The sequence below is a fragment of the Thalassophryne amazonica genome, chromosome 10 (assembly GCF_902500255.1).
Source record: "Thalassophryne amazonica chromosome 10, fThaAma1.1, whole genome shotgun sequence".
In the NCBI taxonomy this organism is placed as follows: domain Eukaryota; kingdom Metazoa; phylum Chordata; class Actinopteri; order Batrachoidiformes; family Batrachoididae; genus Thalassophryne; species Thalassophryne amazonica.
Window position 1 is genome coordinate 48,785,670 of NC_047112.1, and position 116,848 is coordinate 48,902,517.

The window sequence follows — 116,848 nt, forward strand, 5'->3', positions numbered from 1 at the left end:
ACAAACAAACACATTCACACCTGAACTCACACCTATGGAAAATTTAAAGCTTCCAAGCCACCTAACCTGCATGTCTTTGGATGTGGGAGGAAGCCAGAGCACCTGGAGGGAACTCACGCATACATGGGGAGAATATGTAAACTCCACATAGAAAGGCCACAGGTGGGACTCAAACCCATGACCTTCTTGCTGTGAGGCAACAGTGCTAAGCACTAATCCACTGTGCTGCCGCAAACAAAGAAATTTTGTTTAATCAAAATGTTAAAAAATGTCCAAAGTTGTGATCTCTTATTTTTTAAATTTTTGATAAATTTGCAAAAAAAAAAAAAAAAAAAAAAAAGAGAGAGAGAGAAAGAAAAACCTTTTTCACATTTCACTGGTCAACACGATTTTCTTGCATTGAGTATTCAAAGGATTTTGGCTCATTTGGGGGCACTGAATCCAAATCTGGTGTTAGTTTTTGCCAGTCCCATCACATTTTTGAGATACAAAAACATATTTCTCATCAAGCATTAAAGCAAAAGCTGCAGTCTCGCACACCTCTTCAGCGTCATAAGCGATATTATGCCTCTTTGTTCCCATTTCGCAAACCTGGTTTAAAAACTATGTTTTTGAAGCTGCTTTTGTACATGATTAGTGGAATCAAACTTGTGAGTGAATGAGCAACTTTTGCATAATTCATCAGTATGGAACATGGAGACTGCAACAAAATGTGATGTGATAGGGGAAATTTGAGCTCAGATTCAGATTCATCACCTCAAAATTACCCTAAATCAGTTCTCAAAGTCCATGCAAGATTTTCTTTTTTTTTTTTTTTTTTGGCCAAAATTATCAATACGGGGTGTTGCGTGTAGAATTTTGAGGGGAGGGTGTGGGGAGAATTTAATCCATTTTGGAATAAGGCTGTAACATAACAAAAGGGGAACAAGTGAAGTGCTGTGAATACTTTCTGGATGCACCGTATTCGTCAACAAGTACAAAACAAAATGCTTTCATAAACTGAAACAAAAAATTTGAACATAAAATGTATGCTGGACACCTTTGGTGAATTTACAGTCAATCATCACTTTTACAGTCAGTTTTCTTTAGACAAGTGAACGTTTCCAATTCATTGAATGCAACCCCAATTCCAATGAAGTTGGGACATTGTGTAAAATATAAATAAAAACAGAATACAATGATTTGCAAATCCTCTTCAACCTATATTCAATTGAATACACCACAAAGACAAGATATTTAATGTTCAAACTGATAAACTTTATTATTTTTGTGCAAATATTTGCTCATTTTGAAATAGATGTCTGTAACATGTTTCAAAAAAGCTGGGACAGTGGTATGTTTACCACTGTGTGACATCACCTTTCCTTCTAACAACACTCAATAAGTGTTTGGGAACTGAGGACACTAATTGTTGAAGCTTTGTAGGTGGAATTCTTTCCCATTCTTGCTTGATGTACGACTTCAGTTGTTCAACAGTCCGGGGTCTCCGTTGTCGTATTTTGCGCTTCATAATTTACCACACATTTTCAATGGGCGACAGGTCTGTACTGCAGGCAGGCCAGACTAGTACCCACACTCTTTTACTATGAAGCCATGCTGTTGTAACACGTGCAGAATGTGACTTGGCATTGTCTTGCTGAAATAAGCAGGGACGTCCCTGAAAAAGACGTTGCTTGGATGGCAGCATGTGTTGCTCCAAAACCTGGATGTACCTTTCAGCATTGATGGTGCCATGGGCACTAACACACCCCCATACCATCACAGATGCTGGCTTTGAACTTTGCACTGGTAACAATCTGGATGGTCTTTTTCCTGTTTTGTCCGGAGGACACAATGTCCATGATTTCCAAAAAACAATTTGAAACATGGACTCATCAGACCACAGCACACCTTTTCACTTTGCGCCTGCCTATATCAAATAAGCTCAGGCCCAGAGAAGGTGGTGGTGTTTCTAGATGTTGTTGATGTATGACTTTCACTTTGCATGGTAGAGTTTTTACTTGCACTTGTAAATGTAGCAACGAACTGTGTTAACTGACAATGGTTTTCTGAAGTGTTCTTGAGTCCACGTAGTTAGATCCTTCACACAATGATGTTGGTTTTTAATGCAGTGCTGCCTGAGGAATCAATGGTCACAGTCATTCAATGTTGGTTTTCAGCTTTGCCACTTACGTGTAGAACGTTCTCCAGATTCTCTGAATCTTCTCATTATGTTATGGACTGTAGATGATGGAATCCCTAAATTCCTTGGAATTGAACATTGAGAAACATTGTTCTTAAACTGTTGGACTATTTTTTCACACAGTTGTTCACAAAGTGGTGATCCTCGCCCCATCTTTGCTTGTGAACAGCTGAGCCTTTTGGAGATACTCCTTTTATACCCAATCATGACACTCACCTGTTTCCAATTAGGTGTTCTTTGAGTATTCATCAACTTTCCCAGTCTTTTATTGCCCCGTCCCAACTTTTTTGAAATGTGTTGCAGGCATCCATTCCAAAATGAGCAAATATTTGCACAAAAACAAAAATGTCCATCAGTTTGAACATTGAATATCTTGTCTTTGTGGTGTATTCATTTGAGTGGGTTGAAGAGGATTTTCAAATCATTGTATTCTGTTTTTTTTTTTACATTTTACACAATGTCCCAACTTCATTGGAATTGGGGTTGTATGTCTTGGATGTCACTTCCATCCATCTTTAAGAAATATAAACAGTATGGTACTGTATCTGTCTGGAAGAGGCAGGTCTCAAAAACGGTACAACCGGACAATTAGGATACAGGTGAGGGAAGCCGCCAAGACACCCAAGACAACTGAAGAATTAATAGACTTCTGTGTCTGTGATTGGAGAAATTGTGTATTGTACAACTTTTATCTGTTGCACCACCACTCAAAGCTTCATAGTGAAGTGGAACAAAGAAGGATTTTCCTACAACCAATCAGTTCAGATCTAGGCTTGCATCTCTCATGTATCTTCAGGCAAAATGTAGCTGAAATTTCAAAAATCCATCTGTGCCACTCCACCATGAAGATGTATCATTAATGATGCAAAATTCAAAACTTACACTATATGAACAATTTCTCCAGTCGCAGCCATAGAAGTGTATAACTTCTTCTGGGGTGTCTGGGTGTCTTGGTGGCTTTCCTCACTCCCCCCCCCCCCCCCCCCCCGGATGGGACACCAGTCCTACACAGGTTACTTCCCCAGATAACGGTGGTACCCATACCATGTATAGCTAGGTGGGCTGAATTTTGTCCAAGGACACAGACAGGTAGCATGAGCAGGTTTTGACCCCAGGTTGACATGCTGGTAGGCCTTATTTGCTCAGCTCCCTGCTCTATTAATAATAAACAAACTAATCACTAGGCATGTCACTGAAAATCCCAATGAAATGACTAACAGAAACCTACTGCAAAATGTGGTTTCCTTCTTTTTTAATTACAGTACATGTAGTTCACTCCTACCAAACACAACAATGACAATAATAATAATAATAATAATAATAACAATAATGATGATAATAATAATAATAATAATATCAGCAAAGCGTCGTGCAGTGGCGCGAAGCTCACTCATGGTACAGGGCGTCCTAAACAGGAAGCGCAAATTTTCAAATCCACAGTAAAACAGGAAATGTTCAAATATCAAACACTTCCTTGATCGACACTTCCTGGATTGACAGATGAGATCCTATGGATTCTCGTGGGAACTCATTGGCAAGCTCACACTCAAACAGGAAGTGCCAATTTATCAGTCACAGTGAAACAGGAAATGTTCAAATGCCAAACACTTCCTGGCATGGGTGGAGCTAGAGCGGAGGCTGGGGTTTCACTGGACTTTCCTGAAATCTGATTGGACACAGATGATTGACATGTCACAGCAGCACACGTCTGCTTGAAATACCTGCATTTTCAAATCAGTGAGTCACATTGACTGCTAGGTTCCTCCTGTCCAGTCATTTGTGCTGTGTACCACAAAAAGTTCTAATCCACCTTAGTAGAATAAGAAAAATGTTTGCTCCAGATTTGAACTGAACACATCATTTGAACTATGGACTTCGAATCACACCAAACTTATACTGGTGAGTAACGACTGTATTTTATGCCAGAAATGAGGTCCAGGTTGTTAAAAGCAGCATTTCTTCTTTAATTCGAGTTGGCTTATGTACACATGTTTAAGCTAACAGACAGCAGCTGGGTCATGCTGTGTTGGCTTATTAGTGCAGCAAATAACTGAAACAATCCTTCTAATGGTGATACAAGCATCACATTCTGCACAAATACAGCTGGAGCTAAATTAATTGAGCAGCTTTAACTTTTGACCCCTGTACAAACTGAAACTGACCTTTGTCACCATTCTTCCTGCTTTTACCTCATAACTCCATAACATTCAGTCACAGATAGTCCAAACTATACCTTTTTTTTTTGGAATCTTTATGATCAGGCAAATAATGTGGTGTAGTTTTCTATATGATTGGAGCATCTTTTAATTTTGACCAGGGGTCAGATTCCATCTGCTCAAAGTGATATTAATCAGTGAAATCACCTGGTGGAATCAGTGGCTACAAAGAAAACCTGCACCCTCTTGGCCCTTTCTGGAACAAGTTGCCCACCCCTGATTTAGACCCCTGTGTTATTCTTCAGTTGGCCCCTACCTGGCTGCCTCTTGAAAATTCAAGTGGCCAATCAGTTTTTTTAAAGAGTTAATGTCTATAGATTATTTGTGCCAAATTTGATGTTTGTATCACCATTTGCAGGATTCTACTCTAAATATTCTCTTATCTGCTGCACTATATATGAGATTTAAGATGATGCTCCTCAGTGTTTCTCAATTGCCCTCAAAAGTATTGGAACACTTGATATTTCACACATTTTAATTTGTTTATTCCATTTCAGATACAGTTTTTTCTAAAATTATTTTCCTTAACTCAAACTGAAAGCAAATCTTTACAACTTGATATAAATTAATTAAAAATATAAAATCCAGCTTCCTGATGAAGTGGTGTAAAGGAGGACTTTCTTAAAAAGAAGACCTGAAAGTTCAGCTACAATTTGACAGAAAGTACATTTGAGATGAAAGCCTAGATTTGATGTTTTGGTGAAATAAACTTTTGTATTTCTTCATAATTGATGTAAATAAAGTCCCAGACATATTCAGTGACTTGGAAATGTTCATGTTTCCATCCCCTGACCTGTCTAAAGAAAACTGGCAGTAAAACTGGTTATTATTTACAGCTATTATCAAGTTTTAAAGATTTGCTTTCAGTTTGAGTTTGAGGAAGATAATTTTAAAATGTGTGAAATTCCAAGTGTTCCAATACTTTTGGAGGGCACAGTATCCTAACCTTATGATGAGTGCAAAATGAGTGTGGTATTATTACTGTTTTGTTTAAGAATGTTTAATTTTCAGTGTTGCTGCACTTTCTGTCAAATCATAGTCATATCGTATATCATATTGATATGAAAATTCAGTAAGGTATATCTTATATTGTACATTCCAAATCTAAAGTGGAACTCTACTAGTGTTTACTAAGGTACATCTAAATATCTTAAAAACAGAGAGTAGAGCCACTTAGGTGCCTGGTCTTGAGAACAAGGGATGGTAGGTTGAAAAGCTTTTTTATCCCATGGGAACTCAACCTACCCACCTAAGCGGCTGAAGAATATGGACAGCATGTATATAAGTGACATTTACATGACAATTTATATGACAATATTGAGATACGATAATTTGGCCATATTGTACAGCCCTACTGACAACTAGCCGAAAACTTTGAATATTAATTTACATCTACATTAAAAAAATGCTTAAAGTGGCAGGGGGTTAAGAGGGCTGTAATTAGGGGGGTCAGCTGAAAAGCAAAAAAGAAAAATGCTTAAAATGGTGGGGAATATGGGGGGCAGAGCCCCTCCATAAGGAAAAGTCTTAAAAAGGCAGGGGTCTGGCAGAGTGGAGCCCCCCAGAAGCTGAAAGGTTTTAGTCATGCTCATGCTCCCAAGAACAATTTTACTGAAAAAAGTCTGAAGGCCCTAAAGGACATGGTTAGGTGGCGAGGAGCTTTTCCAGGCATGTGAGAGGCAAATAAAGAAAATGGCTTAAAAAAGCTGAAAGGTTTTTGCCATGCTAATGCTCCCCTGAAGCATTTACTCAAAATAAAGTCTGAAGGACCTAAATGACATGGTGAGATGCTGACAAGCTTCGCTCATTCATGTCCGTGACATATGCATATTATTATAGGAACGCTGGTGATATGGTTATGTACCGGGCAGAGCTCGGCTCTGACCGGTAGTGACGACAGTGAATGCAGAAACTCCATCTTGGTAAAGGATAAAAAAATCCTACTTGTAAAACGTGTCACATTGCGCATTATTTAAACTAACTAATAATAATAATCATCATAATATTAATAATAATAATAATAATAATAACATCCATTGATACATTGAGGAGTACTCTATTTTTTTATCTTTTGAGAGGACAGAACACAATCTTGACATTATTACCCAGGATGCACTTCGCTGTTGCCATCTTGTGGAGTTTAGAGCGGCAGCAGCAGCAGCTACCTGGCCGTTAGCTTGTTTCTGCTGTTCTGTCAGTTGCCTAAAGTGGCGAGAGGCCACACTTCACTGAGACGGACGTTTTTGCTGTCGTATCGGGGAATTATGCCATGTTTTCGGATTTGTTTACACCATGAGGTTGACACCGAGAAAGGAAAAATAGCTAGCACTAGCTCCCTTAGCTAGTTGGCGAGGGCAAGCTGTGCAGTCGCGGGGAAGAGTGCTCTTGACACCGGGCACGCCTCAGACTAAACTACCGCTGGAAACTGGCGAATACCAACTTTGACAAGGGCTTATTTGAAACTCCGTCGCCGGGACACGGGGGAGGCCGGTGGTGGACAGTGATATCCACCGGCGTGTTGAGACTGTTCGGTGAGTTTGGCCGCTGTTTGTCACACTTTTCTCCGGCTACAGAGAGAAGCAGAGGAGCGGTATGGAAATGTCTCGCTACTGTCATATCATGCTGTGAATTCTGTCGCTAGACACATTGTCAAGCACTTCGTTTCGTCTCATCAGAATAGAAGCCGACGGTCAAAATGTCGAAAATGCCAGCAAAAAAGAAGAGTTGTTTTCAGATTACGAGTGTGACGCAAGCTCAGGTGGCGGCCAGCAGCATCACTGACGACACCGAGAGTCTAGACGATCCGGACGAGTCCCGGACAGAGGACATGTCGTCGGAAATATTTGACGTTTCCCGTGCCGACCTGGGTGTGTGTGACAGGAGCTCATCCGAGGAAACCTTAAACAACGTCGGGGAGCCTCAGGAGGGTCAGCTGGCTCCTGTCAATGGAGGTGTTTCAGTGAAAAGATCTGGTCTGAACACGCCCCATAATTTAGGAGGAAGCGCGATTGTGCCAGCTGCAGCTCAACCTGTTGGTCCCAACTTGGCTGCCAATGTGTCAAGCAGCGTGGCTCACACTGCTCCTGCTACCACCAGTTTTACTTCTCGTTTCAGGGTCATTAAACTTGACCACGGCACTGGAGAGCCCTTCAGAAGAGGCAGATGGACTTGCACCGAGTTCTATGACAGAGATACAGAAGGATTGAATGTTAGTCGGGCTGTAGATAGCATAAAGCCAGCTGTAAACCTTGATCACAGTACAGACAGGGACAGTGGGCTAGGAGCCACTGTGGCCGCATCCAGTGCCTTTTCTGCACCAGCTGTGGAGAATGCTGCAGAAAGTGGCTTCTCACACCTCATCCATCATTCTGAGCACCTGCAGCAAGGTTACAGCTTGGCCCCTCAGATAGGGAGTGGAGCAAGTGCCTTCCACCCCACAGAGTATACAACTAAACAGTCGCAGCAACTGCCACAGGTTCAAGTTAATATACCACCTGCTGCTTCCCAAACCTTTCTCCCTAGTGGCCTCAATGACGTGCACCAAGGTGCCGTACAGCAGAAATCTCCTGTTATGCCTACTGCCACACAGGGGCAGCAGTTTGCCTATTCTTCTCATCCCACTGGCCTCTCCTCTGGACTTTTGGACTATCGTCAGCAGCACATTGCAGCCCTGCAGCCCCAAGGCTCAAGCACTCAAAATGTCCCCCTACCTGCTGGATCTTCAACCAGTCAGGGACACTCCCCTATGATCACCCCAGCTGGTCCAGGATCCAATAATCTGGGTATGGCAGCCCACAGTGGGGAGGCAGCCACAGCACAAGGCCTCCAGTTGCAAGCAGGCAATGCACCAGTCCCAGGAATCGGCCTCCAGCAGCCAGTCAACCAGACTCAGCCTTCAGGAGGGGTAGGCATTGCTCCTGCTACTTCCATAATCACCACCACCAGCTCTCACAGCGGTATCCATAATGTGCCTACCACAGTGCCCAGTACCACCAACACTCTCCTTGGCCTGTCAAGCCAGATTCCTGTCACAGGGGGACTTGTTCAAGCCCAAGGAGCTCATGGTGGAACCACTATAGGCCTTCCATCCACCTTTGGTAACCAGATTGATGATAGCAGACAGAAGCCTGAAGTCCTACCTCAGCCCAGTACTGGCATTGTGCTAGGTAAAGATGGTATGAAGCCTTTGATCACTGAAGGCTTGAATCTGGCCCCTCCTGCTGTCAACAGCTTGTTTGGAATCGCTATTAACATGGATGGAGATGAGGACAGGTAAGAGGGGGATAATGTGAAAAGTCTTGCACGTGACATCAACTAATATTGTTTTCTCCTTTAAAAAAACAAAAAACTGATGCAGTAATAATGTAGTTTGTCTGTCTTTCAATGGGGAAAAATATGAGGCTTGCATAAAGTAGACCATAGGAAGTAGAGTCGATCTGAAAGCTTGCCTTCATATTAAACATTCTGACTGCATAGCATAACAATGTGGTCATGCTGCACACTGTAGAGAATGCCTCTCCTTCTAACACTGCCAGCTTAACTATGCTGTAACTCAACATGTTTTGTATTACTTGAAGAACGAAAAAAAAGAACATTCTCTGTTCTGCAAGCAGCAGAATTGTAGATTATACAGGAAGCGGAGACTTGTTTGTGTGTGTGTGTGTGTGTGGGGGGGGGGGTTGTGGTTCAATTAAAACTGCCATAACAGGCAACCTACAAAGCTGTGAATAATAACTCTGGTCTTCAGACATCTTCCTTCACTATGTCCTGACCTGTATTAAACCAAAGACATACTTTGATAGGCTACAACAAATTATTATCCATAGAGTAATCACAGCCTGTTCACTTGAGTCTATTTTTTTATTTTATTTTTTAATATTTACTTATACATTACCCAGTGGTGTGTAGAAATGCACTGTATAAAATGTTTGGAATAGCTAAATAGTTAACATTATTTTTGTTAAAATCCTTGAATTAAAGCTGAAAGTCTCCAGTACAAGCACACATTTTCTTCATCTCCATTGTGATGTGGACAGGGTGACAAAAGAAGTCTCTCAAAATGTTTATGTCCTTGTGAATCTGACTGCTTTTCTGTTGTACACATTAACTACACTCAACAAAAATATAAATGCAACACTTTTGGTTTTGCTCCCATTTTGTATGAGATGAACTCAAAGATCTAAAACTTTTTCCACATACACAATATCACCATTTCCCTCAAATATTGTTCACAAACCAGTCTAAATCTGTGATAGTGAGCACTTCTCCTTTGCTGAGATAATCCATCCCACCTCACAGGTGTGCCATACCAAGATGCTGATTAGACACCATGATTAGTGCACAGGTGTGCCTTAGACTGTCCACAATAAAAGGCCACTCTGAAAGGTGCAGTTTTGTTTTATTGGGGGGGGGGGGGGGGGGGGGTCCAGTCAGTATCTGGTGTGACCACCATTTGCCTCTTGCAGTGCAACACATCTCCTTCGCATAGAGTTGATCAGGTTGTCAATTGTGGCCTGTGGAATGTTGGTCCACTCCTCTTCAATGGCTGTGCGAAGTTGCTGGATATTGGCAGGAACTCGTACACGCTGTCGTATACGCCGGTCCAGAGCATCCCAAACATGCTCAATGGGTGACATGTCCGGTGAGTATGCCGGCCATGCAAGAACTGGGACATTTTCAGCGTCCAAGAATTGTGTACAGATCCTTGCAACATGGGGCCGTGCATTATCCTGCTGCAACATGAGGTGATGTTCTGGGATGTACAGTATGGCACAACAATGGGCCTCAGGATCTCGTCACAGTATCTCTGTGCATTCAAAATGCCATCAATAAAATGCACCTGTGTTCTTCGTCCATAACAGACGCCTGCCCATACCATAACCCCACCGCCACCATGGGCCACTCGATCCACAACACTGACATCAGAAAACCGCTCACCCACACGACACCACACACGCTGTCTGCCATCTGCCCTGGACAGTGTGAACCGGGATTCATCCGTGAAGAGAACACCTCTCCAACGTGCCAAACACCAGCGAATGTGAGCATCTGCCCACTCAAGTCGGTTACGACGACGAACTGGAGTCAGGTCGAGACCCCGATGAGGACGACGAGCATGCAGATGAGCTTCCCTGAGACGGTTTCTGACAGTTTGTGCAGAAATTCTTTGGTTATGCAAACCGATTGTTTCAGCAGCTGTCCGAGTGGCTGGTCTCAGACGATCTTGGAGGTGAACATGCTGGATGTGGAGGTCCTGGGCTGGTGTGGTTACAAGTGGTCTGCGGTTGTGAGGCTGGTTGGATGTACTGCCAAATTCTCTGAAACGCCTTTGGAGACGGCTTATGGTAGAGAAATGAACATTCAATACACGAGCAACAGCTCTGGTTGACATTCCTGCTGTCAGCATGCCAATTGCACGCTCCCTCAAATCTTGCGACATCTGTGGCATTGTGCTGTGTGATAAGACTGCACCTTTCAGAGTGGCCTTTTATTGTGGACAGTCTAAGGCACACCTGTGCACTAATCATGGTGTCTAATCAGCATCTTGATATGGCACACCTGTGAGGTGGGATGGATTATCTCAGCAAAGGAGAAGTGCTCACTATCACAGATTTAGACTGGTTTGTGAACAATATTTGAGGGAAATGGTGATATTGTGTATGTGGAAAAGTTTTAGATCTTTGAGTTCATCTCATACAAAATGGGAGCAAAACCAAAAGTGTTGCGTTTATATTTTTGTTGAGTGTATTTTTAGGGTCTGTTGGATGGCTCTTGCACAGCTTGAGCTGGTGTTACCAGTCTGAGCAAACACGGATGTTAGAGAAGTGAAATCTGTGCCAAGAATGATTGAGTTTAGATAGAAGTCCTCAGACATGTGTGCATTTTTCCTTTTATTTACAGATCCTATTAAAAGTAAATATATCCTTGGTATTTTACATATATATTTTTAATGAAAATAGAATAAATAAAACAGTGCTTTAAAAACAGTGCAAAATTAAGCTCTTTAAGAGCCCTAGTCTATAACTGTGGAACGGTTTATAGAAGGGGGTGATATATCATGTTTCAGTAGGCCACTGAAGTTTTTTTTAGTCGAAGATATATTGTCCAAATGGACAAAAAATGTTTTTTATCCAAAGATCCCTTCGGGCGGAAAGTTATGGCCCTTTTTAGGGTAGGGGTCAAAGGGGCCAAAACAGTGACATAGTCAAAATGTGGATTTTGACCTTTGTGCACCCTTAGTAAGCCTCATTGATCTTATGGTATATGAATGTATGGATGGAGTTCTCCCATTTAGCATTCTGTTTTTTTCAAGAAGGCGTTTTGGTTCATTAACCCTCCTTGTGGGTTAATGAAGCAAAAAGCCTTCCTGATATCTTTATCCTGAATAGCAGAGATATAGAGGAACATAATAAAACAAGTTTCATTGAAATCCATAAGGGACACACCGAGATATGGCCAAATGAAAATCGTCAAATATCGCGTTCTTAACATAAAGAGCGCCACCTATGCAAAAGCGCCCTAACTAAGCCACCGCCATTTATGCAAATTTGGAAAGAACTTGTCCCAGTGTATCCAAATATGCATAAATGAGCAAGGCTTATTCAGGGCGCAGTCCCTCGGAGAGTCCCAAATGTAGCCCAAAATGCCAAAAGTTGTGACTTGAAGTGCCACCTATAGGCGGCGCCCTCAGTTAGCCTTGAAAAATATAACCCTAAATGGGAGAACTCTATCCATACATTCATATAACATAAGATCAATGAGGCTTACTGAGGGCGCACAAAGATATTCAAAGGTCAAAATCCACATTTTGACTATGTCACTGTTTTAGCTCCTTTAACCCCCTACCCTAAAAAGGGCAGTAATTTTCCTCCCAAAGGGTTTTTTGGATAAAAACGTAATTTTTTGTCCGTTTGGACAATACATGTTCCCCTAAAAAAACTTCAGTGGCCTCCCGAAACATGCTATATCACCACCCATTTGAAAGTTACAGATTTTGGCTCTTAATTTAAAAGTGAAAACAAATCTTAACATTATTATATGAATTAAATAAAAATGTAAACTACAAAATAATGGCTTACATAACGCAGGTGCGCATTTTACGATATGATGGAGGTGGGCTATGTGATGTCTATTACCAGTTATTTTTCAGTTTTTGGACCGTGACTGTATTGCACCACAGTATTATTGGTGTAGCAGTCTACGACCCCTTTAGTAATTGTCTTAATGGTGGAGTAAGAATTTAACAGGGTATTTTAATTTTAAAATTCACTCCTTCAGAGTTGAAATCTGGATGAAAAACTTAATAAATCAAAGCTGTCTAGTTTTACATGGAACAAAGCTGTGGCTGCTTGTAAGGCTTAAATAAGCATGCAGTGCATAAATGCTGGGTTACACAACACAGAGTTTTAAGCATTTCTATAACTTTTATGTCTTCATGTGAAAACAACTGTTTAACAAGTGTTGTTGCACGTGTGGAGCTCAGCATAACAGGAAAAAACAGTCATCACAGCCACAGTGTTAATGGGAGTAATTAATGATTTCCAAATGAATGGCTCTTTGGCATTATTTTTTTTTTTTTGTTATTTTGTCAGTTATTTTTCATTGGCATCATATTTCTGGCTTGGCCTGGGTTCTTGTTGACCTTGTGTCTCATGGTTTTGAATGTGTTGCATAGTATATATTGTGGTGCGCTGTCACACTGGTGATGACTATGGCAAATGGACTTCTTTTGTATTGTATTTTCATGGTCAAAGCACTCAAATAGGCACTGGGAACAACTTGGGGATTACACTGGCCATTTCAGTGAGATCTTCTTTAGTCTGATGCAAACTGAAAATAATTAAATTTGTTGTCCTGCGTAAAAGTCCATGATGGCTGTACGGCACTGTCAGCTACAGCTATAATCTGTTAATTGCGTCTGCGGCTGATGGATCGAGTCTCTGCTGCGAATGGATTCTCCATGGGCCGCTTTGCGCTGCAAGTTGAAAGACTCCCAGTCCCTCATCTGCTCATAACATCTCAGTCTGCACGCGCAGGGGCGTAGCACCAAATTCTGGGCCCTAGGTACTAGCCATATTGAACACAAACACCAAATTTGTAATGTGTAGTCAAACCAGGTCTAAATCATGTGTACCTTAGGTTACACCTAGGAGTCAGAACCCTTTTTAAAGCTGGGGGAGCAATATTGAGTTGGGGGGGTTTTCTATCACTTTGGGGGGTTTTCTTTTCCTGTCCTTTTTTTCTCTTCTTTTTTGAAATCCAGATTTTGATTTTTTTTTTTTTTTTTTTTTTTAGGAAAGATATGTCTTATTTCAGCCTAAACACTATGGCTGTAACTATTGATTATTTTAGTAATCAATTAATCAGTCGATTATTTTTTAGATTAATCGTTTTGTTTTTTTTTACACTTGTGAGTTTTGCCATTATTTCTTTAAGTGAGTTATTATTAAAAGGCCTTTATCACGCAACATCGTTTGAGCTTGTAACAAAGTTATGATGTTATATTCTCGTCAAAAACATACCCGGAGTAGTGTTTTGTTTTATTTTTCACATACATACATCACCGACACACCACAGAGAGATTTCAATCAGGTTTCACCCGATTATGAGCATTTTTAGATGCCTACAACAACTATCTCAACCACTGACAACATAAGATACTTTCATAAAAAAAGACACAAATGTGCAGTTAACTGATTAGGTGTTCACAGGAAACAGTTATTTATTTCTATATTTATTTATGTTCATTGTTAGTTGGTTTTATATTTTCTGTTTTGTTTTATCAGGTTCTTTTGTCTCTTTCTCTAAAATTGTATTGTGGCATTATTAATTAATTATATTATTATTATTGTTATTATTACTAATATATAATTAAAAATAAATTAAAAAATATTATTTGTAATACATTTGACTCTTTTAAGACAACAAACGGTGAGCCATTAATTATTATACAGAAAACAAATGCACAAACATGCTGAAATGCCAGCAGCTTAATGCTAACTTTAACATTGAAAACGCCATAGACATGCTAATGTGTTAGCATCGGTCCCGTTCTTCTATCAACTGTTTCAGAAAACCATAACAGGTCAGATTAACATAAAAAAGGTAAATATTCCTCACAGACATATGCTCTTTAGGGTTTTAGTGGGGAAAATTAAGATAAAGCGAAATAAAACAAATGAAACCAACGAAGCAGCAGCTCAAAGCACTCCTTCATTGGTTCAAGATTCAAAACAAATCTCGGTTGATTATATGGAAGAAATTAAACATTTGCGGTAAAACAAAGTTATTGAGCAACTAATTGACTACTAAATTAGTTGCCAACTAATTTAATAATCAATTTTAATTGATTAACTTGATTAGTTGTTTCAGCTCTACTAAATACCTCTCCTCTTTCTGTCAGATCCCATTTGGGACGTGTGTGTGGGGTAGCGTGCTGCCTGTGTGCCTGGGCTAAACCATTGTACAACTGTGCAGGGGTGGGAAGGGTTCCCAGAGAACAACATTGCAACATTTATACATTCATTCTAATTATATTCTTTTACACCATGAATTGCATGGACATTAATAACATGCAACACAAAAATGTATTTAATGCCAGTTTTTTGTGGGCCCCCCATGCTCTGGGCCTTGGGTACCTAGTACCTAGTACCCCCCCCCCCCCCCCCCAGTTCAACGCCTCTGTGCACGCGACACAATTATCTCATGATCCACAAAACAATAAAATAAAATGTGCAAATACTCAGTTTTGCCTTTATGTCGAGTGAAGAAGCTGCAGACACCGTGCATGTGTGCTCGCCAATATAAGTGTTCCACCTGCCAATCAAAAGGATTCGAGGATAGCGAGAATTAACCATTTTGATCTGTATAAAAAACATGCATCACCGACCAGAACCACTCTGTGGAAACGGGGCTGTCAGATCCCTATAAAAATACATAAATTAATGGGACTATTAAGATAACGGGTCCGGCGCTGATATCACTTCCTCCTCCTTCTCCAGTGTCGGGACCCGCCAGGAAGTCGACCCAACCCCATTTAACATCTTTGCTCTGTATATTTACTCTTTACCAAATACAGAGGTGAAACTGCTGCTGAGACAAATTAACTACATTCAATAGAAGCACTTGGCTTTAACTATGTTAAACTCCCAGAACAGAATGCCCTCCCCTCATCTTGTTAGTCAGTTTAGGGATGTTAACATTAAATTAATAACTGCATTTTCTGAAATAGGTGTGGCTTTCTTTGTAGGCACATAAAAATATAGGTCTAGATGAAAACAGTTAGGCTTAGAGTATTGCCTATAATAACTGGGTAACAAACTCAGAATATTCAGATTCCAAGTTATTATGGCCCCATAAGTAGCTTTGTACTTGCACTTTGTTCAGCGTTACCCAATCACTGTTATACATTTACATAAAATAACACTTAAGCATGTTATTGGAATTTTATTTTACCCAAAACTGTGATTATGATAGAAATTCCAATGCTTTTTTTCTGTATATCAAATTCCAGTGTTGTTGTCTACAGAATACTATCTATAATCACTTACATGAAAATTTTGACACAAATGTAGTTTTCCCGAATATTTTTTTCTCACATAAACATGGCTATCATAGCTTGATACATACAAATTGACCCTACCCCCAATCAAATTAGAATTTTATTCTTTTTGTGCCCAGTTAAAGAGAACATTACACTATAAAGTTATAGATACCTATTTGATGAAACAATCTTAATTTTTTATGCTGTCCATTGTAAGACAACACAAATGCAATTGATGGACAATCATGAAATATTGATTACTAATTAATTACAACTGAATTTTGTTTGTAATTCAAAGTGACCACCTATAAGAAATTTAATTTCTACTGCATTTGCACAGTATTGTATAATATTTGTAGTTGAAAGAGAATCGTGCCAAACTCCGAGGTCTCTTCATTTAGAGTAGCCATCTGTCTGACTTCTGGACAAGATGTGACGTCGCTACTAGAAGTGTCCCAGCGTGCACTTCAGTGGAGTGTTGCTGCTAACGTTAAGAGTGGAGTCACAGATTAATTCCAAAGTTTACATAAGTGTGATGTCGTTTTATGATGACTCGTTTTTAAATGAAAACTGTTAATTTTGATGCAGTCACAGTAAACGAAGGTTTATGTGCACTTGCAGCCATAAGTCATAAATGTAGCCTGTCAATAACAATCTCTGCTCAAGGCTCAGTTTTGTGCACAAATAATTGTGAGTGTTGTTATCAGTAAAATCTAAAAAAAAAAAAAATACATCTGCTACCGGGGAAAAAATGTCATGGAGACGTTCACACAAGCAGCGCGTTACCACACTTTAGGTTCCAAAATCCGAAACTCTGAAAAAGTTAAGAGTTTCAGCAGGGCTATGAAAACTCCGTGGATCCGAGCAATTTCGCGGATGTCATCATGGGGTGTGTGTGTGTGTGTGTGTGGGGGGGGGGGGGGGGGGTGTTAGTGTTGTACTCTGTAAATGTGATATTCACTGAGTTTTTAAAATGCCTATTGCAAAGTGTTTCCTTTTTTAAGACATCGTGCAAGTTTTATAAGTCTGCGGACACTGATCTGTGTGTTACAGATACAAATCTGTGTCCTCGGGTCTGCGGAACTTCGTGGAGGAAAAATGCCACTCAAAGTGTAACGCTTGCGATAGTTGTTGTAAAGCGGGTCTGGTTGCTTGCTGTGGCGACGCTGTGTGGCTCCTGCGAGACGCTTAAGCTAAATATAGCATGTGTACATCTCAAACCTTTAAAGCTCTAAAGTTTTTAAAAGAAGAATTTTGCAGCATGTCTGTGTCACGGAGCGACATCAGACAGAGCGAAGATGGTGAGAAAGACTGTAAAAGTTTTATAAGGACAAGAATCCGTGGAATTGTCGCTGGATTCATGAACACACCTGAAAGATTAAAAAAAAGCCATCACGAAACACTAAGAATTTTTCTCTCCCTGGAAAATAAACGTGCTGTTCAAACAGGATTTTAGACAAGATTATGTGACTTTTTTATTATTAATCTAGACTTTCTTTCATTGGAAAAAAAGACGTGGCTTTGAATGGATTATACAGTAATTTACACAAGAATATAAATGTTTTTATTAATGTATACTCTTTTTCATGGGAAAAAAGACACTGGATTTACAGAAATTTGCACAGTATGTGGCTTTTTTACTATAAGGTGTGTCATTGATATTTTACCATGCTTTAACTGTGGTTTTTGAAATGCTTTAACAGTCTTTTCAGTCTTCATGAATTTCATGTAGTTTAACTGTTCTGAGTTAATGCATAATTTGGTTTACAATTAAAAGGAAAATTATTCCAGGTCCTACTTCCACGTCATATTGTTATTTCAACATTATCATTGACAGTTCAAATGAAAGGTTGCTTCTAGGATCATTTAAATATGCACTTCTTTTTAGATTTTTTTTCTTCCAGGAGATGTTGAAAATGTATCATTACATGCAAAATGAATGGTTTCTGGAGCCCCGCGGGCCGTGGACCCCGGCTTGACCCTCTGCAAATTTTCCTCGGACTTCACAATGTTAATTTCACAGCCCTGTTTCAGGGTGAAGTGTGTCGTCTCCTATCTGTAAATCCCAGCCATCACTTTAGAACGGCAGCTCAGAAGCTTCATTTTTGGACAGAGCAGGTTCATTTCCCTCTGTCAGTCAGTCAGTCAGGATGTTTCTGCTCATTCTAAAATGTGTGTCACACACTGAAAAATGCAGAGAATTGTAGAGTGAGATGTTTTCCAGAAATGCATCTGCTCAGAGTGAGAGGAACAAAATACATCAGCGATCACTAATTATTAGCATATGTGCGGATGTCCTTTAATGGAGGGTTAGGGTTACTGCTATATTCCGCTCCAGAGTGTGAACCGCAGTACTTCATTCAGTATACAGGAGCAGCTTGTCATGCGTGTCGACACTGTTGTCATTTTTCATAAATAAGTCACTTCCCAAACTAGTAAAAAAAAAAAAGACAAAAAGAATAAATCTGCAACTTATAGTCTGGGAAATATTTTAGTCGAAATAGTACTGTTTTCTTGAAGAATGTGACACTATGAAGCTCTTTTAGAGGCTGCCTGATGCATTTTCAATAATTTGCTCAGATAGTCAACTAGTCAATGATTATTTTTGCGATTAGTCGACTAGTCGGATCATACGTAATTTCCTAAATTTAAGGCCTGCAGCATTTTCAGAGAAACGTCAGGGGATGAAGACATGAACATTTCCAAATCAGTGACTATTTCTTAGACTTCATTTACATCAATCATTCAGAAATACAAACTGTGGTACTTTATTGTAAATCTGTGTCAGGTAGGCAGTTCTCAAAAACTAAATGTCCGTGCTGGAAGGAGATAAGTGAGTGAAGCCACCAAGACACAACTCTGGAAGAACTATTGCTTCTGTGAGTGGAGAAACTGGGAATAGTGCAGCATTTTAATTTTTATCTTCATTTTACATATAGTCTCAACATTTTCTGATTTCTGGTTGTTTCTGTTGCATTTCTGAAATTACAGAACTGCTATAAAGAAGAGTATATTTTATTGTTTCAAAACTTTGTGGAGCAAACGCAAACACCAAACTCTTATAAACAAGGGAAAAACACACGGACATGTACAGGCAGAATATTGCAGGCTGATTTGACTCCCCATATTTTTTGTATAAATAAATCAGAATAAAATAAGAGGTAGCTCACTTTAAAATTAATAAAACGTAGCTGCAGCTTAATAACTTTGAAAAATAACAAAAATCAGCAGCTTGTATTTTATTCTGACTCCAGTTCATTTTAGTGTGATGAAGTCATCCTCTTTATTTCCTCCTCATCAGTCACGTTTTGTTGTTAAACACTGCATTAAGCTCAGAATTGAACAAATGAACCAATTGAAAATTGAACCAATCAATGGACAGCAGCGGGTTAGTGCCTCCTTTTAGTAAAGCCCTGGTCCCACCAAATTAATGAAGGATGAATATGAACCAAGTAGCAGGTTTTTTTTTTTTTTTTTTTTTTTTGTACGAGTTCAGTTATTCAACAAGCATGGGAGAGTAGACGCTGTTAGAGGCTGAATATTCGGCTAACGAGGCTCATCTCTGAGCGTGGCACTAATTTCAAGAAGTTCAAAATAAAAGCCCCTTTCACACTGAGCTATCATAGAGTTGCGCCATGTGGCGTCATGACGCCGCCGAGTTTTTGTGTAGCCTATTGCGTCTGTTGCGTGCAGAAGTTGGGGGGGAAGCTTGACTCCAACAGACTGCTTGGACACGCAGATGTAGTTGATACATTTGAAAATGTCAGAATACATTATTTCCAGGAGTTAATGGACTTTATTACTGATTTATCTTTTTTCTCTTCTGGTCTATTGTTTTTCCTGTGCCACTCTGCAGGTGCTCTGATGTGTTTTCCAGTTTATCATTCTTCTTGTGCAGCCCTGCAAGTGTGCGCTCTGATTTCTCTTCTGGTTTATCTTTCTTCTTGTGCAGCGCTGCAGGTGTGCACTCTGATTTCTGGTCTAGTTTATCTTTCTTCCTGTGCACCGCGGAGCTGCAGCTGGTGATTGCGCTCACGCATGTGCGATCCATCAGTGAGTGGACGTGGAGATATCCTCCGTGAGGAGATGTGGAGATGTCCTCTGTAAGGAGTTATATACTGGCTGTGGACATGTCCTCTCAATTTCAATTTATTTTCATTTATATAGCGCCAAATCACAACAGAGTTGCCTCAAGGCGCTTCACACAAGTAAGGTCTAACCTTACTAACCCCCAGAGCAGCAGTGGTAAGTAGAGCCCAACCAATATATATTGGCTGATATATGCCCTTTTCAAAGTACTCACTATCGCTCGAAATTTTGCCAATAGAACACCAATAATTTCTCATAAACAGAACAGTTACTGAAATAATGTTTGTGTCGGCAATGTAAAATGTCCTTGCACCGTTTGTGCAGTAGATGGAGCTCTGACTCCATTCAACTGAGAGCTGCTTACACCCCTGCTTAAATGTGTTCATCACCGTGCCCCGTAGTTTGCTGTCACACTGCACTGGTCGGCTGACAACAGCATACAAGTAAATTTATAAGGATGTTGTTTGTAATAACTTTGCAATTACATTCACCCCACATTTCTCCCGTTTCAGTTCAACTCAGTTTGATTAACTCAGTTCATGTAGTAATGTGTCAAATGTGATTCATTGCGTCGGTCACGCTTTTTATTAAGCCCACGTTGTGTAGACCTTATTTCTAGCATTAAAAACTTTCGTTTACTGCTAAGAGGTTGAAACATTCAGATTCACTGGTCGTCCGTAAGGGTTCTGGGAATTACTGCCATTCGCCATTAACCCTCTGGGGCAGACGCCGTCATATAGGACGACTGGGACTAAGCTTTACTAAATTGTAAATAACTTTTTAATGATATGAGATAGAAACTTTTTTTTTTTTTTTTTTTTTTTTTTTTGCTGGAAAGTCCACAGAGTTAACGTTTCACCACCGGCCATCTTGGTACTCCTCATAGAAGATGTGTGATGACGTGCGCAATGTGAGTGTCCAATCTGAATTGGTTCGCCGTCGCATGGTTTTCCAAAATCCAATCGTAGGACAGATTTACCTCACGTGATATGGCAAAGATTGTTTTCAGGAGTGATATCTTACTAGTAGACCCATTTGAATAGCCCCCTAACTGCTGCAATTGCATTTTTGCATTTTTTGAACTTGAAAATTCTCTGTTATAAATTTAATCAATATGAGGACAAAGCTTCAGCTTTTAGTTCATACCTTTTTTGTTAAGGGTCCAAAAAATAACATTTTTTTCATTTAAAAAAAAAATATCAGCTGATTTATCGGCTATCGGAAAATTGGCCGATTTATCAATTATCAGCATTTTTTTTTCATCCAAATATCGTTATTGGCATCGGTCTCAAAAAATCCATATCGGTCGGGCTCTAGTGGTAAGGAAAAACTCCCTGTGAGGAAGAAACCTCAAGCAGACCAGACTCAAAGGGGTGACCCTCTGCTTGGGCCATGCTACGGACATAAATTACATAACAATTCACAAAACGAATATACAGGAAATGCTGTTGGTGCACTGGACAGGAGGGTCTCCAGCACAAATACCATACCCATCTCTGGATGGAGCTGCACCTTAAACAGAGAGACTAAACAGAATCAGGCATCAGAAAGACAAGAAATACAGTATAATTTATCAACATTAAACAAGAAAAACAGGAAATACTAAGGTGATTGCTGACCACTAGCCCTAAGTTTCACTAAAAGACCCAGAATTTAGGTAACGTTGAGGCCGCTGCACACTCCGTTTTTATAGACGAGTAGCAGAACCTTAAAATCTCGCTCTCGCTGGTGATCTGTCTACAGGAGTTAATGGATTTTATTTAATACAATTGTGAGAGAACTTGAGGATGTGAAAATGCCAGGGAGTTGCAGCCAGGCTGTTATGAGCATTTTTTTTCTTTTAACGTGTGTTCTTTAAGCGGTATAATTTTACTGCATTGTGTAAAAAGTTCAACAACAATCCTGCATGATTCATAGCTTGGCAACAATGGAGCACAGCTGGAATCATAAAATCTGCAAAAAAATTAAACGTTTAATTAATTTTTTTTTATGGTTAAACATGTTTAATTTTTTGCATCACCTTTTGCGTCCCTCAGCGTATTGTGGTGTTAGGCTGCATAATCTCTGCGTTGTTATGACTCCGCATGACGCAACTCTATGTTGGCCCGGTGTGAAAGGGGCTTTAGCAACAACAGCGTGGAGCAGTGTGTGTGCGGTGTACTACGAGGAGACAAACCAGGATTTTAGGAGAATGTTTGTGGAGAGGACGAGGCTGTTAAAAACTCATTATCAGCGTTCAGCGGGTCAGCGTTCATACTTGCAGCTGTGTGTGTTCGCGTTTTAATGTGTGCACACAGTCGCATGTGCTATGCTGCACCAGTTTCAGTGCTATTTTCTGCCTCTGTGGAAGTGCACTCTGTTCTCTACTGCATGGTGTGGTGCGGCTCAAAAACAGAGTCATTTAACATTATTATTATTATTATTTATTTTATTTTTTTATACAGCGAGTGTGCGTTTATTTTAGAGTCACAGCACTTTTCAGCTTTGATCAGACTGATCGATCAGGGCGTTTGATAAGCATGCTGACATGCAGCGAGTGCGCGTTTATTTTAAAGAGTCGCAGCTCTGAATAGAGACACACACACACACACACACACACACACACACACACACACACACACACACACACACACACACACACACACACACACAGAGAGAAGTAACGCTGTGCTGACAGTGACCAGTATGAAGTAGGTGCACAATGAGCATGTAGTGTAAGGGAGGCAACTGTGTAGTCTTTCAGCTTCCAATAGTCGGTAGTTTCCCTCCAACAAATCATAAAAACCGAGACCGTATCGAAGCGCTGTCAAAGCTATTACTTACGCACGTTTTCATTGGTTATTACAAAGCTTATGACCAATCAGTGCAAAGGTTATATACGCGTTTCTCCCGCCCTTTCTTCGATGTTGCGCGCACACACACACACACACACACACACACACACACACACACACACACACACACACACACACACACACACACACACACACACACACACACACACAGTGGATTATGTAAACAGATATTTTGACGTTATTGTATTGTGCTAGAACATTGTAATTATATATACATGTATGTGTGTGTATATTATATACATGTATACATGTGATGACAGTGTTATAGGTGGAGATCACATCGACTACATATAAACCTTATATGGTCTGACAGTTCAATGGACATAGAACACTGGATTATACATGTACATGTATTTGAGGATATACATGTATGTTTGTTGACAAGTGTGCCATGCTGAAAGTGGAGAATGCTGAAAGTCAAACAAGTCTAGTTATGAAAAAATATTTTGGTCACAAAAATACACATGTACAGTAGATGGTCTTAGTAAGGGTTTACAGTTTGAATTATAGATATGAACACCTGGCATTTCTAGTAGTTTTTAATATAATTTTAGTGCAATTTACATGTTTTAAAACAGCAAAAATGCTTTGGCTTCAGACCCCCTGGCCAGGGCTCCGCCCTGGACCCTGGCTTATTTTCCTCTGAAAATCGAATTTGCCAATCTCATCCCTGTATTCTGTTTTTTAATTACATTTCACACAACATCCAAACTTCTTTGGAATTGGGGTTGTATATAAAATATTATTTTGTGTTGGATGAATCATTTTCTCTGCAAATTGGCCATTGAAAACGGCTGTAATCACTTCCTGAATCACAGAGGACCGCTCCAGCTTCAGCCGTTCACGCGCACGCGCCTAACAAGCTGCCGAAAGCATTGTGAGCCGTGTAAAAAGATAATTTTGTCATGTTTACAGTTAACAGTTGTGTGTTCTTTCCTTCTTGTGTGCAGCTGTCAAAGTATGTTTGAGACATTTAACTTCTTGTTCTAATCGTTCAGATGAGCTGCGCTCTGTTGCGATCTGCTGATGTCGCCATTTGCTCTGTTCACTTCTTTACTCCACTTGATTAGCTGCACATCGTGTTGGTGATTAGATCAAGCGACGTAGCATGACATTTATACGTGAAAGATTTTTTTTTTTGAACATTTCAAAATTCTCTGTGCAATAGCACGCACCAGCGCCCCTCTCACGTCCTGTCTGCACCTATTAAAGACGAGTTTACTCTACAGCACAAGACAGGTCGTGCTAGTGCGTGAATCAAAGACATGCTCATGTCAGGGGGCCTTAACAGTGCTATAATGCAATCGCTGTTGTTCTTGATTTAAATTTTTAGATGAGTTTGTTGCAGTATTTCCCGAAGAAAGGGGACCATCTGGCATCATGCATGCAAATGAGCATTAATGGGCCACCTCTTGGACAGTTTTTTTTTTTTTATGGCCAATTATTTAAACCCGTCGCGATCAAACCGCGACTGGTGCTTTGATCATTTCTCCCCGTTTGATCAGTCAGACGGTGGGAACGTCGGATCAGTCAGATGGGGAGACTGATGAAAGCACCGGTGCTTTAAAAGTTTAAAGAGTCACAGCGCTTCATTCATTCACAGCAGCATTTACCATAGCCATCAGTGACTCATCAGCATTCTGGTCACATTGAAAATGATCCATCAAGAATAAAATAAAATAATCTTAAATTACTCTGTTTCTGACCTGCACCACACCATGCAGTACCGACCTGAACCACTCTGTAGAAACAGGGCTGTCGACATATGCTGTGACAGCAGCATTAATTTATTAGACGTACGCCCATGTATGCCAGCGTTTTTAATACGGTTTTGCATATGCAGGCAAAATCATAAAGGTGTGACAGTGCCTTTAGGTCTTTCCCTGAACTTAAATTACTTTGAATACAGAAGCATCATTGTACAATTTTGCTTGGGACTCATGGTGGGAGGTTTGGTGCTGAATATGTCACTCCCTTCCCCCCAATGACAATAAATCTCATCCATCCAGCCATCCAATTACTTAAAATATTTGGGAGAATAGCTGATTATGAAAAATAGATAGATACATTGCTGAAGATGACTCATTATCCACCGTTCTTGTTCATTGCTCTTTTCCCTGTCCTACACAAAATATGCTGGGGGGGGACGACATTATGCTTCTTGTATGGCAGCAAATGTTAGTTCTTTGAAAGTTTACTATAAAGCAGTCAGTGACAAGCATGAAAAACACACCCAGCATACAGTATGTTAAGGGAGTTGTCTGTGATTCGTCATATCAGTCTGTCTGTGCTGTTTCAGTTGAGTAGTTGCGAGCGGACATAGGACTACCCTGGTAATTTCTGCCCTGCTATGCATTTTACATACACTAGTACAATGTCACAGCTTGGAACACCCAGAATTGGAACCACAGTATGCAAACAAATGTCTCAGAAATGTGGGACTGTTTGATAGAGCTAAAACATTTATTTCACTGTTTAGGATTCTGTGCCGTATTTTGATTAATCAATTTTCAGTTTGATTTTGATTTGTTAGTTTGTTCATCTCATTAAAATGTCTGATATCTAATATATCAAAAACTATGGCAAGCTGAAAGAAATTACCATATTGAAATGGCTGTCCATGGGGGAGCTCTCACAGACTGGAGCTAAGTCTAAAAGCATCATGTTCTGCTCTGATGTTCTCCAGAGAGTTCTCTTGTGTAGGTCGATGACCACAAAATCTGCTCTACTGGTGAGTATGGTATAATCAAAATGCATACAGTCGGCCAACTTCATTCTGGTGTACTTTTTAAATACTGTTTTTACTGATCACCTCCTATTATGAATGCTACAGTCCATTTCTGAGCACCCTGAAATACCACACACTATATCTTTAACTAAGTTGTGATCAATGTACAAATGGCTTTTATAACAAAAATTTTTGCACACACCTGTCATTGCAGCTTGACACCAAATACATTGACATTGTGGTGTTCTTGAATCACGACTGGGTCTAAAAATCTATTGGTCTTACATCCTTCATAAATAATTTGAATGGGGAGAATAAATATGACTGTTGTTCTTTGCTTCCTTTTAGTTCCTCTTATTATACTTGTGTTTTTCAGTTATCTCTCTTGCTTACTGGACCTCAGGCAAAGTTACTGAATGAGACATAGTGTTTTTATCAGAGCTGACAAGCTGAGACAGAAACAATCCTGATGGCTGATACAGCAAAAGTTCACTGGGCCAAAGTCATGCTCTAGCAGCTAATTCTACACTTGATTTAACAGGCTGAGTCACTGAACTTCAACCTCAGGGAGTGAAACTGAGCTGGTAGGGTGATGCTGGAGCTTGGGGCTGATATCTACGTATTGCTGCTCAACTGAAGGAGCAAAGTCTGATTGACTCGTTCTCTTGGCATTGATAATGTACAATCCAAGCAGAAATTAACACAGTTTTTTTTTTTTACAAAATTAAACAACTGAATGAACATCCTCTGAGGCCGGTGATTCCATAATTTTTGCCAGGGGTTGTATTATTATTATAGATGTTGGTGGACTGGGTCCCTACGTTTTTTTTTATTCCCCCTCTTTCTCTGCGATTCAGAAGCTACATTTCGGCTGGAGGTTGAACATGCAAGCCTCGTAGTCAGTTTTTTTGAAATTGTTATTTTATTTAAGTTACTGTGTTTGTGAATCGTTGTGTATTGCCCAAAAAAGCGAAACACTCAGTGCGAGTCTGAGGAAAACACAGAAGAACGAGTGGACAGAGAGAGAGCAGCCGGCCGCTGGGTCACTCCCCCCATGTTGAGTGAACCGTATGTTTAAAAAAAAAAAAATAAAAATAGACAAACACACTGCTTCGCTTTACAGCAGTAGCTATCACTGCTGATTTGAGAAACTAGTTATGTTGTTATGCTCTAGTCTTCTTCTGTTTTGTTTTGTTTTTTCCTGGGGACGTTGCAGCACCACACACAGGCCTGGCATATGTACTACAACATTAAACGAAGCTTCGAGGCACCAAAGGAGCCTCGAACATTTTTTGTAATCAAATTATTTGAGCTACTCGACTAATTGTTTCAGCCCGAATTATAACTAAGTTGATTTTATTAATTTTAATTTATGAACTTGTCAATTATTTCTTTTTCATCAGTTTATTTAATGAACATTGCATCCAAAATTATATTGATTGTGATATTATCCCCCGGAAATATTTTAGGGGGTACAGTTGAATTGGCTAGAATATTACCTGCATTGACAAAGTACTCATTGAATTGATCTGCTATAAGTTTATTTTCCTTAATGATTGTGTCAGGAGTTGTATGAAAATAAGATTGATGATTTTTAATACCTTTATTTTTAATGATTTCATTTAAAATCTTTCAAGTTCGTTTAATATTGTTTTTATTTTTGCATCTGCCAACGAGGTAATAAAATTATCAGTGTTTATTTATTTGTCCATCTTTCTGTCTGTCTAGCAGGATTACGTCAAAACTACTGCACGTATTTTGACGGATGCGTATTAGGCCATGGAAGATGCCACTGAATTTTGGCGATGATCTGGTTACGGATTCTAGCTCAAGATTTCACTTTATATCAGCTTTGAATGATTACTTCAAAACTACTTCAGATTCTCACCAAATTTGCACCACAGATAGATATTGGGGCATGGAAGACTCCACTGCATTTTGGAGGTGATCCAGATTCTGGATCAACATTTCCTTTTTTATAGGCTTTGAAGGATAACTGTAATTTCCGGACTACAGAGCGCTCCTGAATATTAGCTGCACCCACAAATTTTAAAAAGAAAAAAGAAATTATACATAAATAATCCGCACTTGTCTATAAGCCGTGAGACTCCACGTTGTAACATGTACAACGTGACATTGTAACATTACACAGAAAGATGTTAAACAGAAAGATTTTTTTAAACTTTTAATTAACTACGTACCGTAAACGCTTTTTTCCCTGAAAGTGACACGTAAATATTGACGCGCATGTCATCCTGTGCATGCACCGGTGAACTGAGTAATTTTAACTTTTTCTTGAGATTTCATCGCGTGAAGCCAAGATCGGATGGAGTTTGTGGTAAATGAGACGTTAATGAAGTGCTGTGACGTTTTCGACTTGTTGCGTCAAGACAGAGAACTGGTGTGGAAGGAGCGGGGAGAAGGCTCTGCTCCGCTAACTGATCTGATAGCGCAACTTTTCTTCACTAAAACAAACACGTAAGATCTTATATTTACACTGTGTGTGAATTTACACACATGAGGAGCGCAGCTTTCAGGAAATCCTCAACCTAAATGTTGTACCAAATTTTATGCAATAAATCTATTCTCCATTCCGTTAGCAGCTACATTCTATTCAAGTGTGCACTGGGACGTTTTCCTCAAAGCTACATAAACGCTGTCAGAAACACTTGGAAATGTTATGATTTCGGTGCGACATCTCCTTTAAAATATAGACGAATGGAAATAATGCACGCCACTATCCAGCAACAAAATCTCAACGAATCAAAGTATGTCTCGGTACCTCAAGAATTTCGATTTTCCCTACATAAATGGGTTTGCATACAGTCAGATTCCTACCAAGTGTTGCGCCAAAACATTGTGAGATGACGCCACAGTATAGCTGTGGTGTTTTGGCAGTATAATGGTGCGGTGCTGTTATTCCATTGTCTGGGGAGAACCCTGATACAGTTTTTAAAAGGACAGTGTTTTCCCTAAGATTACTGTCAATCACTAATTGAATTATGTAATGTCTAAAGCCATCCATGAGTACTGAAAATACTTCTGCATTTTATTTTTTTTTTTAGCTGAATGGCTCTTTTCGCTTGATAAAGGATAACATTAGCAGAGGTTCTGTATTGACAGATGTATTGGATGCTGAATTGCTTATCAACAGATGTCATGAGACATGGGAACAGCCTCTTAAATCTTCTGGTTGTATGATGTGACTGCTTCGGGCATCTCATCCAATTCAAGACCGTTTTTGGCACTTTTTGTAGGGTGGATACACAAGACTCTACTGTGGTATATCAGTGGTGTTTATGTGCAGTGTATCTCATACCGTGAGTTCTTACATACTGCACATGTACATACATGTTTTTTGTAGATTGCTGAAGTCACAAATTCCTGTTTCAACAGATTTGACATTGATGACAGCTTCTTTTTTCCCCTTCTGATCCTGATCGGACTCATTTAATATTGAGTATCTACCAATATGGAGTACCGATAAAATACTTGCAGTAAATGGACAAAATGGACTGCATTTATATAGCACTTTTCCATTTGCATCAGACGCTCAAAGTGCTTTACACATCAATGCCTCACATTCACCCAGATGTGATGCTGCTGCCATGCAAGGCGCCCACTACACACAGGGAGCAATTAGGGGATTAAGGACGTTGTCCAAGGGCTCTTCATGATTTTCCTAAGCGCATTTTCACCTATTGTGCTTGCACAGAGCAGAATGCAAGTACGTTAAAGTGGATCCATTGTCACTTATTTGTCATATTTGTCACTTTAACAGCTCTACCATCCATTAAGAAAAAAAACACCTTCAATCCAAGCTACTTAACCTTTTGACTCGCCCCTCTGGCTGTGTGCCTTTACTGTGTGTCCGTAAACAGGAGGAAACAGAGGACAATGACTCTTTTGTGGAAATTGTGATCGAAGTGGCTTGTTATATTACACATGCCATCCATCAAAAGCAGACTTGGTGCATATTTAAAGCGAAGTGAAATTCTGTATTTGCACTTCTGAGGGCCCTGGGCATTTGCAAAATTCTGCTTGAAGTGGGGATGGGCGTTTGCACAAACTTGGCCAAATATTATGCTTGTCGGATTGCCCATTTCAATAAAATGTCAGATTTCCTCACAAATAAAGAATAAGTCACCTGTCTGTTTTTTCTCCAGCTCTTTTGTCATTTATTAAATGTGTTCCTTGTCAGCTGATGTCTTGGCACAGAAAAAAGTGATGTGCACAGTCTGTTCAATATTAACCACACACAATAATTTACTTCACTGAAACATTTTGCACAGCATTTATATTAAAGCATAAAACTGTAGTACTCATGGAAGCTTTAAATAAGCTCCTACCTGTTTAAATCCAGGCAACGCTGCAGTTAAATGATCCACTGTTTACTGTCCATGATTCCTGCTCGTTGAGATAAAACATCCATAATTTCCCATCAACCGCTCATTGACAACAGTGGAACATCCAGTCTGTTGCTGAATGTCAACACTTAAAATCAGTTTTCTTCTTGTTCGGTCCAGAAATGCTGTGTGTTCTTAATGTGTCCCACTCTTTCACATGTTCAAAACAACAAACAAACGTCCAGACAACAGGGAAGATCTGTACTTTAACTCCCCTCAAAGTTCTGAACACTAGCAAAAGTTTCTGATAAATTTTGCGGACATCAACTGACAAGGAACTCATTTTATTGGGTGAGAAAAAGGATTTTTGTTGGACAAAAATGAACACACATTGATAGTAGCTCCTTCACCATGTAACTGAGGATTGTAAAAGGCTAGCCACTGTACACTGTACAAAGTTAGCCACATTGTCACAGAACACTTCCTGTTCCTGTCAGCCTTTCACTGAAAACAGTGGAATAGCCAATCTGTCGCTGATTGTCAACATGTGAACTCAGTTTTCTCCATGTTCAGTCCAGAAATGCTGCCTGTTGCTCTCTGTCCCACTCTCTCACACTGAAAATGGCAGAAGGAAAGATCTCTGTCATAACTCCCCTGAAAGTTTTGAACATGTACAAAGCTTTCTGACAAACTTTACAGATATCAACTGACAAGAAAGTCATTTTACTGGATAGAAAAAGGACTTTTGTCGGACAAAAACGAACACAAACTGAAAGTAGGTTTTTCACCGTGTGACTGGGGATTGTATGAAGCTAGCCACATTGTCACAGAGCACTTCCTGTTTCTTGCGCAAGAGTCTTTCACAACAATAGCACAGGACAAATCGAAGATGTCATCACAAGTCCGGCACGGAAGAGGAGGAAAAACATTTTTTGCTTTTTTTATGAGATTATTGCATACCTGAATCATGCTCTCTAATCAGGATCTTTATGTGCCACACCTGTGAGGTTTATGGATTATCGCAACAAAGGAAAAGTGCTCACTAACATAAATTTAGACAGATATGTGAACAGTATTTGAGAGAAATAAGTCTTTTGTGTATCTAGAAAATGTTTTAGATCTTTGAGTTCAGCTCATGAAAAATGGGAGCAAAAACTTGTGTTGCATTGATATTTTTGTTCAGTGTATGTAAAATTACCTGGTTGTCATCATTACATATTTCATTTGAAAACTCTGTTGTGTACTGTGGGGCAGCCAGTCTGACATATCCACTTTTCTTCGGGAGCCATACCTTTGTACAATCCCTGGCAATAATTATGGAATCACCGGCCTCGGAGGATGTTCATTCAGTTGTTTAATTTTGTAGAAGAAAAGCAGATCACAGACATGACACAAAACTAAAGTCATTTCAAATGGCAAATTTCTGGCTTTAAGAAACACTATAAGAAATCAAGAAAAAAAAATTGTGGCTGTCAGTAACGGTTACTTTTTTAGACCAAGCAGAGGGAAAAAATATGGACTCACTCAATTCTGAGGAATAAATTATGGAATCACCCTGTAAATTTTCATTCCCAAAACTAACACCTGCATCAAATCAGATCTGCTCATTAGTCTGCATCTAAAAAGGAGTGATCACACCTTGGAGAGCTGTTGCACCAAGTGGACTGACATGAATCATGGCTCCAACACGAGAGATGTCAATTGAAACAAAGGAGAGGATTATCAAACTCTTAAAAGAGTAAATCATCACGCAATGTTGCAAAAGATGTTGGTTGTTCACAGTCAGCTGTGTCTAAACTCTGGACCAAATACAAACAACATGGGAAGGTTGTTAAAGGCAAACATACTGGTAGACCAAGGAAGACATCAAAGCGTCAAGACAGAAAACTTAAAGCAATATGTCTCAAAAATCGAAAATGCACAACAAAACAAATGATGAACGAATGGGAGGAAACTGGAGTCAGTGTCTGTGACCGAACTGTAAGAAACCGCCTAAAGGAAATGGGATTTACATACAGAAAAGCTAAATGAAAGCCATCATTAACACCTAAACAGGAAAAAAAACAAGGTTACAATGGGCTAAGGAAAAGCAATTGTGGACTGTGGATGACTGGATGAAAGTCATATTCAGTGATGAATCTCGAATCTGCATTGGGCAAGGTGATGATGCTGGAATTTTTGTTTGGTGCCGTTCCAATGAGATTTATAAAGATGACTGCCTGAAGAGAACATGTAAATTTCCACAGTCATTGATGATATGGGGCTGCATGTCAGGTAAAGGCACTGGGGAGATGGCTGTCATTACATCATCAATAAATGCACAAGTTTATGTTGATATTTTGGACACTTTTCTTATCCCATCAATTGAAAGGATGTTTGGGGATGATGAAATCATTTTTCAAGATGATAATGCATCTTGCCATAGAGCAAAAACTGTGAAAACATTCCTTGCAAAAAGACACACAGGGTCAATGTCATGGCCTGCAAATAGTCCGGATCTTAATCCAATTGAAAATCTTTGGTGGAAGTTGAAGAAAATGGTCCATGACAAGGCTCCAACCTGCAAAGCTGATCTGGCAACAGCAGTCAGAGAAAGTTGGAGCCAGATTGATGAAGAGTACTGTTTGTCACTCATTAAGGCCATGCCTCAGAGACTGCAAGCTGTTATAAAAGCCAAAGGTGGTGCAACAAAATACTAGTGATGTGTTGGAGCGTTCTTTTGTTTTCATGATTCCATAATTTTTTCCTCAGAATTGAGTGATTCCATATTTTTTTTCCCTCTGCTTGGTCTAAAAAAGTAACTGTTACTGACTGCCACAATTTTTTTTTCCTGATTTCTTATAGTGTTTCTTAAAGCCAGAAAGTTGCCATTTGAAATGACTTTAGTTTCATGTCATGTCTGTGATCTGCTTTTTTCTACAAAATTAAACAACTGAATGAACATCCTCCGAGGCCGGTGATTCCATAATTTTTGCCAGGGGTTGTAATGTGTGCAGAAGGTAGCTTTGCATTGTCTTGTTGGAAAAAACCATGGACGTCCCAGGAGAAGTTCTTGTCTTGAAGACAGCATATGTTCCTCTAAAACTTCATTGTACTCTACTGCATTAGTGCTGTGATCACAGAACTGCAAATTACCTTTGTTGACTTTTAATCACTAGGCCGACAAGATTTTTAACTAGATATATCGGTCTAGCAGGGGAAAATATCAACTAGACATAGGTCAAAAGTTCCTGGTCTGTGTCCTCAAATCACTGGATTTCTTTATCCCTGCGAGATCCAAAATCTGACAGACTTTCTTGAAGTAAAATAAAAATAAAGCCTACCAGCTCTACTGAGGAGAACAAAATACAAAAGGAAAAAAACTGAACAGGACACTCACCCACTTGTAGAATCATTTCCAAGTCAGGCTGCAGCTATAGAATGCTTTTGAAATCCAGTATTCTAACAATTATTTTATCGAGTAATCGGGTAAAAAATACTTTTGCATTTTTAAAAAACATCAATATTCCAGGGCTCGCCGTAAGCAATGGCACATTGTAGCTGCGCCATCACGCAGATTTTCTAATTTAGGGTATCCCTTTCTGTTGTCTTCACAAGTTTTCGATCTTTCCCGGACCGTAAGTGCAGGCGGTTGGTATAATCTAGTCAGTCAGGCTGCAGCTTTTCCACAACAGCCACATTGATAAATCTGCTCTGATAAAATCCAAATAAAGGCAGTTTTTGAATAAACTTGATTGACTTAAAGTGCATGTAGAGAGGAGAGCAGCCAGCGGACCAAACCGTGTCTTTTAAAAATACACAAATACACTGCTTCGCTTTAAACCCTCCTGTTCTGTGCACTGACAACATTTCCTATATATTCGTTTTGTGAATCGGTTTGTAATTTGTGTCGGTAGCATGGCCCAAGCAGCGGGTCACCCCTTTGAGTCTGGTCTGCTTGAGGTTTCTTCCTCAGATGGAGTTTTTCCTTCCTGTCACCTGTGTGCTTGCTCTTGGGGTTGATAAGGCTAGACCTTACTTGTGTGAAGTGCCTTGAGGCAACTTTGTTGTGATTTGGCACTGTCTCATCTTCATCTTCAACTGCTTTTCCGGGTTTGGGTCATGGGGGCAACAGCTCCAGCAAGGGACCCCAGACATCCCTTTCCCGTGCCACATTGACCACCTCTGACTGGGGGATCCCGAGGTGTTCCCAGGCCAGTGTGAAGATATAATCTCTCCACCTTGTCCTGGGTCTTCCCCTGGGTCTCCTCCCAGATGGACATGCCTGGAACACCTCCCTTGGGAGGCGCCCAGGAGGCATCCTTACCAGATGCCCGAACCACCTCAGCTGGCTCCTTTCAACGCAAAGGAGCAGCGACTCTACTCCGAGCCTCCCATGGATGACCGAACTTCTCACCCTATCTCTAAGGGAGACACCAGCCACCCTCCACTACCTCCATTTGGCACTATCTGAATGAAAAATTAAATGAAATGCACAGTAAGTCTATTTCAGATGATCAACGTGGACCCTCTTTCTCTTAAAAGGCTTTATTTTAGTCTGTGTGTCGCGTTGGAAAGTTGTAGCTTCTGGTGCTACATTGATTAGCTCTTACATGGCTTGTGTACATGCTCTAGTCTTCTTTTTTTGGGGACTTTACAGCACCACACACAGGCCTGGCATATGTACTGCAATGTTAAATGGAGCTTCGAACATTTTTTGTAATCGAATTATTCAAGTTACTCGACTAATTGTTTCAGCCCTATTTCCAAGATTAAATATGTAAAGTCCACACCATCAAAGAACATGTCGCGCATGGATCACGCGTAATTGCCAGCTGTAGAATAATGTCCATGTCCACTCCATCAAAGAGATCCCGACTGGCACATCACACATGGATGGGATGCGATTGTCAGCTGGAGAACCATGTCCAGGTCCATGCCATCCTCCTTTGGACAAATGTCCTCCACGGTTCTGTTGTCATTAAGCCCTCCTCTATTCACGGGGGCTGACCATGGCTGCCAGCATCAGATGTTATCTCATTGTGGTTGTGATTCAGAGGAAGAAGAAAAAGGATAATCCCAGCTGGTGTGGACAGATTTGTCCTGCCCACTCCTGCCCACTGACCCTGAGCCACAGCTGCTGGACTCTTGGTCACTTCCAAATGCAGCTCTCTCTCCTCCTCAGCTCTCTCTCTTGTTTGCTCCTCCTCCTCTATCAGATGTAGCAATCATGAATACTTTGATGTTGTTTTGCCAACTGGGATGTTAAATAATGTGTGACATGTCCCTTAACCTTTTCATGATATTCTAATTTTTTGAGATTCACCCCTTCATCCCCCTCTGGTCATATGGTCTGACTAGAGTAGGACCATATGTACTCTGACAATGTTAGTTTTACAGTGGTGATTTTACTGTGTTTTTTTTTTTTCTTTTTTTTCCCAGTTTAGCTTTGCTAAGGGACAATATAACCCATTCAGAAACACTTCTATTATAATTTTTACACTTAAGTTTAGATTGCGATATATACTGTGACAGTGAAGGGATTCAGTTTATACCGTGATATGAATTTTAGGTCATATTGCTCAGCTGTAGTTTGTTGCAGCCTTAGAAGGCACTGTGCAGAGAGACATACCTTTTATAACTGTGGACTCAAATTCCATGGAAATCGACATACAGGTAATCAATCTGTCATTCTACAAACATGGCCTTATTTTTCATGTGGATTACATTACGTTACATTGTTGTATTATGTCATTTCTGTACAGTTGGTAGTGACTATTACTTTTTTCCTGACTACTTCATGTCCACATCTTTGTCTCAGTCTGTTTCTTATGTTCTCCCCCCCTTTTTTTCCTGTCCCTGGGGATCTTTTTCTGTTCTTTTATTCATATTTCTCCTGTTTCTGTTTGCTCCTCCATAAAAATACAGGAACCCAACTACTGCTTTCTACCAAGCTTTCCGGCCAAGCAGATTACGAGGTTCAAAGCCTGTCAACGATAGGTATGACATCGGCTGTGTTTATGTGTACGTGTGTGGCCTGGACAGGCTGTTTAAACCAGGCGCTGATCACTTCAGCCCCTCACACCTTGCATAAAACTAGTCATTTGACTCCAACAGTACCATTTTTCTTAAATAAGGGATCGCCTCTTATTGATAAAATGAAATAGTAAATGGACTGCATTTATATAGTGCATTTCTATCTGCATCAAATGCTCAAAGCGATTTACAATAATGCCTCACATTCACCCCGATGTCAGGGTGCTGCCATACAAGGCGCTCACTACACACCGGGAGCAACTAGGGGATTAAGGGCCTTGCCCAAGGGCCCTTAGTGATTTTCCAGTCAGGCTGAGATTTGAACCAAGGATCCTCTGGTCTCAAGCCCAACGTTTAACCATAGACCATCACCTCCCTAAAATGACAATTTTAGTTCATTTAATAAATACTACTTAAAGACAGGGCTTAGGTTCTCAAGCTCTGGGCAGCAGACCTGGGGTGGGGGCATAAATGTGCGCATTAATTCAGATGAAGGGTAGTGGGGACAGAAAAGATATGCGAGTTTGTGTTATTTCAATTAAATCTATTAAAATGTGCACTTTTTGTAAGTGACTGAAGTTAGGCAAATATTAGTGTTGTTAGAAGTGGGAGCATGAATGTTTTTCACCTTCTAAAGTAGGGATGTCCCAAGCTTATACTCGGTATCGGACCACAATACGGCTATTTTGCGAGAGTCTGTTGGTATCGAATTTGGGAACGGTATCGGGCCGATTCACGTTACCTTTCAGCGTTGTCACACTTTCCGACTGCCTTAAACCGAGACGCAACACAAAAAAAATTGTGCCTGTTTTGTGATAGAGATCTGCCATAACGCCCGTGGAGTTTTTCGATCCAGGAAAACTTCTGTGTGAAGTGTCTGTGCACCACTGCTGCAGAGGGCTGAGTGTTGGGGGTGGGGTTGTTCTGAGCTGAAGTGTGTCTCTCACTCTCCACGTGAGACATGCGATGCAGCCGGTACAGTGATGCCGACAAACAGTTCAGTGAGGCTGCAAAACAGCAGAGTGTTTTCAGCCTCACTGTGCCATCAGCTGGCTGAGCACTCTGAACAGCGTCCGAAAAAACTTCATTAAATAATCCAGTTAATCCAATAATTCTGCGTCCGTAGCTGCTGTAGTTTCAGAAAGTTAAGATTTATTATAGTTGAAAGGCTTCATGTTCTCCAAAAAGTCGAAGGAGGAAAAACAAGTCTGACTGAGTGAGGGGAGGGGCGAGACAGAGCATGGAGGAGGGGGAGCTTCACTCATTTTCACATGAAAACTGTACAAAGCTCTTGCTACAGTTTAAATATATGTTTCAGGAGTCAAGTTTACTGCAAGCACTTTGATTGTTATATATTGAATGTTGAGCTCAGATGTGTCAGACTCAGAAGTTGTTTGTTACAAAAGCCAAGCAGTATTGTTGGTCACTGTGAAGTAATAATGGTTGTGTTTTTAATGCTTTCAAAATAGGTATTGGATCGGTATCGGCAAGACTAATCATTTAAAATATTGGATTGATCTGAAGCCAAAAAAATCTGGATCGGGACATCCCTATTCCAAAGGGGTACAGGAAAGAAAAAGATAAAACTGTTGCGTATCAGTTCATTGTTAAATCCATCTCTATTGACAGTGAATAGAAGATCACCAAGGGCCTAAAATAATTTTACCCCGGCACCACCTATCTGTGTCTTTGAACAAAACACTTCATCTACATTTTCTTAGTCCACCCAGCTATGAATGGTTTTCCGGCCTTGGCTGGGGAACTAACCGGTGTTGTACTGGCAGCCCATCCAAGGGAGTCGTGGACTCTCATCTGCTATGGAATCTGGAGATGAGCATCGGCCTCACAGACCGGGTGGTCCCCCCTAAAAATTGGTCCGCCCTGCCTTCACTGTGCATGCGTCATTTGGGACCACAGCAGCAAGCCTGAGATGGACTGTCGACACCCAAAGCGATCAAATGGATTAATGTGATTATTGTTCATCATATGACGAGGTAAAACCTCTTAAATCATTCTAAAGTCAGTTTTAAGCAGAAAGGAGACAATACTCGGTGAGTAGAGAAGCTTGACTCTTCGACTAGACTGCGTTGTTTGACGCGAGGACGTTTCGCCTCAAATCGCAGAAGCTTCCTCAGCTAAAATTCTTGCTCTGGTAGTCTGACTTCTGTCTTGACGCTTGTAGAGAAGAAGACTCTCTACAAGAGTCAAGACAGAAGTCAGACTACCAGAGAAAGAATTTTAGCTGAGGAAGCTTCTGCGATTTGAAGCGAAACGTCCTTGCATCAAACAACCCAGTCCAGTCGAAGATTCAAGCTTCTCTACTATGGAAACCACCTGGACAACTGAGAGCCTACACAGAAACAATGCTCGGTGACACTTTTAAATGACCGACACACAGTGAACACATCAGTTAGCAGCTCGTGTAGTTGCGGTGCTCTGATCGAAGGAGGAAAAACATGATTTTGTAAAAATCATGATTAAACACAACTCATATTCTTAGTTGTCATAGTTGGAATATGTCTTAATAAGATAATCTGTTAAAACCAAGGTATTGAACTAGTTCAAGGAACAAAACCTGAAAAATATTGATAATGCTCAGAAGAGAGTTATTTGAAATAATGGAAATTGGTGGTGACTTCACTTCCTATCTTGCTGTGGACATCATGCACGTCTTTGAATGGCAGACATAAAATTACCAACAGTATGAGATAAAAGTAAATTGTGATGTTTTCTCCCCGTTTCCAACCACAGGAGGTAAATATTGTGCTTTGTACAACCCCAATTCCAGTGACGTTAGGACATTGCCTTAAATATAAATAAAAACAGAATACAGTGATTTGCAAATACTCTTCAAACTATATTCAATTGAATACACCACAAAGACAAGATATTTAATGTTCAAACTGATGGACTTTTTTGTTTTTGTGCAAATATTTGCTCATTTTGAAATGGATGCCTGCAACACATTTCAAAAAAGCTGGGACGGGGCAACAAAAGATTGGGAAAGTTGATGAATGCTCAAAGAACACCTGTTTGAAACGTTCCACAGGTTAATTGGAAACAGTTTCCTGTCATGATTTGGGTATAAAAGGAGCATCCCCAAAAAGCTCAGCGGTTCACAAGCAAAGATGGGGTGAGGATCACCACTTTTTGAACAAGTGTTTGGAAAAAATAGTCCAACAGTTTAAGAACAATGTTTCTCAATGTTCAGTTGCAAGGAATTTAGGGATTCCATCATCTACAGCACGTGTTACAACAGCGTGGCTTTGTAGTAAAGTGCGGGTACTAGACTGGCCTGCCTGCAGTCCAGACCTGTCGCTGGACTGCAGGCTGAAGTCGTACATCAAGCAAGAATGGGAAAGAATTCCACATACAGAGCTTGAACAATTAGTGTCCTCAGTTCCCAAACGCTTGAGTGTTAAGAAGGAAAGGTGATATAACACACTGTCGTACCACTGTCCCAGCTTGTTTGAAATGTGTTGCAGGCATCCATTTCAAAATGAGCAAATATTTGCACAAAAACAATAAAGTTTATCAGTTTGAACATTAAATATCTTGTGTTTGTGGTGTATTCAATTGAATATAGTTGAGGATTTGCAAATCACTGTATTATGTTTTTATTTACATTTCATACAATGTCCCAACTTCATTGGAATTGGGCTTGTACCTTTATAAATAAAAAATCTAAGAAATGGTTGGCTAGCTCCAGTTAAGCTAAACAGTGTGCCCAGCTTATAGCTTAGCTTGTTAACTACAGCATTAGCAGTAGACTATATCGAAAAGTATGGCCTATACAATAGACATTTTTATAATGTCCGTAAGCTACATAATATGTCACACAGCCTGACATGGAAAATTATTAATTGAGATTTATTTTGGTTCTGACTGGTTTGGAATTTTAAAGTAAAACTCAAGTAAGCAAAATTAAAATACAGATTCTTCTCAGAAGGAACCCTTGAGTTAATTAAGACCAACTTAGGTATAAATTGTTTCATTGCTGATTTCAAGTGAACAAGTGATTTCATTGAACATGGATAGCATGTCAATTTTATGTTTGCTTCCCCCCCACCCCAACCACCCAAGACACACCCCCTTCTGGCAGTAATTTTCATGAATTGTTTTGATTTGAAATACAATTCAGTTCTGCAGTGGATTTTCTCCCTCAATTTATTGGAAAATGGTACTTTAAGACAAGCTGAATGACTTGTCAAGCTTGACATTTCTTAGATGCATGCTGCATGGAGAAAGCATGGCACTTTGGGTGCAGTTTGTGGTTTGGCATTGTTTCAGTATTTTACAGTTTGAGCATCTCTACATTGTATCACGAAGCTCTGCTACATGGATTTGTCTTTTCTTTGATGCGTGCCACAAGATTTTTAGCACTGAATATCAGAACACAGTCATATGACACTGTAATTATTGCACAATAAGTTATGTAAAGACTTAGAGCAGGGGACATATGTTTACATACACCTTTGCTAAAACCATTCAAGCTTAATTTTCCCCACCTAAACATTTTCCATTTCATCTAACGTACTTCAAATGTGTACTTAATTTTGCTACCGTTATAAAAAAAAAAAAAAGAAGAAATTACAACAGTTATTCGACTTTTTATTCACTATATCAGACTGAAGAACCTCGAGTATAGGCTGCTCTGGGACACTGCCAGTGATGACCAAACAATGACCAGCCTGCTGCTCATCTTAGTAGATTTCCAGTTGGTAGACAGTTTACTTACACTATAGTAATTGTTTCTTTCAAATCTCATGGAAAGTTCCAGAAATAATTGGAATTGCCTGTAAACACTTCTGGATTTTTTACTTGAGGTTAACTGTTAACATTGTTTGTATTTAAGGTCTGCCTGAAAATATGTTGTCTTCTATTTCAGTGCAGGAAAAATATTGAAACAAATAAAGCAAAGGCATTCAGAACATAGTTCCACTCACAATTATTCAATCTATTATAAAACACTTATTAATGTATCTCTGTAGTAAACAACCAAGAAGGGTGGGGGGTGGAGACAGGTTTTTAACTTCACCTTTACAGTTGTTGGAAAATGGTTACTGGTACCATAATGCGTATGAACGGTTGTATATTTTGAGCTCAGTTGTGCAAAATTTAGTATAATCATTTAATTTCACTTTTGATTCATTGTACCAAAGCTGGTTTATACCCAGTGAGAACCAGCAGTATTATAGGTCCCTGAAAGCCTGAGGATTATAATACAGAGGCAATTATTTCTATGGTTTATGAGCCAGTTGCATTTGTCTGAACTACTGTGCTCCCAAGTGTAGTCCTGTGCAGTCAGTTAAAGGTCTTGACTTGCTGCCAAGGACATAATGGGTTGCCAGCAAAACACTAGCAAACATCTTGGAAGTAAGTTGCCAGGACATAGAGTATCTCATTCAAACCTTTGAATGCGTTGGGAAGCTTGTCACATCATTAAATAATATGGCACTGTATCAACAAAGAGTTGTAAGATAATTCTAGTTTCAGTTAATGTACAAAGGAATCCTTCAGGGTTCCACATGCAGTGTAATTAGGGCAATGATATATCAGAATTAATTATCCAGGTGCAAGCACAGTGTGAGAATGTATGCTGTGCGCCAAAGGATCCACTCAGCTGTATTTAACTGGGTATATTAATATGTAGAAAGCAAACCTTCTGTCTTACTTGTATGAGAAAATGTTGAATCAGAATTTCAGTCATCAAAAACAATGCTTGAAGGCAAATGCATTCTAGATTTGTCACTGTACCACTGGTGAATTTGTTATTGAAGTAATCAGCAGTCTTAGGCCCCTGTCTTCAATCCACTGCAAAGCTGCACACAGTTCAACGCAGGTATTATTGCTGATTTCCACCAACCAATGTTTTGATCAAACGCCAGCCTCCAGTCTTGTTAAAGGAAGCAAAGGCGTAAGTGGGGAAATCTTGCAGTTCCGTGAAAGGCCGCTTGTGACTGTCTCCAAAAGGGAGTTGCTCTCTATAGAACCTCATGTCAAAATGTCCAACTTTAGAGCAGAAATAAACATGTTTACAGCTGGTACAAAAGCAGTTTTGTTGTCTTCAGCTAGCAGCACTCCCGTTCACACACTGAATCACAGACAAAAATGAGCATGCATGCAAAATGATAATGCCATATGTAGGCCTGTCATGAAGACAAATTTTGCTGGATGATAATTGCCTCAGAAAATATCACAATAACCAGTAATGTCGCAATACAGTAAAAGTCGCATAAACCGTCATTGTATAAACTGGATACTCAAACTTACCAGACAAAAGCAAAAGTCCCAATGTTTTTGTATAGTTTTACATGTAATAAACACAGAGAGACAGCATTAATGAGAAGGATGTGTGTTGTAATTGTGAACCAGATAACTCATTAAGAACACAAAATGCACAATTCATACATTGTTTGCCTCTGTGTACATGAGCTGATTTAAGCTTGTACATGAAGCACTTTCACACACTAAAGGTGCCTCGACACTTGCACGAATTTAATCCACGCACTGGTACGCAATCTGCCATGCCAGAGAATAAACTTGTAAACTGTGCGCGGCTGTATGCATGTGCATAAAGAAAATTTGGAAATGTTCAAAATCTCTCTCACGCATTAATTTTGTGAACTTCATGTGAACATTGCGCAAACATTTCAAAAACACTGTCAGTGTGAGTCATTGCGTCAGCGCAGCGCATCACAACGCAGCTCATCTGAACATTTATGAAGAGATGTTAAATCATAAACATAATTTTACAGATACTCATAAGATGGAATGAAAATGCATCTGTTTTATCAAGCCGTTACAATGTAAGTATTACAAATTATTTCTTTTGAGATGATTCCATATGCGTTCACCATGTCATGAAGCGCATGAGAAAAGCTGCAGCTGTGGAAAATTCCTCCGTGATTCCAAAGCAATTACAGATGGTTTCATCAGCCAACCTCTGAGAGCAAATGATTAATCCGCTATGAAATAATTATTTTATATAACGCAGCATCCAGTGGCACAAAGCGTGTCATTGAGCGAAACGCATCGGGTTGCATTGGCATGATGAAATGCGTGGCAGTGCAGGGGTTAAATGCGTCCAAGTGTCAAGGTGACTTAAGTGAGATAACATGTTTTTATGACATGTCCTACAGGAAGAGACTTGCCCTACACTTGCAGGTAAAATGTAGAGGAGAAGCCAAGATGAACGAGTGTTAGTAGAGTGACATCCATGTCGATTAAAGAAAAGAATCAAATTCTCAGTTAATATGGAAAAACCCTATCCAGGGCTCTGTCAGTCAATCAGTCTGGCCATTCACTGGTCAATGATAACATTGCTTGCTAATTCATGCTCACAGAAATTGTGCTGTGTGGCAGCATTTTCATATTAATACTGAGCGCTGTGTTTACAGTGTAGAGGTTTTTGGAGTACATATGTTGACACATTGTGTTGAAGCAGATATTATTACATATCTACATATGCCACATATTTTGCCAGTCGCATTGTTTTTAATCAAAGTTCCTGATGTCCTATAATGTTTAGGGGTGGGGAAAGACAATCTACTTAGATGCATCTTGATGCCAATGTCAATGATTGTGAATTGATTAATAAATGTCAATAATTGATTTTGTAAGCATTAATTGCAGGGGTAGGAATGAATCTGCTGGCCACAGTTAATGAGCACTTTTCACATCCCTTATAAAACATGGGTTTCTTCTTTTACTCAAGTAGTTTTATGAACCGTTAATGTAGTTTAATTGAAGTACATTTGTCACATGGCTTCATTACAGTCTCTCTTTGTGAAAACAGGAGGAGACAATACACACTTCCTACCTGACAAAAACAGAAAAGCCACCTGATTTTGGACTATATGTGACACCACAGGACGAGAAGCATCTTAGGACAAGTTCTGGCAAACCTGATCAGTTTTTAACTTAAAAATCTAAAAAACAAAAACAAAACACCAAACTAAACAGTTGCGGAACAGAGCGCTTGTTTGTCTCGTAAAAGAGAATCTCTGCTTTTGTCCTCACTCTCTGTAAGCATGTTAAATACTTAGCTGATGTCACCACTTAAAGCAGACTCATTCTCTTGTTTCATAAAGGGCTAAGAAGGAATACAAATCAATTATTTTTCTCATATCACGGCTGGTCACCTAAAATTATCTCCACCAGTATTTTCATTTTAATATGCACCGTGCTGTGCATTGTAGTGGAGTGCAAGTGTGTGTTCCTCTTTTAATTATTCTCACACAAGTACAGAGTGCATTAATGCAGCACAGCCAGTGTGCACATGCATTGCAATGAGTGGGACATAAAAGCAAACAGAAGTTGCAGATGTGACTGACCAAACACGAGTCAGTCTGAAGCCAAACTTGGATGGAAGTGGTGGAATGGAGAGCAACAGCCCCCCCACGAGTTTTAGAACTTAGAATAGAGCTGCCACAAACGACTATTTTGATAGTTGACTAGTCAATGATTATGTTTGTGATTAGTCGACTAGTCAGATGATACGTAAATGGCAGCTTATCGCAGTTTATCGATATTGATACCATTATTGATTCCGCTTATCAATCCGATTCCTTATCGATTCCCTTATCGATACCTCCTGTGAATTTTCTGTGTGCTGCAAGTACAGGTTTTTTTATGTCAACAACATTTTATTTAATCTTAAAGTAAATAAATATGAAATTGGTCACTGGATCCTTGATCTCGGGACATAAATAAACTCTACATGGTGGATCAATGATCTCCGGACATAGATAGAAAAAAATCTGTAGTTTTTGTCAAAAGCATTTCCTTTCAGACATTAACTGCGTGGATGTCTCTCCATACGACATGGATGTCTCTCCATAGTTTGTTTGTATTACAACGTTCGGAATGAGGTGTCATTTGATTTAAACGCCGATTCGCTTTGAAGTTATAAATTCCGAGCGGACTCGACTTAGCAGAGAGAGGCGCAGTGTTTGGAGCAACGGAACGGAGGACGATTCTCGTTTCTTTCTCCCAACAAGACAGGAGTACCAGTTAGTCAGTTTAATCCGCACAAAAGTGACTCACGATTGACATATTTTAATAGCTTTAAGAGGGGATAAGAAGCGGAGTTGCTGCTTCTGAAGAGGAGTGAAGCAAAGTTCCAATGAAGCAGCGGCTCGAAGCACTGCTTCATTGGTTCAAGGTTCAAAGCAAATGACTCGTCTACGACTAAATTATTTGTTGACTGTTTCAATAGTTGACGTAGTCATGACAGCCCTAATTTAGAATCGGTGAATGAGAACCACTCAGGTGCAAATATGGCTGAGCTGTTAAAGAATGTATTTGAAATAAATGAATTTTGGATCATTACTAATGCTTTGATTTGATAAGTAACAAGGAGTAGATGCATTGATAATTGATTTATAATCAAATCGTAGCTCTCTGAATCATAATCCAATTGTGAAGTGCCTCAGGATTCTCACCCCTAATAATTTGTACCTATTACTATTTAGAATGACATGAGTTTTTAAAGGAATTATTTTGCCCTTAGATCACAGTTATATTTCCAGAGGTTGCGTTCATTGCTCTGCTGAGATTACACAATGTGCCAGCATCCTTGTGGCTTTATTGTTAATCAAAACTAGATGATCCAGGTGAGATGTGAATGTTTACATGAAGTAGCAGTTGAGTTGGTGTGGTGCCCCAGCTGGCAAAGGATTTAGAGCTTCTGTTTGTTCTTCATCCAGCTTTTGTTTGCCTGCGGGCTTTGTGACTTACAAAACGGCCTTATTCAAACCTTTCAACTAACTGCAGGTAAACCTTTGGGAGCCACCTCCTTCCACCCTCCCTTTGTCTTCAGCCAACTCTCTTGCCAGGTTGGGCTTGTTGGATGTTGGGGGAGAGCTGCAAGCATTTTGAGGGCACAGAGGAGTGTTCTTGAAAAGGGTTGCTTTGTGAAAAATGTAAACGTTTATCAAGGCACTGTGCCTCCGTTACAGAAAATTGTATTGCACAGATGTTTGTGACCTCCTGCGACGATTAAAACATGGCTGCATGTGCTTGAAGCTGTGGTTAACCGTTCTGCTTTCAACTACATTAAGAGAGATTCCGTTGTAGAGATTCCGTTGTTTTAGCATACTTAAAGCTCCTGTTAAACACTGCATTTATAAACATTGCAGGAAGGCAATCTGTTGTCTCTCACAATGAAATAATTGTAAGGTTGTGATTGGCCCCAAGGAAGACAGCAGGAGACTTTTACTGCCCTCAGTCCACACTGTTCAACTTTATGATCGCTGACAGTAATGAGAGAGAGGGAAAAAAATATATGAAAACTGAACAGCAGCCCTACATGCAGCCACAGGTAGTCAGGCCCATAGGTATTTGGACAGTGACCTTTTTTTCCACCTCTTCTTCTTTTAAAGTATAATTTTGCTGCAATTCATAAATGATTGTGATTTTTTTTTTTGGGGTGCATGTTATGTCAGATTCAAATTTATGAATTTATATACTGCCAAATCACGACTAGTCCCCTTAAGGTGCTTCACAAACATAATTTAAAAGGCAGAATAAAATTAATTACGATTAAAAACACAATAAAAAAATTTAAATCATAAATAAGTAAAAGGAATAAAAGAAATAAAAAGAATAAAAGAAGACACAATTGTATAAAATGCTAATGATAAAACAGGCAAAAGTGTCTTCAGTCTGGCCTTAAAAGTCTCCACAGAGTCTGACTGTCGGATCTGCGCAGGCAGATCATTCCACAGAGCTGGGGTGCGGTGAGAGAAGGCTCTGTAACCCGCTGACTTTTTCTTCACCCTAGGGACACACAATAGGCCTCCACCCTGTGAACGCAGGGCCCGAGCTGGTACATAGGACTCAACCAGGCTGTTATGTCTGGGAAATATTGGTATCAGCCAAAAAAAAAAAAAGCTTCAAAATTTAAATGATCTTTTCAGCCAGTATGACAATGTGCACTGATTTAAAACTGTTTTACATTCATACCGATCACTGGTTCAAGATGAAGCACGTGATTTTCCTTTTAGTGTGGGTGCCATGTCTGTGGCTTGTCATTCACATTTAATCATTCACATGTTTTTCGACTGTCATTTTTTAGAACTTGCAAGCATCACGTAACAATTTGCATCATGTAACAGTGGCATATACATGTTTATCTTCAGAGTACTGCCTCTGATGTGATATGAGACATTTGATTAAAATAAATTTTAAAAAATGTACGTGGGAAGAGCAAAAATGTATGTGTTCCTTAACACTTTATATAGGAATTTCCCGCTTTGCTACAGCGCGTACAATGTGTGTTTTTATCATCCATCTTGGCTAAAAGTTTTTGCACAAACATGCAGTCTTTCCTCCACCCTGTTAAGGTGCCTTGACACTTGCATGAATTTGATCCGCGCACTGGTATGCAATCTGCGTGCCAGAGAGTAAACTCATTGTAAACTGTCTACGGCTTTGTGCAAGTGTGCAACGAAGATTTTGAAATGTTCAAAATCTCTGTCATGCATTAATTATGTGAACTTCACGTGGACATTGCACAAACAATTCAAAAACACTGAGTGTCAGTGTGAGTCATTGCGTCAGAGCAGCGCATCACAGTGCAGCTCATCTGAACGATTATGAGGAGATGTTAAACCTATCATAAACAGAATTTTACAGATACTCTTAAGGAATGTAAATACAATTGTTTTACCAAGGCATTACAATATAAATATTACAAATAATTACCTTTTAGACGATTGAAGCGCACAAGACGGGGGGAGCTGCAGCTGTACAAAATTCCTCTGTGATTTCAGAACCAATTAAACTGAGAACAAATGATAAATCTGCTAAGAAATAGTTATTTTATATAACACAGCGTCCAGCAGCACAAAGCGTAGCGGAACTCAGTGGGTCGCATTGTTATGATGAAATGCGTGGCAGTGCAAGGGTTAAATGCGTGCAAGTGTCAGTGTGCATTTACCCTGTTATTGTAAACGTTGTTTCACCCAAAAATGTTTGTGTTCAGACAGAATGCACTGATTTCTGGGGGGAAGAAAATGCACATTGTAGGAAGTGATTGGGTACCTTAATTTTAAATTTTTTTAATTTTTGCGATTGGTGCCTCTTTCTTATTAGTTCTCTTTGCTGTCAAATTAAATTTCTTTTGTAATACGTGTTCTGTGACAGACAGTACCTCCTTTGTGAAAAGGAGGCTTCTCTTCCATCATACAGATTTGATGATTTTGCTGGTGGCATTCTCTGAATAATGGCTCAGATAAATTATGCTTTTCCCAACATATCGGTCAAGTGGCAGCTGAAGCGAATAAAGTTTTGAGTATGATCGAAAGGATATGGATTTAAAGAGCGCTTTACAAGTTTCATTATTCATTCACTCATTCACACACATAGTGGCAGTAAGCTACTAGTGTAGCCACAGCTGCCCTCGGGCAAACTGACGTGGCTGCCATTGTGCGCCTACAGCCCCTCTGACCACCACCTCATTCATACACAGGTAATATTCTCTCACATTGATAAGGATTTATTTTTGCTTTTGTTTTAAACATAGATTGGACCACACCTTAAGTATTGTGTTTCAGTAAGGTCATTATTTTTGCGCAAGGGGATCAATACATTTGAGAAACTGATCCATGAGCCGCTCTGGGGACATCTCAAACGTCCAGTTCACGCAAGACAGTCCAGGAATTTACAGGAACTAGAGGCTTTTTGCCAAGAAGAATGGGCAGTTTACCATCAGAGAAAATAAAGAGCCTCATCCACAACTGCCACAAAAGACCCCAAGCTGTCATTGATGTTAAAGGGGGCAATAAACTGCATTAAGAACTGGGATATGTAAACTTTTGATCAGGGTCATTTGGTTAGTTTCTGTTGTCATTATGATTTAAAAAGAGCAAACACAGTTGTTTGAGAATAAATGGCTGCACACAAACACTAGCCATGAGTGGATTTTTTTGTGTGTGTGTTATCATTCATACTCTCTGAAAAATGGCCAAAAAATAAAAAATTCTGCCAGGGTATGTAAACTTTTGAGCACAACTGTACCTAATCAAGTGGCCAGTGGGTGTATGTCAGTGTGTCACATAGTATAAAACTGGCCACCATTTTGCCAGGATGAAGGCCCCAGTCCTTGGAATCCCCCATTGTGTTTACATACGAATTTTCAGGTCATATTATTTACACTGTTGCTTTTATCATTTAATATCTTCATTAGTCCCAGAGTTCTCGCCAGCACAGTTGAGCGTAGGGGGCCCCTACGCTGTTATTTAGACCCCCTACACTGTGAGCCAACCAGCGTAGGGGGCTTTTCTTTTTTTTTTCTTAAGGACATGTCGTGCGTTATTTAACGTTCCAGTGAGCTGCACAAAGTATCCATGATTGCAAGTCTGTCCGCGCACATTCAGTAATAATTAATGGTCACTGATGCATTTTATCCCTCTTTCTCAGCCATTCAGCAGATGCATTTCTGCTGAAGGTTTAACAAGTCTGGCAGTCACTATTTTTTTTATTGCAGTCACCGTATTTTTGAATTATCTTCTGTTCCCTAAAAAAGTGAAAATTAAAACACGAAACAGTCTGCGAGTCATAAGTACAAGACTGAACAAAAAGTAGAAGGAGTGACAGGCTTCACCCTGCTGAGAGGAGGTTTTTTTCTGGGACTCTCAGTGAGGCAGAGCCAGAGAGAGACAGCAGTCGGTCAAGCAGAGAGCCAGCAGGCACTATGATCCATCAGACATACTCAGTCTGAAATACTTCACTTTTGGTTCTATATACACACCCAGTTTGAGCAACGGAGCTTCTGCAAATTTGTCTGAGGTGAGAGTAATCTGAAAATATGGGGCGCTAGTGGTCTGCTGAATTTTATCAGCTAATGTTGGCCTTTAGCTGCAGGATTTTGAACGAATCATTATTGAGCTGAGTAAATTTTTTATATTCGTAAATTGTTCAATCTATTTTTATTTTTAACAAATAAAGCTATACAGCTTTTTAATGCTTATTGCTCTCACGACAAGAAAAGCCTCAATTTTAAATAACTTGGATTTTTTATTTTAAATTTTTTTTTAACTATCTAGTAAACAAAGAAAATAGAACAGCACTGTTTCATGTTTCCTTACATTTTAAGAAACCTAATTTTTCACATGTCCCACATCAGGAACATTTGCGTTGCAGAGAACCTTGTAAATACAGGCTCACTTCAGAACTTCCAGTGCAAAGCCTGAAGTCCAGACGGAAGAAGTGAACATCTGTGCTCTTAAAAATGTGTCTCCAAAAACTCCACCAAGAGGTCGAAGCTGCTGAGGAGACCTTCATCTGATTATTATTGGTTGAGCTAATAGGATTAATAAATGGAATAGTGTTGACAGTGTTGAATGCTTGATCTCCAAAGTAAAGGTCAAACAAGGTCTGCGTCTGTTGGATTGTATGACATGTGACACGTTACCCCGTAACGTGATAAGTAAGAATGATACATGGTCCAAACTATTCCTTTTTAAAACCATGTTAACTAGTAATTTGCATCACTTTTTACCAAAATTGGAGCAACTTTAACTGTTGACCCTATACAAAATGAAGCTGACCTTTGTCACCGTTTTTGCTGTTTTTATCCTGTAACTCCATAGAATTCGGTCACAGATAGTCCAAACTATACCTTTTTGGAATCTTTATGATCAGGCAAATAATGTGGAATATTTTTCAATATGATTGGAGCATCTTTTAATTTTGACCTCTGTAATTCTTCAGTTGACCCCTACCTGACTATCGATTGAAAATTCAAGTGGCCAATCGGTTTTTTCAAAAGAGGGTTGTCTGAGGAGTATTTCTGCCAAATTTGATGCTTTTATCACCATTTGCAGAATTTCCCTCTAAATATTCTCTTATCTGCTGCACGAAAACCAGCACCTGCTGCTATGCTTCTAAATCAAACAAAGGCCCTTTAGGGCAGCACCGGGGCTTAGTGGTTAGCACTGGTTTTCTCCCACAATCAAAAACATGCTTTTTTAGGATCTGCTCCTTTCTCTGCCCCTGACCAAGTCAGTGTCTCTACATCTGGAGTTGGTCCCCGAGCACCGCACTGTGGCTGCATGTTGCTCCTAGTGGTTGGATTGTGTCTAACTGTAATTGGGATGGGTTAAATGCAGAGGACAAATTTCATTGTATGTATATATGTACAATGACAATAAAGGCTCTATTCTATTAAAGAGAAACTATTTTAAAAAGCTGTTTCCTTTTATATTTTAACATTAAATGAATGAATCATTAAATATGTCCATGAAGTCAAAGTTCAGTTAATAAGACACTTGCAGAGGTAGAAGAAGCCCCGTCCCTGTTGTGCCCAATTTCAAAGCACTCACAATCTCTATAATAATCAAATGAATAATTCATGGGTTAAAGTTATCCGACACCACAATGGATTTCCGTCATTTTCAAAAATGTAACCACACATACGCGCCAGCACGTGGTGTCACGCGTGTTTTGGGGCCGAAATATAATACTGTCACTGTCAAAGCAACATCCCATTGTGCGCTAATCAAAGTGGCAGCAATGTCAGCCTGGATGGCACAGCGGAGGAAGGGACCGTGTGAATGTTCACTCCTCTGCACTCTGTTTACTGCTTGCCATGAGCCACGGTCCTTCTCCTCCCTGTCTTCTTGGGAACATTGGCAGACCTTCTTCAAGTAGAGCAAGTGACCCTTTTTACTGTTTATGTTTTGGCGATGGTGAATCTGATTAAAACTAATCCGCTAAGTCGGCGTGATGTCATTGTTATATAATTGCCATGGCATGGACATTTGGAACCGAGCCGAAAGAGCAGCAGGAACGAGTCCCGCGGAGAGGTTGAGAGAGAGGTTTTTATCAGTTGGATTTGTGGTCCGGAGGACCGATGCCCAGACAGTGGCAGTATGGGGTTAAAATTGTCTCATTAATATTTGTAAATGCACGCAGGGTGATCTACAAATAATCATTGATTTGCAAATGTGTTCAGATATCCACAAATGCAAATTTCATATTTGTAACTTGTAAATTGGTCTTTGCAAATAATGTATTTGCAAATATAAAACTTAATTTGTAAAAAAAAAAAAAAAAAAAAATTACATTTGTAAAACTGGAAATTGTATTTGTGTATCAAAACTACACCCCCCCCCCCCCCCCACACCCTTTTATGTACCTTTATGTTCAGATTTTGCATTCTTTTTATGCTTTTTCTCTCTCTCCTTAGAGGCTATTTAGAATAGATTTGTATACTGTATAATGTGTTTATTGTATTTATTGAGGAAAAAAAAAAGAGTGTGTGCCCCCACTACGTCATATTTTAGGGAATTGCTGGCATTGATTTTTGCTAGGCAAAAATTTCAGTCAGATGAAAATGTATTGCTTTAACCAATGTCCTGATTACAACATTAATAGAAATCACAATCAGAGGACGTAATTAAATGTTGAAATTACTCAATTTAAAATATGCACACTGCAGTCATTGTTGCATCATTTCCTGTTGTGTTTATAATACATATTTATACGTTATTTACGGTGTCTTTTTTTCTGGTCGAAATGCAGATATGAATGGATCAATGAATCTACCAGACTTGAAAATATATACCCATTGTTCATTATCTTGTTAATCAAGAAATCATCTATTCTGAAACAACAAATATGGTTTTAATTTACAGATCAAAGATTTCTAAAGAATCTTTGCTTTGTTTTTTTTACTTAAAACTATTTTAATTACAAGTTTTCTAATGTAAGATATGTCTTTTTTTTCTTTTTTTTACTCCAAAAAGGTACAGTAATCAGAAATTAATTAAAGCTTTAAAAAACCCCACATCTGTAAGGATTTTCTTTAGAAAACTGCTGTGTATAAATTAGCAGTTCTGGTGTTCCTCTGACACATTTCTACACTTACAGTAGTGTTCAGAATAATAGTAGTGCTATGTGACTAAAAAGATTAATCCAGGTTTTGAGTATATTTCTTATTGTTACATGGGAAACAAGGTACCAGTAGATTCAATAGATTCTCACAAATCCAACAAGACCAAGCATTCATGATATGCAATTTCAAGGCTATGAAATTAGGCTGTTAGTAAAACAAAAAGTAGAAAAGGGGGTGTTCACAATAATAGTAGCATCTGCTGTTGACGCTACAAACTCAAAACTATTATGTTCAAACTGCTTTTTTAGCAATCCCGTGAATCACTAAACTAGTATTTAGTTGTATAACCACAGTTTTTCATGATTTCTTCACATCTGCGAGGCATTCATTTTGTTGGTTTGGAACCGAGATTTTGCTTGTTTACTAGTGTGCTTGGGGTCATTGTCTTGTTGAAACACCCATTTCAAGGGCATGTCCTCTTCAAGTATTTTGACATATCCAAACTGATCCATGATTCCTGGTATGCTATATATAGGGCCAACACCATAGTAGGAAAAACATGCCCATATCATGATTCTTGCACCACCATGCTTCACTGTCTTCACTGTGAAATGTGGCTTGAATTCAGAGTTTGGGGGGTCGTCTCACAAACTGTCTGCGGCCCTTGGACCGTGATATTCTTGATATTCGTGGAGCATGTTTTTGGCTGTCAAAAAAATCTTCCACGAATGCCATACACCACCCTCATTTCGCCTCCTGTCGTAGAGGTCGCAACTGAGCGTGTTGATCCGTCTTGACGAGTAGTGATCCTTAATAGAACGTGACAGCGTTCGTAGTGGTTCCTGTGACGGTTCTTGGAGCCCAAACTGTCACGCGTTCTTACAAAGTGACACGGAAACTGTCAAGTTTTGACACGACTTGTAACGTGGCTTCACATTTCACTGCGTGCATGACAATTCAGTTTTCTGTCACGTGCACATAGTGTGATGCAGTATGCTGCAGAGGAACAGTGATGCGAAGTCGGCCAAGTGTCATTCCACAGTTCCTGCTGAAGCTCCTCCTGCTGTTGTGACCAGTGAGCGGGAGAACGAGTCTGAGCCAGAGGAACCAGTGGAGCGAGAGGAGACTCACGTGCAGCCAGACATCTTTGCACCTCCTCCAGTCCGGCGAAGGAAGAAGCGTGCACACAATTAAACCCTGCTGCACCGCATTCAGTTTCATTGCTGCAATATCCTGAAGGAGGACAGTGATGCCAAGTCGGCTAAAAGTCTCATTTCAGTGCTCCTCAGAGCGCTCCTGCAGATGTTCCACCTGCTGCATGTGCCTGATGTTTGGGAAAATGCGCGAGATGAGAGCCACATGAAGAAACACATCTGGCTCTAGGTCTCCTCCTCCTCTCTGTGCCACTCCATGGCACAGAGCCCAACTAAGCACGCAGTCACAAAGTTCTGCTGTGAATTAATATGGATTTTGAGGAGAAACCTTTGTTCAGCAACTGACGGTTGGATGAATATGGGTGTGTGTGTGGAGACAATTCGCTTTATTCACAACGTGACAGAACTTAATGATGTGTTGTTGCGTGCAACAACACGGAACATTATTCTTGACTGTGTGTAATGGTTCCTGATAATTCTCCAGCAACACGCGCCATTAATCGTAATGCGTGGTAACAGGTTGCAGCAGTTCCTGAGGACACTTGATGCCTCTCCCCCGAAACATCACATTCGTGATCAGTGGCCAAGAATGTATACTTTGTGGCATTTGTGACATGCCGTCGTTATGTGTAAATGCAGCATTAACAACAACAAAAGAAATCTGTCATTAAAGAAAAACAAAACTTGTAGGCAATTTCCAGTTTTGTGTGGCCGAAAGGGTGTAGGCTGAAGCAAAAACTTATAAACACCCACCCCTTTTACCATTTGCTCTATATATATATATATATATATATATATATATATATATATATATATATATATATATATATATACACACACACTTGTAACAGCAAAAACAAAAAAACAGGCAGAGACCGTATAGAGTAATCAGTGAACTAAAATATCTCACCACAACAGAACAAACAATAGTACAACGCACAATAAAAAAGTAGCAAACTCAGTTAACCTGATTCATCATACTATAATAAGTTATTATATTATTTTTATAGTCTTTTCAAGCCAACTAAAGTACTGATTTAATGCTATCAGAACAGTTATTCCAAATTTTGGCACCTTTTAGGGAAATACAATGACTTTGAACAGTGGTTTGAATCTTTAATCTATCAAATAATGTTCCTCTCAAATTATAGCTGGACTCCCTCATTTTGAACAGATCCTGGACATGTTGAGGCAAAAGTTTATTTTTAACTTTATACATGATTTGTATTGTAATATACAAGGTCTATTAGAAAAGTATCCGACCTTATTATTTTTTCAAAAACCATATGGATTTGAATCACGTGTGATTGCGTCAGCCAAGCTTGAACCTTTGTGCGCATGCGTGAGTTTTTTCACGCCTGTCGGTTGCGTCAATCACCTGTGAGCAGGCTTTGAGTGAGGAGTGGTCCATCCCTCTTGTCGTTTTTTTTCATTGTTTAGGAATGGCTCAGAGACTGCCACTTTGCTTGATCAAACTTTTTTCAGAAACTGTGAGGCACATCCAAGTGGACACCATTCGAGAAATTCAGATGGTTTTTGGTGAAAATTTTATGGGCTTCAAAGAGATTACGGAGTGTTACTGTTGTTTTAAGGACGGCCCAGAGCGAGTGGTGGTGCGCCGCGCTCCGAAGCCGCCATCGACAGGCTGAGCGACCATTTCATTTCTAAACGGATGGCTGTATGGATCCGTGACCATCGTGTGCAATTTCTCTGGTTATCACAAGAGCTGGACATCAACCATTTTCTGGCAGATTTCACTTTTAACAAGAGGTTTTGTCATGGAAAGCTGAGAGGATTCGCGCGTCACGATGGATTCGCTACTGGAACGAGACAAAACCACCTCCGTTATGGTCTCACAGGACGGCTTTGAGATGGCGTTCAGACAGCTGTCGGTGGTTTTTCCATCGAGTGATTATCCGAGAAATTGTGGATGTGCCTGGACATGCCAGAACATGTCCTGTGAGGCTTCATCACGGCGTTGCTTTGCGCCATGCGGCACCACCGTGACGCGCGGAATTTCTCCACACGTCTGTGTCAATGTGCCGAAAAAGTGCTGATGTCCACGTCTTTTCACAATTCCTGTGCTAGCCAGATGACATTCTGGATAAAACACAGCGTCCAGTTTGGAAATGAACGGCACATTCCACTGTTACAGGAGTTTTTGTCATGGAAAGAGGAGCGGACGCTACCTGCGCTCTGATTAGCTGATTACCGGTGGGATATTTTCCCATATCCAGACCGGTTTCCATGGCAGTCGGGCCGCAATGTATATTTTCTTTACAAACCAGGAAGCTAAAAACGTGATTTGAAAAAGCAAGTCGGACATGAACGTATTCCATAAATATCTCAACAGCATTGGAAAAAACACAGATTGAAAGCTTACCAGCTAATGACAAGACCATCTGTAAGCAAGTTCTTCATGGAGGTGAAGAAAGCGAACGAGCCCAACACCGTCAGCAGCATATTCGGGCGCTACTGTAAGCTTGCGTGTTTATATGTGTAACAGCCATATAATAAGCAAATTATTAACCTTGATTGCTCAGTTAATAATCCTTTATTATTTGTCTGATCATATAGATTCCTAAAAGATATAGTTTGGGCTGTCTATGATTGAATGTTATTGGGTATAAACAGAAAAAACAGTGACAAAGATCACTTTCATTTTGTACAGGGGTCAAAAGTTAAAGTTGCTCCAATTTTGGTTTAAAAAAAAAAAGTGATGCAAATTATTGGTTGAGCTAATAGGATGAATAAATGGAACAGTTTTGACTGTTGAATGCTTGGTCTCTAAAGTAAAGGTCAAAGTAGGTTGATATCCCTTGGATTCTATGATATGTGACATATGTTAGCCTGTAACATAACTAAGCATGACTAGGGATGGGTATTGAAAACCAGTTCCTGTTAAGAATTCACAAGAAATGATTTGATCCACCGACATCAATAGCCTTTTTGCTTAACAATGCCCTTATCGGTCCTTCAGTTCATATTACTCCAAAGCGGCTGTTGTTTTTTAGGGTGTGTAACAGGAAAATGATGTTTTCTCTATGTTGATTGAAGCGGTGGGTTGCAGCAACCTGCTGCTTCGCTGCTTTTCATAAGCAACAGATCCGTAATTGCTTCATGCCCCCCCCCCCCCCCCCCCCCCAAAAAAAAAGAAGCCATTTAAAGATGTCAGTCGTGACTCACCTTTGTGCTCATTAAAGTCACTAACTGGGACCCTTGTCTTGTTGCGGGCAAGAAACGAGAGTTGTCCTCCGTTCTACACCTCATTAACTTTTCTTGGAGCAGCACACTGAAGTTACTGTCCCTCAGGTAAAAGAAATAATAATATAATACCATCTGTTTTGTGGGACTAACTGCGTGGCTCCAAACATTGGAAAGATAGATTCCAGTCGGAATTAATAACTTCAAAGCAAATCGCCATATTAAATCAAATGGCACATCTTTCCAAGTGTTGTACAGACAACGAACTACAACTGACCAAATCCGGTGTTTTTTTTTTGTTTTTTTTTCCCCGCCCAAAATGAGACGGTCAGCATTCTTTATGCATTACATTGACCTTGACGTGCAGTGCAGCTGGCTGCAAGAGCTCAGCTCAGGGTCTATGGAGTTAAATTTATCTCATTAATACCTGAACGGAAATGCTTTTGATAAAAACTAAAGATTTTGTTCATTTCTATTTATGTCCAGAGATCTAGGATCCAGTGACCATGTACATATTTTTATTTATGTCCAGAGATCTAGGATCCAGTGACCATGTACATATTTTATTTTTATTTATGTCCAGAGGTCAAGGATCCAGTGACCACTTTGATATTGATTTACTTTAAGACTCAGTAAAAAGTTGTTGACATAGAAAACCTCTAAAGCCTACTTTTAGTACACAGAAAATTCGCAGGAGATATTGATAAGGGAATCGATAAAGAATCAGATCGATAAGCGAAATTGATAATGGCTTCAATATTGATAAAATGTTATCAGTACTCATCCCGAAGTATGACCTATGGTGCAGATGTTTCCTTTTGAAAACCCTTATTAACAAAACCACTAATTTGCATCAGTTTTTACCCAAATTTGAGCAACTGCAACTTTTGACCCCTGTACAAACTGAAATGGACCTTTGTCGTCTTTTTTTTTTTTTTTTTTTTTTTTGGTTTTTGTTTTTTGCTGTTTTTACCCCATATTTCCATAGACTTCAGTCACAGATAGTCCAAACCGTGCCTTTTTGGAATCTTTATGATCGGTCAAATGTGGTATAGTTTTCAATATGACGAGAGCATTTTTAAATTTTGACCCCTGTGTAATTCTTCAATTGACCCCTACCTGGCTGCCTATTGAAAATTCAAGTGGCCAGTTGTTTTTTTTCGAAAGAGTAATGTCTGAATTTTTGTGCTGAATTTGGTGTTTACATCACCATGTGAAGGATTGTTTCATTTATCTGCTGCTCTGTAAGAGGCATAGCATGGTAGATTATAGGATCATTTCTATTTTGTCTTTTGAGTTAATGGAGAAGTGATTTTTAGTTACCTGAACCTTTATACAATGTTTAATAGTCACATTTGCATATTCTTTCTTTCATTTCAACTTTGAAACAGTAGTGAACATGCAAATGCTTCTATGACTCATAAAATATTGTAGCACAATGACAAAACGTGTTAGGTAACACTTCATATAATATGCGCATTGAGCTTCCTAGAAAGTACAAAACAAATTTCAGCATATCATTGAGTTCTGTCTCTAGGAATGTCACTGTGATTGCTTCTGAAGAGGTTAAGAAATAAAACAAAAAAATGCCCTTGCATGAAGCTTTTCTGTGTTTTTCCTGTTATTAGTTGGAGCCTCTGCTGACCTCAGCTGGTTTAACAGTTGAAATGCACCTTTTAAGCCCACTAACAAACAGAACACAGGAGGTCTCTACAAAAGAACAGTACAACAGTCGTTAGTGAGTCCCCATCCCTCACTCCATGTTCTTTGAAGTTCTACTCACTGGGGGAGTGAAAAGTCTAATGTCTGATTTATTCAGCTGCCTTCCCCCCTACAGTGTGTGTGTATTTCCTTTGGGATGTGGACATGTGCTGGAGCATCTGTCCTCTAATTGAGAACACATTGCATTTCTGATGCTGTGAAGCATCATGTGATAAGCCCAGAGGGAGAGAGAACACACTTTAGTGCCACACATTAATTATGTCAAATTCAGTAATGTTTATATGAAAGATGTTGAACTCTCATTTTGCTCCATATCCACTTGTGATGTTAGAGAAAATGTAGAATCGAAGGAACTAAGATTATTAAAAAAATAAAATAAATCTTCTCTACTGAGTTGCTTCACTGATTTCATCTACATGCATCAAAAATACAACAGTTTGTGTTCCAATTTTACACAAGGTGAAGCGAAAGACCTAAGACTGCTTCTATGCACACAAAAAATCTTATTTTTCTTATTTTGGTCCACAATTTGTTAAAATCCATCATAGTGAGCACTTATAGTCTACCTGCCAGGTGTGATATAAGATTCTGATTAAACAATATGATTATTGCATAGGTTTGCCTTGGACTGGTCACAGTAAAAGTCCACTCTAAAATGTGCAGTTGATCTTGCAATAAGACATGTCTTAAGGGCCTTTCACACACAAATGCGTTCAGGGCATTAAACACATCACGCATCACTCTAAAACCCATTATTTTCAGTGAGAAGTGTCCCGTTTTTGACACGTCGCAATGTCAAAAACCGAGCTATGCGATGCTTTGCTGGGAGCGCACATTGCTGCTTGTTGTCAAGCCGCCGCAGTCAAAGTTCAACCCAATCCAACCTTCAGTCCTACGCGCTGTGACGTAGCTTCAGTGTCCAATGGAAACGCAACATCAGGCACAAACACTTTTGACGTTATATAATCCACATGTATATTTTCGCCAAATGGAAAACAGAGAAAACTGACAACAAGCTCAATGGATGCAAAGTCAGTAAAGTGCCTATCAAATTCTGACAAGATGCTCTGCACTTGATCATCATAATGTGCAACCTCTGCACAGTCTTTGCCCCGATGCTTAAGTTCCGTTTCCATGTGTGGAAAATTCCGCAGGCCACACTGTTGTATCCTGCTTGATAGCAGGTGTAACTTGTTTTTAAACGTGTTCACGGAGCTGATCATGTTGATGACTGGTTTGTCCTTGAGCTCATCAGTCAGATCGGTAAGAAAGGCTAAATCCAAGAGCCACTGACTGTCTTCCGGCTGTGCATATTCAGCATGGTTTGAATGTTTCAGAAATTCTTTCATTTTGGGCAACAATTTAGAAAACTGTTCCAGAAATTTTCCTCTGTGTGCAGGAGCAGATGTGTGTGTTCTGCACGTCTCCTCCAGCTACACATGGAATAACCACCTCCTCAGACTCCTGGCCCAAACAGAACACGCAGTCACGTCTTCCATGTTTATGGGTCATTTTGCTGCTGGCCGACTTTTCAGTTCCTGGACTTTTCGAGCGCGCAGAGGTAATTTAGCCAGGAAGTTTGCATCATAGCTATTGAAAAGCTATCCACATTCCCTTTCTCTGTTAAAGCCACATTTGCATTGTTGAAAAGACAGATGGACTTGGCATTTGAATAAACGAAAAAATAATCCTCCTCCCACTCTGAATGAAAATATCATAGATTTTTTTTTTAGCTTCCGTCACTGTAGTATCTACTCGCTCCACTGTAGCTTCTCACAACCTTTTGAACCTGCACATGCACAGATAGAAAGAACCACGTTAGAGTTTTTTCTTCTTCCATTCAACCAACTGGAACTCAGCCTGCGATCGAATAGTCAACCGTCATCGTCTGGTTGGCAGGTTTAAGGTAATGACATGAACATGGGGAATCTTCTTCACAGACTAAAGTTAATTATGGAGTTCCACAAGGTTCTGTGCTAGGACCAATTTTATTCACTTTATACATGCTTCCCTTAGGCAGTATTATTAGACGGTATTGCTTAAAATTTTATTGTTACGCAGATGATACCCAGCTTTATCTATCCATGAAGCCAGAGGATACACACCAATTAGCTAAACTGCAGGATTGTCTTACAGACATAAAGACATGGATGACCTCTAATTTCCTGCTTTTAAACTCAGATAAAACTGAAGTTATTGTACTTGGCCCCACAAATCTTAGAAGCATGGTGTCTAACCAGATCGTTACTCTGGATGGCATTTCCCTGATCTCTAGTAATACTGTGAGAAATCTTGGAGTCATTTTTGATCAGGATATGTCATTCAAAGTGCATATTAAACAAATATGTAGGACTGCCTTTTTGCATTTACGCAATATCTCTAAAATCAGAAAGGTCTTGTCTCAGAGTGATGCTGAAAAACTAATTCATGCATTTATTTCCTCTAGGCTGGACTATTGTAATTCATTATTATCAGGTTGTCCTAAAAGTTCCCTAAAAAGCCTTCAGTTGGTTCAAAATGCTGCAGCTAGAGTACTGACGGGGACTAGCAGGAGAGAGCATATCTCACCCGTGTTGGCCTCTCTTCATTGGCTTCCTGTTAATTCTAGAATAGAATTTAAAATTCTTCTTCTTACTTATAAGGTTTTGAATAATCAGGTCCCATCTTATCTTAGGGACCTCGTAGTACCATATTACCCCATTAGAGCGCTTCGCTCTCAGACTGCGGGCTTACTTGTGGTTCCTAGGGTTTGTAAGAGTAGAATGGGAGGCAGAGCCTTCAGCTTCAGGCTCCTCTCCTGTGGAACCAGCTCCCAATTCAGATCAGGGAGACAGATACCCTCTCTACTTTTAAGATTAGGCTTAAAACTTTCCTTTTCGCTAAGGCTTATAGTTAGGGCTGGATCGGGTGACCCTGGACCATCCCTTGGTTATGTTGCTTTAGACGTAGACTGTGGGGGGGTTCCCATGATGCACTGTTTCTTCTCTTTTTGCTCCGTATGCATCACTCTGCATTTAATCATTAGTGATCGATCTCTCCCCCCCTTCTCGGCATGTCTTTTTCCTGGTTCTTTCCCTCAGCCCCAACCAGTCTCAGCAGAAGACTGCCCCTCCCTGAGCCTGGTTCTGCTGGAGGTTTTCTTCCTGTTAAAAGGGAGTTTTTCCTTCCCACTGTGGCCAAGTGCTTGCTCATAGGGGGTCGTTTTGACCGTTGGGGTTTTTCATAATTATTGTATGGCCTTGCCTTACAATATGGAGCGCCTTGGGGCAACTGTTTGTTGTGATTTGGCGCTATATAAGAAAAAAGTTGATTGATTGATTGATTGATTGAACATTGATTTCTTGGGCAACAGCTCTGCTGATCATTTCTGGAGGCAGCCCGACAGTTGCATGCTCTCTTGAAACATTTGACATTTGTGGTAGTGTTGTGTGATTAAAAATTCACATTTTAGCGTAGTCTTTTATTGTGACCAGACCAAGACACACTTGTGCAAAAATCATGCTGTTTGATCAGCATCTCTATGCGCTGCACCTGCCAGGTACCTTTGTAAAGCTGAAGTGCTCACTAATGACCCGGTCACACGATATATGGCGAAAGCTGAACGAGAAAAAGTGGACGAATGAGCTGGCACTTCTCCCACCACCAAAATGCCTGCGTGTCCAGAGTGCATAAAAGAACAAAACAAAACTGAAACTAAAAAAAGAAAAATGAAGCGAATGGTGACCGTGACGCTTTAAACAAAATCAAAACAAAACATTCATGATGATGTGACTTGACAGCAGGTATCAGACCGAGCACCAGCCTATGATCATTTCTGCAGCCAACATGCACTCTCCACAGCATCTACAGGTGTGAGTTCTGGTTGTCTTGACATCAGGTTTGTCTTCACAATGTGTGCGCACTCGTACATTTACATGCTGTCTGTGGCTGGAACGTTGTTTGTGAGTGTGTGTGTGCACAGCCTCTCCAGCCACACACAGCAGGAAAGCGCCATAAATAGTTAAAGTAGTTGATAAAATGTTCTTGCCGCTGTTGTTTCTGTATGACAACCAGGGGTCAAATTAGTACATGCATGTGTTAGTTTGTGCACGTATTATTTGAGCAGTGCATGTAATTTTATACTGCACTAGCACTGGTGCAAGTAACTTTATCCAAGTTTTATCAACTATACGCACTAGTAGAATGAACCAATAAAGGAATAAATAAGGGAAAAAACAATTTCCAGTGTGTTGTCTTCGTCTTCCCTGCGTTTTATGACTCTCACACACCGATCGAGTTGCTGTGCTCTATTTGTTGTGGAAAGCTGACAAACGTCGCCAGCGGCGCTGTCCCTGGGTTCACAACATCCTCATCAGATGTTCCCAGTTCGGAGTTTCATTATTTGCTGCAGCAGCTGCAGCAAATAACTGGAGCTGCAGGAGCTCCAGTTTGAGGACTTCCTGTCCCGTTCGCACGTGCACATGTAAACAAAGAGGAAAAAAAAAAACTGGCTGTCGTTGCGGTTCCTCGCTCTCTCTCCCCTCAAACTCTGTCATAATTGTGTTATAAACCAGTCACCATTTATTTTATTATACATCTGTGTAGTTAATAAATAAAATAATCTTCACGGACGATTCGTTCGTGCGCACATGAAAAAAAAAACTGTCTGCCACTGCTGCTGCTGCTCTCCCCTCAAACTCTCCCCCAGAGAGGAAGAGTCACACATCAGAGGAAGGTTGATATAAGACTGACTTTTAGTTGTGCAAGTAACTTTTTTTTGGTGCAAGTAAGTTTTTTTTGTTACTAGCACCAGTGCAAGTAGGTTAAAAAATGTATTTCGACCTCTGCAATGTTGCTTTTCATCCCACACATGGACGAGTCAGCTCGTCAGATCTTTAGTTGCTGATCCGTACAGATATCGTCAATGTTCGCGCAAGACATCGGACTTGGGAGGTTGCACGACGCTGGGCGACAATCAAACGGAATGCTAACTACAGAACTAAGCAAATGATGAGGAACTGTCAAGACAGAAAGCAAAATGGATTACAGACAAATTGAAGTTGTTGTCAGGATTTGTTCACATTTTTCAAGAGTTTGAAAATTCTGATGAAGCGCCAGCTACAGGAACAAAGCTGGATTACGGTTAAACGATGTCTCCGAAAGTCAATGTAAATCCAGATTTCTTGTTTCATTTTGGCTTTGGTGTCCTTCGTTAGTGCAGTGTGACCAGGGCTTAACGCAGATATTAATCAATTTGTGGACAATATTAGAGAGAAATAAGCCTTTGGTCTTCAGTCTATTACTTCATGTCAAGAAAAATAGGAGTTAATATTTTTGTTGAGTGTAATTAGGCCATATGTGCATGAAGTTTACAAATAGAACTTTTTATATTCTTTGCGGAATAGTTTGCGCCATCTCTATGCTTAGTTAGCAGGTTATGGGATAACATATGTCATAGAATTCAATGGACGTTGACCTTGCTTACCTTTATGGTGGAGACCAAGCTTTCAATATGGTCAAAACTACTCCATTTATTAATCCTATTAGCTCAACCAATAATTTTCATCACTTTTTTTTTTAACCAAAATTGGAACAACTTTAGCTTTTGACCTTTGTTGTCATTTTTGCTTTTATTTATTTATTTATAACCCCATACCTGCATTACATTCAGTCATAGTCCAACCTATACTGTTTTGGAATCTTTATGATCAAACAAATAATCTGGGATACTTTTCAGTGTGATTGGAGCATATTTAAATTTTGACCACCGTGTAATTCTTCATTGACCTCCACCTGGTTACAGCCACCACCATGGGATCACTGTCATACCTTTTTGTGCTGGTCATGGAATTTTTTTTATTATTAAAGTATTTATTCAGTTTTATATAAAACAAAAACAGAACAGCACAGACTAAACATAACAGCAACACTACTCCAAATGTACATTAAAACCAAAATACAAGTATACCAAATTAAACAAAAATAAAACAAAATTTGTCTAACTCCTTAGGTCTAAAGACTTCCCAGACTTGCAAGTATGATTCTTTCCGATTCTGCAGTTTGGCAACCAAAAGTTCATATGAAGCTATATCCGTCATGGAATTAACCCATTCCTTAAAAACAGGAGCGCCTGGATTTTTCCACTTTCGAAGAATAACTCTAGCAGTTAGAACAAAGCCTGTTAGGACCAAAGCACTACTACTACTCTTAGCAGTATTGGGAAGACAGGATCTGTCTCCCAACAGACAAAGTTGAGCAGACTCAGGCAAGCATGTACCCAACCATTCCTGTTTTAATTTAAAATGTTTTAATTATTCTTTTACAAAATGGTTGAACCACAGGACAAGCCCACATAGCATGAAGAAAAATACCTTCTTGACGGTTACTCTTCCAACACATATTTTTCTTAAGGATGCGCATTTTAAAAAGTCATGTAGGTGTATAATAAAATCTATGAAGAATCTTCTAATGAGTGAGTTTTCCTCGTGCTTCTCCTGTGAACCATCTGACAGAGGAGTGTATCGTATGCCATGAGTCCTTATCAATATCCTCATTCAGATCCCTCTGCCAAACAAGTCTTAGACTCTCACTTTTATCATACATTGCTCTAGACATTTTATAAAACATAGAGGCCAACTGAGACTTTTGGGGTAATTCAAGGTAAGTCTGTACAACATTGTCTTGATCAGATATCTGCTTAAGGTAAGTCTGTACAACATTGTCTTGATCAGATATCTGCTTAAGTATAAGTCTGTACAACATTGTCTTGATCAGATATCTGCTTAAGTATCTTACTCAAACCACTTCTTATTTGCAGATATTTCCAAAATTCAGATTTATTTCCCAAATTAAATTTTGTTTTGAAATCCAGATAAGCTTTGACTGTTTTGTCCTCAGCAAGGTCCAATATGCTTCTGATGCCCCTAGACAGCCAGGAAGCCCAAAAAACAACTTTCTGTTCATGGTATATTGAGGCTAGATTGTACTGTTTAGTCCCATTAAGTGGTGCTGATTAGGTCAAATTGTCGACTGGCTCATGGACTAAATATCTTTGTATATTCTTTTGTGTCTTGAAGGTTGCTACCAAATGGAACTTATGTCTGGCTGTAGTCCATATTAAACTTGCGATCCTGTGCTTATGGCACTGCTTCAGTTATGAGGCAGTTGAATGTGTGATGGTGGCTACGACACAGTTGTGCCTGTCTGTTTAGTTTGTGAAGACGATGGCCTCAGGACCGAGGGTGTCCAGAGCTGGAATGTAGTGGCTTGTGGTCTTGGTCTTATTAGGGGGTAGTCTGTATGCGTGTGCTCTTGTAATCTGCAGGAAAGACCTGTGTTGATGTTAGCGCAGCAAGTGGTCCTTATATAAACCACCACATGCTTTCCTCTTTGAATAAAATGTACGCTCTGCTTTGTTTTCCTTTGACAATGAAAGTCAACACATTAGTAAAAAGCACTGTTTTCTCCCGTTTTTCTCATTATGCCTCCTTACAAAATGACCTTTTCTGATGACAAAGCTAATTTGAGCCAACCTGCACCTCTCTTGTGTTTGCTGTCGATTAAAAAGTCATTCCCTGCGAAAGCAGTTGACATACTTCTCTCTTGTTACACCAAATGCACAAATGCAGAGCTCAAAGGGAGCAAAGTTTTCCCAATTTGTTTATTAGCTGTCTGGTCACAGCCAAGCGAGTTTGTTCAGGAATGAAGCTCATTTGCACTGACCCGTTATGTTTGCTCCTGACACATCATCCCTATTTTCAGTTCCATTAAAACTTTTTTTTTTTTTTTAATTTTGCAAGAATCTATAGTGTAATCAATAAATGTGCTGTCACTTTACAGTCATTTGGCTTTGTCTCTGTGTTGCTTGAGGGAGAAAGAAACCGTGGGTTAAAACTAGAAATGCTGCAGGCTGCATTTCAAATTTGAGTCCCTGCAAAACACACTGATCATGCAGTAGTTTCACTGTGATGTGCAATCTGTCTTCTGATGGAAATAATTGCATCACTGACACATCCATGTCTGTTTGAGTGGTCACTGTTAATGTACTGGGCACAACAAAAAAATTACCTAGTTGAGTGGAACATTAATGCGCTTTTCAGCCACAGGTCTCACCTGCACAGATTTGGCAGGTGACTCACCAACATGGCAAATATACTTGAACATTTTTTTCTGGAGATCATTGTATGAAACTACTTAATTCAAAGGTTTACCATTTCATACTAGATGAGCGCTCACAGTACACAAATCCCCTCTCCTGAAGTGTTTTGGAGGAACGGGGTGTCATCTCAGCCAATTCAAATCCATTAAGGACAAACAGTCTCTGGCCTAATTAAAAGACCTTTTAAAAAAGAAGATAAGGAAAAAAAAAATCCCTCTTCCTATAAGAGTAAAACACGGTCCACATGGTCCGTGCTCGCGCTCATTCCCTATTCTCCGTGTACATCCAGAGATGCATTATGTGAGCAAAATTAACAGGTATATCCGCATCTGATCTGGTATGGTGGCCCTGTGCAAAGACTGGAGCAGCTAAATAAATTATGTCAAAGGTTATGTACTTTTGGTACTATGTAGTTACTCTGTGTGTGTGTGTGTGTGTGTGTGTGTGTGTGTGTGTGTGTGTGTGTGTGTGTGTGTGTGTGTACACTGAACAGAAATCTAGATGCAACACTTTTGTTTTTGCTCCCATTTTTCATGAGCTGAAGTCAAAGACCTAAAACATTTTCTATATACATGAAAGACCTATTTCTCTCAAATATTAACAAATCTGTATAAATCTGTGTTACTGAGCACTTCTTTCCTGAGATAATCCAGGTCACCTCACAGGTGTGGCATATCAAGATGCTGATTAGACAGCATGACTATTGCACACATGGGCCTTAGACTGGCCACAATAAAAGGCCACTATAAAATGTTCAGTTTTATCACACAGCACAATGCCATAGATGTTGCAAGTTTTGAAGGACTGTGCAATTGGCATGCTGACTGGAGGAATGTCCACCAGAGCTGTTGCCCGTGAATTGAATGCTCATTTCTCTGCCATAAGCCATCTCCAAAGGCATTTCAGAGAATTTGGCAGTTCATCCAACCGGCCTCACAATCACAGACCATGTGTAACCACACCAACCCACGACCTCCAGATCCAGCATGTTCACCTCCAAGGTCATCTGAGACCAGCCACAAGGACAGCTGCTGCAACAATCGGTTTGCAGAACCATAGAATTTCCGCACAAATTGTCAGAAAATGTCTCAGGGAAGCTCATCTGCATGCTCGTCATCCTCATCAGGGTCTCAAACTCACTGCATTTTGTTGTCGTAACTGACATGCGTGTGCAAATGCTCACATTTGATGCCTTCTGGCTGCGGATCAACTCTATGGGAAGGAGTTGTGTTGCACTACGTAAAGAAAGCAAAACTGCACATTTCAGTGCTTCCTTTTATTGTGGCCAGCCTAAGGCACACCTGTGCAATAATCATGCTTTCTAGCCAAAATATTGATATGGCACTCCTGTGGTCATTTTTGTTCAGTGTATGTATCTGTGTGTTGGTGTGATATATTGTGCAAATAATGAATGTTTATGAGTTCAATGGTATGAATATTTCATGAGGTGAAAGCTGGAACATACCATTCAACTTCGCCTCGTTGAATGGTATGTTCCAGCTTTCACCGAATTAAATATTCGTACCATTGAAAGAATGTAAAAACATTCATTATTTGTTTTATATAACGGCTAAAATAGATCCTTGTCATTTTATATTTTATTAATTTCTAAACAACAGAAAAAGGACTTACATTTTGGTGTTCCACTGTGATGTGTAGTCCAGTGATGCTGTACACTGACTTTGGACTTCCATTAAAAAAAAAAACTTTGTGTAGTTTCTCAGTCCAGCCAAAAATCACATCAGCGTTTCATGTTAGCAGTTCTTCATGCATCCAGACGGCTTTGGATTTTGTGTGTGTGTGTGTGTGTGTGCAGCAGCGTCAGTTAACTCAATCAATTCATCATGTCACTGTCCCGTGCACGCACACGCAACCGGCTCGGTTGAGCTGTGGACCTCCTCAGTGCAGCGAAAAAAAAAAAGTCACGTCAGAAAATGAGTCCAGGTTTTCTTTCTCTTCCTGCTAACAGACAGCACAGTGGATTTGTTTGTGTGTGTGTGTGTGTGCGCGTGTGTCTGTATCTTACAAGAATTAGCAGTGTCAGTTAGCTCAAATTATGTCTCAGGAGAGTCGTGTCCCCTGCGAGACACGCAACCTGGTCGGCGCTTGTGCGTGCGTGAACAAAAAAAAAAGACCGTATATGTCCTCAGTGCAGAAAAAAAAAGAAAAGAAAAAAATCACGTCAGAAATGAGTCCAGCTTTTGTTCTTTCTTCCTGCTAACAACCTCCAGGCAGCACAGTGGACTGGTTTTGTGTGCACGTGCACGAGCATGCGTGGGCGCACTCGTGCATGAGGATGTGCGCACATGTGTATGTGTGATCACATGTGCACGCGTGCACAAGGCTGTGCATGTGCGCATGCACATGAGAGTGCAATGGTACCAAACGTATGGAACCAAATTTGCACTCTAAATGGAACCAAGCCGCACTCTGAATGCAGTGCAACACAAATGGGATGAATTAATCCATGTCATGTGACATACAAAGCACCAATCAAATGACAAGAATCCACTCAGCCATTTATATATATATATATATATATATATATATATATATATATATATATATATATATATATATATATATATATATATATATATATATATATATATATATATATATATATATATATATATATATATATATATATATATATACACACAGTGGTGGGCACAGATAACTGAAAAGTTATCTTTGATAAAGATAAACCGATAAACCACCCAAAAATGTATCGGAAGTTACAGATAATCGATAACCGATAAATTCCGGTGTTGTCTATGGGACTTTGCAGTTACTAAAGAGCTGAAATTGATTTTTAACACGATCGCTTTTGAAAGCATCAAAAGCGGTAAAAGACCTAAAGAATAAGCAAGAATGTTTGACCATGCTGCCCCCTGCAGGAAGCAGCACAGACAAATTCTGAGAACACCCACGAAATCAACTCTTTACTAATCATAATCACTTTTCTTTCAACATTCTGCCCCTGCTGGAAGCTCTTGTTTACAACAGCACTCCCACCACAGAGGCACACCAAGCGCAGCCATAAGGCCAGTTCCCTATCAATTTCAACACGCCGGTCAGGCGGAGGTCTTGAAAAATAAAGTCATACTAACTTATGGTTTTTTGAAAATACTGATAGAATAACTCCATTAATGTCAATTCTGTCATTTGTACAAAGTTAAAATATAACATATATCTTTTAATGTTGAATAAGGCACTAATTCTGAGGTTTTGTAACAAACACAGACTGCAAAGCATTCTGGGTAAAAGTGCTAAACAGTGATTGGTTCAGTAATCCATTATGTAAACCAACACGTTAATGTGACGTGTGTCGTGTGTTGGGTTAAAGATAAATGTGCTTTTGTAAAATATTCCATTTTTATTTGTAAAAACAGGCATTTTTACGGAGTCCTGGAAGTGTCATCGCAATTGCATGTTTTAAAACTTTTATGATGTAAAATGTGCACTCAATATTAGTAAGTAAGTAAATTTATTTATATAGTGCCTTTCACAGACATAAGGCCATTTTCACACGTTGTCGGTTATTTATAAAACCGAATATCTTATCCTTTCAGTTTGGGGAAAAACTTCATCCACACTACGTCGTTTAAAAAAAAAAAATCCATCCACATTGAACCGTATAAATGTGTTGTAATTAGTCTGCCAAACCTTTGGGCGGCGGTACTGATTAAAATTCTATCCAGTCAGGAGCCTTATTCTCTTGTCGTCACTTCCACAAAACTAAAAACATGGCGCCACCCTCGTTCGTGTGGACCGATAAAGAGTCGGAATTACTTCTAACCGTAGTTTTAGAATACAAAGTTAACATATATGCACACAAAAAGCGCCTGGACAATGGACAATACAAACACTTTGAGAGCAGCCATGTACCCAGATGTTTAATACTGCCATGAACACTCCTGGCCAGTAGATGGCAGTAGCGGCCTTGAAAAAATGTCAAACAAAATTCCAGATAATCCGTGTCTACTACATTTAAGATGCTTGGAATTTAACAAACGCAAATACACTAACGTCTATAAACCCAGAGAATATATTCACGAGCGTTTTAGGCACTAGAGTTTAATGCTGTTATCTGTGGACCCTGAGCAGAGTGTCTGAAATGCATTTGTCCTGTCGTGAACGTCTGAGATTACCTTATGCTACCCATAATGCATTGCTGCCTGGCACAGCATGTGCTCACAAAACCTTAAAAATTAGCACATTACTTTAAAACGAAAACATATCTGATATTTTCACTTTATAAAATTCAGACATGACAATAATTTTAAATAACTTGTCTAAAATGAGTGGTTAAAATTTGAACCATAAGTTAAACATGTATGCCTCTGGATGACTTGGTGACATTGCGATTATATTAGTATGGTGTTAAAGGAAATGACTTTTTTTTTGGTCACCAGTTCTCCTTTGCTTTCAGATGATAGAGTGGTTTCTGATTGCAGAGGGTAGAACAACATGCCTATTAGGAAACTTTTAACAGGTAGGTCTCAACAGCTTTAACAGTTTTAAAAATGTTTTTCACTGTTCAGCTTAGTTTAGGATGTTATCGGTCTAAAGGTTATCGGACGGTAATTCATCGGAAGATAATTAGTCCGATGATGGTTTTTAAATTTATCTAAAAAGCTAATCCGATAATGAAAACATTATCTTCGATAATTATCTGTTATCGGATTATCTGAAGTGTGCCCACCACTGTGTGTGTATATATCATATACTCCTTGAGAGTATATGATAGCCGTCTGGTCACTCCTTGCTTGCCTCTACTGGTGGTTGGCTCTCACTGCGGTATTGTATCACTTCCTGTTCAGGAGCACAGCGGTGTTTTTCTGTATCTGTTAGCTGTTTAATCTGCGCAGTTAGATTGATCTAGTTATCTAGATTACGATTTGTTTCCCAGTGTAATCTTTACGTGCCTTAACTAAAGCACTCCTTCTGCTGAATCACCTCTAAATTATTTACACATTATTCACTTTGCGTGTTTTTAGGAATCCGCTAGCTTAGCGTAGCTACTAGCTCTTAGCCGATTTAGCATGGCGGCTTCTCCTGTCTCTCCCGCACTTTTCTGCTCTGGGTGTGAAATGTTTAGTTATTCCTCGGCCTCCTTTAGCAGTAACGGTACTTGTAATAAGTGTAGCTTATTCGTAGCTTTGGAGGCCAGGCTGGGCGAATTGGAGACTCGGCTCCGCACCGTGGAAAATTCTACAGCTAGCCAGGCCCCTGTAGTCGGTGCGGACCAAGGTAGCTTAGCTGCCGTTAGTTACCCCCTGGCAGATCCCGAGCAGCCGGGAAAGCAGGCTGACTGGGTGACTGTGAGGAGGAATCGTAGCCCTAAACAGAAGCCCCGTGTACACCGCCAACCCGTTCACATCTCTAACCGTTTTTCCCCACTCGACGACACACCCGCCGAGGATCAAACTCTGGTTATTGGCGACTCTGTTTTGCGAAATGTGAAGTTAGCAACACCAGCAACCATAGTCAATTGTCTTCCGGGGGCCAGAGCAGGCGACATTGAAGGAAATTTGAAACTGCTGGCTAAGGCTAAGCGTAAATTTGGTAAGATTGTAATTCACGTCGGCAGTAATGACACCCGGTTACGCCAATCGGAGGTCACTAAAATTAACATTAAATCGGTGTGTAACTTTGCAAAAACAATGTCGGACTCTGTAGTTTTCTCTGGGCCCCTCCCCAATCAGACCGGGAGTGACATGTTTAGCCGCATGTTCTCCTTGAATTGCTGGCTGTCTGAGTGGTGTCCAAAAAAAAAAATGAGGTGGGCTTCATAGATAATTGGCAAAGCTTCTGGGGAAAACCTGGTCTTGTTAGGAGAGACGGCATCCATCCCACTTTGGATGGAGCAGCTCTCATTTCTAGAAATCTGGCCAATTTTCTTAAATCCTCCAAACCGTGACTATCCAGGGTTGGGACCAGGAAGCAGAGTTGTAGTCTTACACACCTCTCTGCAGCTTCTCTCCCCCTGCCATCCCCTCATTACCCCATCCCCGTAGAGACGGTGCCTGCTCCCAGACTACCAATAACCAGCAAAAATCTATTTAAGCATAAAAATTCAAAAAGAAAAAATAATATAGCACCTTCAACTGCACCACAGACTAAAACAGTTAAATGTGGTCTATTAAACATTAGGTCTCTCTCTTCTAAGTCCCTGTTGGTAAATGATATAATAATTGATCAACATATTGATTTATTCTGCCTTACAGAAACCTGGTTACAGCAGGATGAATATGTTAGTTTAAATGAGTCAACACCCCCGAGTCACACTAACTGTCAGAATGCTCGTAGCACGGGCCAGGGCGGAGGATTAGCAGCAATCTTCCATTCCAGCTTATTAATTAATCAAAAACCCAGACAGAGCTTTAATTCATTTGAAAGCTTGACTCTTAGTCTTGTCCATCCAAATTGGAAGTCCCAAAAACCAGTTTTATTTGTTATTATCTATCGTCCACCTGGTCGTTACTGTGAGTTTCTCTGTGAATTTTCAGACCTTTTGTCTGACTTAGTGCTTAGCTCAGATAAGATAATTATAGTGGGCGATTTTAACATCCACACAGATGCTGTGAATGACAGCCTCAACACTGCATTTAATCTATTATTAGACTCTATTGGCTTTGCTCAAAAAGTAAATGAGTCCACCCACCACTAATCATATCTTAGATCTTGTTCTGACTTATGGTATGGAAATAGAAGACTTAACAGTATTCCCTGAAAACTCCCTTCTGTCTGATCATTTCTTAATAACATTTACATTTACTCTGATGGACTACCCAGCAGTGGGGAATAAGTTTCATTACACTAGAAGTCTTTCAGAAAGCGCTGTAACTAGGTTTAAGGATATGATTCCTTCTTTATGTTCTCTAATGCCATATACCAACACAGTGCAGAGTAGCTACCTAAACTCTGTAAGTGAGATAGAGTATCTCGTCAATAGTTTTACATCCTCATTGAAGACAACTTTGGATGCTGTAGCTCCTCTAAAAAAGAGAGCTTTAAATCAGAAGTGTCTGACTCCGTGGTATAACTCACAAACTCGTAGCTTAAAGCAGATAACCCGTAAGTTGGAGAGGAAATGGCGTCTCACTAATTTAGAAGATCTTCACTTAGCCTGGAAAAAGAGTCTGTTGCTCTATAAAAAAAAGCCCTCCGTAAAGCTAGGACATCTTTCTACTCATCACTAATTGAAGAAAATAAGAACAACCCCAGGTTTCTTTACAGCACTGTAGCCAGCCTGACAAAGAGTCAGAGCTCTATTGAGCTGAGTATTCCATTAACTTTAACTAGTAATGACTTCATGACTTTCTTTGCTAACAAAATTTTAACTATTAGAGAAAAAATTACTCATAACCATCCCAAAGACGTATCGTTATCTTTGGCTGCTTTCAGTGATGCCTGTATTTGGTTAGACTCTTTCTCTCCGATTGTTCTGTCTGAGTTATTTTCATTAGTTACTTCATCCAAACCATCAACATGTTTATTAGACCCCATTCCTACCAGGCTGCTCAAGGAAGCCCTACCATTATTTAATGCTTCAATCTTAAATATGATCAATCTATCTTTGTTAGTTGGCTATGTACCACAGGCTTTTAAGGTGGCAGTAATTAAACCATTACTTAAAAAGCCATCACTTGACCCAGCTATCTTAGCTAATTATAGGCCAATCTCCAACCTTCCTTTTCTCTCAAAAATTCTTGAAAGGGTAGTTGTAAAACAGCTAACTGATCATCTGCAGAGGAATGGTCTATTTGAAGAGTTTCAGTCAGGTTTTAGAATTCATCATAGTACAGAAACAGCATTAGTGAAGGTTACAAATGATCTTCTTATGGCCTCGGACAGTGGACTCATCTCTGTGCTTGTTCTGTTAGACCTCAGTGCTGCTTTTGATACTGTTGACCATAAAATTTTATTACAGAGATTAGAGCATGCCATAGGTATTAAAGGCACTGCGTTGCGGTGGTTTGAATCATATTTGTCTAATAGATTACAATTTGTTCATGTAAATGGGGAATCTTCTTCACAGACTAAAGTTAATTATGGAGTTCCACAAGGTTCTGTGCTAGGACCAATTTTATTCACTTTATACATGCTTCCCTTAGGCAGTATTATTAGACGGTATTGCTTAAATTTTCATTGTTACGCAGATGATACCCAGCTTTATCTATCCATGAAGCCAGAGGACACACACCAATTAGCTAAACTGCAGGATTGTCTTACAGACATAAAGACATGGATGACCTCTAATTTCCTGCTTTTAAACTCAGATAAAACTGAAGTTATTGTACTTGGCCCCACAAATCTTAGAAACATGGTGTCTAACCAGATCCTTACTGTGGATGGCATTACCCTGACCTCTAGTAATACTGTGAGAAATCTTGGAGTCATTTTTGATCAGGATATGTCATTCAAAGTGCATATTAAACAAATATGTAGGACTGCTTTTTTGCATTTACGCAATATCTCTAAAATCAGAAAGGTCTTGTCTCAGAGTGATGCTGAAAAACTAATTCATGCATTTATTTCCTCTAGGCTGGACTATTGTAATTCATTATTATCAGGTTGTCCTAAAAGTTTCCTAAAAAGCCTTCAGTTAATTCAAAATGCTGCAACTAGAGTACTGACGGGGACTAGAAGGAGAGAGCATATCTCACCCATATTGGCCTCTCTTCATTGGCTTCCTGTTAATTCTAGAATAGAATTTAAAATTCTTCTTCTTACTTATAAGGTTTTGAATAATCAGGTCCCATCTTATCTTAGGGACCTCGTAGTACCATATCACCCCAATAGAGCGCTTCGCTCTCAGACTGCAGGCTTACTTGTAGTTCCTAGGGTTTGTAAGAGTAGAATGGGAGGCAGAGCCTTCAGCTTTCAGGCTCCTCTCCTGTGGAACCAGCTCCCAATTCAGATCAGGGAGACAGACACCCTCTCTACTTTTAAGATTAGGCTTAAAACTTTCCTTTTTGCTAAAGCTTATAGTTAGGGCTGGATCAGGTGACCCTGAACCATCCCTTAGTTATGCTGCTATAGACGTAGACTGCTGGGGGGTTCCCATGATGCACTGTTTCTTTCTCTTTTTGCTCTGTATGCACCACTCTGCATTTAATCATTAGTGATCGATCTCTGCTCCCCTCCACAGCATGTCTTTTTCCTGGTTCTCTCCCTCAGCCCCAACCAGTCCCAGCAGAAGACTGCCCCTCCCTGAGCCTGGTTCTGCTGGAGGTTTCTTCCTGTTAAAAGGGAGTTTTTCCTTCCCACTGTAGCCAAGTGCTTGCTCACAGGGGGTCGTTTTGACCGTTGGGGTTTTACATAATTATTGTATGGCCTTGCCTTACAATATAAAGCGCCTTGGGGCAACTGTTTGTTGTGATTTGGCGCTATATAAAATTAATTGATTGATTGATATATATATATATATATATATATATATATATATATATATATATACGAGGTCTGTTAGAAAACTATCCAACCTTTTTATTTTTTTTAAAAACTATATGGATTTGAATCATGTGCACTTGCATCAGCCAAGCTTGAACCTTCGTGCGCATGCCTGAGTTTTTTCACGCATGTCGGTTGCGTCATTCGCCTGTGGGCAGGCTTTGAGTGAGCACTGGTCCACCCCCTCGTCGAATTTTCATTGTCAGGGAAATGGCTGAGCGATTGGAGCAGCGCTGAATCAAATTTTTCCAGAAACTGTGAGAAACAGCCAGGTGGAAACCATTCGGAAGATTCAGACGGCTTTCGGTGAGGATACTCTGGGCGTCACACAGATTAAGGAGCATTACAACCGGATTAAAGACGGCCCACAGCGGCGGAGGGCGCCGCGCTCCGAGCGGCCATCGACAGGCTGAAACGACCAGATCATTTCCAAAGTGAACGCTGTGTTGATCCGGGACGTCGTCTGACTACCAGAGAAATTGCAGAAGAGTTGGACATCAGCACTTTTGCGGCACATTCCACTGTTACAAGAGATTTTGTAATGAAAGACGTGCGGAGGAATTCGCACGTCGGGACGGAGCCGCAATGGCGTACAACAAAAAGCACGTCCGTGTTGGAAGTCTCACAGGACAAGTTGTGACATGCCCAGCTGTTACACAATTTCTCAGATACTCACTCGACTGAAAAGCCACCGAAAGCTGTCTGAATCTTCCGAATGGTTTCCAACACGGACGTGCTTTTTGTTGCGCGCCATGAGCAGTTCCGTGTGTGTATATATGTGTTTACGAGGTCTATTAGAAAAGAAACCGACCTTTTTATTTTTTAAAAAACTATATGGATTTGAATCACGTGCGATTACGTCAGACAAGCTTGAACCCTCGTGCGCATTCATGAGTTTTTTCATGCCTGTCGGTTGCGTCATTCTCCTGTGGGCAGGCTTTGAGTGAGCACTGGTCCACCCCCCTCGTCGGAATTCCTTTGTCTGACTTCTTCCTGAGAGACTGGCGCTTTGCTTGATCAAATTTTTTTCAGAAACTCTGAGACACATCCAGGTGGACACCATTCAAGAAATTCAGACGGTTTTCGGTGAAAATTTTAACGACTGATGAGAGATTATGGAGTGTTACTGCCGCTTTAAGGACTGCCCACGGAGCCGGACGGCGCACCGCGCCCCGAGCCGCCATCATCAGCCTGTTTCAAGCTGAAAACTTCCAAATTTAAGCCTCTGTTGACCCAGGATGTCGTGAGAGAACAGAGAAGTTTCAGAAGAGCTCAGGATCAGCAGTTTATCTGGACATTCCACTGTTAAAGGAGATTTTGTAATGAAAGACGTGCGGACAGATTTGCGCGTCGGCACCCAGCCGCTCATAGCACGGCGCCACAGCAAAACACCTCCGTGTTGATAACCATTCTTAAGATTCAGGCGGTTTTCGATGGCTTTCAGTCGAGTGAGTATCCGAGAAATTGTTTAACAGCTGGGCATGTTCAAACTTGTCCTGTAATGCTTCCAACGGAGGTGTTTTGCGGAACTCCTCCGCACGTCTGTCTTAATGTGCCGGAAAAGTGCTGATGTCCACGTCTTTTCACAATTCCTGTGCTAGTCAGATGACATACCGGATCAAGACAGTGTCCAGTTTAAAAAAAACCCGGCACATTTCACTGTTACAGGAGTTTTTGTCATGGAAAGAGAAGCGGCTCCACCACGCGTCACGGTGCAGCCGCTCTGCGCAAAGAAACGCCGTGATGAAGCCTCATGGGACATGTTCTGGCATGTCCAGCTCATGCACAATCACAATTGGATATTCACACGACTGGAAAGCAACCGGAATCCGTCTGAAATCCACCTGAAAGCCGTCCTGTGAGACCAACACCGACCGACCGAGGTGGTTTTGTCCCGCGTAATGAACTGCTCCGTGGCGCATCCCTCCGCTTTTCTTTCCATGAACAAAAACTCCTGTAACGGTGGAATGTGCTGAAAAAGTGCTATGTCCACATCTTCTGCCTTTTTGTGAAAGTCAGACGAGGTCCCGGATCAACAAAGCCTTCACGTTGGAAATGATCTGGTTGTTTCAGCGGGGTGTGAGCCTGTCGATGGGGGCTGGGAGCGCGCCGCGCTCTCAGGAGTTGTGGGCAGTCCTTAAAGCGGCAGTAACACTCCGTAATCTGTTTAATCCCCATAAAATCGTCCCTGAAAGCCATATTAATTTTTCGAACGGTGTCCACCTGGAGGTCTCTCACAGTTTCTGGAAAAAAATTGATGCAGCAAAGCTCCAAATCGTTCAGACATTTATTCGCAATAAAAATCCGCCGAGAGGGTGGACCACACCTCACTCAAAGCCTGCTCACAGGCGAATGACGCAACCGACAGGCATGAAAAAACTCACGCATGCGCACGAGGGTTCAAGCTTGTCTGACGCAATCACACGTGATTCAAATCCATATGGTTTTTAAAAAATAATAATAATAAGTTCGGATACTTTTCTAATAGACCTCGTGTATATATATATATGTATATGTATATGTGTGTATATGTATATGTGTGTATATGTATATGTGTGTATATGTATATGTGTGTATATGTATATGTGTGTATATGTATGTATATGTGTGTATATGTATATGTGTGTATATGTATATGTGTGTATATGTATGTATATGTGTGTATATGTATGTATATGTGTGTATATGTATGTATATGTGTGTATATGTATATGTATGTATATGTGTGTATATGTATATGTGTGTATATGTGTGTATATGTATGTATATGTGTGTATATGTGTGTATATGTATATGTGTGTATATGTGTGTATATGTGTGTATATGTGTGTATATGTATGTATATGTGTGTATATGTGTGTATATGTATGTATATGTATGTATATGTGTGTATATGTGTGTATATGTATATGTGTGTATATGTATGTATATGTATGTATATGTGTGTATATGTGTGTATATGTATATGTGTGTATATGTGTGTATATGTATATGTATGTATATGTGTGTATATGTATGTATATGTATGTATATGTGTGTATATGTATATGTATGTATATGTGTGTATATGTATATGTGTGTGTGTATATGTATATGTGTGTATGTATATGTATGTGTGTATATGTATGTATATGTATATGTATGTGTGTATATGTATATGTGTGTATGTGTATGTATATGTATATGTGTGTATGTATATGTATGTGTGTATATGTATATGTGTGTATGTGTATGTATATGTATATGTATGTGTGTATATGTATATGTGTGTATGTGTATGTATATGTATATGTGTGTATGTATATGTATGTGTGTATATGTATATGTGTGTATGTGTATGTATATGTATATGTGTGTATGTATATGTATGTGTGTATATGTATATGTGTGTATGTGTATGTATATGTATATGTGTGTATGTATATGTATATGTGTGTATATGTGTGTATATGTATATGTATATGTGTGTATATGTGTGTATATGTATATGTATATGTGTATGTGTGTGTCTGTGTATTGCGATTAAGAAAAATATGAGATGGTGTATATGTTCCCTGATGTTAGACCTTAATCTATTAAGACGGGATGGTCCTTACAGTGTGGTCCATACGTATTTGGACACTGGCACAATTTTTGAGATTTTGCTTCTGTGGTGACATCCACAATACGAGTGGAAATAAAACCATTGAGATGCGCTTGTAGTGTAGACTTTTGTCTTGAATCTAAGGGGTTTAACAAAAATATCACATAATCATTTAGGAATTAGACATTTCAATTAAGTCCCTCCATTTTGAACCATAAGGAATTGGACAAAATAATAAAGGATTATTAACTGAGTACGAGGTCTGTACGGGAAATATCAGACCGAGGTGTAAATACTGACCAAGCGTTAGTGAGGTCCGTGCGAAAAACACCAAAGACTGATATTCCCACACAGACCGAGCAAGCGAGGTTAATAATTCCTTTATTATATGGCTACTATATATATATATATATATATATATATATATATATATATATATATATATACTCGTGTATATATATACGGTATCACCGGAATATGAAAGCTGCTGGCGGCTCATAGTCAGGCCTGTTCAGTTCACCTCCATGAAGAACTTGCTTACAGATGGTCTGGCTGTTCGCTGGTAAGCTTTCAGTTGTCCCCCCCCCCCCCCCCCCGATGCTGTTGATGTATTTATGGAGTGTGTTCATGTCCGACTTGGTTTTTCTCATCGGGTTTGTAGATTTCTAGTTTGTAACGAATGTCATACATGTTCCGGACCAATTGTCATGGTAACCGTTCTGATATTGTCCCATGTCAGATCGAAATCAGCCAATCAAAGCACGCATAGCATTGCAGCCTTACAATAAATGAGTACTGTTGTTCATCACATTATCAGCTAGTTCTCTTAAGACAAATCAGGGCATGAATATGTCAATGTTTTCAGGTCTGGAGCAGGCAGTTTTCAACATATGAGTGGCCATGACTTGTGGAATGAAACCTAACTGTAAATGTGGGTTCTATTAATAACCATCCTTGTATTTAGTTTATCCAATTGCTTATGTACTCTGAAAATGGAGATGAACTGTGCATCAAAATGGCTGTAATTCCTAAATAGTCAGTCAACTATCTTTGTTAAACCTCTTGAATTTAATCTGAAAGTCTACAATACAAGCACATCTCCATTGCTTCATTTCAACTCTGTTGTTTTGTTTTGACATGAAACTACAAAATTGTACTTATTGACCAGACTGTACATGTAGAGTGCATCTGGAAAGTATTCACAGCTTTTCACGTTTTCCACATTTTGTTATGTTACAGCCTTATTCCAAAATGGAGTAAATCCATTTTTTCCTCACAATTCTACTCACAACACCCCATAATGACAACATTAATTTTTTTTTTTAATTTTTGCAAATTTATTAAAAATAAAAAAACTAAGAAATCACATGTACATAAGTATTCACATCCTTTGCGCAATACTTTGTTGATCCAACTTTGGTAGCAGTTACAGCCTGAAGTCTTCTTGAATATGATGCCACAAGCTTGGCACATCTATGTTTGAGCAGCTTTGACCATTCCTCTGTGCAGCACCTCTCAACCTCCATCAGGTTGGATGGGGAGCGTTGGTGCACAGCCATTTTCAGATCCCTCCAAAGATGTTTAATCAGATTCAGGTCTGGGCTCTGGCTGGGTCATTCAAGGACATTCACAGAGTTGTCCTGAAGCCACTCCTTTGACGTCTTTGCTGTGTGCTTACGGTCATTGTCCTGTTGAAAGATGAACTGTCGTCCCAGTCTGAGGTCAGGAATGCTCTGGAGCAGATTTTCTGTACATTGTTGCATTCATGTTTCCCGCAATCCTGACTAGTTTCCCGGTTCCTGCCACTGAAAAACATCCACACAGCATGATGCTGCCACCACCATGCTTCACTGTAGGGATGGTGCCTGGTTTCCTCCAAACATGACACCTGGCATTCACGCCAAAGAGTTCAATCTTTGTCTCATCAGACAAGAGAATTTTGATTCTCATAGTCTGAGAGTCCTTCACGTGCATTTTGTCGAACTCCAGGCTGGCTGCCATGTTTACTAAGGAGTGGCTTTTGTCTGGCCACTCTGCCATACAGACCTGATTGGTGGATTGCTGCAGAGATGATTGTCCTTCTAGAAGGCTCTTCTCTCTCCACAGAGGAATGCTTGAGATCTGACAGAGTGACCATTGGGTCCTTGGTCACCTTCCTGACTACAGCCATTCTCCCTCAATCGCTCAGGTGGCCAGCTCTAGGAAGAGTCCTCTTGGATCTTTACTTCTGTTTATAAATGATGGAGGCCACTGTGCTCATTTGGACCTTCAAAACAGCAGAAATGTTTCTGTACCCTTCCCCAGATTTGTGCCTCGAGACAATCCTTTCTCAGAGTTCCACAGACAGTTCCTTTGATCTCCTGCTTGGTTTGTGCTCTAACATGCACTCTCAACTATGGGACCTTATATATAAGCAAAGTGTGTGTCTTTCCAAATCATGTCCAATAAACTGAATTTACCCCAGGTGAGCTCCAGTTAAGCTGTTGAGACATCTCAAGGATGAAAAGTGGAAACAAGATGCACCTGAGCTCAATTATGAGTTTCAGGGCAAAGTCTATGAAAAATTCTGTATATGTGATTTCTTAGTTTTTCACATTTTTAATAAATTTGCAAAAATCTCAATTTTTTAATATTGTCATTATAGAGTATTGTGTGTTGAGTTTTGAGGGGAAAAATTAATTAAATCCATTTTGGAATCAGGTTGTAAAATAACAAAATGTGGAAAAAAGTGAAGTGCTGTGAATACTTTCTGGATGCACTCTTCTTCTCCCTTTAGAGCTGGATGTGACATTAGTGAGTTCTAAAGGATGTCACCATTTCCATAACTTGTGTAATGCATTGTGAATCACTGATTCAATGTTACTGTCTTCACAGAGGTCATCAGCCAGTGACTGAAACTAAACTTGAAAAATGTTTTTGTTAATTTCAATTTATTTAATTTATATAGCGCCAAATCGCAACAAAGTTGCCTCAAGGCGCTTCACACAAGTAAGGTCTAGTCACACGGCACACAATGATGGCTGAACAAAGGGAAAAAAGGCACAAATTGTCGAGAAAAGGTGGACGAATGTGCCTGCACTTCTCCCATCACCGAAAAACCTGCAAATCAAGAGCGCATAAAGTAATGTAACAAAACCGAAACTAACAAAACCTTACTTATGTAAAGCACCATGAGGCAACTTTGTTTTGAATTGGCTTTATATAAATGAAAATAAATTGAAATTGAATAGAAACAAAAAGAAAACGAAGTGAACGCAGACTCTGACGCTTTAAACAAAATCATAATGAAACATGCGAACGTGCGCACAGCTGTTCCAGCTGTCTGTTGCTGAAACAGCTGCGCATGCTCCAACCGGCTGGAATGGCTGTATGCACATGCACGTTTCAGCTGTTTCTGGCTGGAACGGCACCTGTTCCAGCCCCAAATGGCTGGAACATGTGTAAATAGTTAAAGTAGTTGATAAAACATTCTTGCCGCTATTGTTCCTGTAAGAAAACATTGCTTTTCATCCCACATACGGATGAGTCACGTTCAGCTCGTCGGATCTTTAGTTATTGATCCGTTCAGATATCGTCAGTGTTCGTGCAAGACGTCGGACTTGGGAGGTTGGACGAAGTTGGACGACAGTCGAACGCTGACTGTACGGGAACTACGCAAATGATGAGAAGCCATCAAGACAGAAAGCAAAACGGATTATGGACGAATTGAGGTTGTCATCGGAATTCTTTCACATTTTTTAAGAGTTTGAAAATTCTGACGAAGCGCTGGCTACAGGGACGAAGCTGGATGATGGTTAATCGATGTCTCCGAAGGTCAACGTAAGTCCAGATTTCTTGTTTGGGGTTTAACCTTACCAACTTTCTGTCTGTTAAGAGCGATAAACACAAACTACTTTTCCTACAATGCATTTTCTCAAGTATATTTCAGTAAACCCCAATGCATTTCTTCAGCCACAGACATGTCTGCCACCAGCTGAATGTAATGCTGGCTTTCATATAATTGTCACGATGGTCACCATATGAACAAATACAGGATGAAATATTAGAGTAAATTTGAAAAAAAAAATTTCAGCACTTCAGAACCTTTGTCAAGCCTGTTTCACTGCATTGTTCCGCAGTTGCTGAACACTGACTCCTAGTGGGCAGTTTACGAGTACACCAATATCAAATTATATATTTCATATTTAAAGACAATAACTCAGTGCAGGGTGTGTGTGTGTTTGTGAGGTATCACGTGTTTGGGTTGTGATTATTGCAGGAAAAATTCTGTATGCACAGTCATATAATTGTTGGACCTCTGGAATGTTTGACACTGCAACACGTAAGAGGGGATAACAACTGATTTTGCACAATGTGACAGATTATTAACATATGTGCACCGGTTTTGGAATTACTAACTCAGGTGATAAATGCCCAATTTGCCAGAGTTAAAGGAGAAGAAGAAACTGGATTCTTAAAAAAAAATGGGGCAGTGCGTTCTTCTAGATTTATTACCCAACATTTCTCTCACATTAATGCGTTCGTGCGTTTTGGAACGAAACACAAGACAAAATCTCCTCCTTGTCAGTGGGTGCTGAAGTACAGGGAGGCAGGACTCCTCCTCCGCGTTTGCTCGCATGTGACTCTCAGTATTAAAAGACACTGGGCTCTCACTCCCAGAGGACACATCGTGTTCAAACACTGCGTGGACGTGTAGATCGCTGACTTGTTGAGAAAACATGCGCTGCAGAATGAGTTACAGCCTGCCTTGCTCGCCCGGAACCTCACCGACATATTCAGGCCATTTGGTGACGTACAGGTCGAGGTACCACAGGTAACGAGTGTTTTTAGCAACTTTTTTCTCTCTCTCTCTCTCTCGCTCTCTCTCTCGCTCTCAGCTTCGGTACGGCAACGTGGTCCCTGGATGTGTGGCACGTTTTGGTGTGTTTCCTAAACCCACACGTGTGCGTGTGTTGAGGCTGCTCCACAGTTATTACGTGCGCTCCATCACGCAGCCTCGTCACCACCGTGCACACTGCTGGCCCATCGGCGTAATGTTTAGATATGCCAGTGCTGTCGATGACTTCATACTGAGGAGTAATTCTGTGGCAGTTCATTATTCACTTGACTTATGTCAAAGGAATGGGAGTTTTGATATCTTTAAAGTCCAGGCAAGTTAATGTTGTTTGATACAGGAAGAATATATTTCTTGTTTATGTTTCTGACCTGATGTAGGCTTTTTTGGATGTGTGTGTGTGTGTGTGTGTGTGTGTGTGTGTGTTGTAAACCTGGAAGCACTCTGCACGCTGTTCTTTGTCCTGTTTGTAGAGCTCCCTCTAGCGGCTTGACGACGCTTAGCTCTTTCTGTTGCGTCCACACCCTCGCAGGGTTGAGGACTGTGCAACGTTTATAACGTTCTTCGTGCACGCACATTTGATTGATATATTTGCGAGGAAGTATAAGAAACGTGGGATCGTTTTGGTGTATGAGGACCTATAGTGTCTCACAGTAAGTGGATCATCTTCTGTATTTATGGTGATTTCTTTTTTTTAAGAGAAGAAAGGAAAATCTGTTAATGCACTGTTGTACAGTGTCATCTTAAAACATTAAGATGCAGAAAACAACAAAAAAGCATTGGTTATCTGTTTCTGTGTGGACAATAACGAGCAATTGCATGCGCTGATTGCTGAGGGAGATGCGGCTCCTCCTCTCCTCCATGAGAGAATCCACACTGTCCAGTTTTATTTCAGTGTAGTCATGGACATGTGAAATGAAATAAATGTTAATCAGTGACTTAAATCTAAACAATCTGTGCTGGAGCAGCGTGTCTTTGTTTCACTGGTCATATGGCATGATGAAGCCCAAACCAGCTAGTTTGCTGACTTTATAATCACTGTTATCAAGGCTGTTGCTGCTGATCTTCAGGGTTAGTTATCGTTTATATTTTATATGAGCATGTGCATCCTATTTATTTTTAAACCCATCTATCCATCCATTTTCTTCCGCTTTATCCGGAGTCGGGTCGCGGGAGCAGCAGCTCAAGCAAAGCCGCCGAGACCTCCCAATCCACACACACCTCCACTAATGCAAATTTAATTGTTTGAGTTCAAAGGTTCAGAAGGATTTTCATAGCACTACATATTTTTTTTTCCTATGTACTACACACACACACACACACACATATGACAAGTAACATTTCAGAAAATACTTAAAAACAAACACCCATAATGATTATCTTGATCTTTACATACTTTCTTATCAGACCAACAGTCAAAAACCCAACAACAATGGATTTACAGTGATTATAAAAACACAGAAATGGGGTTATCAATCATATTTTCAGACAGTATTTCTCAGGGTATTATTACTGTGCTTTTTACAAGGGTTTCAGTCTGTAGGAATTGAGGTAACTTGATAGTTTTTTATTTTATTTTTATAAATACATGATTTTGTGGTCAAAAGAAACCAATCAAAGGGTTCAGTTTATGAAATGGTGTGAAAACAAAGCTCTCTCTGCTTTCTGAATATTGAAGTTATTTTAGGACATCAGTATAATCTTAAAGCTGTTGATTTGTATTTCAGTGTAATTTTTTTTAAATATGTCAATCACTACTTTTTCATTTGTGCAGGACTGTTAAATAATAATTAACACTGTTGTGTGATGCAATGATGTGTTCAATGCACATATTGTACTATGTGTTTATTTTCCCTTGTTAAGTGCCTTAGTGAGGTTTTGTGTGTTGTTGTTGAAAAATGGCTGAACCTCAGGTCTGTATTTGGGGAAGGTGTATTATGGCTCCTCTGTGCACCTCATTCACTGAAAATTACTTTTGCATTTGTTGGTGAACTTTTGACCTCTAAGCTACCAGTGGAATTCTCTGAGGTGACATTTTAGAACAGATTTTCCAGTTAGTGTTTATAAACACAAGATCATTAAAAATCATATGGTAGTCCGATGATCTCACTTTCACTCTGCTCTGTCTTCACAGTGCATCCGGTGCAAGTGTTGTTGCCATCGATAACAAGATTGAACAAGCAATGGTGAGTTTTCGACACACTGTCTGTGACATTACCATGTTGTTGGGAAAACTAAATCTGTCAGCAGATTGTCATGCTCTTCGTGCCTGTGCAGTAATTTATTACATGATGGGTTTTTTCACTTCTGTCAAGACATGATGCTCTGTTGGAGGGTAGGTCATGGTTCTCAGTAGGATTTTTTTTTCACAGAATAAGGGAGAACTTAGTGCGGGAGGTGCTTGGGTGAAATGTTGAAATTTATATAACCCTCTGAAACAATATTTCCTGCATTTTGAGGGCCAGATATTGTGAAGTAAAGCCAAAGGTTTTTTTTTTTATCTTTGTTACAGCCTTACTTTTAAAGCCAAAAATTATGAATTTGTGAACGGTCATGATAAATGGAGTTAGTTACTCAACCTTGACAAATTAATACTCAGGGGCACTGTATATGACAAGAAATGACATTTTATTCAAAAGACTGCCATGATGTTTTCTCTCAGAGGCACACAAAAATCCAATGTTTTCCAGTCAGCTTTACATTTAGCATACACACTAAGCACTAAAAAAAAAAAAAAAAAAAAAATATGAAAGAGTACTCCGGTAAATGTACTTGAACATTTAATTTCAATTTATTTTCATTTATATAGCGCCAAATCACAACAGAGTTGCCTCAAAGCACTTCACCCAGGTAAGGTCTAACCTTACCAACCCCCAGAGCAACAGTGGTAAGGAAAAACTCCCTCTGAGGAAGAAACCTCAAGCAGACCAGACTCAAAGGGGTGACCCTCTGCTTGGGCCATGCTACAAACACAAATTACAGAACAATTCACAGAACAATTCATGGACGAATATACAGGAAATGCTATTGGCGCACAGGACAGGAGGATTGCCAACACGAATACAACTCCCATCTCTGGATGGAGCTGCACCTTAAACAGAGAGAAAAAACAGAATCAGGCATCAGAAAGACAAAAAATACTGTATAATTTGCCAGCATTAAACAACAAGAAAAACAGAGAAATACTAAGGTGATCGCTGGCCACTAGCCCTAAACTTCACTAAAAGACCCAGAATTTAGGTAAAGTTGAGGCGGCGGCCCGCTCCAATTACTAATAAATGAATTAAAAGAGTAAAAAGCGTAAAACAAAACTGTACCAGTATGCTAGCCATATGAAAGGGAAAATAAGTGTGTCTTAAGTCTGGACTTGAAAATCTCCACAGAATCTGACTGTTTTATTGACGCAGGGAGATCATTCCACAGAACAGGGGCACGATAAGAGAAAGCTCTGTGACCCGCAGACTTCTTATTCACCTTAGGGACACAAAGTAGTCCTGCACTCTGAGAACGTAAAACCCAGGCCGGTACGTAAGGTTTAATTAGGTCAGCTAGGTAGGGAGGTGCCAGTCCATGAATAATTTTATAGGTTAGTAGCAGAACCTTAAAATCTGATCTCACTGGGACAGGAAGCCAGTGAAGAGATGCCAAAATGGGTGTAATGTGGTCGAACTTTCTGCTTCGTGTCAAAAGTCTGGCTGCAGCATTTTGAACCAATTGGAGACCCCTAATGCTAAACTGCAGTAAACCAGAAAATAGAACATTGCAGTAGTCTAATCTAGAAGAGATAAATGCATGGATCAGGGTCTTAGCATCAGCCATAGGCAGGATGGGACGAATCTTAGCTATATTTCGCAGGTGGAAGAAAGCAGTCCTAGTAATATTTCTATTGTGGAGGCCAAAGGACAATGAAGGATCAAAAATTACCCCAAGGTTCCTCACTTTGTCAGTGTGATGTATGACACACGAGCCGAGGCTGAGCGCTAACTGGTCAGTTTGATGCCGATCTCTCACTGGACCAAGAACCATCATTTCAGTCTTATCAGAGTTTAAAAGTAGGAAGTTTCTAGACATCCAACTTCTCACTGCTGCAAGGCAATCTTCTAACGATTTTATGTGAACGAGATTACCAGCACTTATCGGCATGTATAACTGAGTATCATCTGCATAGCAGTGAAAGGTAATCCCAAAACGCTGCAACATTCACAACTAAGCCTAGCTGAAGAGGTTAACTTTAACCTTGTATGTGGCAAGTCCCAGCATGTGAAAAGGCGAGGCTTAAATGGATGTGGTGACACTGAGCCTCCGTTTGCACATGCTGGTTCAATTGTTATAGGCTGAGTTGAAGTTAAATTCCTCAGCATGTGGCCCTTCAATAGAAATCATCAGCAGGTTGTTCAGCTTCTCAGTCTTGAGTGTGTTTCTCAATGGAAAAATAAAGCTTACTAAACAAAACTGAACAGGGCACTCACCCACTTGTAGAATGATTTCCAAGATTTAATATGTTAGTCCACACCATCAGAGATGTCGTCCTGTGCAATTGCCAGTCGGAGAATAATATCCATGTCAACTCCATCAAAGAGATCCCGACTGGCACAGTCACACACAGATTGCGTGCAGATGCCAGTCGGAGAACCATGTCCAAGTCCATGCCATCTGCCTGTGGACAGATGTCCTCCATGATTCCGCTGTGATTAAGCCCACCTCTGTGCATGAGATGTTTTCCCATTGTGGTCCTGATTTAGAAGAAGAAGGATAATCCCAGATGGTGCAGACAGGTGTGTCCAGCCCACTGACAATGAGCCACGGCTGCTGGACTCTTGGCCACTTTCAAAAGCGGCTCTCCTCCGATCATCTCCATTATTTTGGTGTGCTGCCACAGCAGCTCCGCCATCAGCTCTTCACAAAGTTCTCTCACGATTGTGGCACGTTAGATAGAAAGATCATTATCTCCTGAAAATAACGTATTCTGACTTTTTCCAATTTAAGAAATGCATCTGCATGTTCAGGCAGCCTGGAAAAAAAAAAACAGCGTTGCAGCCAAAAACAAAACAGTACACCATTTTTCTGTGTGAAGTCATATTGTGTATATATTGCGCAACGGGGGTGGCTGTCCCCTTAAGTGGGCAAAATCCCACAATATTTCTCAGGGTTCAAGAGACTGCGCTGCCCTATTACAGCCTTAAGTCTTTTTGAATATGATGACACAAGCTTGGTGCACCTATCTTTTGGCAGTTTTTCCTATTCTTCTTTGCAGAACCTCTCAAGCTCCATCAGGTTGGATGGGGAGTGTCGGTGCACAGCCATTTTCAGATCTCTCCAGAGATGTTGAATAGTATTCAGGTCTGGGCTCTGGCTGGGCCACTCAAGGACATTCACAGAGTTGTCCTGAAGCCACTCCTTTGTGCTTAGGGTCATTGTTCTGCTGAAAGATGAACCGTCGTCCCAGTCTGAGAACAAGAGCGCTCTGGAGCAGGTTTTCATCCAGGATGTCTCTGTACATTGCTGCATTCATCTTTCCCTCAATCCTGACTAGTCTCCCAGTTCCTGCTGATGAAAAACATCCCCACCGCATGATGCTGCCACCACCATGCTTCACTGTAGGGATGGTGCCTGGTTTCCTCTAAACATGATGCCTGGCATTCTTGCCAGAGAGTTCAATCTTTGTCTCATCAGACCAGAGAAATTTGTTTCTGATGGTCTGAGAGTCCTTTAGGTGCCTTTTGGCAAACTCCAGGTGGGCTGCCACGTGCCTTTTGCTAAGGAGATTGGCGGATTATTGCAGAGATAGTTGTCCTTTTGGAAGGTTCTCCTCTCTCCACATAGGAATGCTGGAGCTGTCACAGAGTGACCATCGGGTTCTTGGTCACCTCCCTGACTCCCTCCCTGAAGGTCATTCTCCCCTGATCGCTCAGTTTAGACATGTGGCCAGCTCTAAGAAGAGTCCTGGTGGATTCGAACTCCTTCCATTTATAGCTGATGGAGCCCTGTTAATTCCCAAAACATGAATCAGCTGAAAATCGTGAATTATCTGCAAACCATTAATGAATATTTACACAAACCGTGAATATCCGTGAACCGTTAATAAGTTTGTTGAAAACCGTGGATAAAATATCCCACAAAACGTGAACGCAGGTCTCGCAAAACGTAAGTTGCAAAATGTGAGTATCATTCATGATATATATTTTCTTTCAGTTTAACTAGTTTACGGATTTTAGTTTACAGATCAATTACTTCAGAAAATCTTGATTACAAATCCTATCTCCGGAAAAATATATGTATTTTTGGGGGTTGGGTCCCTACACCCAGTGAGGTGGGCAGGCAGACTGAGGTGGTACACCTGTCAAATGGTAACTCAGGTGTTAGGACAGAACCCAACCAACCAATATTGTGCATATGACTAAAAAATTTTGCACAGCTGTAGTGTTCTTATACACTGGTATATTTATGGAAAAAAAATTTATCTTCACAGGCAGTAATATGAGCAATGCAAGAATTACATGTTTACTACAAAAAATGTCGAAAAGCACACTACCCATTTAAGGCCTGGTTTGCATTGTTCTTTGACGCCATTGAGAGAGAGAATGACTACAGTTGTCATCAAAACAGCAAGACATTTGTTGCTTTTGAGTGTTAGTAAATTGTGTAATAGGTCGGTTCTTAAGAAAAGTACAGTTTGCTGCAGAGTTGACACAGATGTGCCCTGATCAACACTTGGAGAAATAAGTTAAAGAGATCAACGTGGTTAATATTTTCCAGAAAGTGCTCGAAAAAGATAATGGCACTATACCTGGATGTGTCTGTCTGTGGATGCATTCTGGTGAACATAATAGCTCAGTTCCGATCTTATGAGAATTCCTTTTTGAGGTTCAAATGAAAGATTACAAAGATGCCAATACGTGGAGCATTTCAACATTTGTCGTTATGAAACTTACATGGTTTGTTTGGTGTGTTGCCGTCTTAATTTCAGTCTTCTCTTGCTCTCTCAGGATTTGGTGAAGAGCCATCTGATGTATGCTGTGCGCGAGGAGGTGGAGGTGTTGAAAGAGCAAATCAAGGAGCTGTATGAGAGGAACTCTGTGTTGGAGCGTGAGAACGCCGTGCTCAAGTCTTTGGCTAACTCGGAGCAGCTCAGCCAGCTGTCCAGCCAGCTCAGTCAGGCCAGCAGCAGTTCGTCACCACAGCAGCACCCGTCCACCACAAACAACAACACAAACATCACCTCCGTTCACCTTGAGGGGGGCCAGAGCACCCACCAACAACCCAACACCACCTCTGCGTGATTCCCTTCCTCCTCGACACACACTTCTCACAGGCAGGGGTGGAACAGACAAATACGACGACCGTCCCCTTGAAAGGCTCAGCACTGCATTGTTTTTAATGCTCTGTTTAACAAAACTACAGCAACATCCATATTTGCTGCCAAGAGCCGCGCTTCAGTGTGTGCACGCTGCCGTCACTGGCTTTTCATAGTTGCCCCCACTCCCCGAAGAGTCTTATTCTGGCCCTGAGGCCCGCCGCAAAGAAAGCTGTCAATAAAGTAGGGGGAGGGGATATGGTGCACACAACAAAATATTGCATGCTGTGCAGGAGACTGAGTGAACGAGCGCAGCGCGCTTGGTGTGCTTGGAAAAAACAAGTGGTCGGCAACGGTGGTGCAACGCCGTGCGAGGAGAGGATCCGTGCAACCTGAAACAGGGAAATGGAACTGTCCTCACCGATAATCACAGTACAGCCGCCGCCTCACCCCTGCGCCACTCCAGAGCTGTGCAAGAGAGAAGCGCGGGTGAGGATTCACTCTAACTTAACTAAAGGGCGGGTGGGGGTGCTCAACGAGCACCTCAGCTTGTTATATGCTGCAACAGAAGCTTGTGTTTTTTCTCAGAGCTGCCATCCTTTGAGCTGAATCATACTTTCATTAGTTCAGTTTTAGGATTTGCATTTATTTATTTCAGGGCTGCTATTTTCATAATGTAAGTGAACAATGTCATGGAGATACTTTTGAAAACAAACAAAACCTGTTTTTTTTGTTGTTGTTGTTCAGTATGTTAGAATCAGTCAACAATCGGACAACAAATAGATCTCAAGTAGAAAATGAGTTCCTGAATAGTTTTTTTTTCTCTCTCTCTCTCCATTGTGAAATCATGCTGACACTAAAAGCAGAGCTTACGTGAGGTGAAATCCAGGTTGAATGTATATTTTGTACGAGTGTAAAGTATTAAGAGCAACAAGGGGTTTGTACAGGAGAGAGCCTGTTGTAAAGAGATTAAATATGTGATGGGATGTTTTGATAAAGAAAATTATAACTACTTTTTTTAACTTTCTTTGTCAGAACGAGAACAATGAAACGGGGTTCGGTTTTGGGCATGAAAAGCTGTGAAATTGTTCAACCTATTTTATAACCAAAGACTCAAAGCTGTGTAAGTCCTTTTTTAATGCACACTTTTTTCTGCCTTTTCCTTCCCTGTATTTTTTTTTCTGTTTTGCATGTCTTGCATGCTCTATAATCAGACCACTTTCTTACCTCATGTTTTATCCAGAAAACCTATTTTTCTGTCAACAGTCTGTGAATTACTGTGGAAGGATTAGTGAAAGAGAAAGGGAACAATGGATGATTGATTGTTGCAAGTAGAAGGAAAAGAAAGGTGTTTGTGTCAGATGGAGTGCAGGGCCATGTGCATGATGCATCAGTCCAAAAGGAGCCATCGCCCCATTTACATGCTGTGTAGAATTTCACCCACATTTTAAAAAAGTTACGGTACATTGCAGATTTGAATGTATTTAATAAATACATTTCTGTTTGTGGTGTACTTACGGCTATTTTGCTGACAAATACACAGTACATTCAAAATAAAAGATCTGTTACAAATGGAATAAAAATAGAATCCAGTCACACTTGTGTGTAAGCATATTATGAGATGTGCTGTCATGTCTTTTGTGCCTCCTGTGTAGTTGCCTGCTGTTGTCGGGTGATCTGGTGTCTTTCTTTGTGGCTTAGAGCCAAGCCAAATCAAATGCTTGGTAATTGTACAATCGTTTATCTTTTTTTTTTATTATTATTGACTTATTTTTCCCCCAGATTGTTTTTTTTTTTTCTTTTTCTTTCATTTGTTTCCTTTGAAGGAAATGTTGCATACATGCCAAGTGTACTGTATGAAAGTGATCACTGAGCCTTGGAGAAAATATCTTAATGCCCTTGTAATGTGCTGTTCTGACAATTTTAGTTTTCAGTCAAAAAATAAATACTGTTTTAATAAGAATGTGTCCATGTGGTTTCTTTTAAACCCTTATTTTTTTAACTTATGACTTACTTGATTTTTGTCAAATCTGCACTGTCAAAATGTCCTGTGAAGTCTTTTTTAATATCATTTTGGATAGTTATAAAATTTTCAACATGAATTACATCTTAATTTGTTGCAATTGTAAATGCACACAGCATGGGTAAAATGTCTTGATTTAGACTTTACTCAAACACTTGAAGGAAAAATGAGTGCATCTGAAAATTTCACACATCTGTTGAAACCACTATTGTAATAATAATCACAACAGTGGGTGCAAATTCACAGTTAAACACTATGTAATGTTAGTAATATCACTAATTGTCTGCCCATGAATATGAGTGTTTATGGATTTTATCACTTTGCTAACTACTGCAATGGCCGGAAAAATTCTACAGAAAACAACCAAAATTTTAGGAATTATCTGAAAACTTGCATAGACATTCTTGGGAACATGACTGTCACCAGCTGAAAGTTGCTTTGACATATAACACTAACATTTAGAACCCTGAAGAGCGTGCCTACAGTGCATCCAGAAAGTATTCACAGTGCTTCACTTTATCCACATTACACATTTCAGCCTTCCAAAATGAAGTAAACTATTTTTTTCCCCTCAAAATTCTACTCACAACACCCCATAATGACGACATGAAAAAAGTTTTTTTTTCTTTACATTATTGCAAATCTACTAAAAATAAAAAACTAAGAAATCACATTATGTATTGACACCCTTTGCTCAATACTTTGTTGATGCACCTTTGGCAGCAATTACAGCCTCAAGTCTTCTTGAATATGATGCCACAAGCTTGGTGCACCTATCTTTGGGCAGTTTTTGTCCATTCCTCTTTGCAGCACATCTCAAGCTCCATCAGGTTGGATTGGGAGCATCTGTGTGCAGCCATTTTCAGATCCCTCCAAAGATGTTTAATCAGATTCAGGTCTGGGCTCTGGCTGGGCCACTCAAGGACATTCACAGAGTTGTATTGAAGCTGCTCCTTTGACATCTTGGCTGTGTGCTTATGGCTATTGTCCGGCTGAAAGATGAACCGTCGCCCCAGTCTGAGGTCAGAAGCGCTTTGGAACAGGTTTTCATACAGGATGTCTGTGCATTGCTGCATTCATTTTCCCCTCAGTCCTGGCTAGTCTCCCAGTTCCTACTGCTGAAAACATCCCCACAGCATGATGCTGCCGCCACACTTCACTGTAGGGATGGTATTGGCTTGGTGATGAGCATTGCCAGGTTCTGGCAAACAGCTGCAGTCCATCAGGACTAAAACCTCAAGACACAAAACATCATCTTGCATCTGCAGCTAAACTTATAAATAATGTTAGAGACCCCATTTACCCCCCCCCCCAACCACCACCATTCCCACAAAGTACAGGCTGATCATCCCTGTACTGTTCACCTCCATGCCCACACAGCCCCATTCCACCACTCCACTATAGCTATTTGACTCCTTTACTTCTTACAGAAGTATTTTTTTTTCCTTTTCTTTTTATTGTTGTTTATGTTTATATGTTATGTTATGATGATCAGCCAGCTCTAAAAGAGCTAGTGGATCCACACTTCTTCCATTTAAGGATGATGGAGGCCACTGTGCTCAGTGGAACCTTCAAAGCAGCAGAAATGATTCTGTACCCTTCTCCAGATTTGTGCCTCAAGACAATCCTGTCTCAGGTGTGTGTCTTTCCAAATCATGCCAAATCAACTGAATTTACCCAAGGTGAACTCCAGTTATGCTGTAGAAACATCTTGAGGATGATCAGTGGAAACAGGATGCACCTGAGCTCAATTTTAAGTTTCATGGCAAAGGTTGTGAATACTTATGTACATGTGATTTCTTAGATTTTTTTTTTTAATTTACAATAATCTAATTTTTTTATTTTGTAAAAATTAGCAAAAATCTAATAACTGTTTTCACGTTGTCATTATGAGGTATTGTGTGTAGAATTTAAAGTAAAAAAAAAGAATTTCATTTACTTTGAAATAAGGTTGTAACGTAAAAAAATGTGGAAAGAGAGCTGCGCTGTGAATATGTTCTGGATGCACTGTAAAACTGCAGGAGCGAAACTTCGCTTCATGCCTTGTGGTAGGAGGCAGAGACTGATGTGGTTGTTACTGAGGTTGCAGTTTCCCTCTCTTATCACTAGATGATGTGCATATGCATGGTCAGAGTTGTGCATATATTTACATACATTTGTAAATACAAGTACATGGTGGTAAATTCCATACTTTGTGTCAAAATGTTTGCATGCATGGTTTATGTGTAAATTTGTGTGTACAAACGGTTCATAAATGAGGGCCCAGGTCTGGAAGGATGCTCTTGTATTACACATCTCCACAAACACTACATTATGTAACCGTCATGAATCCTGGATTGAAAGCAACCAGTTCACCCAAACGTCTCCAGCGTAATCATGAAATATGGCTTTCTTAAATGTTCCTCCTTGGTCAGTGCCGACATTGGCCTATAGGCGACTGCGAGGGATCATGACAGAGAACTTCAAATTAGACAAGAATGTGGTTTTGATGAGCAAGTGCTGGTTTATTGAACCCAAATAGTGGGACATGGACAAGGGGCCACAGGTACAATACAGAGTACCAGTGGCCCAGGCTAGAGATGCAAAAGCATTGTTTCACCCAGTGAGTGATGGAGATGCGTAACTCACTTTCAGAAGAAGTCAGCAACATGAGTAGTGTCTGGACTGTCACTGGCAGAACAGTAATTCTTCAAACATACAGCAAAGTTACTGCTATAGGGTCCAGGAACTGAAGCTGATTGGGTCTAGAAGTAGAGTCATCATCCAAAGTGCAAAGAGCTGTGTACCAAGGCTGTGGTAATGAGTCATACCTGCACACAGAAGCCTACTTGTGGACTTCTCCAGCCATGGGGTCCTCAAAAGTGAGGCACCGCTATGCTGAATCATATCCAGAGAAACATGGCACGTCTAAAACTGATGTTTCTGAAATTGTACTCATCATCTGAGCCTCCCTAATTAACCATTCTTTTGACACAAAGTCATTCCAGTGGTACTTAAGGATCCTCCATAGAGTCCACAACAATACAGTAAAACAGAAAGCACCAGGGCCTTAAAGTCTTGGTCCTTTGCTCTCCTGCATTGCTGAACACCTGTGTCCAGCAACTTCATGACTACATACGTAATTTTGTCCCGGGGGTCTTTTGATCTCAGAGGCTGAGGATTCTGAGATGAACATCACTGCTCAAATGAGAAAAATAGCAGCACTTAAATGTGCAGGTGTGGACATGTTGACATTCTTATCGGTTTACTCTATATTTCAACTTTACTGTGTGAGACACTTGCATGCACGTCATGAGTGTCATCAATCACACCCTTGACGGTTCATTAGTGTTGTAGTTGAAGCGTTAAAAAGTACATCCTCCAGGGGCACAGCTCAGAACTGAATCATCAACTGTTCTGACCATTCTGTTCCACATTAGTATGATGTCACCAAGTGCTTACAACATTATCAATGAATTTGTCAAAACTTTTTTCCTGTGGTGTTAGAGGGGTTTCTGTACTTTTGTTTTTCTTCTTCACACCACCACATTCGTTTTGGAGAATGTGCATAGTGACTACTTTCAAATACGACAGGACAGACATGATCTTACATGCGTACATGCACACTTGTGCGTGTTGTTAAAAAGCAATTACAATGAAGTTCCTTCTTATGCCACTTAAAATAAGGAGTAGTTGCTGCAGAATCTTTTGTTTCCATGGTTGTCTTTTTCTTTGAGATTTATCTTGATTAATTATATATTTTTAATTGTATCCAGCAGGAATTAAATCCTCAAAACAGGGATATATATATATATATATATATATATATATATATATATATATATATATATATATATATATATATATATATATATATGAGGTCTATTAGATAAGAAACCGACACTTTTATTATTTTTTTTTAACTATATGGATTTGAATGACGTGCGATTACACCAATCATGCTTGAACCCTCGTGCGCATGCGTGAGTTTTTTCACGCGTGTCGGTGACGTCATTTCCCTGTGGGCTGGCCTTGAGTGAGATGTGGTTCAGCCCTCTCAGTTGAATTCCTTTGTTTCACACGCTGCTCGAGACGGCGCGCGTTGCTTTATCAAAATTTTTTCTGGACCTGTGAGGAATATCCGAGTGGACACTATTCGAGAAATTAAGCTGGTTTTTGGTGAAAAGTTTAACGGCTGATGAGAGATTATGGGGTGTTTCTGTCGATGTAAGGACTTCCCACGGAGCGGGACGTCGCGCAGCGCTTCCAGGCGCCATCGTCGGCCTGTTTCGGCCTGAAAACATCCTAATTTAAGGCTTAATTCGCCCAGGACATCGTGAGAGAACAGAGAAGATTCAGAAGAGGCCGGCATGAGGACTTTATGCGGACATTCCACTGTTTAAGGACATTTTTTAATGAAAGACGTGTGCGCAAATTCGCCGAGTCGTTTCCGTGACGACTCGGCGAATCTGTGTGTGCCACGACAGGAAAAACACCTCTGTGTTGAAAACCATTTGTAAAATTCAGGCGGCTTTTGATGGCTTTCAACAAGTGAGTAACTGAGAAATTGTTTAACAGCTTGGGCATGTTCCAACTTGCCCGTTAAGGTTTCCAACGGAGGTGTTTTTCCTGTCGCGACCCCCCGCGGTCGGGTCCGGCCCAACATGCGACTCTGCCCGCACGTTCTTTCATTACAAAATGTCCGTTAACAATGGAATGTCCGAATAAACTCCTCATGCCGACTTCTTATGAAAGTTCTCTGTTCTCTGACGACTTCCTGGGTCAACAGAGCCTGAAATGTGGAAGTTTTCAACTTGAAACGGCGAGATGCTGCCGCCTCGAAGTGCAGATCACCGTCAGGCGCCGTGGGCCGTCCTTACGGCGACACTACCAGACCAAAATCTCTCATCAGCCTTTAAAATTTTTACCGAAAACCAGCTGAATTTATCGAATGGTGTCCACTCAGTTGTGCCTTACAGTTTTGAAAAAATTTTGATCAAACAAAGCAGCAGTCTCTGAGCCATTCCTAAACAATGAAAAATCGACGAGAGGGTGGGCGACTCCTCACTCAAAGACTGCCCACAGGCGAATGACGTAACCGACAGGCGTGAAAAAACTCTCGCATGCCCACGAGGGTTCAAGCATGTCTGATGTAATCACACGTGATTCAAATCCATATGGTTTTGAAAAAAATAATAAGGTCGGATACTTTTCTAATAGACCTCGTATATATATATATATATATATATATATATATATATAGTTTCTATTTAATCCTCCAAAATGACAATGGTATACAGTGAGGCAAAAAAGTATTTGACCCACTGTCGATTTTGCAAGTTTGCCCACCTACAAAGAATGGAGAGTTCTGAAACTTTTATCATAGGTACACTTCAACTGTGAGAGTAGTTCTTGACCAAGTAGTTCCTGTAGTTCTTGATCAAGTTTGCACACACTGCAGCGGGGATTTTTGGTCCATTCCTCCATACAGATCTCCTCCAGGTCTTTCAGGTTTCAAGTTTCAGCTCCCTCCAAAGATTTTCTATTGAGTTCAGGTCTGGAGACTGGCCAGGCCACTGCAGGACCTTGAAATGCTTCTTACAAAGCCCCTCCTTAGTTACCCTGGCTGTGTGTTTGGGGTCATTGTCATGCTGAAAGACCCAGCCATGACCCATCTTCAATGCTCTTACTGAGGGAAAGAGGTTGTTTGCCAAAATCTTCCAGTACGGTGCAGTCGTCCTGTCCCCTTTGCAGAAAACCACCCCCAAAGTATGACGTTTCCACCCCCATGCTTCACGGTTGGGACAGTGTTCTTGGGGTTGTACTCATCCTTCTGCCTCCTCCAAACACGGTGAGTGTAGTTGATTCCAAAAAGCTCTATCTTTGTCTCATCTGACCACATGATCTTCTCCCATGCCTCCTCTGGATCATCCAGATAGTCACTACTGAACTTCAAATGGGTCTGGTCATGTGCTGGCTTATGCAGGGGGAACTTAAGTGTCCTGCAGGATTTTAAACCATGACGGCATAGTGTGTTACTAATGTAAACTTTGCGACTGTGGTCCCAGCTCTCTTCAGGTCATTGACCAGGTCCTCCAGTGTAGTTCTAGGCTTTCTTAGAGTCATCCTTACCCCACGATGCGAGATCTTGCATGGAGCCCTGGGTCGAGGAAGACTGACAGTCATCTTGTGTTTCTTTCATTTTCTAATAATTACATCAACAGTTGTTGCCTTCTCACCAACTGCTTGCCTGTTGTCCTGTAGCCCATCCCAACCTTGTGCAGGTCTACAGTTTTGTCCCTGTGTCCTTAGACAGCTCTTTGGTCTTGGCTATGGTGGACAGGTTGGAGTGTGATTAATTGAGTGTGTGGACAGGTGTCTTTTATACAGGTAACAAGTTCAAACAGGTGCTGTTAATACAGGTAAAGAGTGCAGAATAGGAGGGCTTCTTAAAGAAAAACTAACAGGTCTGTGAGAGCCAGAATTCTTGGTGGTTGGTTAGTGACCAAATACTTATTTCATGCAATAAAATGCAAATTAATTATTTATAAATCATATAATGTGATTTTCTGATTTTTTTTTTTTTAGATTCTGTCTCTTACAGTTGTAGTGTACCTACAATATTCTATTCTTTGTAGGTGGGAAAACTTGCAAAATCGACAGTCGATCAAATACTTATTTGTCTCACTGTATGTCATTTATTAATAGAAAGGTTGGCAGGTTCAAACCCAGATTGCTTTTGTCCTTGGCAGTGGCGTCGCCAGGAAATTTTTTTTCGGGGGGGGGGGGGGGGGGGTTCGGCTGAGGGGGAGCTGGGGTAAAAGTTGGAGGGGCTCCACAAAATGTCGTCGAAATGAACAATATATAGTAAATTGCTTTATAAATACCAAGGTATATCTTTTAGTCACCCGTGCTCCTCTAAAATGTGGTATCAATGCACACACACCACTTAGAATGATTGCAAGTTCAGTAAACTTGCACATAAAGATAAGTGAAGTTTTAAGAGTGGCCGTAATAAATATTTAGGAAACCTAATTTTTTTGGAGTATGGAGTTAAATTTGTCTCATTAATACTTGCAAATGCACAGAGGGTGATTTACAAATATCCTTTGATTTGTACAAATGCTTTGTTATCCACAAACACAAATTTCTGATTTGTAACTTGTGTGTGGGTTTTTACAAATAAATGTTTATTTGCAAAACTGAAAATTCTGTTTGTGAAGGGTGATTCAGCATTGGTGGATCACCGAACACACACATTCATCACTTTGCTCAGTTACGCAATATTGAGACATTCTCAGCGCAAAACTGCAGGTGAGATCCACAAATATGTCAGTTGCTATTCACATTATTGGCAGAATTATTGGGGGGGGGGGGCTCATTATTGGGTGGGCTTAAGCCCCCCCTTGATGCCGCCACTGGTCCTTTGGCAAGACATTGAACTGCAAAAGTGCTCAAAATTTCCCGTCACATCAATTTTAGATATGTTATGTGCAATATGTGAGCAAGGACAAACCTGATGTCTTTTCTGCCTAGCAACCTTGCAAATTACTTTATATTAAATGGGTTTGGGTTAGGGTAGGGGTCAGAGTTGAATTTTTATGAAATGCATAAAAAGCTTGTAAATTTACTTGTAAAGTTCTGCTTCCAGGCGGTTATGGTCCAGATCAAATTCTAGAATATTTTAATTTGCCTCCAGTGCGAAACAAGCTGACATGAACAAGAATAAACAACAATCTTACAAAATCCTATTACATAACTGCAGCAAAGTGTCTGCTGCTGGTATTGTTAATTACCCAAAATCATGATTATGTTGACAATTCCATGAGAGAATAAATTCTCTAATGTACACACAAAAAATAAATAAATTCTTATTTTCCTTGTCTGCAAGTAGCACATGCATAAAACTTTGTGCCAGCTTTTCTGTTATTGCCTGCGCATGTACTGGTGTAAAAAGCTCCTACAGGTTGGACAATTAGGTGTACGTATATCAGGATCTTAGTGTCTTCTGGTACATCAATGAAAATGTGTGTCCTATTTAACACACCCTGCAAGGCTTTTTTCCACTGAACAACATTTCAGTTGTTTTTCCCTCTCCGGGTAGTGACTCACTATGTTTTGTTTGGCATAGTTTAAGGGTTTGTCAATTCCTATATCAAAGCGCGAGTGCTGTACTTCAGTAGAAACACAGAATGCACACATCAACATCTCCCATGTTGACTCTCACATTCCACACTGGCCTACTCAGCAGCTCTGTAATTTTAAATCTAAAATTGGTCAATTAGACAATGAGGGTATATTTTCAGTGTGAAGAACGACAGCATGTGATAATCTGCTGTACTTTTAAAGGAAAGTATGAAATAATCTCTAATCATTTTCAGGTGAACTTAGATTTAGGTTCATGTTTTGTTGAAAGAAATAACAACCTAATGCTAAACTACAGTCTATCATACTAAATAACAAAAAAGTGTCACTTTTATCAAATCAAACATACTCTATTGGACCCACAGGGAACTAACACACAGTAAGAAAGATAGGACAAAAAACAAACAAACAACCCCCCCTCCCAACCCCCCCCCCCCCCCCCCCCCCACACACACACACACACAAACAAATAATTAAAAGAGTAAAACACAGTAATACCCTTAACAGCTTCAAAAGAGAGAAAATAAATAAATAAATAACCTAATATAATTTATGATTCAGTTAAATGTATTAAAAAGTCTAACTTTAAAATGTGCTTTATTTCCGCTCAGCAGTCCACTAATTTCATAAATTGGTTGAGATTTTTGATACCCATTATAATAATGTTGTTGTTCTTCATTCGGCTGCTCCCAGTTTTGTTTGGGGTCTCCACAGCGGATATAGCCAGATCTGCATTGGTAATTGGCACAAGTTTCACGCCGGATGCCCTTCCTGACGCAACTCCAGTTTTACCTGGAGAAACACAGACAGTTGCTGGTATTCCAAAGAGGTCTCCCATCCAAGTACTAACCAGACCCTGCTCTGCTTAGCTTCTGAGGTCTGACGGGATCAGGCTTACACAGAGCAGAGCGGCTATGCACCCATTATAATAATGTGCATTACGTTTTAGATTCATTTAGTTTATTTGAATTCATATTCAGTACATTTGTCTTTTACATTCTGTTAGTTTTGGATTCATTTATTTTTATTAATTACAAACCTGAATAGCAATCAAACCATTCCAATCGTATCTTTCTGAACTCTTCTGCATCAAACTCCATCATGTCAATGTTTACAATGTGCTTGAGCAATATCAGGTGAAGTTGCTCATAAACTTTAAGTTTCTTAAATATTTATTACGGCCACTCTTAAAACTTCAGTTATCTTTATAATTTTATTACTGGTACATTTTAGAATTAATATCACAATTATCTCGGAACTGCTTTATGTGCAGGAATTCATCAAGTACACCGTCCGTGGGTGCGTACTAACACAGAATGCCCAGAAACTGGACAGTTGTTCGGCCATAACGATAGCGTCCACTTTTAGCTTGTCATAAGCTAAGCTAGTGGCACTCGTGAGAGTGTGGCTATATCCTACACACTGTAGCTTTAATTAGAGAGACTTTGGCAGAGTTACACAATTTTATTTAATTCTTTAGGTGAGTTAAAATGTTTTTTTTTCTTCCACAAGTGTAGCCTAAAACATAAAGTAATGATTGAAATTATAGTAGAGAAGCTTGAATCTTTGACTGGACTGGGTTGCTTGACTTGCGAGGACGTTTCGCTTTAAATCACAGAAGCTTCCTCAGCTAAAATTCTTGCTCTGGTAGTCTGACTTCTGTCTTGACCCTTGTAGAGAAGAACAAACAGAAGCCACAAAAGCTGACGTTTTAAACCTAACCAGACCACTCCTACCGAGAGGCAGACTGCTATTGGCTAGTGACTAAACAATTGCTTTAATTAGCACCAATGGTGCTCTAGTTAGCACCCTCCTAATGACAGGGTAGCTCTCCCTCCTAACGATGGGACTGACGCCTCTCCTGATGAGTCTCCTGATGACGTGAATGACTCATTACCATGAACAAAAGACTGAAACTGCTTTGACCTGAGTACCCCATTGTAAACAGGGGACAAACTGTGAAATTATGTTTTACACACACGCAAGCACGCACACGCACACACACACACACACACACACACACACACACACAAAACTAGTTCGACTGGTATTTGCTTCAGCATAACCTAATCTACTTTTCATTCATCTTGTTTGTGCTGGCACAGGCTCAGAGTGAATGTGCATACAGAGGTGCAGTTCAGTGTTTTTTCCAATTTACTGTGAGCAAATACGTCAGCATATGTCAACAACGTTAAAGTCAGTACCAACATTTTGTCTCCATATATTGATTTTGAACTCGACATGTCCTGACATGTGTTAAATGCCATCAACTGAATGTGTGTAATATGAAATTTTAATTAAATATTCAGATAAATGAATGTTTACCACAAGAATTTGTAATGGTAAGAATTTTTTCATTGGTATTTTAGTGGCAGTCTCGGATGTTTTGTTCTTTTTTAGTAAACAGACTGGATTGTTCTCAACCTTTACAGGTTGAACCCAAAAACCAAGAGCAGGAATGCTAAACCCTGCAGCAAGAATGAACGTAGGTGAACTCCATTCGCACAGTTGACTTAGGATAGTATTTTGTTTTATTTCAAATTAAAAATATTTTATCCACAAATGCAGTACTTCTTCAAAATTAGGGGTAATTTAAACCTAAACTACAAAAAATGTATAAGAATATTAATTTTTGACCTCATTACCAGCACAGTGTTGGAAAATGAGACAAATGATATATACCAGTCTCCTGGGCATGATGATAAAATGTATCTTTGGGTGTTGATAGTGAGATTGGTACCATAAAATTTTCACAGAGCTTGATAGCAGAAGAGAAGATCTCTTGTTTCTCTACTGCTGCCGTGTCTTAGAAGACAGCACACTTTATGAAAGTGGATGTAGGAAAGCCATTTGGATCCCAAATAGAAGAAAAGAAGAAACTGTCAGCGAGCACCAAGGGTCTTGTCTCTTTGAGATGAGATATACTTTATTGATCTCACAGTGGAGAAATTATGTTTACACTCCAGTTACCTCAGACAGCAACTAGTCCACAATTATTACTTGTTTACCGTAATAATGGCACACATCAGAATTAAAGACAGCACATACACATTTGACATTGTTTATGTGCACTAAGTTTGAAGAAGTCCGTTATCCGAATTGAGGCAAGTGGGTGAAGGTCACGCAGCAACCCTGAGATACGCCGCTGTCAGCTTGGGGGGAGTAACAGGGGCTGCAGCTAAAACTGCACTGCCCCCGCAAAAGGGGAAAGAAGTGATGTGAGCAGATGCCGGAGTGGCGAGTGTTGATGGGGGATAGGAGGGGGATAGGAGGTGGGTGGGGGGAGGGAATGGAGCATGCTTCAGTCCTGTGAAAAGCAGTTTATTGTCTTTGTGAGTTGAGATAAGAAACAGCCAAATGATCCCCAGGCTGAAGAAATTCCTCTGGAGGGAAAACAGTTGGACAATTTGACCTTCAGGCTTGATAAGCCTGTAATGTTATGGTTTGAGCAGTGAAAAACACTTTTTAACAGTTCCATTTGAACAACCAAATCCCAATTATGAATTAAGAATATTCCCAATTATGAATTAAGAATATTCACTGGCCTCTGAAATCTTCAACTTCAACTGCAAGGCACGCATCTGCTCCAAGATGTCATCCAATTTGCATCTGAGTTCAAGAATCATCGCAGTCTGAGAATGCACTGCCTTGCCAACCTCGTTAATCATGACGGACAAGCGAGGGGCCGTGGTTCTTGATGCTGCCGTCTTGCCCATTTTCAGGTCGATCAGGACAGCACATAAGCCAAAAAGTACCAGCCCTGCTACCATAAGACCAAAAATGAATAAATCCTCGACGTCCTCAACGGAGAAAGGCGCCAAGCATGCCACACGCCAGGAACTCCAGGAGTCGAGAACATAGCCCGCAGGATACGTTCCATCTGAGCAGGTAGGATCCCCTGGTCCTGACCTTCTTGTAGAAAAAAATGGTGTCAATAACGTTCAGAGACCAGCTGATCAATTCCATGGTTAATCCAATAGTAGTCCAATAGATCCAGTATCCAATATAATTTGAGGGATTCGCAGTCTGGTGAAGTAGGGACTTGAAGGTTAAAGCAGAGAACAGAGATAAGGGAGAGTGGAGGAGATGCGACCGCCCTCGTTGGAGTCCCAAGCTGTAAGCTCTTGCAGGTGGTGACTGGTGCAGTGCCAAAGGGTCATTCACTACATGGTGGTGTCCAGAGGTGTCAAATCTGGCTTCAGACAGTAAAAACCCTCCCATGTGTTGCTTCTACCTGTGCACCTAAAACAGGTGATCTCAATAATTAGCTCATCCACCTGCCTGAAGAGCTGAGCTTGTTTATTGGGAAGATGGAACAAATATGTGGCTGGACTTTTACTTTCTGACGCTGGATTTGACACCTCTGGTGGTGTCCAGGTCTAAACTTAAGGCAGCTGGACACAGAACATTCTTTTTCTCAGTAATCGTAACCAGTTTTTGCTGCTGTCGAGGGAGGTGGGAAAACTCTGCATTGTAGTGGTTGTGCTCTCTGAAGTCAGCAGACCTAGAAGTACCTATAGGTCTCTTCTGTATTTAATTATTTATTTTTGTAATTAATATTATCTTCAGGGCCGCATGGTGGTTTAGTGGTTAGCACTGTTGCCTCACAGCAAGAAGGTCATGTGATTGCTTCCCACCTGGTCCTTTCTGTGTAGAGTTTGCATGTTCTCCCCGTGTTTGCGTGGGTTTCCTCCACCTCCAGGTGCTCCGGCTAAGACATGCAGGTTAGGTGAATTGGTGACTTTGTCTGTAGGTGTGCGTGAATGTGTTTTCCGTCTATACAGTAGTGTTCAGAATTTCATACCCAATTTCATAGCCTTAAGAGTGTGCATATCATGAATGCTTGGTCTTGTTGGATTTGTGAGAATCTAATGAATCGACTGGTACCTTGTTTCCCATGTAATAATAAGAAATATACTCAAAACCTGGATTAATCTTTTTAGTCACATAGCACTACTATTATTCTGAACACTACTGTGTGTTACCCTGTGACAGACTGGCGTCCTGTCCACTGTGTACCCTACCTCACACCCTATGACTCATAGGATAGACTCCAGCTCCCCTGTGACGCCTGACTGGAGTAAGCGGGTATAGAAAATTAATGCATGACTTCAACTTCATCTTATGTGCTCGTCAGTGCTTGAATGGACTGGGTGTTTGGAAGTTGGTGGAATCCAGGAACTTGAATACCTTTGTCACAGTGAGGAAGTTTTCAGTGGCCTCAACCTTGAGGGCAATGCTGTGATCTTTGTGGAAGCAATGGATACCCTGATTACAGCAATTGTGAAATTAAGTGTGGAGTTTGTGTGTCTTGGTTTGAAATTGTGTTGGATCATGACTAAGATATAGGCCTTCAACAACTTCCAGGACGGGGCAGTCAGAATTGTTTCTGTTTGTGGTAAAAGTGTCAAACCTATTTCAGCAGTGACATTCATATTTTGAGTCCCTCAGCCTTTAAAATCAAGGTTCTTATGGAAAAAGGCCATAGAGTCCTGAGGTTTTTGGACAGTGGTATTTGGCAATTCTGTTATCTTTGCAGAAGAATTAAGGTCCAAGTCTTAAGAGTCACACTGCTTCCAGACTTATAATATGGTTGTGATACCTGACCAAAGACTATGATAAAATGTGTCAAAGGAACAGTTTTTTTAGGGAGACTTATGAAGCGCATCACTTGCATTGTGAGGGAACATCAACTACATCAATCTGGCCATGTGCTGCTTCTCTCTGAACATGGCCCAGCTTGTACGTGTCTCAGTGTTGAGAACCCTAACAACTAGAAAAGGTCAAGGGGACACCCTCATGGCAGCAAATCAATGCTTACTTTCAGGAGGAGGGGATGGACTGGTGGTCTGACTGGGTGCTTGCCAATCAGGACCCAGGGGAGTTCCATAGTGCGGTGGATGTGGCATTGCGTGGCACTAGCGCATGCTTTCAGACCCTGACCTATATAAACTGGATAGCACCTTCAAATAGTGACTCAAAATGTCACACTCCATTTAAATTAGTTTATCTCTATCCTAAACAGGAAATGTAAATACAAAAGGAATTTTGGCCTCCATGACCAGTAAAAAATCAAGGACCGAGACGTCGCCCGGTATGGCGGAGCCGGGGCCCCACCCTGGAGCCAGGCCTGGGGTTGGGGCTCGCGCGCGAGCGCCTGGTGGTTGGGCCTTAGCCCATGGGGCCCGGCCGGGCTCAGCCCGAAAGAGCGAAGTGGGCCCGCCCTCCTGTGGGTTCACCACCTGCAGAGGGGGTCATGGGGGGTCGGGTGCAGAGAGGATTGGGTGGCGGTCGAGGGCAGGTGGCCCGGCGGCCCGGTCCATGCTCACAGCCCCTGGCTGTTGGGACGTGGAATGTCACCTCGCTAGGGGGGAAGGAGCCTGAGCTTGTGCGGGAGGTTGAGAGATACTGACTAGAGATAGTCGGGCTCACCTCCATGCACAGCTTGGGCTCTGGTACCCAACTCCTGGAGAGGAGCTGGACGCTTCATTTTTCTGGCGTTGCCCACGGGGAGAGGTGGAGAACTGGGTTCGCATTGCTTATTGCTCCCCAGCTCAGTCCCCATGTGTTGGAGTTCACTCCGGTGAATGAGAGGGTCGCGTCCCTATGCCTTCGGGTTGGGGACAGGTCTCTCACTGTTGTCTCGGCCTATGGGCCGAGCGGCAGTGCAGAGTACCCGACCTTCCTGCAGTCGCTGGGAGGGGTACTAGATAGCACTCTGACTGGGGACTCCATTGTTCTCCTGGGGGATTTCAATGCCCACGTGGGCGGCGACAGTGAGACCTGGAGGGGGGTGATTGGGAAGCACGGCCTCCCCGATCTGAAACCGAGTGGTGTTCAGTTGTTGGACGTCTGTGCTAGTCACAGTTTGTCCATCACGAACACCATGTTCGAGCACAAGGGTGTCCATAAGTGCATGTGGCACCAGGACACCCTGAGCCAGAGGTCAATGATCGACTTTGTAGTCGTATCATCTGACCTTCGACCACGTGTCTCGGACACTCGAGTGAAGGGAGGGGCAGAGCTGTCGACCACTCACCACCTGGTGGTGAGTTGGATCCGCTGGGAGGGGAGGAAGCCGGTCAGACATGGCAGGCCCAAACGTATCGTGAGGGTCTGCTGGGAATGACTGGTGGAAACCTCTGTCAGCGAGGTCTTTGCCTCCCACCTCCGAGAGAGCTTCTCCCAGATCCCGGGGGAGGTTGGAGACATGGAGTCCGAGTGGACCATGTTCTCCACCTCCATTGTCGATGCAGCCGCTCGTAGCTGTGGTTGCAAGGTCTCTGGTGCCTGTCGCGGCGGAAATCTCCGAACCCGGTGGTGGACACCGGAAGCAAGGGATACCGTCAAGCTGAAGAAGGAGTCCTACTTATCTTTGTTGGTAGGTGGGACCCCAGAGGCAGCTGACAGGTACCGGCAAGCCAAGCGTGCCACAGCCCGTGCGGTCGCAGAGGCAAAAACTTGGGTCTGGGAGGAGTTCGGGAAGACTATGGAGGAGGACTATCGGTCGGCCTCGAAGAGATTCTGGCAAACCGTCCGATGCCTCAGGAGGCAGAAGCAGCTCTCCACCAGCACTGTTTATGGTGTGGGTGGGGAGCTGTTGACCCTGACTGGGGATGTTGTCGGGCGGTGGAAGGAGTACTTCGAGGATCTCCTCAATCCCATCGTCACGTCTTCCGAAGAGGAAGCAGAGACTGGGGACTCAGAGGCGGACTCATCCATTACCCAGTCCGAAGTCACCGAGGTGGTTAGAAAGCTCCTCGGTGGCAAGGCTCCTGGGATGGATGAAATCCATCCGAGTACCTTAAGTCTCTGGATGTTGTGGGACTGTCTTGGCTGACACGCCTCTGCAACATCGCGTGGTGATCAGGGACAGTGCCTCTGGATTGGCAGACCGGGGTGGTGGTCCCTCTGTTTAAGAAGGGGGACCGGAGGGTGTGTTCCAACTATAGGGGGATCACACTCCTCAGCCTCCCCGGTAAGGTCTATTCCAGAGTACTGGAGAGGAGAATTCGACCAATGGTCGAACGTCGGGTTCAGGAGGAGCAGTGTGGTTTTCGTCCTGGTCGCGGCACACTGGACCAGCTCTACACGCTCCATCAGGTGCTTGAGGGTTCATGGGAGTTCGCCCAACCAGTCCACATGTGTTTTGTGGATCTGGAGAAGGCGTTCAACCGTGTCCCTCGGGGCACCTTGTGGGGAGTGCGCCGGGAGTACGGGGTCCGGGGTTCTTTGCTAAGAGCTATCTGGTCCCTGTATGACCGCAGCAGGAGCTTGGTTCGCATTGCCGGTAGTAAGTCAAACCTGTTTCCAGTGCATGTTGGCATCCGCCAGGGCTGCCCTTTGTCACCGGTTCTGTTCATTATTTTTATGGACAGAATTTCTAGGCACAGCCAGGGTGTAGAGGGGGTCTGGTTTGGGAACCACAGAATCTAGTCTCTGCTGTTTGCGGACGATGTGGTTCTGTTGGCTTTGTCAAATAAGGACCTTCAGCATGCACTGGGGCGGTTTGCAGCCGAGTGTGAAACGTCCGGGATGAAAATCAGCACCTCCAAATCCGAGGCCATGGTTCTCGACCGGAAAAAGGTACTTTGCCGTCTTCAGGTCGGTGGAGTGTCCTTGCCTCAAGTGGAGGAGTTTAAGTATCTCGGGGTCTTGTTCACGAGTGAGGGACGGATGGAGCGTGAGATCGATAGACGGATCGGTGCAGCATCTGCAGTGATGCGGTCGCTGTATCGGTCCGTCATGGTGAAGAGAGAGCTGAGTAGGGGGGCAAAGCTCTCGATTTACCGATCGATCTACGTTCTGATCCTCACCTATGGTCATGAGATTTGGCTCATGACCGAAAGAACGAGATCGCGAGTACAAGCGGCCAAGATGAGTTTCCTCCGCAGGGTGGCTGGGCGCTCCCTTAGAGATAGGGTGAGGAGCTCGGTCACTCGGGAGGAGCTCGTAGTGGAGCCGCTGCTCCTCCACGTCGAAAGGAGTCAGTTGAGGTGGCTCGGGCATCTTTTCCGGATGCCCCCTGGACGCCTCGCTGGAGAGGTGTTCCGGGCACATCCCATTGGGAGGAGGCCCCGGGGAAGACCCAGGACACGCTGGAGGGACTACATCTCTCGGCTGGCTTGGGAACGCCTTGGGGTTCCCCCGGAGGAGCTGGGGGAGGTGTGTGTGGATCGGGAGGTCTGGGCGGCTTTGCTTGAGCTGCTGTCCCCGCGACCCGACTCTGGATAAAGCGGAAGAAAATGGATGGATGGATTTTAATACCTTTTAAAAATTTATTAAGAACACTTCATATTTTGAAATGTATCAGAAATGATCAGAAAATTTATTTTAATTCTGATAAATTTGTTGCAAAAAACCTTAGTGCCACTATGCTCCCCCCTTTCGTATTCAATGAAAATTAAAGATACAGTGTATGAAAGTGAAGGAAGTCATAAAATCCCAGTGGTGACTTGTGCTTTGCAGGAAATTGTGTGTGCATTATGTAACACCTGTTACTCACCATTCAGTCATGCACATCCACGCCTAACAGCCTGTGATTGACAACAGAATTACTCACTCTGCACTCTGCAGAGTCTCTGTAGCATCAACAAGCCATACAACAGACTGATGGAGTTAAAGGTAAGAGTTCAGCTCTGTAACGACATCATGCGGATATGTCATGAAACTGACTGACACAAAAAAGCCCTTTGACGAGTTCCAAAAGTTCACCTCATTTCTGAAATTACATGACAATGCTATTATGTATATGTCAAAGTAGAGTCTGTAATTTGGTAGAATTGGAGATTCTACTAGTAGAATTTCTGATGGGAAACTGTACTAGTAGAGTCTCTGATTGGAGAATCTACTGTCAGAATCGGAGACTCCACCAGTGGAGACTCTGATTCTACCAAGTCATTCATTATCATGACAAGATAATGAATGGAGTATCTACTGGCAGAATCCCAATAGAGCAGGGGTGGCCAAGTTCGGTCCTCGAGAGCCACCTTCCTGACACTCTTAGTTGTCTCCCTGTTCCAACACACCTGAATCCAATGAAAGACTCTTTAGCAGACTTTTAATAAGCTTTTCATTGGATTCAGGTGTGTTGGAGCAGGGAGACAACTAAGAGCGTCAGGAAGGTGGCTCTCGAGGACCGAACTTGGCCACCCCTGCAGTAGAGTCTCCGATCGGACTCTACTAGTAGAATCTCCAATTCTATCAAATCGCAGACTCTGCTTTGATATATATTTGAGTAACTGAGTATTTGTAACCCTAAACTGCATACCATATTACACAGGGCAAAATTAAATGTATCATGTGGAAGGAAGCAGTTGGTAAGGGTGGCTCTTTGGGACTTGAACAAAGATGCAGAAAGTCATTTGCTGAATGCTGTAATTTTTTCATGAAGCATTGATAGACATTGTCTACATTGGTAGTAACTTCTCTATACTATACCATAGTGCTCCTTTGTCCCTCAGACCATCAGACTGTACAACTCCGCACCCGGGGGGAGGAGAAGTAACAGGAAGACAGAGGACGGGAAGGAGAGGAACAGTAGTAGGCAGTAAACCAGCAGTGATCAGTATGTCTGGTATTTATATTTGTGTATTTAGATTTATATCTGCAAATTGTTTTTTACTTTCACTTTTGATATTCGGTGTGCTGCTATATTATGTTGCTAGAACTTCAGTTTCCCTGAGGGAGTCTTCCCAAGGGATTAATAAAGTTCTATCTAATCTAATCTAATCTAATCTATCTTCTTCAGGAAGGTATTTGGGATTTTCAGAGGAGAATATAGGTGTCATGATCACTTGGCCAAGCTTTAACTGTGTGCAAGGACATAAACTAATGTCGACACTAAATACCACTACACCGAGATAGAGTGGCATCCTGTCCAGGATGTAACCTGCTTCATGCTCTGTGACTACTGGGATAGGATCCAGCCCCCCGTGACACTTAACTGGAGTAAGCAGGTATAGAAAATGGAAGGATGGACATACCAATATGACAATTATAGTGCGTAATATATATATTTTTAAATGATTACAGTAAATTATTTTTTTCTACCATTATCGCAGAAGTAGTCTTGACACGTACAAAATAAAGTGTTCACCCTCTCAACCCTACTCGACTGAAGACCTCTGAAGTAGCAACCTCTAAGTTTACAGTCTACAAAATAAAAATGTCCACATTGAAGTTTAAGTTGTGCAAATATAATATAACATAATATATGTTAATTAATAGCAGGATACAAACAATCACATTTAAAATGGACTTTCATGAAACATTTTTTGTTGTTGTTGTTTTTGGCTGTCCCCAGCTGATCAGGGTCACCACAGCAGATCCAGGAGAGAGTTTGACCCCAGATACTCTTGACGCAACTCCAGCTGTACACGAAGGAAACGTGCATCTCCTGGTGTTCCCAAGTGTTCTCCCAGGAAAGTACAAATTAGAACACACTCTGCAAATTTTTTGAGATCACACCTCATCAGGTGTGCAAAGAGCAGCATGGCTGCCAACAAATCATTAACATAAAATATGCAAATAGCACAAATATGATTTCAAACTGTTAGAGCAACATTTAAGGTCAAAACACATTTTAAATTGTAAAAGTAAGAAAGAAGAAAAATTAGGCAAGTTTGTTGTGATTGGCACTATAAATAATAATAATAATAACAATAATAATAATAATAATTTGGATTCGGAACAGCAGAAATTTTGAGATTACAAATTAATTTCGTTTGGCCATGAGCTCATGTTTCTGTAGCTTTCTTACCAAAGTCAAACATTGATAAAACTCAGATTGTGTTCAACAGTAATGCAATTTGAAATTAATGAAGGATTAATAGGACAGAATAATAATGCAATCAATGGGTTTAAAGGATCAGTTCATTATTTCCTTCCCCTGTGCTGGTAGCGCTGTAGAGTTTGAGAAACAGAAACAAAGAGATGAGTGAATGAGAGGATTAGACCTTTCCCGCTAATTTATAACCCAAAAACAGTCAGTTCAGTCATCTTTCACCTCATCAAATGACCTGAAAGGGCACATAATGCAGATAAATTGATCAGTTTGGGGTGAACTTTGATGCACCACATCAGTATTTTTGCGATGTAATACGCCTATGTAATACCCTGTAGATGTCTGCCACCTGCTGGATGGTTAGCACAGCGCTTCCTAACTTTTTTCTTTGAAACACACACACACACACACACACACACACACACACACACACACACACACACACACACACACACACACACACACACACTAAAAGAATAATAATAAAAAAATAACTTGCACATATAAAACTTTAATTATCTCCTCCCTTTCTCTTGAGTTCATCTAAATAAAAACTATATTCATAGTCAGAATCAGAATCAAATTTATTGCCAAGTAAGTTCTCACATACAAGGAATTTGATCTGGTGTCACTGATGCATAAACAACAATAACAAGAAAAGGAAAAAATACTTCTGTAAGAAGTAAAGGAGTCAGATAGACAAATAGGCAAAACTATGTTCACTGTCAAATAAATATAACATAGTGGAATGGGGCTGTGCAAAGGCATGCAGATGCAGTACCCTTCGGTGCAGGGATGATCAAACTGTACTTTGTGGGGGTGGGGGGGAGGCAGGGTTAGAGTGCCTTGATTAGAGAGAGTGATGACATGACCAGTCAAAAAAATCAGTCACGTGACTTGTGGTGCCATCTTGGGTTCAAAACAGCGTTGGCTGTTAATTTGTCTGCATGTAAATACAGCTATTTTATTTATTTATTCACTGAAAATGCCAGGTTGTTGTGCATTTTGATGCACAAATAAACACAGCAAGGGCCTCCTGATTTAACTAATCTGTTTCATACACATCGCTCACATCGGATAAATGTCCCGTCTGATCTCAATGTATTTCCATTAAAAACCCTGAGCAGTCTGGACATGCAGAGGTACAAATTAAAGTTTAGCTCTGACACTCGCAGATTTGAGGAAAGTGGGGCCGGAGTCATTTCCCTGATTAAAAGTTTATTTTTTTCAAACCGTGTTCAGACTGGGACCTGAAACCTGACGTGCACCTGTTAAAACAGACACAAACGGCTGTGATTTGACACATTTCTGCTTTCAATCCTTCGTCTGCCATCATATTATAACAGTTTTTACAGTGCAATTACAAATGGATCAGAAAAGTCCACCACCCCCTCCATTATGAGCAATAGGATTTATAGTATACTTCAAAAATTATGTTTACATGCTAACATAAATACAAACATGCTAATGTTAGGATGAAAACTCATTAGCATAATGGGCTAACATTAGCATGAGCTGACTGAGCACCTCCACAGACAGATTTGAGCCTTAACATTCAGCCATAGATAGTCCAAACTATACCTTTTTGGAATCTTTATGTTCATACAAATAATGTGGTATAGTTTTCAATATGACTGGAGCTTTTTAAAATTGTGACTCCTGTGTAATTCTTCAATTGACCCCTACCTGACTGCCTACTGAAAATTCAAGTGGCCAGTCTGTTTTTAGCATCCGGGTTGTCTGTCCGTCCGTCTGTCCATCCGCAGATGGGCAGATTCAGACCTCGGTGAGATTATTCGGCTCCATTCTTATCTCAACCCACAAAGACAATAACTGACTTACACATGGACTGAAGCATGCTCCAGTTTCTCCTTTTACCTCTCTTACTGCCCCTCCCTCCCTGTGGCAGGCCCCCGTTCTTCCCAAGCTGGCAGGCGGCGCGACTTGACAGTTGCAGAGGCTACCAACACACTCACATCGCCTCAATTGGAAAACGGACTGTTTCAAGTTTAGTGCACATAAACAATGTCAAATGTATATGTGTTGTCATAATTCTGATGTGTGCCATTATTACAGTAAACAAGTAATAATTGTAGATTAATTGCTGTTTGTATGTGGAATGTGAGTGCGGAAATCTCATTGTTGTAATGACAATGACAATAAAAGCTATCTATCTATCTATCTATCTATCTATCTATCTATCTATCTATCTATCTATCTATCTATCTATCTATCTATCTATCTATCTATCTATCTATCTATCTATCTATCTATCTATCTATCTATCTATCTATCTATCTATCTATCTATCTATCTATCTATCTATCTATCTATCTATCATACAAGTACATATTACTGCACTTTGCATGGAAAATAATACTGTGTGTGGGGCATTTCGTGATGAATGTCTCTAGTTTAAAGACTCATTTCTAAGGAGTATTTGTGCAGAATTTGGTGCTTGCATCACCATTTGAAGGATTCTTCTGTAAATATTCTGTTATATGCTGAACTACATGGGAGACTCCAGCCTAGATTTGATCTGTGTTCTTGAATGCAAAAACATCTTTGTTCCACTCCATCATGATGCAGCCGGCAAAGGTTGCACTATTCACGGTTTCTCCGATCACAGCCACAGAAAGTTGTCATGGGTGTCTTGGTGGCTTCCCTTACTAATCTCCTTCTTGCAGGATTACTCAGTAAATCTGCCAGC

At 40.6% G+C, this 116,848-nt stretch overlaps 1 protein-coding gene across 1 annotated transcript; it reads left to right on the forward strand.

Moving 5' to 3' along the window:
* The first annotated feature begins 6,524 nt into the window (after positions 1-6,524).
* Positions 6,525-92,336, forward strand: tsc22d2 (TSC22 domain family 2). Its single transcript, XM_034179975.1, has 4 exons — positions 6,525-8,670; positions 35,866-35,937; positions 87,047-87,098; positions 91,899-92,336. Exons 1-4 carry the CDS (start codon positions 7,094-7,096, stop codon positions 92,190-92,192), a joined length of 1,995 nt encoding a protein of 664 aa, XP_034035866.1. The 5' UTR covers positions 6,525-7,093; the 3' UTR covers positions 92,193-92,336.
* Positions 92,337-116,848: the final 24,512 nt, after the last annotated feature.

Excerpts from the sequence above, each read along its gene's own strand:
- tsc22d2 (XM_034179975.1), top strand. The coding sequence starts at position 7,094 with ATGTCGAAAATGCCAGCAAAAAAGAAGAGTTGTTTTCAGATTACGAGT. Across the intron at positions 35,938-87,046 it reads TCAAAGCCTGTCAACGATAG|TGCATCCGGTGCAAGTGTTG; the intron begins GTATGACATCGG and ends CTGTCTTCACAG. Across the intron at positions 87,099-91,898 it reads ACAAGATTGAACAAGCAATG|GATTTGGTGAAGAGCCATCT; the intron begins GTGAGTTTTCGA and ends TTGCTCTCTCAG.